The sequence below is a fragment of the Salmo salar genome, chromosome ssa14 (assembly GCF_905237065.1).
Source record: "Salmo salar chromosome ssa14, Ssal_v3.1, whole genome shotgun sequence".
Taxonomy (NCBI): Eukaryota; Metazoa; Chordata; class Actinopteri; order Salmoniformes; family Salmonidae; genus Salmo; species Salmo salar.
In genome coordinates this window covers 63,140,444-63,242,330 of record NC_059455.1, presented here as the reverse complement: position 1 = coordinate 63,242,330, position 101,887 = coordinate 63,140,444, and the positions used below count along the sequence as shown (strand labels likewise).

The window sequence follows — 101,887 nt, the reverse complement described above, 5'->3', positions numbered from 1 at the left end:
AGGTTCCCCGTGTAAAATAGGTTTTTCAATCTCTATATGATCACATGTATAAATACAATATTCCCTAAATATATCAGTAAAAAATACTCTTAAAACCATCATGTGGGGATTATTTATGGTGTTACATGTCTACATCGACTAATCTGAAAATTGCTAAAGTAATGCTGTTATTAGCATAGGCCTAGTGCGATGCTACCCAATTTTCACAACTCTTGTCATTTTTCAGCCATTTTGGAATATTAAGTTGATCCTGGTTATTCTTCATCATCTTTTCTCTGCCTGTCCATATATTTAACAGATTATTGGGTTAGAGTATTTTTTTCCCCAGCTAAAAGCAACCTGAATGTCTGTGCTCACCACTAGGGGTGGTGACCGGACAGTACAGGTTGAGTGCTGGGTACTTGTGGATGAGGAGGAGGTAGGAGTGGTTCAGGGTGTTCAGCTTCTGAGTCAGGTCTTTGAGTCTGACCCCCGCGACCCCTTTGCCATGGATACAAAAAAAGTGAGGATGAGGTAGCATAGAGAGCCAATTAAAAGGTAAAGTTAGGGTTAAAACCTCAAGTCTTGACCTTCCATAACAATGTAAATCAGTGGACTCCTATTTCTGACCCTCGAATCTATTGAATAAAAAAATATGTGGTAATGAAACTCACAGTAGAAGGTCTGTAGGAGTGTGGCCACAGTCAGCAGAAAACAGAGCAGGGCCAGGTAATGTGATAACTGTCTGTACTGTGTATGCCACCAATCTGAGAGGGGGACATATTTCAGCCACATACAGTAATGTCAGTATAAACATGATGCATACTAAAAAGTATAGCGTTGTGCTTTTTAAATATCAAACATGCAATAATCTGAACTTGATCTTGATCTTATTTCTTTGGATAAAATGCACTATAATTGGATGATAATGGGATCACCTCTCACTGTTGACCCCTCCATCTTTTTAGGCTGTAGCTGGCCCGGTTCAGACGCCCCCGTTCTCTCCTGGTCTTATGACTCCCATTCCCCCAGAGTAGCTGGAGACTGCTGGAGACTGAATATAGATCCAGCTCTCCTTAGTTCCAATTCACAAATAAGCTTTGAGACGGTATGTCACCCTTAGCTTCATGCAAAGTACATTTGATAGCAAAACCTGTCAGGCCGGAGAAGTCTCGATTATGGCCAAATACCCTTATTCTATTGTGTTGTTTGTGGACAACTTTATGTAGCTTGTGGTGACATTTCTGTTTAGAATATGCGTGGTTGTCCAGGGCCCGGTTACCCGAAAGCATCTCAGGATCCTATGGTTCTAACGATGAATGTAGCCTTAAGATGTTTTTAGGAAACCTGGCCCTAGTCTGTAAGTGTTGTCTTGGTCAGACCAATTCAATATGGCACCCAGAATAAAGATGTCAGCAAACAGTATCTAGGCCATAACGGAACGCAATGTACAGCCCCAAGACTTCTATGCAAATGCCCTCCGTAAAATGCATTGCTTATCTATACTTTGACACCTACGGTGTTGCTAGACATTCCCCTTCTCCTCAATAATCCACAGTATTATCTGCTTCAACCGACGCGATTTAGGTGCTATGTTTTGCTTTTAAGCGGACCCATTTCTAGGCTGTGTGAGAGTCTTGTTTTGGCAACTGATAATCCCCAGTCATTTAAGACCGGCAGCCACAGGATTTGAATTCTTCCAACCGCACTCTTATCAGCTCTGTTCTCAACACAGGCAAATATCAAGGCATGCACAATTCCTGGGGGGTTTCAAAGTGCTATTCAACAAGAACATAGTGTACAGATCCGAGGCTAAGTTACTATTGTGACTTAATACAGGCTGCAGCTGTAGATTAGACCCTGTAGCGTTGCTATTGCTGTTGCATATTCCAAACCTAGCCTATATCGTTCCCAAGCTTTGCCAAAAGTAAACGTATTTTCGTATCATACTTTGTTTTTCTAATCTGGTCTGTAATATGTGATTTCAACTGCTGATTGCTGCTTTAAAAGCATACAAAACAAAGCCCCAGCGTTCTGACTTTGACTTGTGTTGGGGTCTTTAAGCCGTCATGACAATATAGGCTACTGAATATACAGAACACCCTCCAAAGGCAACTAACACCCTCTTGTGGCAAACAAGGTGGACTCACTGAAGAATTATAATCATGAGTCATGCTGCTGCTTCCTTTGTGTGTAGCCCCCACCCATTACCCCTTTGTTGTTTACAGATCTGTAAAGGGACTGGATAGGTGTAAGCAATATAGCAGTAGCTGCCCTTCAGTATATGCTCCATGTTGGGAATTTTTACCCTGCGATGGCTGGTGTGGGTACACGTTTTTGCTCTATCCAAGCAGTAACACATCCGATTCTACTAATCACAGTTTTAACAAACATTATTAGTCTTTATTCAATGCTTTAATTTAGGAGTGTTTCTGCTTGACCGGAGCAAAAGCTTGGACCAACACCAGCATTTGTGCGTAAGACTGACCACCAATGAAAGAAATTACATGAAATATCTGTTCATGAAATATGCAATAATATTTACCAGAGTTAGTCCATTTATTTCTTGTTTAAGTTTTACGATTCGTCTTACATTTTTGGCTTACATACACAGGAAAGGAACTTTTGAACAAATACACAGACATTAATAAATAAAAGGTTGTTCAATATTTACAGACAAGAAAAACTGAATCTATTGAGTGTTTCTTTATATACAGATGAAATGTATACCAAAGGCGAGATTATACAAACTTTATGGAAGCAACATAGATTCTGATGGTGAAACTGCATTCAATGCTATGTTTAAACTGAATTTTATCCAATTGTATTAGCATTCATTAATCAATCATCTTTTTTAAATGTAATGAATTAGAAACATACACACAAAATGTTCGGAAACATTACATACATTTAGCCCACTATCAGGAAAATAAACTGGAGCATGGGGTTTTTAATGCTCATCTTGGCATTATAAACTCTTATAAAACAATCCAAACCACTATGTCCTCTCACAAAGGTGCATTAACAAATATTTACAAACATACTGTAATGGTTGTGTTCTGTAATGGTTGTAATGATTAATAGCAACAAGGGGCTATGTCCAGCCAAGGGCTGTACTATCACCATGGCAACAACAGACCCGTTTATCAAAGATTTTTATAACTAGCCCAAGATAGACCAGAGCCTTTTATTTTCAATGGGAGCAAATGAATCATAGTGGGCAGAACAAAGCAAGAATGTGGGCAGAACCAAGCACGAACTAGCGAGATCCTATTGGCGCGTTGCATATTTACATTAGGGAATGTCTACTTTGGGAAGTGTGCGTGTGCAACAACTCAATTCGCCCTTGCACTCCTTCTAAACAACACTATTTTTTGAAACTTTGGCAAAGGGTAAAGTTTACAAGACGTTGTCCACTCTGTTTGTTACAGATTACAGAGAACTGTATTGAGATGAAATGTTTTATCAAGGAAAACATTTGCAGAATGTCAGCCAAAATCCATCTCGCTACCATCTTCTCCCAATGCCAGCCACTGGGCTTCCTCTCATCACCATATTTGGTAGTTAGTGGAAACAGCAACCGGATGCTTCACATTTATACATCCGGTGAAATATCTGTCTCATTGTTCTATCTGTGCTTTTACGATCAGTGTTCATGTGAAACAATGAGACGATAGACAGTCTGAACTTAATACACTGAAATGGGGGTAAGTAAACTAATAAAATAAAATACATTCCTCATTTGTATGCTTTACAGACAGAAAAGGGATGGCCATATACACTGAAAGAAAATATAAGGAAAGGATGTGTTGTTGTGTACAATAAGTTATATTTACCAAAAATGTAATGGTGTATATTTGTTTATGCAATTTCACAGTTGATATTCAATACATCGGCTATATTTTTCAGATTTGTTTAAGCATTTTACATGCATTAAAAACATAAGACCCAACTAATAAAAAGCAACAGATTTTTAGAGCATTACAGCATTACATTTTTGTTTCCAAGCTGTTTTGAGTGCATGTGCGTGCATGTGTGAATTTAGCCTATTTGAGAACATGTGTGAATTTAGCCTATTTGAGAACATGTGTATGCTACTGACAGCACAGAAATAGTCTGGATCTAGATCAGAGCTCTACTTGTCAGGTAAATCCCACTGTAAGCCACAAGTTACCATGGAGATGTCAGCATTACCTTAGACCTCTTGACAGCCAGTTAGCCTGTATTTATGCGGGCTCCTGTCCACAAGTCAGACTTGACAATGTCAACTCTGCTGTTGCATAAAACCTGGCAGCCATTTCAGACACACTGATAGAAATACAAGTCGAAACCAAACCCACAAGTTTTGCTGTGTTAAAACAGACATTCCAGCTTACAAAATGTCCCTTTTTTAAGGAGTACTTACAAAAATATTATGTTTTTGCAAACAGACAAAGCAAACTCCTTTAACCAAAAGCAGAGCACCATCAGCTATTTGTAGAGCTAAGTTCCTGTGAAAAATCTAGTGGAATGTTGATCAGTTGCATGTGTGTACAACACAGTAGTAGAAAATAGGCCTCTAAAATCTCTGTGGGCAAGGTAGAGTTGGGACTGTCTAAAAGCCTAAAAACAAAATCCCTAGATGAGCTCCTCCATCTTCCTGTACAAAAAAATACAACATAATCCCTCACATTCACTCATCAAATCTTTATCAATGTCTTCCAACTCATACACTTGCCATGTGCATGGCTCTGTTTTCAGTGCCTTCAGGTTGTTCATTCAATACTGTCCAAAGTTGGTTTATGAGCATTCTACCTCAGTGCTTCCCTTTTAATCACTGGTATCATCCTACTCACCAGTCAAAAACAGAAAGACCAACAAATAACATCTGGAGTATTGTGACTTTGAGAACCATATCCAGGCGTAATACGTCCCAGAAAAATGTTTTGATTCTTTGAACACCTGACTGATGAAGGGCTTTGCTAAGGCCGGGGCAAACATGGATGGACCCATCTAGAGACAGGGAATCCTATTAGCTGTACTGGATCTTGGGAGCAGTGGTAGTCATGACCATTCGGTTAAATCCAGCCTTTTCTCTTTAACAGTCCTCCCAGTTCCTCGGCCCAGCGAGGGGGAAGGCAGAACAGAGAGGAAATGGATGGCAAAAATAGCAGAATGTCTCTGCAGCGTAGTGCACAGAGCCCTGCTGCCACACCGTACAGCTGGTTGACTGACATCATTGGCTTGGTGATCAGACATTTTTAATGAGGCAGAGTGGGGTAGTGCTTAGTGACAGGGGTCGAAGGGGTATTTGGTGACCCCACCGTGAAGCTCAACCGCTGCCTCTGTCCAGGAGATGAGGTCACCGGCCATGTGACCTCCGCAGGAAGCCTGGCTGTAGATTTCATTGGGCGTGAGAATGCGGGACCACAACTGGAGGTCTGACATTTCGCCCACGAAGGACTGAGTGGCGTCAAATCGGCCACCTAGGGCGTCCTGTTAGGAAAGCACAGCATTATTATTAAGAGTAAAGGCCCACAAAACATGAACAAGAACCATCTATCCCACAGTAAACGATGAAGACGCAATTATTTAAACAGATGTCTTGAGTTTTCCACCTTTTATTCCTTTAAAACAAGGTTGGTTAGTCACCAACAATGTTCTAAAACTAGGCAGTTCAGATCAAACCTTTGTTCTTAAACCTTCTCATGACCTAGTGTCATGTTAAGGTTAGGCTTAAGGGGAAGGTTTAACTAACATGCTAAGTAGCAAAAAAGTAGTAAGTAGTTGCAAAATTGATAGTTGTCCATGATGACATTCTAACACGCAACCTTTGGGTTTCTAGAAGTTTGCATTATATGCCCACCCATCCCCTATCCACCCCTACTAACCACCCTACTTTCGTTTTAGCCTTAAATAAACTTCTGTCTAATGTAACCATACCATACATATTATACTAATTTGGGTGTCCCAGATTTACATATACTATCTTACGTCTAGTCTATGAGACCAGGCTGGACTCTCTTGTCTAGAGCAACTTACAGTTCTTACATTCATCTTAAGATAGCTAAGTGAGACAACCACATATCACAGTCACCAATGTACTGATTTCCAAGCTTAGTTTTTGGCAATAGCCTGTGTCTTCTCGGGACACAACTAGACGATAATCAGCTTTAACATGATTGTATTAACAGCTTTTTGTGTTCTGCAAAGCCTAAAATCAGCAAACACACACTTTAAGTGTGACAAGTAATTCCCTGCTTGCAACATTTTGTGCCTGCTGTTGGATCCAGTATTGCTGTTTAGAAGTTTCTGGCTTTTATATGTTCTTCAGAACTTTGAGTATGTAACTTCATAGAAAGAAAATGTATAATTGTACCTGTTCCTGGCCCAGAATAAAGACTCCACCAGGCTTGATGGGATGCCATGCAGATAGATTCTCTCCAGATCCCCTTTTTACGCCGTCCTGGAAGGCCTCCCAATGCCCATCGTGTGTTGACCATGTCACGCACAGATGTTGCCACTTCCCGTCCGTCATTGCCATGGGCAATGTCACTGCCTGTGCAGAAAAATAGAGGCAATGGCATGATTAACTAATTGCATGATGGGCTAATTGATTGATTGATTGGCTCAATCCGAAGAGTCTAAACAAAAGATTTCCGTGAGTAAAAGGAGCAAAGTCACTGCCTGTTCGGAGAAAGAGAGATTATTACCAGGTTAATTGACTATCACAGAACAGGATGTTAGTGTCATTGTCTTGGCCATTTCGAAAAATGACACCTTCAGAAGGTAAATTAAACACAAATGTTGTCGTTTTTTGGGGAGATATTTTGTAAAAGATTTGCCAGGTTTTGTGAATAGGTACAAATGGCCATCGCATTTCAATTAGTGAGCTTTCTTTTATTTTGTGTTATATCCTTCAGGTTCCATAGCTCCCAGGTTTAACCACCAAATCCCCTCTTGTCTGGGAGAAACCCTGACTCATGCTAAGGTATGGGCCCAGACCATGTGTCTATCTCCTCGTCCACCCTCTCATTAGACGCCTCTTCACATGACTGTGCTAGATAAGCTGCTTGCCCTTTGCCCTCTGTGGTCTTATGCCATTAGGGAGGATGATAGATGAGGACAGAGCCACTATCTCTCAGGGGGCAAGACTAGGTGAGAGCAGGCTGCAGGTGAACTGTAACTGTGACAACTGCTTTCTGCCTCGCTCCTTGAGGACAGGAGATAAATCAAATTCCGGTGCCTGATCGGATGAGAACGGAGTCACCTGACACTGAGGTGTGAGCTTGCTTACCTTGAGGTCATTCATTTTCCACTTGTGCTGCCAATGGGGCAACTGACTGATAACATAAGTGTCGTCTTACTTCAAATTTTGATAAAAAATGCTGAAACACTCCTTTCTAAATGGTATGACACATCACAGTAGGAAACCTTATAGTAGGAGAGTGTATTTGTGTAAAAGGTGAGGGAAAAGATATATATCTTCGCAAATTGGTCACTAGGGGCACCACGTGAATGTATGCAAAATAATCAATCATGCTCTTACCTTGTCGTTGACCAGTAGTTCCATGGGGTTGTTGCCCCATTCGATCAGAACCAGTTCGTTGGCCTGTCCCGGTACAGAGTAGGAGAAGGGCGTGCCGAGGCCTGGCCCTGACCCCCCTTTTATCCAGAGGCAGACGGTGAGGGCGAAGATTTCGTTGAGTAGGGTCCTCTTTATTTTTCCATATATGTAGTTAGTGCGCATAGGGAAGCCAATCTGGAAAGCATCCGGACTCTTTGGCTTTTTCCGGGTACCTGTTGGGATACAAGACAGCAAAATATGAGCAATGAACAGCTGATACTGAGTATCTGTACCTGCAAATACAACTCGGCATGCATGATATAACTCGGAAAATAGTATACAGTATCAAAGTGGGTTATTATCAGAGTTTCAATACCAGGGTCAGTGTTCCTGTGGTTAAGGTGGCTCAGCACAGTTTCAAGCTTGTTGTGTCCACGGCCAAGAGGTCTTGAAGCCGGTGGCTTGCTGTTATAGGATGGACGAGGATGATGGCCATGGTTATCGTTGCCATGGTGACCATCGTCACGGTGACCGTTTCCATGGTGGTCATCATGGTGGTCATCGTGAAGATCATCATGGTGGTCATCGTGGTGAAGGTCATGATGGTCATCATGGTGTTCGCCATGACGGTCGTTGTGATGGTCATCATGGTGATCGTCATTGTGGTCGTTATGGTGGGTGTCATGGCGGCCATGGCTACGATCATAATGGCGGTCATAGTGTCGGTCATGGTGACTGTTTTGACGGTTGTTGTGGCGGTTGTTGTGGCGAGCGGGGGTGGAGGTGTGGGTGTCGTGGTGGTCATCATGGTGATCGTCGGGGTGACTGGGTCCATGGTGGTCATCGTGGTGGTCATCGTGTCGATCATCATGGTGGTGGTCGGGTCCATGGTGGTCATCGTGGTGGTCGTCATGGTGGTCATCGTGGTGGTCGTCATGGTGGTCATCGTGGTGGTCGTCATGGTGGTCATCGTGGTGGTCGTCATGGTGACCATAATCATGATGCCCACCATAATGATTGTTGAGCTGCTTCTCAAGTGCATTGATTTTGCGTTGCAGGAGGTCTCTCAGTGAGCTTGAATAGGAGCTGGAGGAATTCCTGGCCTGGAGAAATGGAGAAAATGAGTAATAGTTACAATAGGAAATGTTTGCATGCCTTATTAGTCCATGTGCTTGGTTATTCAAACTTTGTGGAGCAAACTAGAATAGCAGTTGGAATTTATTTCCATAATAGGACTTTTTTTCTATTTGTTTACCCCTTTTTCTCCCGAATTTCGTGATATCCAATTGGCAGTTAAAGTCTTTTCCCATCGCTGCAACTCCCGACAGACTCGGGAGAGGTAAAGTTCGAGAGCCAAGAGTCCTCCGAAACACGACCCTGCCAAGCCACACTGCTTCTTGACACACTGCTCACTTAACCCGGAAGCCAGCCGCACCAATGTGTCGGAGGAAACACTGTACAGCTGGTGACCGAAGTCAGCGTACATGCGCCCGGCCGCTACAAGGAGTCGCTAGAGTGCGATGGGACAAGGACAGTCTGAGGGGCCAAACCTTCCCCTAAGCCTGTCGACGCTGGGCCGATCGTGTGCCACCTCATGGGTGTCCCGGTCCTGGCCGGCTTCGACACAGCCCGGGATCGAACCCGGATCTGTAGTGACGCCTCTAGTACTGCGATGCAGTGCCTTAGACAGTTGCGCCACTCGGGAGGCCAATCTCAGCTGAACTGTCTTTGTCTAACACCCTCAAGACATTTGGTAACACTTTCTATGAACCATCAGTGTTATTAATGCTTGTATAGGATATACGCCACTGTGATGTCTTATAGCACGTTTTCTTGGTAACACTTTATTTTTAGAGCCTGACCGATATATATAGTTTCATTATTCAGTACATGGGATGGAAAAAAGTTAATCTCATGCTTATCTGAACACTGTCGCCCATTCTCATTTTCATTATTGTCACAATGTAAGAAATCAACATTTGAAGAAATTTCTTGGACAATTACTCTTTTGGATGGAAATTTATGAGAACTTGGTGTGGAAAATGTAACTTTTTAATTTCCCTGTTGTAAAACACTAAATCGGCAGATATATTGGTGTTGGTAAGTTTTGTCCCACAAAATATCTGAATCGTTATCGGACCCCAAAGAAAACATATAGCTTGGGCTCTACTTTCTATGAACCACCAGTGTTATTAAGTATTAGTAGTACTTGTATAGGATATACGTCTATAGCATGTCTTATAACAAGTCTTACAGTTCATTATAGAGTGCTAGAATCACTTTAAGCAAATTGGTGAGAAACAAAATCAATTAGAACCCAAAAATTATCTTCCAGAATCCCCAAAATATTGGTCAATCAAGTTGGATTTTGTATATACAGGAACTTCCTTAATGCATGGGAAAATGAAGAAGAAGGATTTTGTATATACAGGAACTTCCTTAATGCATGGGAAAATGAAGAAGAAGAAAACGGTGTTCAGTTGTTTGTTAGTGTCAATGGTCATATGTCATACAATCACTCAACCAGACCTTCTCCTAGGCTTCATGAATTCCCAAGGGATCAGTGCAATATATCCTCCAGGGTGAGAGTCAGGATAATTAACTAATCAACTTAGGTCTTCCTACGCATACACATGGATGGAGCTTGGGCTGTAGGCCACTGATATCCTCACGTCATGAGAGAAAGCCGGAGCACCTTTTGTCGTGCTTCATTTCAGGTCAGTAGCGAGACACAGTGCCCCGTAGTGACGCATAAGATAACCTAAATTCGCACACAGGGCCAATAAGCTTCCTATCCCACTTCCTACTCATCCTTTGTTGTTGTTCCCACTGACCTGCAAGTTCTCCAGCCTCTCCTTGAGTGTCTGTAGCGTTTTCCTAGTTTTCTCAGGGGAGAAGGCCCCATGCTTGCTCCCAGCGTTGTCCTTCCCTCGGTGGTGTGGGTCCGATCGATGTCCATTGTTCAGTGGGTAGTGTGGATCCCCGTGGTGGTCAGCATCATGGTAGGCATGGTGCGAGCTCGGGTGATGGGTGTTGAGACGCGGGGGTCCATGGTGGTTGTCGTGATGGTCATCATGATGACCCACCCCCCGGCCAAAGCCCTCACAGAGGGTCAGCTTGGCAGTCAGTTCCCTGATCGTCTCCCGCTGGTCTAAGATGGTCTCCTTTTGCCGCACCAGGCTCTCGCGAAGGTGCAGGATGGTGGATTTGGCCTCGTCTGATATTCCTATCCCCATTCCCATCGACCTCCTGCCGTTACCATTGGGCGCCCCTGCAGCAGGTCCATGATGCCCATTACTGCTGGGTCTGTCGTGGGCAGGTCCGTGTGCTGCCCCGCCTGGTGTGAAGCAGCTGGGGTCTGCATCCGCTGGAATCGGGGTGCAAACAAACTTTGGCTGTGCTCCATAGTCATAGTCTAATCCCGGCAAACTAACAACAGCCATTGAGGAAGATATGAGAGTATAAAGGAGTAGAAAAAAAAGAGACAAAGAGGGTAGGATGAAACCAGGGAGTACTCCACTCCAACGCATTTTCCCTGTAGGCAAAAGCATCAGGGGTGGGACGGCGTTGTCGGCCATATTTTTGTTCTCTCCTGTCAAGGGAGACTGTCCTTCCACGCTTTATTTTTGGTGTGATGTATACCACGAGTAGAGGTCATTTGGGGCGGATGGCAAGCTGATTTGACACATGGCAAAACAGTCCAAATCCCCTGTCTAACAGGGTAAATTCCTTCAAGAAGTGTTCCAACACGCAGGACCTTGTGCCAAAGCAGTTAGTGCTTCATCACTGTGCCACCATGTGGACTGGCTCCATAACCGGACAAATGGGTGTTGACGTGTCCTTTTCCTCTGTTCAGGGAAGAAGGGTCTGCCTCCAGGTGATCTCTCGTGGCACAGCGTGCCTCCTGTGTTCGGCAGCCAAAATAATCCCTTTATAGCCGGCTTCTATCTATCCGTGAGGTCCAATGGTGCTTCCATCTGGAAGGAAAAGACAAAGGTGATAAGTCATACATTTAATTAACACTTAAAAGCTTAATTGGAAATACTTTTTTAAGTCTTGGTAAATGCTATCACTTCAGTGAATAGACAACAACAGCAACATACGGGGGCATGATCAGAAGTACATTGATATACTGAACAGTACAGAGCAATAGGATGGCGTTGACAGAACTCGAGCAGAGCAGCGGTGGGGAGTAATGGAGCTAGGGTCATAAACAATTAAACTACAATTATTTAGTCAATCAGTCACCGCTATTGGTTTTCAATGAGCCAGCAATGGCCTTCAGTGAATGATGCCAACAGCTGAGAACCCCCCTGGGCAATGTAATCAGATTACAAGACAGCCAGCAGGATGCAGTTAATGAATGATGGTTTTCATTTTAATGTGGGCAGGCAGGCTGTTTACTATGCAGGGCTAGGAGGTTATTCATAGTGGAACAACAGGGGAACAGGTGTGCGAGACAAGGGGCTATCACCAAAGAAGCTATATTGAAAGAGCTGCAAATAATGCCAGTGTGATTGAGGAGGTGTGTCCAGACTAGGATACAGGAGCACCGCAGTCATGAGTTACAATGTACAGTAATGGAAAGAACTGCTCTTGACCAGGGATATAGTAGAATGTTGTTTATGCACATGTTTATCTGGGGAATGGCATTGACTGACCTATTACGCAAAGTTAGCATTGTTAGCGTTAATATATATGTTATTCCTAATCAGAGATTGTCGTCGATCAAACCACCTAAATGACTTCAGCAAACATTCTAAGAGTAGGTATAAGGCCTCAATTATTCCAACAGTTCCTGAATAGGAGGTTGGACAGAAAGTGAGGCAAAGAGAGAAGGTAACAGAGAGCTCAAGGACACTGCCTTATAAGCCATGGCTATCATCAATTCACCACACCTACCGATAGGCCTCCTTCTTCTTAAAATATAATCCCCAGTCCTATATTTTGATGAGATTAATACATACAATATAAATTTGTCAATGTCAAGTTGGCAATTCTTTATATCAGCAAGCTATATTTTTTACATCAACAGTGGATTAGACAAATAATGTGTTTAACTATTTTCCTTACTGTAAATTTACAGCAGTAAGGAAAATAGTATTGTAACTGTCACGTCCTGACCAGTAAAGGGGGTTATTTGTCATTGTAGTTTGGTCAAGGTGTGGCAGGGGGTGTTTGTTTTGTGTGTTTCAGTGTTTTTGGTTTAGGTTCTATGTTTTCTATTTCTATGTTTAAATCTAGTTTTCTCTTTCTATGTTGGGTTTTTGGTAGGACCTCCAATTAGAGACAGCTGGTTGTCGTTGTCTCTAATTGGAGGCTATATTTAGTTGAGGTTTGTTTCACTTGTGTTTTGTGGGTGGTTATTTTCTGTATAGCCTGGGGGCCTTATGGAACCGTTTTTTGTCATTTGTTTATTTTGTTTAAGTGTTTTCTTTAAATAAATTAAGAAGATGAGCACTTTACCAGCTGCGCCTTGGTCCAATCCTTATGATGCCTATGACAGAACCACCCACCAAACAAGGACCAAGCAGCAGGTATTGGAGCACCGAGAAAAAGGATGGACGTGGGAGGCAGAACGACGTTTCTGGGAGAGGAAATTAAGGGAGCTACATGAGGCCGAGAGGCATCCCCCCCAAAAAATTGGGGGGGCCACACGGGGAGTTGGGCAGAGTCAGGGTGGAGTCCTGAGCCAACTCCCCGTGCTTACCGTGGGGAGCTGGTGACGAGGCGAGAGTTGGCCGGCAGCCAGGGAGAAGTGCGCCGGCGCAGCGCATCTGGCCACCAGTGCGTCTCCTCGGTCCAGCTTACCCTGCGCCTGCTCTACGCACGGCAGCCCTCACTCTCCAGCACAGCCCAGTTCGCCCTGTGCCAGCGCTCCGCCCGTGCCGGACTACAGTGACCACTCAGCCAGGACGGGGTGTGCCAGCCCTGAGTTCCAGACCGCCGGTGCGCCTCCATGGCCCAGTGAGCCCTGTGCCCGCTCTGCGCACCCAATCTCCTGTAAGTCTCCCCAGTCCGGGGAGACGGTCCCAGCTCCACGCAGGAGGCCTCCAGCGACGCTCCTCAGCCCGGAGCTGCCAGCGACGCTCCCCAGCCCTGAGCTTCCAGCGACGCTCCCCAGCCCTGAGCTTCCAGCGACGCTCCCCAGCCCTGAGCTTCCAGCGACGTTCCCCAGCCCTGAGCCTCCAGCCACGCTCCCCAGCCCTGAGCCTCCAGCCACGCTCCCCAGCCCTGAGCCTCCAGCCACGCTCCCCAGCCCTGAGCCTCCAGCCACGCTCCCCAGCCCTGAGCCTCCAGCCACGCTCCCCAGCCCGGAGCCTCCAGCGACGCTCCTCAGCCAGGAGCCTCCAGCCACGCTCCCCAGCCCGGAGCCTCCAGCGACGCTCCTCAGCCAGGAGCCTCCAGCGACGCTCCCCAGCATAGAGTCTTCTGAGCGGGAGCTACACCCAGAGCCAGTGCCATCTCCGTAGTGGGAGGATTGGGACCGTCGTTGACGGTGGCCACCCTCCCTTCCCTCCCTTTAAGTTTGGGGTTGTTTTTGTTGGGTTTTTGTTTTTGAGGTGCATTCGGGGTCTGCACCTTTGGGGGAGGGTACTGTCACGTCCTGACCAGTAAAAGGGGTTATTTGTCATTGTAGTTTGGTCAGGGCGTGGCAGGGGGTGTTTGTTTTGTGTGTTTCAGTGTTTTTGGTTTAGGTTCTATGTTTTCTATTTCTATGTTTAAATCTAGTTTTCTATTTCTATGTTGGGTTTTTGGTAGGACCTCCAATTAGAGACAGCTGGTTGTCGTTGCCTCTAATTGGAGGCTATATTTAGTTGAGGTTTGTTTCACTTGTGTTTTGTGGGTGGTTATTTTCTGTATAGCCTGGGAGCCTTATGGAACTGTTTTACGTCATTTGTTTATTTTGTTTAAGTGTTTTCTTTAAATAAATTAAGAAGATGAGCACTTTACCAGCTGCGCCTTGGTCCAATCCTTACGACGCCTATGACAGTAACATACATCCCTGCTGTAAAGCAAAATATCAGTATTAAGTGTGGTGTCTGTATAATGCTGTAAATGTAGTAAAATTCTCCCTAAAATCTAAATGTAAGAAAAATAATACATTTGTAAATAAAATACATTTATTCAAATTGGTAAAAACATTAACAAATCAACAACAGAATTGACAATAGAAGTAAGAATTGTTAACACATATGTAACCAAATAAGATCACTACAACACTAATTTAAAAACTATATTGTGTGGGGGAGAGAGTGAGACAAAGAGGGAGATGGAGTTAATTGTTCCCAAGATGGAGATTGGGTACAATCCTAGCTCCATGGTCATCAGAGCATCTATTCGGGGTAAGGGGGGTTAGAGGCGCTGAAACACACAACGGGACAGTTTGGGCTGGAGAGCAGCCAGGAGAGAGAAGTCAGCGCAGCATCAGGTGTTCCTCATGGGGCTCCATAACAATCATCCTCAGTTCTGATTTGTCAGCTCTTCTCACCCCTAGGACAAGCATAGAAAAATGAAGAATAGAATGAGAGGCAGAGAGCACCAGAGCTGGTTACTCTGTGAGTAAAAAGATAGGTGACAAGGGACATATCAAGCCGGTGTCGTGTGTGTATGTGTCACAGGAAGTTGGTGGCACACTAGTTGGAGATGACGGGCTCATTGCTGGAGCGGAATCAGTGGAATGGTATCAAATACACCAAATACATCGTCTCCATGTGTTAGATGCCATTCCATTAACTCTGTTCCAGCCATTATTATGAGCCAGCCTCCATTGGTGTGTGTGTGTGTACTGTACTTACCTCACTAGAGGTCTTCATTCAAACTCAGTGAGCTCTTGGAAGAATGGGGCAAGGTAGGGGTTGAAAACAGCTGGCTTCCTCTGGCCCACCTTGTCACTTTGCCCCATCTTCAAGATTCATCATCTTGGGTTGATTCCAATCTGTACAGCCATATATCCAATTTAGTTTATGAAATCAATTGAGGTGTTGAACAAATACAAATAAGACTACTAGATACACCTACCTCAAACCCTAGCTAACTAATAAAACACTATAGCCTACACAATACCACAGATGATTTTACCAGACTCAAAACATTTTTCTTTATTTCTGTGCCGCCTAATGTTTGTATACTACTGGTAAAGTGAACAGGTTTAGCTAATACTGTAACATTATGGAACAATGTTGTTGAGAGGTTGTACGCACACGGATGTGTCACACGGTTGTGACAGCTAAGGAGGACATGGTCCCGGTGTTGTTGCCATTCATGCTCTTCCCCCTAGAGTGGACTGTGACTGTATCACGGTGACATCTAGATGGCTACCAATATTCGTTATTTCTTGTGTAGGCTGCTATCCTACTTGAAATCTAAAATATATTTGTAAAAATTGGCCACGTTACTAGCTACCGCCGGCGACACTGTGATAGAGCTGCCCAGTGGAAGCACCTTAGGTCGGCAGGCACCTCAACACAACACCGGTGCACTGGTCATTCTCATTGGCTTTAGCGGCTGAGGCTCATGAGTACTTTAACGGACCTCTACGTGGTTTGTGTTAAATGCTGCATGTCAATCCGGAGAAAAAAAATTGCGCCGGTAATATGGGTCATATCCAATGGTCATATCTTTTTAATTGCTAGAAATAAGCCGTTTTCTCTGTAGTAATGTTGAAAACATAATGGTCCAGAATCTGCACTCAGTTTATTCTCTATGGCACTCAGAAGCTGCGGTACCGCGAAGCACAGCAATTATTATCTGGGTGATTTCTTGTCTAGGTCGCACAGCAAGATATTTACAAAGCAATTTAGAGCAGACTGAAATGGCTTGTGTCAACTTGAGCTAGCAAAGTTAGCTAAAAAAACATGCAGTAATTCCACGTTGGCTAGCAATAAAATTACTTAGAAATAAGTCAAAGTACAGTACCTACCCAGTAGTTGCTGAACATTTTCTTCCACTTCACAGCATCTTCAAAAATATATTTAATAAAATAGTCTGATATTCATGTGTCTCACCTGACAGCATGAGGTTAGTGCCTGAAACTGATCATTTGAATCTACAGTAGGCATAAGCTATTATAATAAAGAAATACAGTATGTTTGAGTAATTTTTACAGGAGGCTTCCAATTACAGTATTTTGTTCAGCATTTTACCCATAATGCAGAGCAATCTACAGCATGAATGCTGTTAAACAGATTTACAGTATTTTACTGTGCATTCTACAATGTTTTACTATTGGAATTACAGAAAAGTCTTAGTCTAGTGAGAGATTCTGGTAATTGCTCAGTTTTTCAATTTACTCAAAGTCAGATGAACTCGTGGATACCATTTTTATGTCTCAGATTGCAGCCTAAATAAATGCTTCACAGAGTTCAAGTAACAGACACATCTCAACATCAACTGTTCAGAGGAAGCTGCATGAATCAGACCTTCATAGTCGAATTGCTGCAAAGAAACCACTACTAAAGGACACCAATAATAAGAAGAGTCTTGCTTGGGCTAAGAAACACGAGCAATGGACATTAAACTGGTGGAAATCTGTCCTAAAATATTTTTGATTTGTTTAACACTTTTTTGATTACTACATAATTCCATATGTGTTATTTCATATTTTTGATATCTTCACTATTATTCTACAATGTAGAAAATAGTAAAAAATTAAGAAAAACCCTTGAATGAGTAGGTGTGTCCAAACTTTTGACTGGTACTGTAAATTCAGAGCCATCATAAAGGACATCATTTTTAGATTAGTCTTACCAAGTCTTGCTCAAATCATCATTATCATGTGTTTCTACTTCTTTGCTCCTTTCTGCTTCACTGCTCCTTCATAGAGCAATTACAGTAACATTGATACTTCCTATAGGTTATAAGTAATCTGTTAGCTGCCTTTAAAGGGACACTTCGGGATTTTGGCAACAAGGCCCTTCATCTACTTCCCCAGAGTCAGATGAACTCATGGATACCATTTTTATGTCTGTGTCCAGTATGAAGGAAGTTAAAGGTAGTTTCGCGAGCCAATGCTAACTAGCGCAATGACTGGAGGTCTATGGGTATCTGCTAGTATGCAAACTGATACCATAGACTTCTGGTCGTTATGCTAATGATATTTTGCAATTGTGCTAACGCTAGTTAGTAAATTCCTTCAAACTGTATGCAGAGACATAAAAATGGCATCCACGAGTTCATCTGACACTTGGGAAGTAGATAAAGGACCTCATTGGCAAAATCCTGAAGTATCCCTTTAATAAGTCAATGGAATGACAAAATGTTTTGGACGATTACCTACGCACAAAGAATCTTCCCAAGCCTTGGCAAGTCAAAGTCTTCTAACCCGGAGGGACTTTCCTCCTCTCAAGGTTGACTTACTAATAGGATTCCCAGGATTAATACCTGATGGTAGGGCAGAGGATTGGCCCTGGCCTGCTCACTTCAGAAAGTCAAAGCATCGTTATCACACGGGTCAGAGAAGCTGGGCCAGTCTACAGGCCACAAGCCAATTCAAGCCAGACGTCGGTTGACATCTCCATATGCCCTGTCCTGTTGCTTTTAAGAAGCTTTTCCTCCTCGTGCCATGCTGTGCTTGATTAATGCTCCACGGCATGCGCATTGAACAGGGCTGATTGGCATGTAAACTTGGTACAGTGATTCACCCTGTTGCTTGAACGAGACTAATGAAAGCCTGTGATCAATTAGAAAGAGTAGAGAGGAGAGGGTTAACCTTGACGCAATATATAGAATACGCTAGCATATAACTGCTCACAGAGTATTTGCAAATATTTGCACTCCACAAATAATGTCATAGAATAAATGTTCAGTATACTGTAGGTGCTAAGAATGGTACACAATTTCCTTTAACCTAAATCTAAATAAAAAAAATAAAATTGTACAATATATTAGGAGGGTATTTTCTTGCTCCCCATGTCACCGCAAATCTCAGTGTTTGAAGGTCACTGTTTTTAAAATGTTTTAACTTTTGATTGTCATTTTTTACTTTATATTTTTTTCTACAAAACTTAGAAATGTGCCATTTTCACATGTTGACACTTCTATTGTGCTGGAGATAATGAAAATGAGGTTGAAAAGTGGTGGAGTTGCCCTTAAACACATACAGTGTGGCTCTCATTCATTCTCACAATTTCCATTAACCTACATCTAAATTAAAGTTTTAAAATTGTACAGTATATCACTTCATGGGTTTGTATCATATCATGTATTATATCATGGGTATATACTTAGCACATTAGCTGTGTAGAAATAGAAATACGACTTTTCTTTCTCGCCTTTTGCTCTCAACACTTAAAGGACAATTCTGCCACTTTTCAACCTCATATTCATAATCTCCAGCACCAAACCAGTGTCTACATATGTGAAACAGCGCATTTCTATGATCTGTGGTTAAAAAGTCCAACCAAAAAGGCTTCTCTGTGACATCACAGGGCAGGATTAAAAGTAAAAAAAACGGTGATTTTCAAACCTCGCAACAAGTTTCTAGTCCAAGGGAGGGTATTTTCTTGCTCCCCATGTCACCGCAAATCTCAGTGTTTGAAAGTCACTGTTTTTAAAATGTTTTAGCTTTTGATTGTCATTTTTTTACTTTATATTTTTATTTCTACAAAACTTAGAAATGTGCCATTTTCACATGTTGACACTTCTATTGTGCTGGAGATAATGAAAATGAGGTTGAGAAATGGTGGAGTTGCACTTTAACATGTACCGTGTGGCTCTCATTCATTCTCTGGGCACCACTGTGCCATACCCCTCTGTGCTACCCCCGACTGTGTAGCACAATTACAGTGTACCACCACAGACTGGTCCATCCATGTAATTACTAAAACACAGTCTAAGTGGGACCCATGCTGTTTCCAACAAGTGTTTTGTTAACTGGAGTTTTTAAAAATTAGTAACAGGAACATGTGATCAACAGACCCTTAATTTTGGCTTGTTAAACATGCTTGCTGATAACACTTCATATAAATAGGCTGAGCCATGTTAACCTCACTGCAAGGGTTAAAGCAAAGGTGTAAACGTTGTGCCCGACTTAACCTCAACCATGACACGATGTGACATTTACCACTGGGCAGCTACAGTATCAGGATCCTGCAGGACAGGTGTCTCCTATACTACTGTATACCATGCCTTCAAAAACTCCAAGTGTGTTAAGAATAAAACAGACACTTAATCTGACCATAGATTAGTTGAAGCTGCAGAAGAGCCAATGTTTCATTGTAATCCACAGAGGACAGGAAATGATCTAAAATAATGACTGTGTTTCCTTTCAATCTTTCGTTCTAAAATAACTTGTGAAATGTAGTATTCTTATGACCAATAAGAAATATCTGCAACAAATAAATAATTGGTTCTGTGTCACCGCAAGTAAGTAGAGATGCCAAATATTTGAAGTGGCCAAGCGTGGGCCTGGGTCAAAGGTCATGTCATGACCTCGACACAAGCATGTGGCCACAAACCCATCCAGAGAACAGCTGAAAGAAGTCATTGGACTGAGAAATATGCCTATAGTGGTGAATATTCCCATTAACACAACCAAGGTGATCGTCTGACTTCACACTATAAGTTCCCATTGACTCTGTAAACTAGCACTATCCAAACCCAACTTGGCACAGTGGAAGTGTTTATGTACTGGGGAAATACCTTGTTATCCAACTATTTCGGACAAATTCTCTATTCAGTATCGCAAGTCAAGCAATCATCATGTCGTGATTTAGCATTACACTCTTAGAAAAAAGGGTTTCAAAAGGGTTCTTGACATTTCAATCTACTTCTCTATTCTATATCTAGGGAAGCATAATCACAATACCACAGTACGAACTTGAGAGAATATGCAGTTGACAAACAAGATTTCAGAAATGACCATAAATGTTGAAAATTGAAAAATTACCAATAGCAATAAATAATACATAATCCAAATCCCAATGCAGCTTGAAAACAAACATGCACAATTGCAGCAATACATTTGGTTACTCCAAATGAATTATTTTATTCCTAAATAAGCAGTCACAACTTATCTATTTGCACGACTTTGTCACGTCAAACTATTTCAGATCATCCCCCTATATACTGAAGTTGAAATATCACATTTGATCTTATGGAAAATCTGTCTATTGTAGAATTGATTTACATGATTTTTTTTAACCTATTTCAAGTGACATATTATAGGCATTCGTAGAATTCCAGGTAAAGTGTCTTGACAATTACTAACACTCTTCTACAGTGAGTGAGATCAATTAAAGCTATGCCCTCAAATTTGAGCACATTGTTTTATACTACCTTTTTCTTCTGAATCCAAGACTTCACCAGAGAGTAAGAACAGCACCCTACAACTTTGGAGACATTTACTTTCAATCAGAAAGACTCAACTCTCTGTTTCTAAATACAGTTAAAGCCAGGCTCTCAACTGTTTGGACAAAGCAAAGCAGATTATCCTGAATGTAATCCAAAAATACCTTTTTAGATTTGTATATTTAAAAAAAATGCAACCATCCCAAGGAGTAATAAGTGTTTTTAGGGTGAATAAGTTTCCTTACCTGGTCACAAGCTACAGTCCCAAGCTGGTTAGTCCATCCCCAAACACTGATCAGATTGAAAAGGATTTGCTCTAGGAGGATAATTTTAACTCTCTCTTCCTCTCCCTCCCTCTCTCACCCCTTTGTTTAAATATCCCTCCACTCCTACAGATTCTCACGGTCAGCCATTTTCTTGATTCTTCTTGGCTTTCTTTTACAGACACCCATATGTACCCTTTCTCAGGTTCTGTTTATTTCCCTACATAGCTTTGGACAGACCTTTGCCCAAGAACACACAAGCATTCAATTTGTCTCAGTATAATACAGGTGTTTATGAGCATATATTTACAATATGTAATACACACAGTTGAAGTCGGAAGTTTACATACACCTTAGCCAAATACATTTAAACTCAGTTTTTCACAATTCCTGACGTTTAATCCTAAAAATCCCCTGTCTTAGGTCAGTTAGGATCACCAGTTTATTTTAAGAAAGTGAAATGTCAGAATGAGTTACTTCAGCTTTTATTTCTTTCATCACATTCCCAGTGGGTCAGAAGTTTACATACACTCAATTAGTAGCATTGGTAGCATTGGCATTACATTTTTTAACTTGGGTCAAACGTTTCGGGTAGCCTTCCACGAGCTTCCCACAATAAGTTGGGTGAATTTTGGCCCATTCCTCCTGACAGAGCTGGTGTAATTGAGTCAGGTTTGTAGGCCTCCTTGCTTGCACACACTTTTTCAGTTCTGCCCACAAAGGTCAGGGCTTTCTGATGGCCACTCCAATACCTTGACTTTGTTGTCCTTAAGCCATTTTGCCACAACTTTGGAAGTATGCTTGGAGTCATTGTCCATTTGGAAGACCCATTTGCGACCAAACTTTAAAACTTCCTGACTGATGTCGAGATCTTGCTTCAATATATCCACATAATTTTCCTTTCTCATGATGCCATCTATTTTGTGAAGTGCACCAGTCCCTCCTGCAGCAAAGCACCCCCACAACATGATGCTGCCACTCCCGTGCTTCATGGTTGGGATGGTGTTCTTCGGCTTGCAAGCCTCCCCCTTTTTCCTCCCAACATAATGATGGTCATTATGGCCAAACAGTTCTATTTTTGTTTCATCAGACCAGAGGACATTTCTCCAAAAATTACAATCTTTGTCCCCATGTGTAGTTGCAAACCGTAGTCTGGCTTTTTCCTTGCTGAGGAGCCTTTCAGGTTATGTCGATATAGGACTTGTTTTACTGTGGATATAGATACTTTTGTACCTGTTTCCTCCAGCATCTTCACAGGGTCATTTGCTGTTGTTCTGGGATTGATTTGCACTTTTCGCACCAAAGTACGTTCATCTCTAGGAGACAGAACGCATCTCCTTCCTGAGCGGTATGACGGCTGCGTGGTCCATTGGTGTTAATACTTGCGTACTATTGTTTGTACAGATGAACGTGGTACCTTCAGGCATTTGTAAATTGCTCACAAGGATGAACCAGTCATGTGGAGGTCTACAATTTTTTTTTTAGGTCTTGGCTGATTTCTTTTGATTTTCCCATGATGTCAAGCAGAGGCAATGAGTTTGAAGGTGGGCCTTGAAATACATCCACAGGTACACCTCCAATGACTCAAATGATGTCAATTAGCCTATCAGAAGCTTCTAAAGCCATGACATAATTTTCTGGAATTTTCCAAGCTGTTTAAAGGCACAGTCAACTTAGCGTATGTAAACTTCTGACCCACTGGAATTGTGATACAGTGAATTATAAGTGAAATAATCTGTCTGTAAACAATTGTTGGAAAAATGACTTGTCATGCACAAAGTAGATGTCCTAACCGACTTGCAAAACTATAGTTTGTTAACAAGAAATTTGTGGAGTGGTTGAAAAACGAGTTTTAATGACTCCAACCTAAGTGTATGTAAACTTCTGACTTCACCTGTAGAAGTTGATTAATTAAGTCCAAGCAACAGATACATTGTAACTACACTATATTCTACTTCCATGTAACAGAACAAACTAGGGAACCATTTACAGTCCCTTCAGAAAGTATTCATACCCCTTGACGTATTCCACATTTTGTTGCGTTACAGCCTGAATTAAAACTGAATAAAAAAAGAATACATTCTCACCCATCTACACACAATAGCCCATAACAACAAAATGAAAACATGTTTTGAAAAATGTATTGAAAATGAAATACAGAAATTTCTCCTTTACATAACAAAAGTATTCACACCCGAGTCAGTATAAGCACATTTGGCCATGATAACAGCTTTGAATCGTCTTGGGTATTTCTGTATCAGCTTTGCACATCTGGATTTGGGGATTTTCTCCCATTCTTCCTTGGGGAGCAGCTGTGGTACAGCATGTCTTTCCACATATTTTCAATGGAATTCATGTCTGGGATTTTGGCCACTTGTGCCACTCAAGGACTTTCACATCCTTGTTCTGAAGCCATTCCAGCATCGCTTAGGCTGTATGCTTGGGGTCATTGTCCTGTTAGAACATAAATCATCACCCCAGTCTAAGGTCGTTTGCACTCTGAAGCAGGTTCTCATCAAGGATTTGCATGTATTTGGTTCCCTTCATTGTTCCCTCTATCCTTACCAGTCTCCCAGTCCCTGTCGCTGAAAAGTATCTCCATACCATTCATATTTGTATTTGTATTTATTATGGATCCCCATTAGCTGCAGCCAAGGCAGTAGCTACTCTTCCTGGGGTCCGGCAAATTAAAGCAGTTATACAATTTTAAAAACATTACAATACATTCATAACAGATTTCACAACACACCATGATGCTGCCACCACCATGCTTCACGGTAGGGATGGTGATAAGGGAATTTATATGCTTAAAGGTAATGATTAAAGAATTCCACCCTGAAACGTAACTATTAGTGATTATTAGTTTATGTAGCATGAACAATTAAAGTACTAAATGTAAGTCCAATAAGGTTCGGTAGAGACATGTGAGGGAGAGAAATGTGTGCGTGTGTGACTAAGAAGATACCGAGAACAATTAAACTGTGTATGACCTGACCTGGCTAGAACTCTGAGAAACTTACGATAGGACAGGGAGTCCTATCAAGGTTCCTCTAATCTCGGGGGGATGGAACTGCCAGTTTGGTAGTGATAAACAGTGGTGAGAACCATGGAGAAGGATATATTCTACCTACTGTTCGTGTGTATGTATGTGCGTAGGCTATCTACTGTTTATGTGGAGGTATGTGTGTAAGTAGGGAGTGAGTTATAAAATGGCATGTCTTTGTATTGTGGACTTTAGAACATTCTCGTGAATAAACTGTATGAACCTTTCACATAAGCTGAGTCTTTGCCTAATTATTATTAAACCCAGGGTCTTACAAACATCGGGAATTAGTCAAAGCTTTAATAATTGTTAGTTATTATCATTGGGATTGAAAATTCTCGTGACAGTGGGTGATGAGCTGTTCCTGGTTTTCTCCAGACATGGCACCTTGCATTCAGGCCAAAGAGTAAGATTTTTGTCTCATCTGACCAAAGAATCTTTTGCCTTATGATCTCAGAGTCTTTCATGTGCATTTTTGCAAACTGCAGGCGTGCTGTCATTTGCCTTTTTCTCAGGAGTGGTTCCGTCTGGCCACTCTCCCATAAAGCCGAGATTGGTAAAGTGCTGTAGAGACTGTTGTCCTTCTGGCAGGTTATGGGACATAATGGCGCCGGGGGAGATGGCTACAGTTTTACGGGCTCTCAACCAATTGTGCTATTGTGTGTGTTTTTTCACGTTATTTGTAACTTATTTTGTACATAATGTTTCTGCCACCGTCTCTTATAGCCGAAAAGAGCTTCTGGATATCAGGACAGCGATTACTCACCTCGTACCGGACAACAATTTTTTCTACAACGAGTCGGACGCAAAGGACTTACTTCAGATACCAGAGAAGGCCTTCATCCTCGTCATTCGCATGAGAAAGAGACATCGTGTACATCGGTCTTGGAAGGATCCGACGGCGGGTGGGTAACCTGCCTCTACCATCAGTCAGTCCAATTAGCCAACGTACAATCATTGGATAACAAAATAGACGAACTATGATCACGAATATCCTACCAACGGGACATTAAAAACGGTAATATCTTATGTTTCACCAAGTCGTGGCTGAACAACGACGTGGATAAAATACAGCTGGCAGGATTTACGCTGCATCGGCAAGATAGTACAGCTAACTCCGGTAAGAGAAGGGGTGGCAGCCTGTGTATATTTGTAAACAACAGCTGGTGCACAAAATCTAATATTATGAAAGTCTCAAGGTTTTGCTCGTCTGAGGTTGAGTATATCATGATAAGCTGTAGACCACACTATTTTCCAAGAGAGTTTTCATCTATATTTTTTGTAGCTATCTATTTACCACCACAAACCGATGCTGGTGCTAAGTCCACACTCAATGAGCTGTATAAAGGCATAAGCAAAAAGGAAAACGCTCATCCAGAGGCGGCGCTCCTAGTGGCCGGGGACTTTAATGCAGGGAAATTTAGATCCGTTTACCTAATTTCTACCAGCATGTTAAATGTGCAACCAGAGGGAAGAAAACTCTAGACCACCTTTACTCCACACACCGAGACATGTACAAAGCTCTCTCTCGCCCTCCATTTGGCAAATCTGACCATAATTTTATCCTCCTGATTTCTGCTTACAAGGAAAAACTAAAGCAGAAAGCACCAGTGACTCGGTCAATAAAGAAGTGGTCAGATGACGCAGATGCTAGACTACCGGACTGTTTTGCTAGCACAGACTGGAATATGTTCTGGGATTCTATCCGATGGCATTGAGGAGTACGCCACATCAGTCACAGGCTTCATCAATAAGTGCATTGATGACGTCGTCCCCACAGTGACCGTACGTACATACCCCAACCAGAAGCCATGGATTACAGGCAACATCTGCACTGAGCTAAAGGGTAGATCTGCCCCTTTAAGGAGCGGGACTCTAACCCAGACACTTACAAGAAATCCCGCTATTCCCTCAGACGAACCATCAAACAGGCAAAGCATCAATACAGGACTAAGATTGAATCGTACTACACCGGCTCCGAACCTTGTCGGATGTGGCAGAACAAGAAGCACAGCCGCGAGATGCCCAGTGACACGAGCCTACCAGACGAGCTAAATTACTTCTATGCTCGCTTCGAGGCAAGCAACACTGAAGCATGCATGAGAGCATCAGCTGTTCCGGATGACTGTGTGATCACTCTCTCTGTAGCCGATGTGAGTAACACCTTTAAACAGGTCAACATTCACAAGGCTGCAGGACCAGACGAATTACCAGGACGTGTACTCCGAGCATGCGCTGACCAACTGGCAAGTGTCTTCACTGACATTTTCAACCTGTCCCTGGCTGAGTCTGTAATACCAACATGTTTCAAGCAGACCACCATTGTCCCTGTGCCCAAAAAACACTAAGGTAACCTGCCTAAATGACTACTGACCCGTAGCACTCACGTCTGTAGCCATGAAGTGCTTTGAAAGCCTGGTCATGGCTCACATCAACACCATTATCCCAGAAACCCTAGACCCACTCCCATTTGCATACCGCCCAAACAGATCCACAGATGATGCAATCTCTATTGCACTCCACGCTGCCCTTTCCCACCTGGACAAAAGGAACACTTATGTGAGAATGCTACTCATTGACTACAGCTCAGCGTTCAACACCATAGTACCCTCAAAGCTCATCACTAAGCTAAGGATCCTGGGACTAAACACCACCCTCTGCAACTGGATCCTGGTCTTCCTGACGGGCCGCCCCCAGGTGGTGAGGGTAGGTAGCAACACATCTGCCACGCTGATCCTCAACACTGGAGCCCCCCAGGGGTGCGTGCTCAGTCCCCTCCTGTACTCCCTGTTCACCCACAACTGCATGGCCAGGCACGACTCCAACACTATCATTAAGTTTGCAGACAACACAACAGTGGTAGGCCTGATCACCGACCACGACGAGACAGCCTATAGGGAGGAGGTCAGAGACCTGGCCGGGTGGTGCCAGAATAACAACCTATCCCTCAACGTAACCATGACTAAGGAGATGATTGTGGACTACAGGAAAAGGAGGACCGAGCACGCCCACATTCTCATTGATGGGGCTGTAGTGGAGCAGGTTGAGAGCTTCAAGTTCCTTGGTGTCCACATCACCAACAAACTAGAATGGTCCTAACACACCAACACAGTCATGAAGAGGGCACGACAAAGCCTATTCCCCCTCAGGAAACTAAAAAGATTTGGCATGGGTCCTGAGATCCTCAAAAGGTTCTACAGCTGCAACATCGAGAGCATCCTGACTGGTTGCATCACTGCCTGGTACAGCAATTGCTCAGCCTCTGACCGCAAGACACTACAGATGGTAGTGCGTACGGCCCAGTACATCACTGGGGCTAAGTTGCCTGCCATCCAGGACCTCTACACCTGGCAGTGTAAGAAGAAGGCCCTAAAAATTGTCAAAGACCCCAGCCACCCCAGTCATAGACTGTTCTCTCTACTACCGCATGGCAAGAGGTACCGGAGTGCCAAGTCTAGGCCAAATAGGCTTCTCAACAGTTTTTACCCCCAAGCCATAAGACTCCTGAACAGGTAATCAAATGGCTACCCGGACTATTTGCATTGTGTGCCCCCCCCCCAACCCCTCATTTTGCTGCTACTCTCTGTTTATCATATATGCATAGTCACTTTAACTATACATTCATGTACATACTACCTCAATTGGGCCGACCAACCAGTGCTCCCGCACATTGGCTAACCGGGCTATCTGCATTGTGTCCAACCACCCGCCAACCCCTCTTTTTACGCTACTGCTACTCTCTGTTCATCATATATGCATAGTCACTTTAACCATATCTACATGTACATACTACCTCAATCAGCCTGACTAACCGGTGTCTGTATGTATTCTCGCTACTTTTATAGCCTCGCTACTGTATATAGCCTGTCTTTTTACTGTTGTTTTATTTCTTTACTTACCTATTGTTCACCTAATACCTTTTTTGCACTATTGGTTAGAGCCCGTAAGTAAGCATTTCACTGTAAGGTCTACACCTGTTCTATTCGGCACACGTGACAAATAAACTTTGATTTGATTTGATTTCTCCCATCTCAGTGAAGGAACTCTGTAGTTCTGTCAGAGAGGTCATTTGGTTCTTGGTCACCTCCCTGACCAAGGTTCTTCTTGCCAGGTTGCTCAGTTTGGTCAGACGGCCAGCTCTCGGCAGAGTCTAGGTAGTTCCATATTTTTTCAATTTCCCAATGACGGTGACCACTGTGCTATTGAATTTTTTTTATACCGATCCTCAGATATATGCCTCATCACAATTATATTTTTGAGATCTACAGACAATTCCTTGGACTTCTTGGTATAGTTTCTGCTCTGACATACACTGTCAACTGTGGGACCTTATATAGACAGGTGTGTTTCTTTGTAAATCATTTCCAAATAATTGTATTAGTCACAGGTGGACTCCAATCAAGTTGTAGTGATGTCTCAAGGATGATCAAAGGAAATTAGATGCACCTGAGCTCAATTTAGAGTGTCATAGCAAAGGGGTGTAATACTTTGTAAATTAGATATTTCTGTATGTCATTGTCAATATGTTTGCATAAATCTCTAAAAACATGTTGTCATTTTGTAATTATGAGGTATTGTGTGTAGATGGGTGAGAGAAAAAAACTATTTAACACATTTTGAATTCAGGCTGTAACACAACAAAATGTGGATGGGGTATGAATACTTTCTGAAGGCACTGAATATAAAGCAAAGACCATTGCGGAAATAAAACAAAAAAATGCAAGGTGGTTATATGATACTGAACATACAGTAGACTTCACATTACATTGATATGGCAAATACTGCAGAAGCATAGGTTGTCACATTAAAGAAAAATGTACTTTTTCTAGATTTTTTGTAAATACCTTGATACACTTTTTGAAAGTGCCCTTTCACTTTTCACATGCCCATAATAATGATAAAAATGAACCAAATCAGAAATATATTTTCTAATGCTAATTTTGCTTAAGGGTTTCGGAGAGTTCAGAGAGTTTGAACAGAAGATGTTGGATGAGAGAGAGTAACAGATTCCTAGACGAAGCGAGGAGGGTGGAAAAGAGAGGGTGAGTAAGGAGGAGGGTGGACAGGAGGAAGAACAATGATGATGAGGAGGGAGTATGAGAGAGAGAGAGGTGAAATGGACATTAGACACTAATTGCCATGTGAACGCCAAGTAGTCCTGGCCATGAGAGACTGTCCAGTGATACTTCGGTCCAGCCAGTGTGGCCTCTTATCTGCTGAGGTCAATAAGAATGGCATGGTCAGTGCACAACACCAATTGGCATTTTCATAGCACTGCATCTGGTTGCACATGGCTATTGTTGTTCCATATTGCTAAATTTGAGAGCAATGGTCACTCAGGGGGTCGACTGTAAAGTTAGAGTTGAGAGTGAGAAAAAATGCAAGTGTTACATCAACTCTAATAGTGTTAAATTTAACACAAAAAAATTGTCTACCTCCGCAAATAGTTGCAATTTAATAGATGTAAAGTCCCCTGTTTTATGGACCTGCGTGGTTCTGGTATTGTTTTCGACTGACATTTTTGCTTATACAGTACCAGTCAATTTTTTTTTTTTACACTGTAGAATAATAGGGAAGACATCAAAACGATGAAACAACACACATATGGAATCAAGTAGCCACCCTTTGCATTGATGACAGCTTTCACACTCTCAACCAGCTTCACCTGGAATGCTTTTCCAACAGTCTTGAAGGAGATTCCCCATATGCTGAGCACTTATTGGCTGCTTTTCCTTCACTCTGTGGTCCAACTCATCCCAAACCATCTCAATTGGGTTGAGGTCGGTTGATTGTAGAGGCCAGGTCATCTGATGCAGCACTCCATCACTCTCCTTCTTGGTCAAATAGCCCTTAAACAGCCTGGAGGTGTGTTGGGTCATTGTCCTGTTGAAAAACAAATGATAGTCCCACTAAGCGCAAACCAGATGGGATGGCGTATTGCTGCAGAATGCTGTGGTAGCCATGCTGGTTAAGTGTGCCTTGAATCACAGACAGTGTCACCAGCAAGGCACCATCACACCTCCTTCCCCATGTTTCACGGTGCGAACCAGACATACGGAGATCATCCGTTCAAGTCAAATCAAATTTTATTTGTAACATGCGCCGAATACAACAGGTGTATTAGACCTTACAGTGAAATGCTTTTAACCAACAAGGCAGTTTTAAGAAAAAAATAGTTAAAAAAAATATAAAAGTAACAAATAATTAAAGAGCAGCAGTAAAATAACAATACCGAGGCTACATTTGGGCTCCCGAGTGGCGCAGCAGTCTAAGGCACTGCATCTCAGTGCTAGAAGCGTCACTACAGACACCCTGGTTTGAATTACATTTAGTTACATACAGTATAAGAGGTTAACACTGGCCAACACTGATTATTGTTGCGTTAACTCTACACTGGCGCCAGTTTCTTTTGCCAAGTCCACATTTTGCACAGGACTGACAAAAGCCCCATTGATGGAGGAGGGTAAAATCCTTGGCATTGGCAACAGTCGCGCAGTCCCATCCAACCTATAAGATCACAACTAAGCACATTTCATAACCCCAAACAAGGGCACTCCACTCTTTGTGGCTCGATGGTGCTAAACATAGGCCTTTCCTTCAAGCCTGACCCTAATTATCCTTCTTATGGTACCACAAAAATAGACCTAACAGCTTTGGGATCTTTTTGGAACACCACACCTATATCTTCAATGTTGTGGATGGAATTATATAATGACTGTGGGTCCAACGCACGCTAATGATGACTGACTTCTCAACTTCCCCCAAACACATTCCTTTATTTACCACAGGAAGTTGTACCATATAGACAGGTTATGGGATAGTTCAGTTTTCCATTTTAATGGAATCAAAGACTGAATCATTTAAATTAAATTCTAATATCTTTATTCATTCAAATTGCAAAAAGCGTCAAGTAAAATTAAAAATTGTAGATCATTTTAAGTTTCACATGGAATTGCCTGCATACATTGCTGGTTTGAAAAAAGAACGTTCTGTTGCCAGACTTCTGTTATGTAATGCCGCAGCTTCGAGTGCACTGGCCAAAGATTGGGGAGAGCATGGAAAAGTGAACATCACTTTGTCTGAACATGAGTGGCAACCTCTGAACATAAGTGTTACAGTATGCTGCCATCTGATTATTTCTCTGGGGGCACCAGTTGAGAGGAAGCGCGGTTCTACCTCTCTGTCTATATGACTCATCCTCTATCTACCATCGCCAGCGACGAGGCTACATACAGTGCCTTCAGAAAGTATTCATACCCCTTGACTGATTCCACATTTATTGTTACAGCCTGAATTCAAAATGGATTACATATATTTTTTTTCTCACCCATCAACACACAATGATGACAAAGTGAAAACATGTTTTTAGACATTTTTGCACATTGAACATTAAATACAGAAATATCTCATTTACATACACTATATACTGTATATGGAGATATTCAATGTCTGCTTTTTTTTTTTTTACCCATCTACAAATAGGTGCCCTTCTTTGCGAGGCATTGGAAAACCTCCCTGGTCTTTGTGGTTGAATTTGTGTTTGAAATTCACTGCTCGACTGAGGGACCTTACAATTATGTGTATGTTTGGTGTACAGAGATGAGGTACTCATTCAAAATAAGTTTACACTATTTTTGCACACAATGAGTCCATGCAACTTATTATGTGACTTGTTAAGCACATTTCTATTCCTAAACTTATTTAGGCTTGCCATAACAGAGGGGTTGAATACTTTTTGACTCAAGACATTTCAGCTTTTCAGTTTTAATTAACTTGTAAAAATGTCTAAAAACAGAATTCCACTTTGATATTATGGAGTATTGTGTGTAGGCCAGGGACAACAAAATCGAAATGTAATCAATTTTAAATTCAGGCTGTAACACAACAAAATGTGGAAAAAGTCAAGGGGTGTGAATACTGTAAGTGTCTGTTTCTAATAGCCAGGATTAGAGCAGTGTGCATTTCGCTGTATTTACATAAAGTAAAAAAGATGACACCAGAAATGTTCAGCCAAGCCTACCAGCAGTGCCAAGCAGTCGCACTATGAATACATTTGGCCGCAGGGTGAATTAGGGACATGTGTCTCAGCCGGTTGTAACATATCCTCTTTCACACCAACAATCCAATCTGCTGAGTGACAGGTTCCCACATGTGATGGGGCCATCCAGAGTCATCCTAATTTAGCTTCAGTGTAGAACGGCTGGAGCCATTCAGTCCGGTGAGGTGTCCTGTTGTGTCTTGAGGCTGTCAGGCATTCAATTGATGTCCGTTCCTGTTGTGAAATCCAATTAGGGAGGTGTGGTTGAACTGCTCAGTCCAACACCTGGCCAGCTAAATGATCCTTTGGGGAAATAAAATACTTTGTTGAGTGGCTGGACGGTCATTTTGTGTCTCCTGCAATGGTTGGACGGACATTCCCTTTTTCACGTGACTGGTGACGTAATGCACTTCTGAATCGTCTCCGTACTGCTGTTCTCTTTGTTGCTACTTGGCTACCTGCCAAACTTTTAAACTCCTAATAACTATTTAATCAAACGTTGTATTTATGTTTACCAAGGTCTTAGTTTTAGTTTTGTCCTCACACTACTTTTTCATTTAACTTTTTTACCCCGGACGCTTTATCTGGACATAGATCTGCAGGACCTCCTATGGCTCAAAGAAATACTAAGTAACATTATGCCTTCTCATTGCAGTCGCTGTACCCTTAATATACAGGAGAACTATCGCCGTATGGTGAGGATAGCCAAGTTGCAATTAGTGGATTCGGCTATTTCACCCACACCCGTTGCTGACAGGTGTTTAACATCTAGCACACAGCCATGCAATCTCCATAGACAAACATTGGCAGTATAATGACCTTACTGAAGAGCTTAGTGACTTTCAACATTGCACTGTCATTGGATGCCACCTTTCCAGTTTGTCAAATTCCTGCCCTGCTAGAGCTGCCCCGGTCAACTGTAAGTGCTGTTGTTGTGAAGTGGAAACGTCTAGGAGCAGCCACAAAGTGGTAGGCCACACAAGCTCACAGAACTGGACCGCCGAGTGCTGAAGCACATAGCGCGTAAAAATTGTATGTCCTCAGATGCAACACACTATTGAGTTCCAACCTGCCTATGGAAGCAAAATCAGCACAAGAACTGTTCGTTGGGAGCTTCATGAAATAGGTTTCCATGGCCGAGCAGCCGCACACAAGCCTAAGATCACCATACGCAATGCCAAGCGTCGGCTGGAGTGGTGTAAATCTTGTCGTCATTAGACTCTGGAGCAGTGGAAATGTGTTCTCTGGAGTGATGAATCACGCTTCACCATCTGGCAGTCTGACGGACAAATCTGGGTTTGGCGGATGCCAGGAGAACTCTACCTGCCCCAATGCACAGTGCCAACTGTAAAGTTTGGCGGAGGAGGAATAATGGTCTGGGGCTGTTTTTCATGGTTCGGGCTAGGCCCCTTAGTTGCAGTGAAGGGAAATCTTAACTCTACAGCATACAGTGACATTCTAGACGGTTCTGTGCTTCCACCTTTATGGCAACAGTATGGGAAGGCCCTTTCCTGTTTCAGCATGACAATGCCCCCGTGCACAAAGTGAGGTCCATACAGAAATGGTTTGTTGAAATCAGTATGGAAGAACCTGACTGGCCTGCACAGAGCCTTGACCTCAACCATCGTACACCTGGGATTGGAACGCAGACTGTGAGCCAGGCCTAATCACCCACCTCAGTAATGTTCTTGATTCTGAATGGAAGCAAGTCCCCGCAGCGAAGTTCCAACATCTAGTGGAAAGCCTTCCAAGAAGAGTGGAGGCTGTTATAGCAGCAAAAGGGGGACCCACTCCATATTAATGCCCATGATTTTGGAATGAGATGATCGACGAACTGGTGTCCATGTACTTTTTGTCATGTAGTGTATAATGGTGCATTTCAGATGAACTCCAGACCAGCCATTGCATTGACAGCCGCTATTGCGATAGCTAGCCTCAGACGTTCATCCTAGCTTTACTATAAATTGGCTAGCTTTATCAGGCAGCTTTAGATGCGAGGGGAAAATGTATATATTTGCTAGTTAGTTAATCCTCTGATTGAAGAAGTGGATTATAAATGCCATTAGCTAGCTAGATAGTAAGTTAGTAAAAAATATATAGGAGGTTGTGGCGATATGCCGCCATCTGGTGGCAACTAGAAACAATTGCATAATAGCAACTATTTTCAAATTGATGGTCTTTGAAAATAAATATTAGTGCTTGAAAAAGTACTTAAATCCTTGAATTTCACTTGCTATTGTCTGTACGAACTCTAAACTAAACTAATGAAAGAGCTGCTTCCTGTGCTTGGCCCTAGCTTGTTGAACATAATAAACGGCTCCCTATCCTCCGGATGTGCACCAAACTCACTAAAAGTGGTAGTAATAAAGCCTCTCCTGAAAAAGCCAAACCTTAACCCCGAAAATGTAATAAACTATCGGCCTAGAGCATATTGAATCTCCCATTCCTCTAAAACAATTTTGAAAAAGCTGTTGCGCAGCAACTCACTGCCTTCCTGAAGACAAATAATGTATACGAAACACTCCAGTCTGGTTTTAGGTCGCTTCATTGCACTGAGACTGCATTCGTGAAGGTGGTAAATTACCTTATAATGGTGTCAGACCAAGGCTCTGCATCTGTTCTCCTGCTCCTGGAACTTAGTGCGGCTTTTGACACCATCGATAACCACATTATTTTGGAGAGTTTGGAAACCCTAATGGGTCTACCACAGGGTTCGGCAACTGGTGGACCGCGGGTGGTTATATTTGGCCCCCAAGTTTTCTGAGCAAAAAATATAATATATTTCTGATAGATAAGATCTAAACCATGCAGTAACTATTTTGTATAGACCAGGGATCATGAACTTTTTGTCTGGAGGAACATAGTTACAAATAATTTGTAGACTACAAATTGACCGCAAGAAGTCCAAACAGATATGTTTGACTAAAACATAATCCTTTCAAACCTTGCTTACATTTGAGTACGATCACGTCTCTATTATGGGTGGGAATACTTGGGAACGCATTTCTTAAATTAAAATCACTTGGAGCTGATTTCCTGGTGTTTTTACAGTCTTATGTCCAACAATGAAAATTCCACATACAAACAAATATGTATATACTACCGGTCAAAGGTTTTAGAACACCTACTAATTCAAGGGTTTTTCTTTATTTTTACTATTTTCTACATTGTAGAATAATAGTGAGAAATCAAAACTATGAAATAACACATGGAATCATGTAGAAAACAAAAAAAAGTGTTAAACAAATCAAAATATATTTTGTTTGAGATTCTTAAAATCAAATACAATTTTATTGTACCAGTGATTAGCAGATGTTATTGTGGGTGTAGCGAAATGCTTGTGCTACTAGCTCTGACAGTGCAGTAATATATAACAAGTAATATCTAACAAATTACACAACATATACCCAGTACACACAAATCTAAGTAGGAGTGAATTAAGACTATATGCATATGGACGAGTGGAATGGACTAAAATACAGTAGAATAGTATAGAAAAGCAGTATATACATATGAGATGAGTAATGCAAGATATGTAAGCATTATTAAGTGAATGAGATACCATAGAATAGTATAGAAAACAGTATATACACATGAGATGAGTAATGCCAGATATGTAAACATTAAGTGACTAAGATCGGTAGAATAGTATAGAATACAGTATATACATATGAGATGAGTAATGCAAGATATGTAAACATTAAGTGACTAAGATACTATAGAATAGAATAGAATACAGTATAAACATATGAGATGAGCAATGCCAGATATGTAAACATTATTAAAGTGACTAGTGTTCCATTCCTTAAAGTGGCCAGTGATTCCTAGTCTATGCCTACAGACAGCAGCCTCGAATGTGATAGTGATGGCTGTTTAACAGTCTGATGGCCTTGAGATATAAGCTGTTTTTCAGCCACTCGGTCCCAGCTTTGATGCACCTGTACTGACCTCGACTTCTGGATGATAACGGGGTGAACAGGCAGTGGCTCGGGTGGTTCATGTCCTTGATGATCTTTTTGGCCTTCCTATGACATTGGGTGCTGTAGGTGTCCTGGAGGGCAGGTAGTTGGCCCCTGGGAATGCGTTGGGCAGACCGCACCACCCTCTGGAGAGCCTTGCGGTTGTGGGAGGTGCAGTTGCCGTACCAGGTGGTGATACAGCCCAACAGGACGCTTTCAATAGTGCATCTGTAAAATTTGTGAGGGTTTTAGGTGACAAGCCAAAATTCTTTAGTCTCTTGAGGTTGAAGAGGCTCTGTTGCGCCTTCTTCACCACACTGTCTGTGTGGGTGGTCCATTTCGGTTTGTCAGTGATGTGTACGCAAAGGAACTTCAAGCTTTTCACCTTCTCCACTGCAGTCCCGTCGATGTAGATAAGGGGGTGCCCCCTCTGATGTTTCCTGAAGTCCATGATCATCTCCTTTGTTTTGTTGATGTTGACTGAGAGGTTGTTTTCCAGGCACCACATTCCCAGAGCCTTCACCTCCTCCCTGAAGACTGTCCCGTCATCGTAGGTAATCAAGCCTATTACTGTTGTGTCGTCTGCAAACTTGATGATTGAGTTGGAGGCGTGCTTAGCCACGCAGTCATGGGTGAACAGAGAGTACAAGAGGGGACTGAGCACGCACCCTTGTGGAGCCCGAGTGTTGAGCATCAGTGAAGTGAATGTTTCCTACCTTCACCACCTGGGGGCGGCTCTTCAGGAAGTCCAGGACCCAGTTGCACAGGGCAAGGGTTCAGATCCAGGGCTTCAAGCTTCATGATGAGCTTGGAGGGTACTATGGTGTTGAATGCTGAGCTATAGTCAATAAACAGCCTTCTTACATAGGTATTCCTCTTGTCCAGATGGGATAGGGCAGTGTGCAGAGTGATGGCGTTTGCATTGTCTGTGGATCTATTGGGGCAGTAAGCAAATTGAAGTGGGTCTAGGGTGGCAGGTAAGGTAGAGGTGATATGATCCTTGACTAGTCTCTCAAAGCACTTCATGATGACAGAGGTGAGTGTTTTCCTTTTGTAGTCCGTGATTGTCTGTAGTCCCTGCCATATACGTCTCGTGTCTGAGCCGTTGCGACTCCACTTTATTTCTATACTGACATTTAGCTTGTTTGATTGGCTTGCAGATTGAATGACTACACTGTTTATATTCTGCCATATTACCAGTCGCCTTGCCATTGTTAAATGCGGTGCTTCACGCTTTCAGTTTCCCGCAAATGCTACCATGCTGACTCCGACAGAGTATCCCGAGAGAGCCATGTTTCTGTGAAACAAAGTATGTTACAGCCCCGATGTCTCTCTGGAAAGAAATCCTTGCTCTAAGCTCATCAACTTTGTTATCCAAAGACTGAACATTAGCGAGTAATATACTCGGAAGCGGTGGGTGGTGTGCACACCTCCTAAGTTGAACCAGCAGGCTGCCTCGAGTGCCTCTCCTCCGCCGGCGATGTTTTGGGTCGGCCTCTGGAATAAGTTCAATTGCTCAGGGGAGAGTGAACAAAGGATCTGCTCCAGGGAAGTCATATTCCTGGTCATAATGCTGGTAGTTCTGGTGAGTTACCGCCGCTCTAATATCCAATAGTTCTTCCCGCCTGTATATAATGTCACAATACATTTCCTGAGCTAATAACGTAAAAAATAGTACAGAAACAAACTAAATACTGCAAAGTTTTCTAAGAGCTAGTCACGATCTCTGTCGGCGCCACCCTTTGCCTTGGCATTCTCTCAACCAGCTTCACGAGGTAGTCACCTGGAATGAATTTCAATTAACAGGTGTGCCCACTTAAAAGTTAATTTGTGGAATTTCTTTCCTTCTTAATGTGTTTGAGCCAATCAGATGTGTTGTGAGATGGGGGGGGGGGTATACAGAAAATAGCCCTATTTGGTAAAAGACCAAGTCCAGAGTTCAAGTAACATACACATCTCAACATCAACTGTTCAGAGGAGACTGTGTGAATCACGCATTCATGGTCAAATTGCTGCAAATAGACCACTACTAAAGGACACCAATAAGAATAAGAAACTTGCTTGGGCTAAGAAACACGAGCAATGGACATTAGACAGGTGGAAATTTGTCCTTTGGTCTGGAGTCCAAATCTGAGATTTTTGGTTCCATGACTTTGTGAGATGCAGTGTGGGTGAACTGATGATCTCTGCATGTGTGTTTCCCACCATAAAGCAGGGAGGAGGAGGTGTTATGGTGTGGGGGTGCTTTGCTGCTGACACTGTCTGTGATTTATTTAGAATTCAAGGCACACTTAACCAGCATGAATACCACAGCATTCTGCAGCGATACGCCATCCCATCTGGTTTTGGCTTAGTGGGACTATCATTTGTTTTTCAACAGGACAATGGCCAAACACACCTTCAGGCTGTGTAAGGGCTATTTGACCAAGAAGGAGAGTGATGGAGTGCTGCATCAGATGACCTGGCCTCCACAATCCCCCCAACCTCAACGAGATTGGGATGGTTTAGGATGAATCGGACCGCAGAGGGAAGGAAAAGCAGTCAATAAGTGCTCAGCATATGTGGGAACTCCTTCAAGACTGTTGGAGAAGCATTCCAGGTGAAGCTGACTGAGAGAATGCCAAGAGTGTGCAAAGCTGTCATCAAGGCAAAGGTTGGCTATTTGAAGAATCTCAAATATAAAATATTTTGATTGTTTTTGGTTACTACACGATTCCATATGTATTATTTCATAGTTTTGATGTCTTCACTATTATTCTACAATGTAGAAAATATTAAAAATAAAGAAAACCCCTTGAATGAGTAGGTATTCTAAAACTTTTGACTGGTAGTGTATATATGTATTTTTCTGTGTGGAATTTTCGTTGTTGGACATAAGACTGTAAAAACACCAAGAAATCAGCTCCAAGTGACATTAATTTCAGAAATCTGTTCCCAAGTATTCTCGCCCTGTAACGCCCTGGCCATAGAGAGGGGTTTTTTGTTCTTTATTTTGGTTAGGCCAGGGTGTTACATTGGGTGGGCGTTCTATGTTCCTTTTTCTATGTTTTGGTATTTCTTTGTTTTGGGCCATGTGTGTGGCTCCCAATCAGGCACAGCTGAAGCTCGTTGCTGCTGATTGAGAGTCACACATAAGGAGCATGTTTTTCCTTTGGGTTTTGTGGGTAATTGTTTCTGTTTTGAGTATTTTCTTAACAGGACTGTTTGCTGTCGTTTTTGTTCATTTTGTAGTGTTCTCTTGTTCATTTGAATTAAAATTCTAATGATGAACACATCCTCTGCTGCACCTTGGTTCCCTCTTCCAGACAGCTGTTACACGCCCATAATAGAGAGACACGTGATCATATACAAATGAAAGCAAGGTTTGAAATTATTATGATTTAGTCAATCGCTATATCTGTTTGGGATTCTTGCGGTCAATTTGCAGTCTACAAATGATTTGTAATTATGTTCCTGCCCCTCGACCATCCGCTCCAGATAAAAGTTGATAATCCCTTGTCTACACAGAAAAGTTATTGCCTGGTTTAGATATTATCTATCAGAAAGATATTAGTTTGTCTCTGTGGATGGTTTGTCCTCTGACAAATCAATGGTAAGTTTCGGTGTTCCTCAAGGTTCCATTTTAGGACCACTATTGTTTTAAATATATATTCTACATCTTGGTGATGGGATTCGGAAACACAATGTCAACTTTCACTGCTGTATGGCGACACACAGCTGTACATTTTGAACATGGTGAAGCCTACCAAGGAAGCCTGTGTTTCAGATATAAGGAAGTGGATTACGGCAAATGTTTCACTTTTAAACTCGGACAAAACAGATATGCTAGTTCTAGGTCCCAAGAAAAAAAGAAATCTGCTGTTTGATATGACAATCTTGATGGCTGTACAGTCGTCTCAAATAAAACTGATCTCTCTTTTGACGAACATATCAAGAATATTTCAAGGTCAGCTTTTCCATCTTCTTATCATTGCAAAAATCTGAAATGTTTTGTCCAAAAATTATGCAGAAATGCCAATCCATGCTTTGGTCATTTCTAGATTAGACTACTGCAATGCTCTACTCTCCGGTTTTGCGCCCCTGTGGGCTTATGAGGTGGAGGAGATATCCGTGGGCTATACTCAGCCTTGTCTCAGGGTAGTAAGTTGGTGGTCTGTTAATATCCCTCTAGTGGTGTGCGGGCTGTGCTTTGGCAAAGTGGGTGGGATTATATCCTGCCTGGTTGGCCCTGTTTGGGGGTATCCTTGGACAGGGCCACAGTGTCCCCCGATCCCTCCCTCCCGTCTCATCTTCCAGTATCTATGCTGCAATAGTCAATGTACCGGGGGGGCTAGCATTACTCTTTCCTATCTGGTGAAATTCTCCTGTCTTATCTGGTGTCCTGTGTGGACTTAAGTATGCTCCCTGTAATTCTCCCATCTCGCTCACCCCTCCCCGGAGGACCTGAGCCCTAGGACCATTCCTCAGGACTAGCTGGCCTGATGACTCCTGGCTGTCCCCAGTCCACTTGGTCATGCTGCAGATCCAGTTTCTGCTCTTCTGCATGTGGCTATGGAACCCTGACCTGTTCACCAGGCGTGCTACCCTGTCGTGCTGCTGCTAGAGTTTTAACTCCCCCTCTTTCTCCCTCTCTACCGCACCTGCTGTCTAGACCTCTGAATGCTCAGCCATGAAAAGCCAACTGACATTTACCCCTGAGGTGCTGACCTGTTGCACCCTCTACAACCACCGTGATTATTATTTGACCCTGCTGGTCATCTATGAACATTTGAACATCTTGAAGAACGATCTGGCCTTAATGGCCATGTACTCTTATAATCTCCACCTGGCACAGCCAGAAGAGGACTGGCCACCCCTCAGGGCCTGGCTCCTCTCTAGGTTTCTTCCTAGGTTCCTTTCTAGGGAGTTTTTCCTAGCCTCCGTGCTTCTACATCTGCATTGATTGCCGTTTGGGGTTTTAGGCCGGGTTTCTGTATAGCACTTTGAGATATCAGCTGATGTGAAAAGGGCTTTATAAATACATTTGATTTGATTTTCGTTACTTTTGATATGTTGCTGTTGAAACGTTATACTGAGTGCACATCAGTACTAGGTATAACTCCAGTAACGGTCATTTCCCTTTCACACAGTCTTCACAACGATAATGTTGTCAGGTGATTTGGGAGAGCAAATTTGTTTAGAGAAAATTGAGAAAGGGAAATATGAGTGAGAGCGAGGATAGAGTGTGACAAATAATTGTTGATAGAGTAAATCAACAGAGAAAGGGTCTGAGACTAGGGTGTGCGTGCATATTGTATGTTAAATTTACTTTGTGTGTCACTAAGTGAGTGATAGAGAGAGAGAGAGAGACAAGGAGGTTGATGAGTAATCGTTCTTCTTCACAGTGCACAGAACTGGCAGGCGCTCCTCCTGTGGCAATCCCCTTATCTCGCTCTGCGTCAGCCAGGACCTTAATATAATCAGAGAGAGAAGGAAGCACCGTATTACCACTGGCTATAATGCAGCTCATAGTCAGGGAGGAGTGGATGCACTGCCATACTGACAGCACATAGTGCACCACAATGGAATATACCCTACTATACCTTAATACCACACCATATACAATCCTTCTAGCTATACTGCAGCTAACCTATAATAAACCCTACATTTCCCGTGTCAGGTCCCCTTTTCAGAAAGAACTCCATGCCATACATGCCAAATAAGGCATTAAGTACCACTCTAAGCCTTAGATAGCACACCAGACCATCCAACATGTTTCAGCTCTTCATCAACTTTGAAGCCTTTTTTTATAATAGTAATGTATTATCCATAGACCACAACAGTACAACGCAACCCAACCTCAACTTTGTCCCGAATGAATCCCCCTCACACTGCTCTACTCCTATTACGCATTAGAATTCAACCTCGCCATGCCTTTTAAATCAGGGGGGCTCATTTTGTCATGTACTGCAACCCCACAAAGCTCTGACTGGTAGTGCCATCTTATGGAGATAATTTGCTGCTACAGTTTCTTAGTAAGTCGCAGTCCAGGACCCTTTTCTAATACTTCAGAAATGCATCCTTCCCTCCAACCTTCCTTGAGGTAATCAGAGATATCAATGAGTTGGATTGGTGAAAGTAATGGGGTGGTAACATTTCTTACACCTATCCAATCACATATAAATCTCCGCTTACCTCATGGACTCAAGGAAGGAAGGACGCATTTCAAAGATATTTGAGGAAACAAGGAAGGAAGGATGCATTTCTGTATTCGAACACGGCCCGGTCTCTCTCATTACTTATCACAATGCTGAGCACATCTGACTGCAGCATTCTGTCACTGACAGGAGAATAATTCCCTACGTGAATGAATGTTTCCAGACGCATAATGACCAACTCTGTTGAAGCACTGTTCAGACCAGAGAGGTCACAACTACCCCTGCGTTGCATTCTTATAGACTAATATGTTATTATGTGGGCCCAAATATACATACCAGCAGTACATGTATTTTTGTTAAACAATTATTTGTTCATACAGTATGTATAATTTTTTATGCAAAACTAGTACAATAAATACATTAAACAAGTCAATTAATCAATTCAGGATGACTGTTTCGACTGGCTTTAACTGATTACCCTCGTCCTGTCTTTCAGTGTAGCAAGGTTTGGAGACAGTCATCCCTGGATTCCCTCTATGACCTAACTAAATAGGTCTTTCACCCTGATAGGGAGTTGGGGTATGGTGTTGAGGTCCTTATGCCTATGTTGTGTACTGTGCAGTATGTGCTTCAGGACATAGGATCTGAACGGTATGTGCTGGTAACAGCCATCCCCATGCACTCACTGTATAAGGTTCAGCATTGGGCAGCGGCAGTATAAAAGATTTACATGCACGATCACATTTGTTGTTTTTTTACTTTCCGATACAGGAGAAAGTGACATTTACTTTTGAGTTGACTTGATTTAGAGTTTTTATAAATCCTTCACTAATAAGTCTCCCCAGCAACAACTGTAATAATGTCACCTTTAGAATGGAACACATTAAGCACATTTCTAAAATGTCTCCATTTCATCTTCCTCCTGCCAAGAGGACGCCTTTATCTAGGGCAATGTACAGAAGTCACACTTACTTTTGCATAGCCGCTTTATATAGCCGCTTTATATAGCCGCTTTAAAATAGACTTTGCATTAACTCAAGCAGTACAGGTTGGATCTTGCTCAAGGGTACATTACCGTTAAGTGTTATAGACCCTGTGAATAGATCCTGCAAGTCCAGTTGCTTAGCTGTAATCAGATAATACTGTCTCCTACACAAACCCAGATTGACCATGGATAAATGGTGGGTTTGATGTTGTCAGCAGAGGCAGAGTATTTGGTTTGCCCCTTGCCGTTACTCAATCTTGCTCCACCTACGTCACATCAAGGCTATATGCAGAGTTTCTTTCTTGAAGTGTTGCAGCCACAATTCTTTAATCAACAAAATACTAGCAGAAGCCCCAGGAATTTACCTCCACCCCCTTTCCTGACATAACCTCGTCGGGGTCCATTGCCTCTAGTTCTTTTTTTTATGTCATTAACAGGTGGTTGTCAAAAATAGAATGAAGAAACACACACACCAAACTCTCTCGTGTACACGCGCTCTCTCTCTCTCTCACTCAGACAAACACACTATCAGGTGCAGGCACACGCAAACACACATGCACACACACACACACAGTAACGGGTGCATGCTCACACACACACACATATTCACGCACGCACGCACGCACGCACACACGACACAGACACAGAGTGATATAGAGACCACACACTCATGACGCATATTCTCGCAAATACATTTTACAGGGGCCAGCAAAGACAGATAGTTCCAGCACAACCATACGTGCATGTCTAAACAAACATATACACTTTCAAACACCACGTAGGCATGTGGCTACATAGTTACTAAACCCACCCATTCATCAACTCTCTGCAACACAAGGCTACTTTGGCCTCCACCCTCTTTCCACTGCCCATACCTCCTCTCCTCTCTTCCTCTGCGATCCCTCTCTCGCTCACTCCCTCTCTTCGCCTCGCCCTATTTCATTCCCGAACTGAACCACACACACACCAGGCAGGTCAGCAACTTCTTCATATCATTGTTATGATTCGTAACGTGGTCATGACTAAAGTGTATAGTAAAGCAAAATGAGTAGAAGTTAATTCATTTGTGTCCGTTGTAGATATTGAATTACATCGCTGAAAAATTAACTGAATTGCTTATGCTCAAATGATGGCCTTGAATGTTGTTCTGGGCTGTCTGCATTTGTTGCCGTTTGTGTTTTTGCTTATTTCAATTTCATGTTGATCACACTGTTGTATATTTCAATGTGTATTGTAATTGAATAAGTTGATTTGAATGGAATATTGCGAGGCACTTTAAGTATTCAAAACTGAATCATAGAGGATTGTTTTGCATCTGTAATTGTAATCTCTATAGTTCAGAGCTTCCTCTCATTAAGCTGTCAATTTGTATGTCATGCGAGGGTAACAGTAATGCTGTGCAAATATTCGTGATGAAACCTTTTCATTGTCTTATTTTTAGTTGGCATACTAGTTGCTTAGACTTCTTTGTAAGGTAGCTATGTGTAGGATAATTACTACTGCTGTTCATCTTTCAGTCTACAGTAAATATAGATATAGTTCTTTAAGATGTGTAAGTGACTTTAACACAACTCTGACTTAATGACGTGCATACCAGTTGAGGCTCCTCACAGAATTTCATAAAAATAGTGAAACATAAAAAAAGCTATCATTTTTCACCAAATATTTGATAAAACACACTGTTTTGCAATGAAGGTCTACAGTAGCCTAAGCAGCACTCTGTAGGGTAGCACCATGGTGTAGCTGGAGGACAGCTAGTTTATGTTCTCCTCTGAGTACATTTGACTTCAATACAAAACCTAGGAGGCTCATGGTTCTCACCCCCTTCCATAGACTTACACAGTAATTATGGCAACTCCCAGAGGACGTCCTCCAGCCTATCAGTGCTCTTGCAGCATGAATTTCCATTTTGTCCACCCAATGAAAGGATCAGAGAATTAATCTAGTACTGAGAGTATAAGCTACAGCTAGCATTGCAGTGCATAACTTGTGGTGAGTAGTTGACTCGAAGAGATAGAAAGACAATAGTTACAGTTAACAAATACATTTCTTCAAAATTGAAGAAAGATGGAGAGCGAGAGAGCTAGTTTTCGTAGTATTTTTTTCACTTTCACTTACAGTACTTAGCTAGCTTAGCTAGCTAGCTAGTTTAGCCTACTCAAACACCCGGCTCAAACGGAGAGGGGTGCTAGGTTAGCTAGCTGGCTATGGCTATCCAACACTGGAAGTCTTCCAAGTCAAGGAAGGTTTTATTCATTTATTGCCACTGGGGCCTGCCGGTGTAACTGCTAAACTGATTGCTGACTGAACACTGTACTGCATGATTGTAGCAGGTTTACTAATGCGTTAGTTCTATTAGCTATGTTGACTATGACGTTAGATAATATAGTGACAACGATGTAGGCTGTGTGTAGCAGTTAGCGGTTATGTTATGAAGGGTTGGCTTGGAAAGTATTTTTTTTGCCTGGGGACAGACAGCTAATGTGTTGTGCACTGAAGTCCACAAGTGAAGGGAAAAGGTGAGAGAGGAGTAGCGTGCGTAGATGCGAAAAGGAATTACAACAAACAAAGTGATCATGCTCTTTGTTTATGGCTGCTATGAAAGTGAACTGTGTTTGCGTGTGATCAGGGGTGTATTCATTCCTCCAATTCTGTTGAAAAATGTTTCTTAAACGGAAGCAAACGTGACGAAACTGTCATGCCCTGACCTGAGAGAGTCGTTTTTCTCTGTTTGGTTAGGTCAGGGTGTGACATGGGGTGGGCATTCTATGTGTTGTATGTCTATGTTGTTTTTGTATTTCTTTGTTGGGCCGTGTATGGTTCCTAATCAGAGGCAGCTGTCTTTCGTTGTCTCTGATTAGGAATCATACTTAGGCAGCCTGTTCCCCACCTGTGTTTGCTGGTTATTGTTATTTCTGTGTGTGTACGGCACAATGCGTTACGTTCTTACTGCGTACCTGTTTATTGTTTTTGTTTCGGTTTCGCTAAATAAAGATGTGGAATTACCGGCACGCTGCACCTTGGCTCCTTTATGACAGGGAATTTGAGGATTCAGAACGTGACAGAAACAGGTATAAACATGCCTGAATATGTCCAATAGCAACACTCGTTTTCAACTGTAGGACTAATGATTACACCCTAGATCAGCTAACATTAAATGCTGGCAAAAGTGTGTGCAAGGCGGTATTGAATGTAACCCGATCTGTCACCATGATTACAAAACATTCTCTCGACCTGTGCACCTACGTTGTAAACTTTTATTCATATGCTAGTTGTAGCAACCTCATGATGGGTACAGGGAAAATTGGAGTATGATGTAGTAGCCTAAACCTATCAATGTTACTTTGAGCTGGAGGAATGGAATATGAATGACAGTCATCCAATATGCTGTGATAGAAATAAGGCCATGCACATAAACATTTTTTGTGTCTGCCCTCATCTTAAAACGGTACTGACCTCCACTGGTGCACACAATATTTGCTATGAAAAGGAGAGAAAGTATCCATTTAGCACTCATTAACATGCTGGTTCAGTATTGATATCCAACCATGCAGTTGGAAAGTATTCTTTGCAGCATTAAAATGATATTTGCCATGTTGGATTGGATCAGACACTATAAGGTGACATGGCAGTTGTTCATTTTAGATTGTACTAACACTGTGATGGATAAAAGTCAGTAGATTTTCTTCTACTGATGTTAAAACTCATTGTTGTTGTTTTTCTTGTTTTTTCTTCTAGTATAAGCTGCTTTCTCCCTCCTGGCTTCTCCTCCATATCTCTGTTTCCCAACGTTTACACGGAAGCTACCTCTCTTTTTGATCTTTTTTTCTAATCTATTCTATCTTTTGAACCATTTTTCATTATGACTCGGTCATTACATACTTCTTCCAAACCACCTTTTACATCAAGCTTTCGATGTCTGGTGTTAATACCTAACAATTAATGATTTGTGCCGAAAAAAAAAAAAAAACACAAATATATATTTTCTGCACTGATAATCCTTAACATGCCTTATCCTTTTTTTATGGTGGGTTTGGTATGTTTGCTTTATAAACTGAGTCATCAGTGCTGCTAATTCCCATTTCCCTTATTTTCCTGTCCTCCCACATCTTCCTGTTTCCCTCCCTCCATTCCTCTTTCCTCACCAACCCCTGTCTACCATCCTTTCTATCGCTCCACTGCCACCTCACCTGATAAACCCATTCCCTGTCTCCTACACTCTCTGCCTGTCTTTATCCATTATTCATATTTATTTTTTTCAATCGTAAACATCTGCAAAGCCATGTGGTCCACCTTCTTTCTGCACGAAGAGGATGGCAGGCCGATTCCACCAGGGGCGGGAATAGGACCCGGAGCAGGTACTCTGGGACTGACCGGTGTCATGGGTGGCAGAGGGGCTGGGGCTGGTGCTATGGGAGTTAAGCGCCGTGCAAAAGCGTCAACATCAGGAGGCATGAGCGAGGTCCAGGAGGGCAAGATCAAGCTGGCGTTCTTCGTGGCCATCGTGGGTGTGGTGTTGACTGTCTTGGGCTTGGGCACAGAGTATTGGGTGGAGCTGTCCCCGCCCAAGAACTTCTACAACAACCAGACGTGTCTGGCAGCACACTACGGGCTGTGGAAAGGATGCACCCGGACTCTGTGGGTGGCTGACATAGACCCTGAGCGAGAGAGCTGTGGGCCGGCTGAACTGCCCGGAGGTAACTGCTCTGGAGTTGCATGAATAGGCCTACATTATTTTGTGTAAACCAAACGGTATCCACTCAAACTCATGCAATCCAATCTGTACAAAACCACCTATCAGAAATCACAGACCCATTTTTTGCATACTGGCAAATTGTGTAAACCAAACCGCATTCACTCAAACTCATACATTCAAAACTATACAAAACACTCTCTTGAGAAATCCTATGGCCCTTTATGTTAGATTTTAAAGGTAGCCAAATTTCATGATCCCAAATTTCAAGGCCAGAAGTGACAATTATATGATTACTTAGCTATAGCCCCCCGTTAGATACAGCTAGATATCAGTTATTTGTATTGTGGCCACAATCCAATGACTGGCCTTCAGGTGTAGACTGGGTCACAGATGGACTGCAATATACATTTACATTCTGTAGGGATAGATGCTTACCTTATACTCACACACCTATAACCCACAAATACTGTACTAAAATGTCTTACTAGAGAGCACAGTCTATATGTAGGATAAACTACCTTTTATCAGACTACAAGATGCCATAACACTAATTGCATAGAAGACATAACCTTGGCATTGTCATCGATGTGCATGAATGCATAATAATTAGTGTGCAGCAAGCCGTATGAATCTCAATAAGATTATGGTGATGTGCAAGTTGATAAGGTCTCCATCTGTTTCAAATAAGTTCCTTGTCTCTCCCTATCTCCTCTAGAATCTAACTGCACCTACTTCAAGTTCTACACCACTGGAGAGAATGCCGTCATCTTCCAGAAGACAACAGAAAAGAGTGAGTCAGCTTGTCCCCTGCCTTCTTTCAACCCATGTCTCACCTTGCCCACCCACACGCTTTCTTTCTTCCTCAAGTCTGTCATCTATGTTGCACTGGGTCAGCCATTGACTGCAGTGAGTGTCTAAAATGTATTCCACCTACTCCTTTTCCATTATAGCATTGAAGTCAGTAAGACTGTTTCTTCATGGGTCAATGTGTAAAAACGGTGAAATCCTTTTTTTTGGGGGGGGGCTCTAAACCAGAGGTGTCATGCGCCACATTTTTTAAAAGGGGCACTGATGGCCAAATTCTATTTCTTTGGATATATTATGCGCAAAATAAACTATCTTCTGGATTTTTGGTTCGTTTCAATGGGTATGATGCCCTACATGTCAGGAGTGCGATATTTAACGTTTCTATTATCCTCTAGGCAAGTCAGTAACTCCTAGGGCAGCATGGGCAGCACTTCCCAAACTCGGTCCTGGGGACCCCAAGGGGAGCACATTTAGTTTTTTGCCCTAGCACTACACAGCTGATTCAAATAATCAACTCATCATCAAGCTTTGATCATTTGAATCAGTTGTGTTGTGCTAGGGCAAAAAACTAAATGTGTACTACTTGGGGTCCGCAGGACCGAGTTTGGGAAACTCTGCCCTAGAGTATGTCAGTGAGGGGATGTACCAATATCTGTTAGAATTACAAGTGGATGCAAGGACTTTACCTTTTGTGGATTGGCCATTTTGAATAAGGTTTAACTTATTTGGTTATTTTACTTACCTAAGTTGAATGAACTCATTGCAAGTCGCCCTGGATAAGAGGGTCTGCTAAATTACTCAAATGTAAACGTACCTGGTGCCAGTGTACTATGAATAATGGAATGCACCTGTTTCAAGACAATAACTGTTTCTCTCTTCCCAGGTCTGAATGTGGCGGCGGCCATGATGGCCCTCTTCGGTCTCTTCCTGATGGTCACAGGGGCCATATGCATCACCACAGCCCTCAGCAAAGGAGAATCATTCTTCCTCAAGGCTGCATCGGTTTGCTTCATTCTGTCAGGTGAGTGAGTAGACATATGGCAGCCAAGGTGACATACTGTACATGTATAAATACAATGATTAAATGTTACTATTTTGACATGGCTAATGAGACCATGGGAAGATCTCAATTGCATACTCCTCGTGTCCTCTCTCCTCATCTCCTTCTCCAAACCCATTAGAGGAGAAGGTCAGAGGGGAGAGACCTCTGGCTTTGTCATCCAAGGTTTTGAGAAGGAGACGAGAAGAGAGGAGCGAGGACACGAGGAGTACGCAATTGAGATCTTCCCTATGTTGCTATCAGGTTTGAAGGTACAGTACGACCCAGATGCAGACAACGTCGAATTAACAACAGTTTAATAATAATCCAACAGGGGCAGGCATAAAACAGGTCAAGGGCAGACGGGTCAGTAATCCAGAGGTGGGGCAAAGGTGCAGGACGGCAGGCAGGCTCAGGGGCAGGCAGAGTGGTCAGGCAGGTGGGTTCAGAGTCAGGACAGGCAAGGGTCAAAACCAGGAAGGTGATAAAAGAGAGAGACTGGGGAAAAGCAGGGGCTGAGAGAAAAACGCTGGTTGACCTAGCAAACAAGACAAACTGGCACAGACAGACAGAAAACACAGGTATAAATACACAGGAGATAATGGAAAAGATGGGTGACACCTAGAGCGGGGGTGGATAAAATCACAAACACAGGTGAAACAGATCAGGGTGTGACAGTTGCAGAGAGTTAGGAGTCAGTTAGGAGTCAACCTGTGCATGCAGCAAAAAAAAGCTACCGGTACTCAACACTTTAAAAAAAAACATAGCCGTTATTCAAGTGTAACAAGGGTGCTCACTAATTAGATACACAGGGCATTAGTCATGGCATCTGTCCAGTCCTGATATACTGTGATGCTCTGGGAAGTAGACCACAGTTATCAATACCACCTCCACCATCCCACCAGTAAAATGTATTTACCAACTCCACACACACCAAGCCCCTGATATCTCTCTCTTTTGTTCTTTATCCCTCTCTTTCTCTCTCTCCCTTTCTCTATCACTCTTTCCTCCTCTCTCTTAGGCCTCTTGATTCTCCTGTCTCTTATTGTTTTCAACCAATCGGTACTCTCCTTCCTAGCCAGTGACCACTCGGTGCCGTTGCATCACGAGTTGTCTTGGTCAGTATCCTGTGTTGGGTGTGCAGGGGGCATTCTTATTTTGGGCGGAACCCTCTTTCTCTTGCTTGCGCTACCATTCAGCCCCTGGCAAAGGTGTTTTCCCCCCAAAAATGAAAGTGACAGCTAGTGGCGAAGAGGAGGTATTGCACTTTACCTGTATTGTCTTATAACTGTTGAGAAATGGACGGTCTCCTGCAATTTTGCATTGAATCATTTGAAGTTGTGTAGAGAGGGGTTCAAGTTGTTCATCGTCTTGGACGTTTTTTCTCTCCTTATTTTGCATAAATCAGTAGGTCATTAAAGGGACACTATGCTGTTCTTGACTTATGAAAGGTGAAGAATTAACGCAATGCCAAATTACTTGTGTGCTAGTTGACAGCAAATGTTTTCTCACATTGAATGTGCAAAATGTAATGTGCAAGTATGTTCCCCCCCTCCCCAAGTGTGAAATTCAATTGAATTCAAAATCATTTTAAATGAATTTAACAAAAACAACATTTTGCAGTTGTGTTTTGAATTGGTAAACATTACTTCATTATTTTTGCCAAATCTTTGGTGATATTCTGATCGACAGTCTTATTAGAGAGTATAATCCTTAAGGATAGTAATTGGGATTCAGATGTATTGCACAGAATGAAAGTACAGTACAAAAATTCTAGAGTTTCTAGTAAATAAATACATACACAATCTCATGATATTGCAATGTTTTTACAACTGTCTTTAATATACAGATGAGTATATATCAAAGAGACATTAGCCTCTAAATCCAAATGTTTTCAGACCTCAAAGGTCAAGATTAGTCTACGTCCCAGGCCATCATGTTTTGTAGATTCAGTTATATGTCACAATATAAAAGTAATGTAAAAGACAAGCACCATGCAAATTCCAGATATGCAGAGCTTATGTTTTCCATTAAGTTGTGTAGTGTAAGATGTGTGGACCCCTATTGACATTAGACTACCTTCGAGGTCTAAAAACATCTGACAAATTTTGATTTTGGAGTCTAATGTCCCTTAAAATTTTAGATACACCATCTGCTCTTGGTGTGTGGGTGACTATATTATAGAAATTACAATAAATTATTAAAGCGGCACTGCCTAAAAACATCTCTGCCTGAAAGGACAGGCAATTTCATCGTAAACCCTATTGAAGAGGTAAAGTGCTACAATTTATTGTAGCATTTTGGCTACTAACCAGTAATATAAGGTTGCATTGTAAATACACTATTCAAAGTCATATGAGCCTTCAGTGTTGTAAATGAATAACGTAAAAACATTTCATGTGTTCTGTGTAACCCAAATGTCACACGTTTATAAATACTGTAAGATTTTGTATCTGTTTTGTCTTTTTCTAGTGAGATAGTTGTCAGAGGTAATCTGTGCATATCTGTATTTCAATGGGTATTGAAAGGTAAATTGTGTCTGTGGTTTTCAATGGAAATAATTGCGTATGTAAGACTTGATTTATTATTAAATGTGAAGACAACATACTGTATCCCTTTCTTGTGCTTTTCTTTCTGTCTTTTTTTCCACTCTGCCCTCCTCCATCGTTCATCTCTCCATCATCTTCAACACACATCCCAGTCACCATCTTGACCCGTTTCCAGCTTTCTCTGTCTCCACTGTCTCCCACATGTTGGCACCCTCTGCCGCTAAATTTAGAGCGTGGTGAATCCTGCTGAAGTGGTTATAAGAATCACAAACCTTGGATTCAAACTGTGATCCCCATCGCCAACATTGTCCAATTCAAAGACCCCCCCCACCTCCCCAACCACCAACTCAGCCCACCCTTCACACAAGCTTTTATTTCATCTTACTTGCTGAAGTCAGTCCAGTCTGGTCCTCATGTAGGCCTATCATGTGTCTCTATAAATGCCACACGCACCGTCACTCATGTCTCACCCCGCCTCTGGTGGCTGCTGCTGTGGGACGGGGTCCAGACGACTGGTGGTGGAGTCTGTGCTGTGTTAACCTCTACCCTCGTTCTCCCCCCTCCTGACCTGGCCAACTCCGCATGCAGCCCTGAAACACAAATCAACCATCACTAGACACCTGACACTCGGCCCAAGCTGTATATATAGATGTTCATCGTTTTCAACAGTGTGTGGGGGGGGGTCCGGTGGTGGGAGTGCTTCTCTCAAATCCTGTTGTTGACGTGTGTGTGTGTGTCTGTGTGTGCGTGAGTGCGTGGGTGCGTGTCGGTGTGGCCATGTGAAGTGTGTGTGTGTCTGATCGTTTACAATGCATTTGCTTGCAAGTATGTATAGACTGTATATGTTTGTATCCGGGTGTGTGTGATGGCGATCGTGGGTGTTACGACCTTTTGTGTGTGTCAGCAAGGATCAAGAGGTAATAAGAAGAACTGGCCTCTCTTGACGTTACCAAAATAGAGGAGGCCCGGCCACCTCGTAACTCACCTTGTTATGATGGTAGTACTGAACCAGCAGGGTTTACAGGTCTCCTGTCCATGTCACCGGTCCCTCTTCCTCTTGGGGTGCTTTCTGGGGACGAGGGGCACGTTGAAATTTGTCACACTATCGTGCCAACCCAACCAAATAGATTTTATTTTCCACATTCTCCTTCATAGCAAGGTTCCAGTAACTATGATTGATGCGTAACCAGACCAGTACAGTACAGAGTGGATATCTGAGGGCGAGAGACCCACAGAGACTGCACCACCAAGGTCGTGTTTCAAAACATTTTGAAACATTTTGAAACAGGGAGATATTACCTGACCTTGTCCAATAAGAAACACTGTAATGTTTTATAACGTTTTGCTAAAGTGTACCCTACTGAACACAACCCAGGGCTCCCCAGAGAGGAAGGACTAATTAAACTCCCCAACTAAATCACACATTAACTGTGCACTCCATGCTGTTGAACAAATAGAGCATCCCTCTCCCTCCCTAGCTTCCTTCCTCCTCCAAAGTCATTACTTTAATGAGATTAAAACAGTCACTTTCCCCCTGGGCAGATCGTCTTCATCGTTTCCATCCCAAGAGTGAAGAGATTCAGTGTTATTCAATTATTATTAATTAACTGCCTTTGTAGTCATGTGTTAAGGAATTCTGCTGCTTTCCTGGGCCTGGATCTCTCTTAGCCCCAGCTTTCATCTCTGTGACCTCTGACCTCTGACCCAATACCAACTGGACACTCAAGGTCCCCTGTTCAGGTATTGAAGAGCCATTACACTCCAAAATCATGTTTTTCAGATGTTTTCTGTTACCTCAAAAGTTGTCTTCTGTTGAGATGAGTCCATGTCCCAGGTTATATGTTTTGTATCTCCAGCTATATGAATGGAAACGATGAGCACCATGTAATTACCAGATATGCGGTGGCAAACATTTTGACATTCATTTGTTATATTACCATCTTGGTTAGATGTTAAATAACACACTCCACACAACACATTTTCATATAGAAGTTTATTGAATATATTTTTTGTATTTCTTTTTGAGGCTCAGAATTTTGTATTGCTTAAACATCACAAATGTCCTTAGTTTGATTCATGTGCAGTAGAGTAGAAATATCATGTACCATGAAGAGATTGTTGTCTTCTTCACTTACAGGATCACAGGATCAAAGCCCGCTAACCCCAAGTAGGCTCTTTAAAGCAGCGGTTCTTAACTGGTTCTGCCTCGGGACCCAAATTAAACCAGGTTGTCCCAGTCGCAACCCAATATTCACATAGTGTAACCCCCCCCGCCCCCCAAAAAATGTAATCTGGAATGTATTTTTGATGCTAAGGAAATAAGCCAAATTTGCCCATATTCTTGATGAAGAATGTTGATAAGCTCACTGGTTTGAGACCACAAAATCAACCAAATCTGCTAAATAGCCCTGCTAGCTCTATTTTGAAAATACTATGTTTGAAGAAAGATATTTCAGAAATTCAATTGTTTAATCACTTACTACCTGGTTTTAGTCGTTTAAGTTCAGACTGTGACCCATTCGACCCCAAATTTGGGTCGCGACCCATCAGTTGAGAATCGCTGCTTTAAAGAATAACATTAAGAATATATACCATCGCTAAAATAAATAGGCTCATATAAAGTCTATAATCTAATACACTTGTCATAAACAATAAAAAACACAGATTAGGCTATGTTGGTTATATCTGTATTAACAAACAAAAAAAATTGCCTTAAAAATAATAACAATAAGTATAACAATAATAATAATAATAGTGACTATTATTATTATTATTAATAATAATAAAATAAATATATTTAAAATAAAATATAAATACAATATTACACTCATATTTGCGCACATGCTTCCCGCCTGACACCATCGGATTAAGTGTGATGGAGCTAGATATCAATGAACATTTTCAACTTTAAAGAAATAGAAAAATACAAAAATCATAGTTCAAAATGTACAAATTTACCCTGCATTTACGATTACGAGAATAAAAACAACAGCAATGTGATAATATTCAAGAAGTTACAATCTTTACACTCGTGTAACCTGGCTATGATAATCAAGCACTCAGAATGATAAGACAACCCAAAGAGTACCACTATAGACATATTGTGCATTTCAAAATGAATATATACTCAATAATATTGTTAATAATACATTTGATATTCTAGTCAGTGGAATAGATGTATTCATAGTAGTCAAAAACAGACTGAGATGGAGTGATAGGGCAGGGAATGGCCAATTATTCTCATTCAGTTATCTTACATTTTTCTACAGCCCTTTTTGGTAACACTTTACAGAAGCCCTGTCATACAGTCCTCAAAATATCAGTGTCATAAGCAGTCATAAACACAAATACATTAGGTAGTCAAACACTAGTATGTCGCATACAGCAAGCTAACTATGCAAGCTAACTACAGAATTGAGGCCACTGTATGAGCCGTCATGACCGTGTTAAGGCAGTTGTTATGAATGTACACTAGTTGTCGTGACTGCTTATAAAATCCGCAAAGTCATTGTTGTGTATGGCAGCGAACAGTAGGCTTTACCAGTAGTGAACTGTAAAGCATTACTTGTTAAGTCATTGTTATGGCAGCGAAAAGTAGGTTGTGCGACAGGGATTTACTGTAAAGCGTTACCCGCCATTTTGCCCTCCACCTCCATGGCTCTTGCTCCAATCTCCGAGGCTCACACTGGCGTGGTTCTCCTGTTCAGCGTGTCCGAGTCGGTGTCCCTGTTCCGTTTGCCCCCCAGGCGGTCCAGGGTGCCCATGCCCCTCTCTCTCTCCATGGTGCCAGTGGGCAGAGGTGGCTGCTGGGGGGTAGGACCGGAGGACGACAAGGTATTCAGGGGCGCAATGGCAGTGGCTCCGACAGCGGAATTCTGGCCCGCCGCAGAGAGGTTGGACTTGGAGAGAGAAGGCAGCGTGCCGCTCATCATCACCCCCACTTCCTCTTTGGGGAAGTAGTTGTGCAGTTGGTAGAGGGAGGCCCGGTCCACCGTGCCGTAGAGGGGGGGTCCCCCGCCACCAAGACTCCCCATCTTGGAGTCCCGGGTCAGGGTATACATGGAGATGTCGCCCCCTACTCCTCCACCAGCATGGTGCGGGTTTGGCAGGGTGGCCACGGAGAAAGGCGGGGCAGATGGCGGTAATGCAAAACTCTTGGCGCCTGTGGGTGAGGTGTCGCAAGGGGAGCGTGGCGGGTCGGAAGAGTGCGAGCTGGAGCGGGAGCGCCGGCGGAAGCGGTAGCTGGGCAGGCGGAGCATGGCGTGCGTGGTGCTCTTCAAGAGTTCGGTGCGTGAGCGGCAGCGCAGCTCCTTGTTCTTCTCGATGTAGATGTTGACGGCCAGGACACCCACCATCTCAGCCAGGATGAAGGAGAGGCCTCCGAAGTAGAAGGACCAGCCGTACGAGTAATGCCACTTCTTGTCCTCATCCTTCTTGGGCGAGATGTCGCTCAGTGCCGCAGAGATGTACACGATCACACCGATGATGTTGCTCAGGCCTGGCGGAAAGAGAGAGAGGAAGTGAGAGGTGTCAAACGCTCTGTGAGATTATAATATAATATGCCATTGATTTTCTCTGAGCTTTTCCATGGGGGGGTGGGGGAGCCATCTCAACTTGATTACTTCTCTTGTGTAATGTCTCATTGACCCATATCTCCACTCAGGAGGTAATTTATCCCATAATACTAAATGAACAAACTTTATCCCTACTGCTGTGTTGTGCCTTGTTGACCTGAGTCTCCACTCAACGGATGATGTATTTGGGAAATCTAAGCCGCAACCAATATCATTAACATGAAATGAGTTATGAGGAGGGAAAAACAACACAAAGGTGAATATCATGGATGGATGAAAGGATGAGGAACTTCCTTGATAATAACACTATTTACCAGTTAAAAAGGAGAATTAGTTCAGAGACCGTTGAGAACATTTAAGAGTAGGGCTATTGCATTCCATCTGAACAAGAGGAAAATAAATATGGGACACCATCGAGCATGATGTTAACTCCAGGACTAGGCTTCAACTGTGTCCAGGAAACCATCCCCATGTGTACTGAGTAATAGAGAAACAGTCAAGACCAAGACACCAGCGCCTTACCAGCAGCCACAAACAGGATGCCTCCTCCTAGGATGATGTTCCTCTTGCTCTTGTAGAAGCTGCTGGATGCAACACACATCGCTCCCATCAGGAGGAGTATAGCACTCAGGATGGGGAAGATACTGGAGGCTCGGACCACACCTGCAGACGGATGGGGGTGAAATTGTCCTTACTTGCTGATCTAAGGTCAGTTTTATGTTGACAGTGGTTGGTGGTTATAGTTATCATTTGGAGATCCTAGATTGTAGCTGATCCTAGATATGTGCCTATGGGTATCTTCTACCTGGAGCTCTGCTTAGATATTACTTCCTATCCTCTGATAATATTGGAAGCGACTGCAACCTTTGGTGTCATAACCTGCTGAGCGTAGCAAAAATATATTAAAGATGAATGATTAAAGCTGAAGTCGTGAAGGTGACATTTCAGGCTGCATATGTTACTTTGTCACCATCTGGAGTAAAGTAATGTGCTACAATAAGCATTTACAGTATTCTGTAACACCTTACATAAATGAATAAATCTATCCTACATTCTAATTCCAACCAATGTTCTGGTTTGATTGGAATATCCTATTGCTTTGTCATAATTCCCTCTGTCAAATGAGAGATACTCTTTGAGTTAGCTTACTCATAACCCTGCACCTGGGCATTCACAGCTGCGTTTTCCCAGGTTTTTCTTTTCAATTCGACATCACATCTCTCTAGTGACATCCTCCCACTGCCCACGTCCCCTTACTCACGCAGGAGATACTCTGCTGCATCCTGATCATAGTCTGCATCGTCCGGGAAATGATTGATCTGAGAACACACTCCTCTCTTCAGCCCTGAGAGAGAGAGACAGAGAGACAGACAGACAGACAGAGAGAGACAGACAGAGAGACGGACAGAGAGACGGACAGAGAGACGGACAGAGAGATGGACAGAGAGACAGACAGAGAGAGAGAGAGAGAGAGAGAGAGAGAGAGAGAGAGAGAGAGAGATGGACAGAGAGAGAGATACAGAAATATTGGAGAGAGATTAGGGAGTATTAGAGAGAGAATCAGATATCTGGGGCTTGGTGTTTGGACATATTAAGTATTCATTTGAATCTCTTTCCAAGTCGGTTGAAATAGCTCAAACACAATGTATTTTTCATGACAGTCATATGAACCACAACCCCACCCCCCCTTGTACTCAGAAGAAAACAGCAGACTAAATCAACAAAAACTTTATATAATAATCAAGGAGCCATAATCAGTGGTTTCAGTATGTTGAGCAGACACCACAAATATGATATAAAATGGCTGTGTTGTTGTCCTCTTTTGTTGAAGCTGTCTACCGCAAATGGAGAACCACTCCATCAGACTATCACCACTGACTCATCGCTCATAATTGTCCTCTTTGACATTCGCTAGTCTCGCATAGCCATACCTCCACAATCACGTCATTGTCACGCCTGGTTCTCGATGAGGCTAGTTTCTCGCAGACGGCAATACATTAGATAAGCAGCTCTTGAAATGAGCCTTCTCCTACTGACTGTCTGCCACTGCCCACTGGATGTCCTCTGAATCAGTGGAGGCTACTTAGGGGAGGACAAATCATAGTAATGGCTGGAATGGAGTGCTATCAAACACATGAAAACGTTGTGTTTGATACCATTCCATTCCCCCCATTCTGTCCATTATTATGAGTCATCCTCCCCTCAGCAGCCTCCACTGCTCTGAATGCACTCATCCAGGTCTCACTGTGTCGGACTCCTGCTCGTCGAACATCTCATTCCAAAATCATGGATATTAATATGGAGTTGGTCCCCCTTTGCTGTTATAACAGCCTCCACTCTTCTGGGAAGGCTTTCCACTATATGTTGGAACATTGCTAGGGGGACTTGCTTCCATTCAGCCACGAGCGTTAGTGAGGTTGGGCACTGATGTTGGGTGATTAGGCCTTGCTCGAGGTCGGCGTTCCAATTCATCCAAAAGGTGTTAGATGTGGTTGAGGTCAGGGCTCTGTGGAGGCCAGTCAAGTTCTTCCACACCAATCTCAACAAATCATTTCTGTATGGACCTCACTTTGTGTATGAGGGCATTGTCATACTGAAACAGGAATTGGCCTTCCCTGTTGCCACAAAATAGGAAGCACAGAATCGTCTAGAATATCACTGTATGTTGTACCGTTAAGATTTCACTTCACTGGAACTAAGGGGCCTAGCCCGGATCATGAAAAACAGCCCCAGACCATTATTCCTCCTCCACCAAACTTTACAGTTGGCACTACGCATTGGGGCAGGTAGCATTCTCCTGGCATCCGCCAAACCCAGATTCATCCGTCAGACTGCCAGATGGTGAAGCGTGATTCATCACTCCAGAAAACAAGTTTCCACTGCTCAAGAGTTCAATGGCGGCAAGCTTTACACCACACCAGCCGACGCTTGGCATTGCGCATGGAGATCTTAGGCTTTAGTGCGGCTGCTCGGCCATGGAAACACATTTCATGAAGCTACTGACGAACAGTTATTGTGCTGACGTTGCTTCCAGAGGCAGTTTGGAACTCAGTAGTGAGTGTTGCAACCGAGGACAGACAATTTTTATAGAATACACGCTTCAGCACTTGGCGGTTCTGTTCTGTGAACTTATGTAACCTACCACTTCGCGGCTGAGCCGTTGTTGCTCCTAGACATTTCTACTTCACAACAACAGCACTTACAGTTGACCAGAGCAGCTCTAGCAGGGCAGAGATTTGATGAAATGACTTGTTGGAAAGGTGGCATCCTATGACGGTGCCACTTTGAAAGTCACTGAGCTCTTCAGTAAAGCCATTCTACTGCCAATGTTTGTCTATGGAGATTTCATGGCTGTGTGCACGATTTTATACACCTGTCAGTGACGGCTGTGGCTGAAATAGACGAATCCACAAATTTCAAGGGGTGTCTACATATTTTTGTATATATAGTGTATCTCACTGAAGAAAGCATCATAGCGAGCTAAATAAATTCATACATTGTTCCCCTGGCCTGAGAGGATGGAAGATCAATATGTAACTAGATGTAGATGTCGAATGTTAACTATATACTGAACAAAAATATAAATGCAACAGGCAACAATTTAAAAGATTTTACTGAGTTACAGTTCATATAAGGAAATCAGTCAATTGAAATGAATTCATTAGGCCCTAATCAATGGAATTCACATTATTGGGAATGTTGTTCACAGATACCTTAAAAAAAACATGCGTGGATCAGAAAACCAGTCAGTGTCTGGTGTGACCACCATTTGCCTCATGCAGTGCAACACATCTCCTTTGCATAGAGTTGATCAGGCTTTTGATTGTGGCTGTGCGAAGTTGCTGGATATTGGTGGGAACTGGAACACGCTGTCGTCCATCCAGAGCATCCCAAACATGCTCAATGGGTGACATGTCTGGTGAGTATGCAGGCCATGGAAGAACGGGGACATTTTCAACTTCCCGGAATTGTGTACAGATCCTTGCGACATGGGGCCGTGCATTATCATGCCGAAACATGAAGTGATGGTGGCGGATTAATGGCATGACGCCATACACATGGTCTGCGTTTGTGAAGTCGGTTGGACGTACTGCCAAATTCTCTAAAATGACGTTGGAGGCGTCATATGGTGGAGAAGTGAACATTACATTCTAGTGGACATTCCTGCAGTCAGCATGCTAATTGCACGCTCCCTCGAAACTTGAGGCATCTGTAGCATTGTGCCGTGTGACGAAACTGCACATTTTTGAGTAGCTTCAGAGACTTCAGATCCACCCAGACACACACACACACACACACACACACACACTGAGCCATTCATCTGACCCCACCAAAACTCTGGAAATACACTGGACCCCCATCACCCCTCCACACACACACCTCCCCTCACACATCTAGTCCTCCCCTTACCCTCCAGACAGCAGATCCTCCAGAGGCCAGAGTGTGTGAGGGCTCCAGGGTCTTTCTTGTCCTTGTTGTTGGGGTCGTCCTGGGAGGAGTTGGCCGTGCTGTTGCAGATGAAGGCCCGTGCGTACAGCCAGTAGTCCGTCCCAATGGCCACCGCCATCAGGGAAAAGGCTGCAAACGCCCCCAAAGTGGTGAGGACAACCTGGATCCCCTTTTCCCACCACACCATGACTGAGAGAGAGAGAGAGAGAGAGAGAGAGAGAGAGAGAGAGAGAGAGAGAGAGAGAGAGAGAGAGAGAGAGAGAGAGAGAGAGAGAGAGAGAGAGAGAGAGAGAGAGAGAGAGAGAGAGAGAGAGAGAGAGAGAGAGAGAGAGAGAGAGAGAGAGAGAGAGAGAGAGAGAGAGAGAGAGAGAGAGAGAGAGAGAGAGAGAGAGAGAGAGCGGGATGGAGAAAGAGAAGGAGAGTTGGTGAAATAGTAAGGACGCCTGAAAGCTAGAAATCAAAAGCATTGTCTTGATTGGTGTGGATTTGTTGGTTGTTTCCAAGGTAACAACCGATAAAACAAAATGTACCCGATATTGAGCTGTATGTCAAAAACCGTGTGTCTCGCTTTCATTTCAATTCAATAGGACTTTATTAATCCCAGAGGGCCAATTACAAAAAGGCATTGTCAGTGCTTTGTCTTTCTGATGACTTGTAATTGTTTTAATACAAAAGCTAATTTCTAAAAAGGGCAAAAAGACTTCAGTCTAGTCTAGTTATAGAATAATGACTTGGGTAAATCATATTGTTGTCTTTTGAATACAGGCATCTGTTAAGTGTGTATTTTCCTAAGCGTGTGTGTGTGTGTTTGTGCGTGCGTTTCTAGTGAAATATGTGTTACCTTGGGGCATGCCTCTGCCTTTTGCCTCCATGTCTGCAGCTTGCTGTTCCTCGTCAGTGAAGAGTGCGCCTTCAGAGTCCCCTCTGTCCAAGCGGCATCCATCGACCGCTCCTCCCTCTCGTTTCCTGTCTTCTCTCTCGTTCCCCTGTGTCTCTCTCTCTCTCTGCTCCCGTGTTCTTCCTCTTTCACACTCTCTGGTTCGTCTGTATGTGAGCGTGGATCCGCAACTCAAGGTTCCGTCCCTCTTCTCAGTGGGTGGTCATGGCACTGGCAGGCATCTCAGTGTTGCTCCTGTGGGGAGAAGAAGAAAAAAGGAAGGATTGAATAAATGAATGTGACGTGAGAGGGAAGCCAAGTAAAATGTTCTTTCCGAACCTTACAAAAACATAAATCATTAATAAAATTGGGTTTGTACATTCTGCGATGACAGACCAGAAAGGAAAGAAGCTGATCTGTTTCCACATTTCACCCTGAGAGAGGGATATATAAAGCAAGAGGGAACGGGAAAGAAGTGAGAGAGCGTGCTCTATCCATTGCCATGGCAACAGCGAATTCCAAAGTCTAGGACGGAACTGAACACGGCGAGCGAGAAGCGAGTGGGGGGTGAGGGGCAGTTGAAACAGCTGAGGGGATTTTGCCGACATTAAACCACATATAAGTACCAATGCTGAAGACCTCAATATAATATATATTTTTAATAGAGTGAGTCATTTAAAATCCATGATAAGTACTAAGCTAACATATGGAATTGTTTTAAGATGGTCATATCATGGATCATTTAGATATTAGATTTTTTATTTTAGGACCCCTTTAGGTATCCCCCCAAAAAAATCCCAAATTATATTTCATAAAACATTTGTTTTAAGTTTCCCGAGTGGCGCAGTGGTCTAAGGCACTGCATCTCAGTGCTAGAGGCGTCACTACAGACCCTGGTTTTATTCCAGGCTGTATCACAACCGGCCGTGATTGGGAGTCCCATCATAGGGCATCGGAAAATTGGCCCAGTGTTGTCTGGGTAGTATTTGGCCGGGGTAGACCGTCATTGTAAATAATAATTTGTTCTTAACTGACTTGCCTAGTTAAATAAAAAAACATGCAAAATATATTGAATTTGGCCTTTACCACTACAGGCCATAGAAATACATTCATAAATGTTAAAAAGACAGTAAAAAAATGTATCATAAGGAACAATTTTTTGAAGTGTCTGTCTTATATCTCGGAGATTTAAGAAAGCTCGGAATATTTACATTTTTTGACACATATTTAACCCCTATTTTTGTTGGCACAAAACTACCTCCATACTTCCATTGTTTTGTATCGGTTACTTTCAGACTAGTGGGGTTATATCTCCCCTTTCCATAGTGGGGTTATATTAGTTTGACGCTCAAACGGTTCGGACACTACAGACGTTTTTGTGAGAAGACCGATTTTCGAGATGTCTCATGGTCTGACAAACAGCGCTGTTGCTCCACCACCTTCAACCGCATATACGGAAGGCCGCCATAGACAGATGCGGTGAATTGAGACGCAAGCCATACACAAAAACGTATTTAAATCTAGCTTAAATTGACGGATATTGATGGGGATTTTTGTATTGTGTTACTTAGATTGACGCACGGGTGCGACTCTTTAAACTGTACTGTTCAATTAAGGAAGTAATCAAGAACATTCTGATGATGACAAGCTCTTCGATCAGTATCATTATTTAGTTGAGCTATCCTATGCTGTATGCATATGCTGCATCTTTGGTATCATCAACTGAAAATGTATGTACAGTATGATTAATGAGCAGCGAATACGGTTATGTTTCCAGTAATTACCTACAACGCAATTGTTTCTTTATTACGTTCGTTGATGGATGCAGCATGCATTAAATTATTCAGTTTACTGCAGTAGGAGCATTGTAATGAGAATATAATAGATGAAAAGTTAGGTGATAGTCATCTAACAGTGGTTTATGACTCACAATTTCAAACCAAGTTTATTTCAAAAAATAAAGTTAGTTCAATCTATACCTGAACCCACTGAAACTCGTTTGAATCATACAAAAGGTTTTTGTTTCTATAGTTGTTCCTGTATGTACTGTTTAGAAGCAAGTAACCCAGATGCACAGATATGGAGGAAATGTTGCCATCGGCAACATAAACACAGAAGATAATAAATGAAGAGATCTAGTTCAAGGACCAACCAGAACCGCATACTGAAATGCATGAACATACAGCCATGGGGCATATGTGGCATTAAATGATGAGTGATTGGGGAGATTCAGTAAGAATATAACATTGTTGAGTGATAAAAAGGTATGGGCCAAAACAACAAGAGGATAACCTTGATATTAATTGCATTTCTCCACTGTGTGTATTCAATTTCATGAAAAACATTGTGCACACAGAGACACACACACATACATGCAGAAGCACACACAGAGATACACACTTTCCTTATATTTGGTCTGAATCCTGAACAGTCACCTGATTTACATACTGTATTTACTGACGGTAAAGAAGAACTGTCTGGCAAAAGTTGAGGTGAGGCAAGTAGCTCTGAATACTTAATGTGTGTGCGTGCGTGCATGTGTGCTTGAAATCATAAATCAGAACCATTGCATTGATATGGCTATCGCTATCTGTGAAAAGAAATGCACAACACCCTGATTAAGCAATTATGCCCTTATAGTCATTGGCAATTGCTGCTGAAGGGACAAGAACATGTATTGCATACTGAAGCGTCATAGAAAGCAGAAGCAAAACCATTGTATTGATTAACCGCTGAATGTACATGGACCAAGAAAACCGACAAGTGAAGGTCTGGCTAGATGTAGAACTTCCTCTGTCTTGTTGGCTAAGATCAATACATTTTGTTAATTAACACAAATACCACTTGCGACACCAACAGAGAGAGAGGGAGACGCTAGGTTAAGAAACCTGACAAAATCAGATGTAATATAAGATGCTGAGTTATTAACAGCTTTTGAGTAGTCTCTATTCATCTGAACAGAGTTGATGCACAATAGGAATATTCAACGAATATTTGAGTGCTTTGCTTACGTAAATAGTCTCAAGGCTATTGATTTGGACATAGCTATCATTGTACGAAGTAGGCTACATTTCTGTGTAAACATAAAATAAATATGTATTTTCTAAAATGAATAAACGCAATATTAAAAAAATAAACATATAGGTTAAGTATGTGCTAATACTGTAAAAGGCTAATACTGTTAAACATGTATACTAGGTTAATTATGTATAGTACCTGGAACTGCTCTGCAAACACTTAACGTCCGCATCCCTCATTTTATCATGCAAGTATAACAGTATTACATACTATCCTTATTAGAATGATAAAGATTATTACGGAAAGAATATTGCTCAATGTTTTACCTGTAATTGTTGAACTTCTTCAGTGGTGACGGTGGACGGACTCTGCATGCGAGGCATGGGCAAGAGACGTAAGAAAAAGCCGTAGACATTGCAAGAATAGAATGAACTAAACGACGTCGAGGGATGTGGTGGGATGGAGGGGGAGAGTGTGTGAAAAAGGTGTTTTTGAATAATAGGTCAAATCCATAGGTCAAATCAGACGTTCAATTCCTTCATTATAACAGCAATTATAATATACATTATTGCATGAATTACTAGCCTATAGATTTTTGTGTTATTATGAAAATAATATATCAAGGTGTATTATAAAGGGGGTGGAGGGGGTTATATGAACGTAATGCCAGTCTCAAGTCTTTAAAAAATATAGATATATTATGCAATAGGATTAGCTATATAAAATGCATAGCCACGTTTGACAGGTGCTACCGTGACAAAGGTTTGAGAACGAGTTTAACGGAAAAGGTTTGTATCCAATCATGTCGAAGCGCGCCAATTTTAGCAGTGAAGTCACGAGACAGCTTCGCACACGTGCAATCAACTTGTTATGACCGGTGTCCTCACCATTTCCTAAAGAAATCAGCCAACAGTTTCTAATTTGATACCGTAAAACATTGAAGCCAAGAGGGACATTAACATAAGTATATTATATTATGACATCAATCACTATCGTTCACCATACAGAACATAGAATTAGGAATTAGAATACTAGAATGGTCATTAACATTCTTATGATGGTATAAAGGTCAGCCATTTTGGTCAGAGAGTTGGTCATTGCCAGTGCTGTGATAATATATTTTGTAAAATGCCTTACTTAGATTTTCCTGCATAAGTAAACTCAGGATTATGCCTCTACTGCCATTCATTCCCTGACCAATATGGCTGCCATTTTTACTCCATTCTGGAACATTGCGGGGTTTAGGACATAGCTCCTCCAGTAATTTAATAGGATCTCTAGGTATCAAAACAAATTTTATTTGTCACATACACATGGTTAGCAGATGTTATTGCGAGTGTAGCGAAATGCTTGTGCTTCTAGTTATGACAGTGCAGCAATATCTAACAAGTAATATCTAGCAATTCCACAACTTAATACACAGAAATCTAAGTGAAGGAATGTAATAAGAATATATAAATATATATAAATATATGAATGAGCAATGTCAGAGCGGCATAGGCTAAGATGCAATAGATAGTATAGAATACCGTATATATATATATAAGATGAGAAATGCAAGATATGTAAACATTATTAAAGTGGCATTATTAAAGTGACTAGTGTTTCATTTATTAAAGTGGTCAATGAGTTCAAGTCTCTATGTAGGCAGCAGCCTCTCTGTGCTAGTGATGGCTGTTTAACAGTCTGATGGCCTAGAGATACTGTAGAAGCTGTTTTTCAGTCTCTCGGTCCCAGCTTTGATGCACCTGTACTGACCTCGCCTTCTGGATGGTAGCGGGGTGAACAGGCAGTGGCTCAGGTGGTTGTTGTCCTTGATGATATTTTTGGCCTTCCTGTGACATCGGGTGCTGTAGGTGTCCTGGAGGGCAGGTAGTTGGCCCCCGGTGATGTGTTGTGCAGACCGCACCACCCTCTGGAGAGCACTGCGGTGATACAGCTCGACAGGATGCTCTCAATTGTGCATCTGCAAAAGTCTGTGAGGGTTTTAAGTGACAACCTAAATCGCTACGGTACAGAATACCTGGGCTGTGTCCACTTGCACCCGGTAAGTAGCCTGTGAAGCATTTCCTGCATGTGTCATGAAGCATCAGCTAGCAATCAGGGATAAAAATGTATACCATGTTCAAATGTAGGCTATCACCAACAGTTCATGGTATTGGCTACAGTTTGTACAATGTTTGAAATAAGCTTTACTGTGCAATTTGAAGTGATTTATAGCCTATGGTGGGTCAATAAATGAAGTAAATTGAGAGATAAATTGCTGTTCATCCTGGCATAAGTCATGTAAAACCTAATTGTGACAATGCATTGAATTCATGATGTTATGCATATTAAAGTCAAAGTGACAGGTAATTCATCTAACAGTCTTTGTAGGCCTACTCATAGAATTAAAATTCTATTTACATAGGCATAAAACATAATGCAAACCTGAAATACCTGTTCACTGCCAGCTTTGATGGTCTGCAATTGTATTTCCAGTATATCCAAAGGTGATTAAGTATAGGTAATGTGTAACCTGTACTCCCCCTCCCCCCGCCCCCATAAGACACACACACACACACACACACACACACACACACACACACACACACACACAAAGTGGCAGACTCGTGAGCTGGGCATAGTAAAATAAACATTTTGAAAATATATATAGTTTCTCCGCTTAAGGCCCCCACATGATCTGCTCGAGTATAGCTAATGTATCTGATGCTGTCTGGACAAAAATAGTATGGCATGTTGCTCGGATTCTTTCTTCGGTGAGATAGTTTCAGCCATGCGAATTGAAGGAAGGTTGGTGGGTGCACAGTTCAAAGTTTGGATGCTGGAATTATTTTGGATGAACGTGTGAAGGTAACCTCCTTTTTGAAGTGATTTGTTTGACAATCAGATGAAAACATCAATACTGGTTGTGTTCATGGAACATTAAAAGGTAACACATTTTTACAGTTAAATTACATCTTTACTAGTCCGCCCCCCCCCCACACACACACACACACACACACACACACACACACACACACACACACACACACACACACACACACACACACACACACACACACACACACACACACACACACACACACACAAGGAACTGATACATTTCTTATGGCCTTGAATAAGCTGAGCTTTGGATTACAGTTTTTTACAATTGCTTACACACTAAAATTGAACTTTTCCCACAATTAGCAAAACCTTACACTCAAGGAGCAAAACACAAGGCTAGATTTGCACAACTGTAAGCACATTGTCAGCTTCACACTATTTGCAAAACATTACACACAGTGATTTGCAAAACACTAAACACACTTGTATACATCAGACACAGAAGTATGTCATGATGTCACTTCCTTGCAATTCCAAAGCACTGACTGTCAAATTACCAAACCTATTAGCCAATATGTTAAACACAGCCATCAGATTGCACAAACACATGATTGCTAAATTGTAGGCACATCAATCAGGTTTAAGCACTATAAAAATGCAACCAAAATGGAAGGAGTCAGAAGAAGAGTGAGGGTGAGAGGAGGAGTACACAGAGGAGGAGAAGGAGGTAGAGGTAGAGGAAGAGGCAGAGGCCGAGCCAGAGGTCGAGGAAGACCTGAAGCAGGAGGAGAACGTGCACAAAGAAGAAGAGGACCAAATTTATCAAATTACATTCGTGCAACACTAGTGGACCATGTTGTGAACCACGGATTGACGCTGAGGGAGGCTGGACTGAGAATTCAGCCAAATCTTAGAAGATATACAGTGGCATCTGTCATAAGGACTTTTCGACAGGAAAACAGGTAAAAGATCTGTCTACAGATACAGTAATCAGCCGCTTATTGTATGCACCATATCAGCACTTGTGATACCCCTTCCTGTGACATTGTACAGTAAGTTACATGTATTATTCTCTACATAGGATTGAGGGTCGGGAACGACAAGGAGGAAGGAGGCCCATATTCACGCAAGAACAAGAGAGAGAGATAATAAACATGGTTTTGGTCAATAATGCTATCAGGCTCAGAGAACTACAAGCCAACATTATCGGTGACCATGCCATTTTCAATAATGTCCATCAGGTCTCTCAGTCAACACTGGCACGCATCCTGAAAAGACATCAGGTTCAAATGAAACAACTTTATCGAGTGCCTTTTGAGCGGAATTCAGAGAGGGTCAAACGGCTGCGGCATGAGTATGTGGAGGTTTGTATTGTTCACTTTAGCACTGTGATGTTGCATACTGCACACATGACTTTTTTACATTGACTGTATACTAGACCTATCCTGAACTACACAATCTTGTCTTTCACTGTATTTCAGGGAGTTTTGCAGATGTATGCTGAGGAAATCCTGCATGAATTCATATATATTGATGAGACAGGGTTCAACCTCACAAAAGCAAGAAGGAGAGGCAGAAATATCATTGGCCACAGGGCTATAATCAATGGCCCAGGGCAACATGGGGGTAACATCACCCTTTGCGCTGCCATTTCACAGCATGGGGTTCTCCTCCGTCATGCCAAAATGGGCCCTTACAACACACCTCACATTCTCGCATTTTTGGACCGCACCACATCAGCACCACATCGTCACAGCAGGTAATGAAATGCACCAGATGCAATACACTGTAATCTGAGACAATGTGTCATTCCACCGCTCTGCTTTGGTCCAGAACTGTTTTCAACACCATCTACAGTTGACAGTACTATACCTTCCACCATACTCTCCGTTTCTAAACCCTATCGAAGAGTTTTTCTCTGCATGGCGGTGGAAGGTTTACGATCTCCAGCCCCAGGCTCAGGTACCCCTCATTCAGGCCATGGAGGACGCCTGTGACCAAGTCGGCGCTGCAGCTGTGCAAGGATGGATTCGACATTCAAGACGGTTCTTCCTGCGTTGTCTTGCTAATGAGGATATTGCTTGTGATGTTGATGAAATTCTCTGGCCAGATCCAGCTAGGCGAAGAGATAATGTATAGTATGTTTACTGTAGTATTTTCTGTACAATATTGTCAGTTTCTTTCAGATAATTTTTTTATGTTTGTTGTTGTTGTTATTTACTGTAATTGTACTGGATACAGTATTTTACGTTTGTCTGTTTGCTGAGCTAACAGTGTTATGCACACTACTGTAGTAGCATGAAAACTGGGACATGTTTTGTTGTGATTCTCCATGTTGACTGATTTGGGTATATGGAGAGAAATAAATGATATTTTCCTCAGTCTGCAGCATTGGTCTTGTGTAGTGTTTGTATAGTTGCACATTCTCTGTGTACTTCATTTCCAGTACTCTAATCACTGACAATTAGACTTGCTAAAAGGGTTTTAGGTTAGCAACAGCAGTGTGTAACTGGTTCAAAAAGATTGAAGTCATATGAAATGTGTGTGTTTCGTATGGTAACAAAATATTGTTTTTATGAAGTCGTGTATAGTTTTGACAAAGTGTTCCATTTTGCAAATGATCTGAAGTGTTGTGCTACTTTGGTGTAGGGTTGTGCTAATTGTGTGGTGTTTTGACAAACCGGGCCCTGTTTTCAAAATTGTGCTTAAACAATTGAAAAAAAACTGTAACACAATAGCAGCGGGCATTACAAAGCTATATAAAATATGTCAGTATGTCAATCTCCAGTCCTGCTATTCATTCTCTACACCAGTGTGCAAACAGGATTTCACCTCAATATAGTTTAGCCATGTTGATCTTTTCAGCTCTAAAAGTTCCTGACATCAGCGGTAGGTTCTTGCAAGTTTGTGTGTGATTGTGCGTGCAATCAAAAAACAGAAAGACATCTGACCACGAACATTAAGCACACACACAGATTTACCCCTAGGATTTATTCAATAGCTGTAGAACAATGACATGTTACTCAACAACCCCAGGCATAACATTATTCATGTTCTCAGTTATGAACAATCGCTCAGATTCATTAGTGCATTGCTTAGCAAAAAGAAAATGGCATTATTGTCATTATTACTACTAAATAGTACCACTGAGTTTGTTGTAAATATGGGTAACATATTTACACTAACAATAATAGTAAGTAACAACAATAATTATCATATAATAATCCTAATAATGAATAGCTTTGATCTCTGCTACTGTTGTTAGGCACAGTTCATTTGAATAAGCTCATAGACAGGTTCTAAGAGAGCGCCTTTACAAAAAGAAGAAAGAAATCGAGAATGAGTGAGAAACGAGGCCTGCAAAGAGAAGAGACATTACATTAATGGGGATTTGAGAAACAAACCAAGACAAATGATCAATAAAGTTCAAAAGGTAGTCATGAGGGGATGGAAAGCGAGAAGAGGAAGAAGTGAAGGCAATCAAAGAAGCCTAAGGAAATCAATGAACAGTTGGGGGGAAAAAAGGCAAACTTGAAGAAAAACAGAATCTTACTTTAACTACAGAAAACCCCAATTGTCCTCAACTTCAATAACATTCGTTGGCTAGTGAAGCCATATGGCTCTCTGAAAGTAAACCTCAATTTAACAGAGTAGTTTAATGAGGAAAAACAACAGAGGATAATACTTCATTGACAAAATACAAAAAAGTTTTAGCATTCGTTTTAAACAATTCTTATAGCTACCCCTGTCACCTCTCTCTCCCTCTCTCTCTCCCTCTCGCTCTCTCCCTCTTTCAATTAATCAACCTCTCACACCAAATCATAATCGGCCTATAATAGGCCTATATTTTTATATATATATATATATATATATATATATATATATATATATATATATATATATATATATGTATATATATATATTACACTATAGCTTTAATACAACTACACCAATACGCAATTCTACCTATTATGATTATAGAACAAGCTACAAATATTAGTTGTCTTATCATTTTCTCTCCAGCAGGAGCCAGTCCTGTTCTTTGAAATTGAATTAATATATTTTACTCTATAGTCTATTATAGGCTGTACATCACTGTCCTGGGTCCCAAACTAAATAATACTACCTTCCATCACATGTGTATGTGCATCTGCTACATAATGAACAATATAAATATTAAAATACATTTGATCAAGTTATCTGATTGCAGGAAAAGATCTGGAATTCGGAAAAACAATCACATCTTATTAGGAAAAACAATTGGAACGCAATTCAATGTCTAGTGGGATTTGTTCACTATTTGTACGGAGATATTGCAAGACTTTGTTATAAATCTATCCCCAAATCAGGAATTGCTATCGGTCTTGTTCGCTACAAAAGTGTGCATGTCATGATACAAAAGTTCAACCCTGATGCAGAGCTATCAGACTCACAGCAACAGCACTAGAGGGTGGTACAGAGACCCATTGGTTATGTTTTGCTCTCCTTTAGACCTCACTAACATAGACGCTATCTTGAAATATATTTCTGTGCTTTATATTAGACCATGTTAAATTCATATTAACCCCTTTCTTTCTTTCACATCCTCATTTATCGTTTCATAAGTTGTCGTGTTGCATTTACTTACATTATTATTATAATACAGATTTTTATAAACATAGCTAATGATAATGGCCCCAATCTTTACTTTGATATTAGTAGTAGAAATAGTAGTAGTAGTAGTAATTGTAGTTATAGCAAGACTGTTGAAGCTGGTGTGTGTGTGTTACATTTACTATAAGTATACCAATACACATAGAATAGAATGTAAACATGTAGTACAGTAGGTAGGCTACATAGGCAGCATGTATTATATAAACCCAGTCACAGTCAGAAGGAGAAAAGTAAACATTTCAAAACAAACACAGTCTTTACTTCATCAATCTACTCCATCGCTAAACGGGAAGCTCTTCTGGTAACTATAAAGAGACGATATTCTACTGGTAATCAGCCATGTGCTACAGAATATGAACACTCAAGCTAATTAGCAATCAAAGGAAGATCCTAAGCCTCGCGGGATCCGCAAATATGCTCTCATTCTTGGTAGTAAAATAGGTGCTTTTCTTATATTCTCAGTCGTAAATATTTATAAATTATGGAAAGTTATGGATTTTCTTTGTTACCACGACATTTTAGTCAAAAAACATAACAACAAAAATTCAAGTTTTTTTATGGATTCCAAAATGGATGCTGAAGCCTGGACATGTATAGTAGAAGAATGCTAACTGCAGAGGAGAATCTGATATGTTACAATATGTACAGTTTGAGTCACAGAACCATCTTGAATGATCTTCAGAAGTCTATGGGAGCATTCATCCAACAATGCCTCTCAAAAACAAACAAGGAATACAATGATAGACCTAATCATACAGTAATACACATCTCATGAAAGACAAACATGGTTCATTTTTCAACATTTGTTTTCCCAGCACTTAAAGAAAAATGTCTATACAGTTGAAGTATAAATCTCTATGCATATACAATGTGTCCTTGATTCTTGTGTGTGTTAGTGCTTGAAATGCATCTTATCCTTATTCTTCTGAAACAGCAGCACTCTTTTTCACAGCCCCCCATACCTCTCCTCCCTCTTTTTCTTATTGTGTAAATAATTATCATATCCCCCCCTCTCTCTGAAAGTTTGCTAAAATGTCTGTCTTCCTCTGAGGCACAGCATACATTTTAAATCATCCTCCACCCACCTCGTTCTCTTTCCCTCGTTCATTCCCTTCTTTCTCTTGATCTCCTAAATCTCCTTCTCTCATCCTTGCTTCCATCTCTCCTCCCACACTCTTCATGCGTGCATCTGTGTGCTTGGGTGTGTGTACGTGCGTGTGTGTTTGCATCTGTCTCTGTGTGTTGCGCGTATAACAGAGCCAACCCCCACTCTGTCTACCCCCCCCTCTCATCCCTCACCCCCCCTTCTAGCATGGCGAGGCACTCATGCGCATGTGTTGGTGGTAGCGGGGAGGGGGCTGGGCAGAGGGGGGCATGGCCATGGGCATAGACTGGGGAGGAGGCCCGCTGGGGTGAGAGGACATGGTGTGGTGGCTGGAGTGGAGGGGGTGGGAGGACATGGTGTGGTGGGGGTAGGAGGAGGAGGAGGAAGACTGCTGGTAGCTGGCGCCCGAGGAGGGGCCAGAGGACGGGGCCTGCTGCTGTTGCTGTTGTTGCTGCTGCTGGGAGCTGCCCTTGGGCGGCGGGGGCGTCTGGTTCAGCTGGATGGAGATGTCGCTGGAGACCTCAGACGCGCTGCGGCCCCGCTGTGGAGGAGGCCATGACTCGGGGTGAAGGTACTGGCCGCTGTAGTCGCTGCACTCGGACAGGCGGGGGCGGTAGAGGGATGGGTGGGGCCGGTACATCTCCTCCTCGGCGTAGCGCTTCATGAACAGGTACACTGACATCACCCCAGCCCCCTGGGAGAGAGCAGCGCAAGCACACTATGAGATACCGTGACTCATATTACTACATGACATGAAACACCATCCCAAAGAAGTCATAAGTGACACATTTGGCCGTCATACATCAGGCACACTATGAACCACAGCAAAAATAAGCCTAAATAAAAATGTATTATATTATATAAAAATGACATACAGTATTGGACTATGAAACACAAACACTGGAACATTTAAAGGTCCAATGCAGCCGTTTTTATCTCAATATCAAATCATGTCTGGGTAACGATGAAGTACCTCACTGTGACTGTTTTCAATTAAAGTAGAAATAGTAGTAGTAGTAGTAGTAATTTTATAGCACAGTGATTGTTTTCAAATAAAATGGTCAAGAAGAAACAAAAATAGCTTCTTAGCAAAGAGTCATTTCTCATTCAAGGATTTTGTTAGGACTGTCTGGGAAGTTGGGAAGGGAAAACTGAAAACTAGCTGCTACTGGCAGAGAGGTTTGAAACTGTCTTTATTATTGGTCTATAAACTCCAAAACAGGCAGACCTTTCTAGCAGTCTTTTCAAACAGTGCTTACATAAAATGGCATTATAATAATTTTCACAACTTCACAGTGTGGAAGAATATATATAAAACACAGGTAAATCACGTATTTGACTGCACTGTGCTTTTAATAAAAACACAATACAACAGGACGTAATGTAGCATCCTGAAAGAGCTACACAACGTTTTCAATTAATATAAATACTAAACATTTTAATAACATTACATGTGTGAGTTATTTTCAACTGTGGAATATGTCTCTATGATGCACAAACCTCTGAAGACATAACAGTGCTCAAACCGCTCCTCTGTGTAATAACTCCTTATCAAAAATGCAATGTTGCGCCAAACAGCCGACACAAACATTTACATCCTCATCCACTATTCATCGCTGACATCTTAGTACAACATCCTTGAAACTTGAGCACGTCGACACCAATGCTAAGCTTTATTCCCCCTCCTCTTCCTCCTGCCACTGCAGAGGGGCTGGAAAAAAAGAAAAGCCCTCTAGCGAACAGTATATTCATGTGACAACAGCAGCGTTTTTAAGCTGCCGCTGTGACAGAGCTGTCGCCCTAAAGTGTGCGCTATTAACATTTATGAATATTGATGCAAGATTGGGGGGGGGGTCCTAACAGTGAAGCACTAAGCTAGTCGGTTAGCAGTTAGCAGGGGTTAATAGTTAGTGGTCGGGCGCTACGCTGGCAGGCGGACAGGTGTGCTGACCTCTTTGAGGAGGAAGGAGCTGGCAGCGAAGGCGAAGGACCAGCCGTAATGGTAGTGGAAGAAGTGCTCGGGCTCACGCGGCCGGTTCATCACCTCGTCGTTGATGCTGCTGATGTAGAGGACCAGGCCCACCACCAGGCTCAGCCCTGAGAAGGAGGAGAGGACGGGGTGGAGAGAAAAAGGGAGGGAAAGAGAAAGCATGGTGCGAAAAAAAGAGGCAATGAGGGGCATAGAGGCAGAGAAAGACATGGGAAGGAGTAGTGGAAAGAGAGAGAGATGGAATGGAGAGAGGGAGAGAAGAGGGGAGAGAAAGGAGGAGGGGAGAAGCGGCGAGCCAGTGGAGGGGGGAGAGAGGAAGAGGAGAGAGAGAAAGAATGGAGAGGGGGAGAGAGGGAGTGCGCAGTGTTGAGGAGATTATAGGAAACAGTGAGCGAGAGAGGAAGGGTGATGGGGAATCATAAGTGAGAATGAGAGAGAGAAGGGTGGAGGAAAGAGAGCAGAAGGGAGGAGGGAAGGGACAAACGCCAGGGGCGAGAGTGGGTGGGGGAATGGGTCAGAGAGTGTGAACATGAAGGGGAGGGTGGGTAGTAGGGAGAGCGAGAGAGAGATTTGGAGACAGCAGGATACACAGTGAGCAAGATGGAGGGAGAGAGTTTGAGATGAAAAGAAAGGTGGAGAGACATAGTATTCTTTTATACGAGTACATCTCTGACTGCTTATTGTCTTGGCATCCAAATAGATCCCCTTGACATAGAGGGCAAGACAGACCCGAAAGTGGGACAGTATGTGGCCTACACTCTTAGAAAAAAAGGTGCTATCTAGAACCTAAAAAGAACCCTTTGAAGAACCCTTTTTGGTTCCAGGTAGAATTCCAGGTATTATAAAGGATTTAAAGTTTAATAGTAACATGTACAGGGTTGCAGGTGTGATTACAGGGTACAGTGAAAATCTTTTTGTTTTCACAACGATGCAGGTCAAAGTGAAATGTGTGTTTTGTTTATGAGAGTGTTATTTTATGAAAACAAGAATCATAAATTATAGATAGTAAAACGTGATTATGATACATTGCTACTACTACAAATATGAGCGCCACAGCTGTAGTACACTAGACTAGCTAAATTAGTGCCACTGCTGAAAATAACCGCAGTATCGCAATTGTTTGCTCAGATAGCCTTCCGACAGCCACCATTGTTGCTCCATGTTTCAGCCTTCACACTGAAAAGAGCTCGTATGGCCAAACATTTGAGCACATTTCCCCTGACGCATTAAAAAAAAACAATAAAACAACTGAATAAGAAGATCCTCAAGACCCCTTCTTGAACCACATTTTCATGAATCATTATTTTGAATAAATTAGCCTTACTACACGTTCTAAATGGAAACCAAATCCCAACCACTGCCTGCATGCCTGCGAATTTGCGATAAACGTGGACAAAATAGAAGCGGAGTGACGGAAGAGAAAGAAACCCCCATTAAACGATGTGTCAGTGCTTTTCCCCAGCCAGCCAGCCAGCCTCGGCTTCTGCAGCCTCTGACCCCAAACTCCTCCACCACCATTAACCAGCATAACAGCCCCACTACATAATCAGCCCTGACCAGCAGCACAAAAACAACAGCAGGAGATTCAGGCAGCAGGCTCCAGCAGGCAGCAGTAACAGCAGCTGCAGCAGCAGCGACCAAAGCTCCTGGGAACCAGTGACCTGGCTCCCCCTTACTGTCTCAGCAGGGGGAGCTGTGGCTAGCTGCTGCTAGCTCCTCGCCTGCTTCCCTCTCAGCAGAAGTCAGCCATTCTGCGTGGGCGTGCTAGAAAACACAGAACAGAGAGCTGTCCCTCTCTGAAGAAAGGCAGGCTGCACCGGAGCCAGTTTGCAACTTCCATTCTGTTTTTTTCAGAATGGTTTGGGTTAGGGTGTATGATCCTGATCCTGGATCGGTGTGTGAGAACGTTACATTTTCTATATTTTGTGTTGTGGAATGTTAATGAAATTGAATTCATTGGCAACCAAAACATCTTTTCTAGGGCAAAGACATTGAGAACAATACCACGCTGAGCATCTATAGAGTTGTCCGTTTGTTCAAATGGCTTCAAAGAAACAGAGTGAATAACAACAACAAACTCAATAAGTCCAGTCAATTTCTCAAGTCGTTTCTTGGGACCCATTATCTGAAGCTGTTGTGGTTTTACAATATTTTAAGTTTTCTTTTCTCAATTCACAGCCCAAAATGTGTCAAGTTTCAAGTTGTATTAGTCCAACGAAATGCTTACTTGCAGGTTCCTTCTTGTCTATTCAACAACAATAAGAAATAATAAAATATAAGAATACGAACATAAAGGAAATGGCTCAGTAGAATAGAATACACATTTTAGCATAAGTACAGTGCATTCGGAAAGCATTCAGACCCCTTCTCTTTTTTCACATTTTGTTACATTAAAGCCTTGTTCTAAAATGGATTATTTAAAAACAATTCCTCATCAATCTACACACAATACCCCATATGACAAATTGAAAATAGTTTTTTTTAAATGTTGGCAAATAAAAAAAACAGAAATACCTTATCTACATAAGTATTCAGACCCTTTGGTATGAGACTAGAAATTGAGCTCAGGTGCATCCTGTTTCCAGTTCACCTGTGGTAAATTCAATTGATTGGATATGATTTGGAAAGGCACACCTGTCTCTACAAGGTCCCACAGTTGACAGTGCATGTCAGAGCAAAAACCAACCATGTGTCACCTCTGCAACAGAGTCAGGGTATATGCAGCAGTTTGGGCCGCCTGGCTCGTTGCGAACTGTGTGAATACTATTTCTTCCTAACAAAGACAGCCAACTTCGCCAAACGGGGGATGATTTAACAAAAGCGCATTTGCGAAAAAAGCACAATCGTTGCACGACTGTACATAACCATAAACATCAATGCCTTTCTTAAAATCAATACACAGAAGTATATATTTTTAAACCTGCATATTTAGCTAAAAGAAATCCAGGTTAGCAGGCAATATTAACCAGGTGAAATTGTGTCAGTTCTCTTGCGTTCATTACACGCAGAGTCAGGGTATATGCCACCTGGCTCGTTGCGAACTAATTTGCCAGAATTTTATGTAATTATGACATAATATTGAAGGTTGTGCAATGTAACAGCAATATTTAGACTTAGGGATGCCACCCGTTAGATAAAATACGGAACGGTTCTGTATTTCACTGAAAAAATAAACGTTTTGTTTTCGAGATGATAGTTTCTGGATTTGACCATATTAATGACCTAAGGCTCGTATTTCTGTGTGTTTATTATATTATAATTAAGTCTATGATTTGATAGAGCAGTCTGACTGAGCCGTGGTAGGCAGCAGCAGGCTCGTAAACATTCATTCAAACAGCACTTTCGTGCGTTTTGCCAGCAGCTCTTCGCTGTGCTTCAAGCATTGCGCTGTTTATGACTTCAAGCCTATCAACTCCCAAGATTAGGCTGGTGTAACCGATGTGAAATGGCTAGCTAGTTAGCGGGGTGCACGCTAATAGCGTTTCAAACGTCACTCGCTCTGAGACTTGGAGTAGTTGTTCCCCTTGCTCTGCATGGGTAACGCTGCTTCGAGGGTGGCTGTTGTCGATGTGTTCCTGGTTCGAGCCCAGGTAGGAGCGAGGAGAGGGACGGAAGCTATACTGTTACACTGGCAATACTAAAGTGCCTATAAGAACATCCAATAGTCAAAGGTATATGAAATACAAATCGTATAGAGAGAAATAGTCCTATAATTCCTATAATAACTACAACCTAAAACTTCTTACCAGGGAATATTGAAGACTCATGTTAAAAGGAACCACCAGCTTTCATATGTTCTCATGTTCTGAGCAAGGAACTTAAACGTTAGCTTTCTTACATGGCACATATTGCACTTTTACTTTCTTCTCCAACACTTTGTTTTTGCATTATTTAAACCAAATTGAACATGTTTCATTATTTATTTGAGGCTAAATTGATTTTATTGATGTATTATATTAAGTTAAAATAAGTGTTCATTCAGTATTGTTGTAATTGTCATTATTACAAATAAATAAATAAAAATTGGCCGATTAATCGGTATCGGAATTTTTTGGTCCTCCAATAATCGGTATCGGCGTTGAAAATTCATAATCGGTCGACCTCTACTTCATACCCAAGAAGACTCGAGGCTGTAATCACTGCCAAAGGTGCTTCAACAAAGTACTGAGTAAAGGGTCTGATTACTTCTGTAAATGTGATATTTCAGTTTTATATTTTTAATACATTTGCAAAAATGTCTAAAAACCTGTATTTCCTTTGTCATTTTTGGGTATTGAGTGTAGACTGATGAGGGGAAAAAACAATTTAATCAATTTTAGAACAAGGCTTTAATGTAACAAAATGTGGAAAAAGTCAAGGGGTCTGAATACTTTCCGAATGCACTGTATAATACAGGAAAGCACATTTATAATTCAATATTTACACAAAAAAATACCTTCATTGAGTTAACTACTAGAAAACCATTACTTAATACATTTGAGCCTGAAACAGTGCAATTGTTCACTGCTGCAGGCCAGTGACATATAATAAGGACAAGATGGGCACATAACTGCTCTGTCAGCAGCATCTCATGCTAGGCTAGCATCTGTGAGCAAGATCTGCAATACCCCCAAATAGAAACTGATGTAATCTTATAGACAACTGAGAATCAGGATACGCTGTCAGCCAAGCCACTAAACCAACAACCAATCAGGGGGGTTCCAGACCCAAACCACACAGAACCAACTTTACAAACCATTGGCAGCTCTCATCAACCAATAAGTATCTTAAATACTGAACATCATTAAAACAACAGCCAATGGGAAACTTAATTTCCTTTCATCATAAAAAAGCATGTGGCTCCGTACCTGAGAGGATGAAGAATATTCCGGAGATGAAGGCCAGGATGGTGCGCTGTGGCCGGATGTGTCCGATGTTACTGATGACGAAGGCAGTGAAGACGAAGAGCAGCGACACCATGGGGAACGGCGTGGCTGTCCGTACCATCTCTGATGAAGGGATAGAAGGAAACAGGATGAGAGAAAGACAGAAGAAGAGAGAAAGATATATTGAGAGGAGGGAGAGTTAAGTAAAACAATTAAATAAAAAAATCAAACATAGTCAAAAGATTCAACATTTCTTACATCGTTTTAAACCAAGTTTCAGTGTCCCACTGGGATAATAAAACTTAAGCTGCATTCAGTGGAAAATGCTTTCTGTTATTCTCTTCCTCTATTTATGAATAATTAAGTTCATAAATAAATGAATGCACTATACATAACACATTAAACAAATATGAATGGTCTAAACTGGTATACAATTATATGAATGATTTGTAGTTGTTATGTTGTTGATGTTATGTTGTAGCTGTTATGTTGTAGCTGTTAGGTTGTAGCTGTTATGTTGTAGATGTTATGCTGTAGCTGTTATGCTGTAGCTGTCATGCTCTAGCTGTTATGTTGTAGATGTTATGTTGTAGCCGTAATGCTGTAGCTGTTATGCTGTAGCTGTTACGTTGTAGCTGTAATGCTGTAGCTGTTATGCTGTAGCTGAAATATTGTAGATGTTATGTTATAGCTGTTATGTTGTAGATGTTATGTTGTAGATGTTATGTTGTAGCTGTTATGCTGTAGCTGTTATGCTGTAGCTGTAATACTGTAGCTGTTATGTTGTAGATGTTATGTTGTAGCTGTTATGCTGTAGCTGTTATGCTGTAGCTGTTACGCTGTAGCTGTTACGTTGTAGCTGTTACGCTGTATCTGTAACGCTGTAGCTGTAACGCTGTAGCTGTTATGCTGTAGCTGTTATGCTGTAGCTGGTATGTTGTAGCTGTAATGCTGTAGCTGTTATTTTGTAATTGTTATGTTGTAACTGTTAAGTTGTAGCTGGTATGTTGTAGCTTTTATGTTGTAGCTGTAATGCTGTAGCTGTAATGCTGTAGCTGTTATGCTGTAGCTGTTATGCTGGAGCTGTTATTTTGTAGCTGTAATGCTGTAGCTGTAATGCTGTAGCTGTTATGTTGTAGCTGTTATGTTGTATCTGTAATGTTGTAGCTGTAATGCTGTAGCTGTTATGCTGTACCTGTAATGCTGTAGCTGTTATGCTGTAACTGTAATGCTGTTATGTTGTAGCTGTAATGCTGTAGCTGTTATGCTGTAGCTGTTATGGTGTAGCTGTAATGCTGTAGCTGTTATGCTGTAGCTGTTATGTTGTAGCTGTAATGTTGTAGCTGATATGTTGTAGATGTTATGTTGTAGCTGTCCTGCTGTAGTTGTTATGTTGTAGCTGTTATGTTGTTGTTGTTATGGTGTAGCTGTTATGCTGTAGCTGTAATGCGGTAGCTGTTATGCTGTAGCTGTTAAGCTGTAACTGTTATGTTGTAGCTGTTAAGCTGTAACTGTTATGTTGTTGTTGTTATGGTGTAGCTGTAATGCGGTAGCTGTTATGCTGTAGCTGTTAAGCTGTAACTGTTAAGCTGTAACTGTTATGCTGTAGCTTTTATGTTGTAGCTGTTATGCTGTAGCTGTTAAGCTGTAACTGTTATGCTGTAGCTGTTAAGCTGTAGCTGTTATGTTGTAGCTGTTATGCAAACATCATGCTTGGTTTGCACTACATGCAAACCAATAACTCAGGCTACTGATTACGTCTTTTTTATATCTGTCTGCTTGCTCTGCAATTATTTGTTGCCTTGTCTATTTGTCTATTCAATAGTGCTATGTTACTTGTATTGTAGTCTGCCACTTGTCCCTCATGCTGTTGCCTGTTCCTACAATGTTTTACACTGTTGCCATAGATCTCCCATCATGTAGTGTTGTGATGTCCCGCTTGTCGTGATGTGCTTTGTCTCTGCCTATTTTGTCGTACTGTTGTCTGCCCTTAACAATGCGTGTGCCATGTCGTCTTGTTGCCATAGGTCTCCCGTCATGTACTGTGGCGGTGTCTCTCCTGTCGTGATGTGCTTTGTCTCCACTGTCTGCTGATGTATCTGTGCTGTTGCCAAGTGTCTTCCGTGTGTTGTCTGTCTTGCCATACACTTTTAATCTTCGCCCCCTGCCCCACAGGAGGCCTTTTGCCTCTTGCTGTCATTGCAAATAATAATTGTTATTAATTCAAATGAAAGTCATGAGTGAACACATGAATTATACAGAGAAAGATTGTCATCTACTTCACTTCCTTCCTCTCTTACATGACTATAAAGTCTTTATGAAGTAGTTACACAGGTTGACTTGGGATTAGGAGCAATTGTGTACAGAAATACATGCTTTGTTTAATACCAGCCCCCACCATCCTAATTCAATTGTATCACTTGTCAATCACAAAGAAAGGAAATCATCTAAAATAACGATTAAGTAACATTGATTCCCAAGGGAAAATGTTTATCATTCCCAACAGTTTGTTACGCCTGCAGCATGCTTTATAGAACCCTATACTGTAGTAAGGTCAATGCCCTTTGTCCTAGTGTGTCAGGTTCCATTGTGGTCTATACAGTCCACTTTTGGGCCACAATGTTCTACAGTTTATAAGGTTTTCCAAGTTTCCACATCTTAAATAATTCAAATAAACTTAGCAAAAAATGAAACGTCCCTTTTTCAGGACCCTGTCTTTCAAAGATCATTCGTAAAAATCCAAATAACTTCACAGATCTTCATTGCAAAGGGTTTAAACACTTTTTTCCCATGCTTGTTCAATGAACCATAAACAATTAATGAACATACACCTGTGGAACGGTCGTTAAGACACATACAGCTTACAGACGGTAGGCAATTAAGGTCACAGTTATAAAAACTTAGGACACTAAAGAGGCCTTTCTACTGACTCTGAAAAACACCCCCAAAAAAGATGCCAAGGGTCCCTGCTCATCTGTGTGAATGTGCCTAAGGCATGCCTCAAGGAGGTATGAGGACTGCAGATGTGGCCAGGGCAATAAATTGCAATGTCTGTCAGCGCTACAGGGAGACAGGATGGACAGCTGATCGTCCTCGCAGTGGCAGACCACGTGTAACAACACCTGCACAGGATCGGTACATCCGAACATCACACCTGCGGGACAGGTACAGGATGGCAACAACAACTGCCCGAGTTACACCAGGAATGCACAATCCCTTCATCAGTGCCTAGACTGTCCGCAATAGGCTGAGAGAGGCTGGACTGAGGGCTTGTAGGCCTGTTGTAAGGCAGGTCCTCACCAGACATCACCGGCAACAACGTCACCTATGGGCACAAACCCACCGTCGCTGAACCAGACAGGACTGGCAAAAACTGCTCTACACTGACGAGTTGCGGTTTTGTCTCACCAGGGGTGATGGTCAGATTTGCGTTTATCGTCGAAGGAATGAGCGTTACACCGAGGCCTGTACTCTGGAGCAGGATCGATTTGGAGGTGGAGGGTCTGTCATGGTCTGGGGCGGTGTGTCACAGCATCATCGGACTGAGCTTGTTCTCATTGTGTGATTTCCTGCAAGACAGGAATGTCAATGTTCTGCCATGGCCAGCGAAGAGCCCGGATCTCAATCTCATTGAGCACGTCTGGGACCTGTTGGATCGGAGGGTGAGGGCTAGGGCCATTCCCCCCAGAAATGTCTGGGAACTTGCAGATGCCTTGGTGGAAGAGTGGGGTAACATCTCACAGCAAGAACTGGCAAATCTGGTGCCGTCCATGAGGAGGAGATGCACTGCAGTACTTAATGGCCACACCAGATACTGACTGTTACTTTTGATTTTGACCCCCCCCCCCCCCCCCGTTCATTTTCCTCTACGTTTCCCACTGTGGTCAGGTGTCATCACTTACTCAGTATATTTGCAGTGTTTTCGGTCACAATATCTATCTCAGCTTCAGTGGTGAAGTATTCTGATGCTACACATCTCCCCTTTTCAGGTCCTGAGAGAGAGAGAGAGAGAGAGTGACAGAGACAGAGACAGAGAGAGAGAGAGAGACAGAGAGAGAGAGACAGAGACAGACAGAGAGACAGAGACAGACAGAGACAGAGAGAGACAGATACAGAGAGAGAGAGATAGAGACAGAGAGAGCGAGGGAGAGGGAGAGAGAGAGACAGAGACAGAGAGAGAGGGAGAGACAGAGAGAGACAGAGAGAGCGAGAGCGAGGGAGAGACAGAGACAGAGACAGAGAGAGAGAGAGAGAGAGAGAGAGAGAGAGAGAGAGAGAGAGAGAGAGAGAGAGAGAGAGAGAAAAATAAGCCCAGAGGGAGAGTGGAAATCAAGGTTTATAGGGGATGAGCAGAAGAGACACAAGGGGTGGAATGGAGAGGAAGTCATTAACCTGGAATTTGGACAGAGAGGGGGACACTTAATCAGAGTGGCACAGAGGTGAACAGTCAGTGAGGAAAGCCACATTCCACACGACAGCAGCATCTTTCACCTTTCACCTTATGTACCAGGCACCAGCACATACAATGCCATTCCCCTGGAGGGCCACCAATATAACCCTGGCTAAAGGGGTGTGTGTGTGTGTGTGTGTGTGTGTGTGTGTGTGTGTGTGTGTGTGTGTGCGTGCGTGCGTGCGTGCGTGTGTGCGCACATTTTTCCTTAAGCCTTCCCTTCGACCTTAGCAGACTAAAGTCTCTGAGTCATGGGTAACAATCATTGTCTTACGTCAGATAGCGCGTTGATTCCGCGTGCACTGATCTGTCCAATGTTATACAACGGGTGGGTCTAATCCTGAATGCTGATTGGTTAAAAGCACATTCCAGCCGGTGTCTATTCCACAAGTTATGACGTTAAAATGCCTATTTACTCTGTTCCATCTGACTGCGCAATCCAATGTCTCATCAGCCCTGGCAGGGAAGTTATAAACTTCATCTCCACTATAAAAAGCATCTAGACATTACCACACATTTCTTTTAGACTAACATTTAGTTTTCAACAGCGGAGATTTGTATAGACCTTGCTGTCGGTCTCTCCAACATTTGCAACATTGTTTCAATATTCAAATCGAAATAACCTGTCCCATAATAATGAATGTGTAGGGGTCGGGAGTCTGGACCAGAGAGAGGCAGGCAGCATTTCTCAGCCAGTCGAAATCATGAATCAGCTGCCATTATTTGTATGGATATATACAAAGAAATGTGAATTGAAAACGAAACGAAGTGCAGCTAGTTTGCATTCTTTCCAGCTTCAGTTTGAAGTGGTTGTGTTAGCTGTGTTGTTGGCTAGCTCCTCTGAACAACAGTGTCCTAATGAGAGAGCACATTTTCTATGCTAGGCAAAATCGTGCTTCATTAGCTCATTATGGATGTGTCCAAATAAATGTCACTAGAAATCATCTTAAACAAATGCAGCTACTGTTGTTATTCTGTCTGCACTGTTTGACGTGACTGTAAGTTAGCCATAGTTGGCTAGTTAGCAAGCAAGGGATAAGAATGTTGCCAGGCAGTATGGCAATGGAACGTTTAGAACGAATGACTGGGTCGCGTCTGTAGATACAGAACAAAAAGACTGAACGTGTCACGTCCTATCCAGTAAAGGGGGTTATTTGTTATTGTAGTTTGGTCAGGGCGTGGCAGGGGGTGTTCGCCCCTCAGCCCGGCGCAGCCAGAGTCGCCCCTCAGCCCAGAGCCTTCAGCGGTGGGCTACAGCCCTGAGCCTTCAGCAGGGGTGGACAGGTTAGAATGGGGATTAAGCCCGGCGCCACAGCCACCTCCATGGGGGGAGGTTTGGGAAGGGGGGGTGTAGCACGGAAGCCGTCGGTGACGGAAGCCACCCTCCCTTCCCTCCCTTATTTGGGGTTTATTTTGTATTTTCTTTGAGGTGCATACGGGGTCTGCACCTTTGGGGGGGGGGGGGTACTGTCACGTCCTGACCAGTAAAGGGGGTTATTTGTTATTGTAGTTTGGTCAGGTGGTGTTTGTTTTATGTGTTTTGGTTTATGTTCTATGTTAGTATATTTCTATGTTTGTTCTAGTGTGTCTATTTCTATGTTTAAGTTTCTTGGGTTGACCTTCAATTGGAGGCAGCTGTTCCTCGTTGCCTCTAATTGAAGGTCCTATTTAGTAGGGGTGTTTGTTCCTGTGTTTTGTGGGTGGTTCTTTCCTGTTTTGTGTATGTTGCACCTGACGGGACTGTTAACGGTCATTTTGTTGTTTGTTTGATTTTGAGTTAAATAAAAGTGAATATGAGCACTTCACACGCCGCGTCTTGGTCCCCATTAGACGACCCGCGTTACAGAACGACTGGGTAGCGTCTCTGGCAACCGAACCAATAAAACGAACGACCAGCCGGCTTGGGTAGCAACCTTAGATTTGTTTCGGGACTATATATTGTGGAAGGATGAAATAGTATGAATAAATTAATCCAAATAACGTTTTTTATGAAAAATGTCAATCATTATTTGATTATGTTGGTAACCCATTGTATAACGTGATAATGCCCGAGAAGCCGGTGTTTGGAGAATATATTGGCACAGTTTGCCGGCCTTCGACTTCGTCTCGGGCCTAACAACACCAGTGCCAATATATCCTCCAAACACTGGCTTCTCTGGCATTATCACTTAAATATCTATCTGCGGACTGCAGTAACTCCACTCCACACCCACTGCCATTGAGGGTACTTGTAACAGTACGAAGCCCATTAGTATTACATAATTACATGCCTCGCCCACTAGCATTACATCACTACAAGCATTACGTCACTACATGCACACTAGCTAGTTAGCTAGCTAGTAGACATATCTGCTGGAGCCAGACCCTGTTGAACCCAACTCTAGCGTGGTACTACTTGGTGGGTGCTGTGTGTATTCGATCGGTACTACACGCCGCGCCCACCAGTCTGCGGTCCGCAGACAGACCCTACTCGTATCTCGCAAAGGGTAATGGGATAGCTTGAAAGTAATCTGGCTACAATGGGCTGCCATAAATATTACCAGAGATATAGATATAATGATGAGATGCTTTTGTTTCCGCCCTAACAATGAGATTCATAGATTTTTTTTTATATTCAATGAGGGACAGATTTTGGGAAAAGAAAGGGCTGTCGCTTGGCCTACCTGTCTGATATTACTGTCATGTCCTGACCAGTAAAAGGAGTTATTTGTTATTGTAGTTTGGTCAGGGCGTGGCAGGGGGTGGTTTTCTGTGTGTTTTGGGGTTATATTCTATGTCCTTTTTCTATGTTTTGTATTTCTTTGTTTTGGCCTGGTATGGCTCTCAACCAGGGACAGCTGTACTTCGTTGTCGCTGATTGGGAGCCATACTTAGGTAGCCTGGTTTCCTTTTGGTTTTGTGGGTGGTTAATTTCTGTTTAGTGTTTACCTGACAGAACTGTTTTGGCTGTCGTTCGTTTCTTGTTTTGTTGTAAGTGTTCCATTAAAATATTATGATGAGCACTAACCACGCTGCGCCTTGGTCTACTCCATTCAACAGTCGTTACAATTACCTAGGTGACACTGCCTAATGAACCCACTTCACCCTCAAATTATTATAAACTCAGTGTAAAAATAAATACGTAATTGATTGTGAAGTTTTTTTGCTGATGAAGTCTATGTCGCTCAATTTTACAACTACAAGTTTGGTATTTCTTGATTTTGACAATGTGCCCGACAACTAGCTTAAATTTGTCCATGGCATTAGCTCTAAGTCAGTCACTTCGTATGAAATGAATAGGAAGCTAACCTGGTCCACACACTCAATGATAAACACCAAGTGCTTTCTCCATTAGCTAGCAAGCTACTTTAGCAACATTATTTTATCACAACAAATACGTTTGGAGAAGCAACTAGCGCCTGATCTGCCGCCAGCCCAGCTGCTGCTGCGCTCGCTGACCCCAAAGTAACAATCGCGGAGAAACATGCAAATGTGAAAAGCTCAGAACGCAAAAAACTCAGAACATATTGCCTGTAGATGGTAAACTGGTGCACCCCAAGTGGCACTTACATTTGTAGTATGGAAAATGGCTGTGAGGATTTTTCTACAATATTCACAACATAGACACAATTACAGTCTTTATATAATAAAAATGTAATTTCATCATAATTTCACCTCTCCCTCTCTACCCTGTTTTAACTTCCGGCTATCTGTTTAGCTAGCTGGGTTTAGGATACTCACTAGCCCATACCAGTAACAAACTTAGCTATGTTATTGACATGGCAGCACACACAAAAAATCTAGCTCACTTATTTTGCCAACTAGAAAGAAATAACAAAAAATGTATTCAGAAACGGAGGAAGAAAATAGCGAACTGTGATAACATTGATCCTAAAAGAAAAAGAAAAAAAATCCCATTGAGCAAAATCCACAATGCACCCGTCCAAAGAAAGTCTGGCTCCAGGGCTTCTCAGAAATGCCACCAGATCCGCAGTCGGATCCTTGGCCGAAGTGTCGCATTTCAGTTTATCCCCCACTAGGCAGGCCATGTATAAAACTCCCCCGGAGTCACAACGTTACCGCAACGTGCAGACCCCACATATTCCATATTCCGTTCCTAAAATCTGCCATCAGTCCAGTGTATGGAATATCTTTAAGGTGCCCTCCCTCAGCGGTCACCAACCTTTTCTGAGCAGAGATCACTTTCTGAATCAAAATGCAGGCAGAGATCTACCGCTCTGATTTTTCTTTAAACATGTCTTAAAAAAATGTAAGCCTATTCAACATTAACCTATTAAAAACTGTTCTGTAGCAATGAGGTTGGTGCCGAAGGCTACAGGCTTAATAAATGATCACTGCATATTGGCTATTCTTGAATTGCCCTGCCAATTATCATCACACTGGTAATATATCATTTGTGTATTACTTGTGAGGCATGAAGGAAAATCTTTTCTTTTTTTTACTGGACTGATGGTGCCTCTGATGGTCAGTCTCAGTGGAGGGAGAGCGAGAGCGAGAAGGCTGCCTCTCACCTTCCCTGAGCTCTTCCTCCGCTGAGTGCTGACTGACCAAAAAGGGGACACCTTCTTCAAGCTGATTGCCAAACTCGATTTACACATTATTTCTGACTCATGCATCAATTCATGTTGTAACTCATCTGACCAGAGAAAGTGAAATATTCCTCGATATGAAAAAGACACAAGCGCGAGTGGATAGGGAGAGGACGTTTTATGGCTCATTAAGTGTTGAAAAAAGTGTTGACAGTGATGAATAAAATATTAAACATTCATAAAAAATGTGTTTTTTGCTGTATTAGTTGACAGTCTTTCTCGTTAGTCTTGGTTTTTAAAGATTTTAAATCTCACACTGTAGAGTCGACCACCAACTTCGCTGTGGGCTCGTGGAAGCTTCAGACCAATGACGTAATACGGCAGACACAGTGATCTGAGCTATCTGATTGGCCAGTGGTAGGCCTATAGGTGCACTTGATCAGGTCTCCGGGCCCGCCGGGTAGGCAGAGTTGACCTTCAGACACATCAAATGGTTAAAAATGGGACACTGCCTAAGAACAGCCCTTTGCCATGGTATATTAGCCATATACACCACGCCCCCTGGTGCTTTATAGCTTAATTATACAAAACATTAGGAAAACCTTTCTAATATTGAGTTGCACCCCCTTTTGCCCTCAGAACAGCCTCAATTATTTGAGGTTGAAAGCGTTCCACAGGGATGCTGGCCCATGTTGACTCCAATGCTTCCCACAGTTGTGTCAAGATGGCTTGATGTATTTTGGGTGGCGGACCATTCTTGATACACATGGGAAACTGTTGAGCGTGAAAAACCCAGCAGCGCTGCAATTCTTGACACACTCAAACCGGTGCGCCTGGCACCTACTACCATACCCTGTTCAAAGGCACTTAAATATTTTGTCTTCCCCATTCACCCTCTGAATGGCACACACACAATCCATGTCTTAATTGTCTCAAGGTTTAAAAATCCTTCTTTACCCAGTCTCCTCCCCTTCAGCTACACTGATTGAAGTGGATTTAACAGGTTACATCAATATGGGATCATAGATTTCACCTGGTCAGTCTATGTAATGGAAAGTTTTGTACACTCAGTGTATGCATTTCTGGCTTTGAGAAATAGGTGCTACACTCCTTAACCACACAGCTAACATTATGCCTAACCCTACATTTAAATGAAGAGCAAAAAGCTCATTTTTATTTTCATACATTTTTACGATTTAGACAATTTTGACTTTATGGCTGTGGTAACTAGTGACAACCGTTGAGGGATGGGCATCGCATATGAGTGACGCGATCTGACGTAAGACAATGGGGTAACAATAATATGTGTGTGTGTGTGTGTGTGTGTGTGTTAAGGAATGAAATCTGAAATATAGACTATGTTTATTCCAGTACTTGCCACAAAGCATTACAATAATGTATGTGTAGATGTGCTTCTGTACATATGAACTACTGTTTATGCGTATTGCTTTCCTCACACAAAACCTGCCACAAAGCATTATGTGTAAATATGTATACTATATGTTTATGCATGCTTCTGTACATATAAACGAAATGTGTCTTTTCTGGCATACCTGCCACGAAGCAGACCCTCCACATGCCGGAGTGCAGGGCCATCCTGACCTCCATGCTCTGGTTCTGCTGCAGAATGACGCCCTCCTCCATCAGCAGCCAGTAGTCTGTGGACACAGCCACGCCCACCAGGAGCAGGCCGCACGCCCCAAACACAGAGGACAGGAGCGTGAGTGCCCGCGTGCTAAACATGCTTGTCTGAGGAGAGAGGATAAGAAAGAGGAGAGAGGAGGTGAGAGGCCAGGTGAGGTTTAGGGTCGAGTCTATTTCAGTTCAGCTAATTCTGTATGTGAATGGAAACCATGGTTGAAATGGAGTTGACCTCTCCCCTGGTGGGTTTTCTCATCAGGATAACTCAACAGAGACAAACTCAGTGGAGGAACCACTCTAGCGTTGAGAAAAATGAAAAGAAAACTTCTCCACATGACTGAATGATCCCTTCTATCACAATGCTTCACATTTCATTGAAGATAATTAACCAGCATCACCTCGTTGTTCTGTCTTCAACTCATCTTAAAATAGCAAAGACTGAGGGAAGTGGAGGCTTATCCACCAGTGTGGCTACATACGGTAACTACTGTTACCTATCCGGTAAATACTATCTTTGTTAAACCAGGCTGAATGCTGCACTCAATGATGATTCAGTCTGGTTTAACTAGGCTATAGGTATAGCGAAAAAGTGAATACATACAAAGCGATAAAAGCAACACAGGGACCACATGACTTCCCAGCCCGCTGTGCCAGTGAGTGGAATGACCTCACCATCACAGAACAGCGTGCAGCAAATTAGAGGTGAGGCTCCTCCACTGATACTGTGTGGCTTTTCTCACTCAAATGCTTCACTGGTGAGAAGAAAGAAAAAAAGAAAAACCTGCACGGGGAAGAAAAGAGGAGGAGAGGAGGAGAGCTACCGTGGTGCCGAACAAATGACCTCATCACTGCTTTGAGATGCAGCAGTGCACATTCAGCAATGTCACAATGGATTTTTCTCACTCATGATGACTCACCCGTTACAAATATTTGATATGGTAAAAAGCAGCCCCGGCCTGCCTACGTCGCGTGAACCCAGTCAACCCAGACCTTCAGAAAGTGGTTGAATCAACATTGTCACCTCAAGGAGAGAGTGACCGAGGGTAAAGGGGGGACTGTGTACGTGTCAAGATTCCCTCAAGGCAACCACCGATGATAGGATAGAGGAGGAGGTGGTAAGGAGGTGCAACTGTTAGCATCTGTGGTGCTCAGTATTTGTGTATGACACATACTTGTGTCTGCAAGGTCAAACAGAATGTGAAGATGAATTTGAATGGCAGCTGAGAAGAGGCTTCTTCTGTATAAACAATGTTGACTGTGCGTGTTAGACATGGCAGCCAGAGAGAGTGAAGACCGCAGTCTCAAACAGATACTTTGATCATTTGTAGTAAAACATCCAATTCCCTTTAGATTTAAGGGCTTTTCACACTACTGAGCAACCGAGCCAAGCCAAAACAACAATAGTTGTTGGAAACATTCTGAAAAGCATAATATGAGAAGAAAATATCCAAGCCAGCACAGTTAGTTCGGGATGGCACAATGTGTGGATAGGGTAATAGATACCATCTGGCCTTATGGATGGAACACATTAAGTACAGAATACATTGAGTAAGAGGCATGGAACGTGGCCAGGGTCAATCCCTCATGGGTCATTCATTGTGTGCGCTAACATTTTGAAGATATGAGAAAGAACAATTCCCTTGGTTTCAGTAACATGAAGAGACCTACAGTGTCTTGCAAAAGTATTCACCCCCTTTGGCATTTTTCCGATTTTGTTGCATTACAACCTGTAATTTAAATGAATTTTATTTGGATTTCATGTAATGGACATACACAAAATTGTCCAAATTGGTGAAGTGAAATGAAAGAAATTACTTGTTTCAAAACATTCAAAAAAATAAAAACGGAAAGTGCATATGTGTTCACCCCCTTTGATATGAAGCCACTAAATAAGATCTGGTGCAACCAATTACCTTCAGAAGTCACATAATTAGTTAAATATAGTCCACCTGTGTGCAATCTAAGTGTCACATGATCTGTCACATGATCTCAGAATATATACACACCTGTTCTGAAAGGCCCCAGAGTCAGCAACAGCACTAAGCAAGGAGCACCACCAAGAAAGCAAGCGGCACCATGAAGACCAAGGAGCTCTCCAAACAGGTCAGGGACAAAGTTGTGGAGAAGTACAGATCAGGGTTGGGTTATAAAAATATATAAAAAACTATGAACATCCCACGGAGCACCATTAAATCCTTTCTTTAAAAATGGAAAGAATATGGCACCACAACAAACCTGCCAAGAGAGGGCCGCCTACCAAAACTCACAGACCAGGCAAGGAGGGCATTAATCAGAGAGGCAACAAAGAGACCAAAGATAACCCTGAAGGAGCTGCAAAGCTCCATGGCGGAGATTGGAGTATCTGTCCATATGACCACTTTAAGCCGTACACTCCACAGAGCTGGGCTTTACAGAAGAGAGGCCAGAAAAAAGCCATTGCTTAAAGAAAAAAATAAGTGTTCCCCAAAAGGCATGTGGGAGACTCCCCAAACATATGGAAGATGGTACTCTGGTTAGATGAGACTAAAATTGAGCTTTTTGGACATCAAGAAAAATGCTATGTCTGGCGCAAACCCAACACCTCTCATCACCCCGAGAACATCATCCCCACAGTGAAGCATGGTGGCGGCAGCATCATGCTGTGGGTATGTTTTTAATCGGCAGGGACTGGGAAACTTGTCAGAATTGAAAGAATGATGGATGGCACTAAATACAGGGAAATTATTGAGGGAAACCTGTTTCAGTCTTCAAGAGATTTGAGACTGGGACGGAGGTTCCCTTTCCAGCAGGACAATGACCCTAAGCATACTGCTAAAGCAACACTCGAGTGATTTAAGGGGAAACATTTAAATGTCTTGGAATGGCCTAGTCAAAGCCCAGACCTCAATCCAATTGAGAATCTGTGGTATCACTTAAAGATTGTTGTACACCAGCGGAACCCATCCAACTTGAAGGAGCCTTGAAGAATGGGCAAAAATCCCAGTGGCTAGATGTGCCAAGCTTATAGAGACATACCCCAAGAGACTTGCAGCTGGAATTGTTGCAAAAGGTGGCTCTACAAAGTATTGGCTTTGGGGGGTGAATAGTTATACATGCTCAAGTTTTCAGTTTTTTTGTCTTATTTCTTGTTTGTTTCACCCAAAAAATATTTTGCATCTTCAAAGTGGTAGGCTTGTTGTGTAAATTAAATGATACGAACCCCCCCCAAAATAAATTGTAATTCCATGTTGTAAGGCAACAAAATAGGAAAAATGCCAAAGGGTGTGAATATTTTTGCAAGCCACTGTATGTTTCTCTAAGATGGGGCATTGGGGTGGATGAGATTCCCTTTGTAGTTAAAGCCTACAGAATAAACCACAATTCCCATGCTGCAGCCTCAGTTAGGTTCCACTAGAGCTGGGCGATATGGACCAAAATTCATATTGCTATAAATTGCCTGAATTGATGTGATGACAATAAATACAATGATAAGTTTGCAACATTCATTTGCACCAGTTTTTTGTATTATCCTTCAAACTACTACTACTAATTTGATGTCTGTAACTGTCAATTGTGCAATTAACAATCACCAATATTAGCAAACTTATTTCATGTTAAACTTCCCATTTCTCTAGTATAGGCTACATATCGTAATGAACAATATCAGCAAGATTCCTGCGATAAGTTATCGGTATGGTCGGTGTCGATCATTTTTTGTTCATCGTTCAAGCTCTAGGCTCCACCACTTTGTCTTGGGACTGGTAGAGCTTACAGTGGGGGGGAAAAGTATTTGATCCCCTGCTGATTTTGTACGTTTGCCCACTTAGAAAGAAATGATCAGTCTATCATTTTAATGGTAGGTTTATATGAACAGTGAGAGACAGAATAACAACAAAAAAATCCAGAAAAATGCATGTCAAAAATGATATAAATTTATTTGCATTTTAATGAGGGAAATAAGTATTTGACCCCTCTGCAAAACATGACTTAGTACTTGGTGGAAAAACCCTTGTTGGCAATCACAGCGGTCAGATGTTTCTTGTAGTTGGCCACCAGGTTTGCACACATCTCAGGAGGGATTTTGTCCCACTCCTCTTTGCAGATCTTCTCCAAGTCATTAAGGTTTCGAGGCTGACGTTTGGCAACTCGAACCTTCAGCTCCCTCCACAGATTTTCTATGGGATTAAGGTCTGGTGACTGGCTAGGCCACTCCAGGACCTTAATGTGCTTCTTCTTGAGCCACTCCTTTGTTGTCTTGGCCGTGTGTTTTGGGTCATTGTCATGCTGGAATACCCATCCACAACCCATTTTCAATGCCCTGGCTGAGGGAAGGAGGTTCTCACCCAAGATTTGACAGTACATGGCCCCTCAAATGATGCGGTGAAGTTTTCCTGTCCCCTTAGCAGAAAAACACCCCCAAAGCATAATGTTTCCACCTCCATGTTTGACGGTGGAGATGGTGTTCTTGGGGTCATAGGCAGCATTCCTCCTTCTCCAAACACGGCGAGTTGAGTTGATGCCAAAGAGCTCCATTTTGGTCTCATCTGACCACAACACTTCCACCAGTTGTCCTCTGAATCATTCAGATGTTCATTGGCAAACTTCAGACGGGCATGTATATGTATTCTTGTCGCTTTGTATGTATTCTTGAGCAGCGCTGCAGGATTTCAGTCCTTCACGACGTAGTGTGTTACCAATTGTTTTCTTGGTGACTATGGTCCCAGCTGCCTTGGGATCATTGACAAGATCCTCCCGTGTAGTTCTGGGCTGATTCCTCACCGTTCTCATGCTCATTGCAACTCCACGAGGTGAGATCTTGCATGGTGCCCCAGGCCGAGGGATATTGACTGTTCTTTTGTGTTTCTTCCATTTGCGAATAATCGCACCAAATGTTGTCACCTTCTCACCAAGCTGCTTGGCGATGGTCTTGTAGCCCATTCCAGCCTTGTGTAGGTCTACAATCTTGTCCCTGACATCCTTGGAGAGCTCTTTGGTCTTGGCCATGGTGGAGAGTTTGGAATCTGATTGATTGATTTCTTCTGTGGACAGGTGTCTTTTATACATGTAACAAGCTGCGGTTAGGAGCACTCCCTTTAAGAGTGTGCTTTATGTTATAGCATGAAGGAGGGAGGGAATCAATGGAGGAATGGACAAATAAAAGAAGGGATCAGTAGAGGAGAGTTTGGAGAGAGAGAGAGAAGCTTCAAGGGAATAATGTTTGAGGTCAGTGAGAGTGTGGATCTGTCCACTAGTATGGTGCTGAAATAACAGAAAAATAGATAGCATAAAACTAAGAGTTTGGAGAGAGAGTGGGGGGAGGGCGGGGAGAGAGAGAGTGTGGCTGAGGGGGAATATGTTTGAGGTCATGGTTAGAGTGTGGAGCTGTCCACTAGTGAGGTGCTGAAATACCAGAAAACTAGATAGTGTAAAACCAAGGACACTACTTGCCTATAGTCTCGTGTATGGGTCCAAGTACACTACTGTACCGGGTCAGCTCCTTTTTGTAGCTTAATTAACAAACTTCACACTTAATGAATTAGCTAGGCTTATTAATTAAGGCAGTAATTTGGGGTCATTAATATACAGGTGTTAATAAGTGTGTAATAATCAGTGGTGTAAAGCACTTAAGTAAAAATACTTTAAATACTACTTAAGTAGTTTTTTTCAGTATCTGTACTTTACTTTACTATTTCAATTTTTGACAACTTTTACTTCACTACATTCCTAAAGAAAATAATGTACTTTTTACTCCATACATTTTCCCTGATACCCAAAAGCACTCATTACATTTTGAATGCTTAGCAGGACAGGAAAATGGTCCAATTCATGCACTTATCAAGAGAACATCCCCGGTCATCCCTACTGTCTCTGATCTGACGGACTCACTGAACACAAATGCTTAGTTTGTAAATTATATCTGAGTGTTGGAGTGTGCCCCTGGCTGTCTGTAAATAAATAAAAAACAAGAAAATTGTGCTGTCTGGTTTGCTTAAAATAAGTAATATGCAATTATTTATACTTTTACTTTTGATACTTAAGTATATTTAAAACCAAATACTTTTAGACTTTTACTCAAATAGCATTTTACTGGGTGACTCACTTTTACATGAGTAATTTTCTATTAAGGTATGTTTACTTTTACTCAAGTATAAGAATTGAGTACTTTTTTCACCACTGGTAATAATATTAATACGTTTGATTAATTAAGACCTTCCACCAGTGAATAATTCAGGGAATAGGCACTTTACGTGAGGTATTGTGCCCTGTAGCACACAGCATTATAGGGTTGTGATAAGAATCACATTATCCATTATCTTAACATGTCATGATAGGTCATTACTAGTGAATCCAATGTCAGCATACATAAGAAAAATTGGTGTTGAAAATGTTCCACGTGTCATGACAGTGGTATAACTTGACATGAACCGCCATGACGTGTTATGACAGGTCTCATGTAATTCTAATGAATGTGTTATGACCATGTAATAGAGGTGTTATGATATACATATTAGGTACAGTCAAATGGGACGAGGGTTCTCTCAATGACATTTAGCAGATCCAGCCACTTTCAAGGACACACAGCTACATGTTTTAATGTGTGCTTCAGGCTTCTGCAGTTTATAGAATCAAATCGGGAGAAATACTTGGTATACTATGCAGAGGCACAGTGCTTCATTGTGCATTGTTTCCCTGGAGCATTGCATTAAACATCGTAGTACAGTATGATGGAAAGAGGAAGGGAAAGAAGGGATGGATGAGGCAATTTGGAGCAATCATGGGTCCAGTGGACCAAGACAACTGCTGAGTCGTACAGAAACTACAACTCCCAAGGCAGCGGGACCAGCCCCACAGATGGTATTCCCAGCTAAGCGGCCAGGGAAGGCTCAGGATGGGGTGTCGTTTTCTGTTGAGGCGGCAATATGTTCCCCTGTCAACAGGCTCGGCCAACTGGCATGAAGAATGCAGTATTTAAAGCAGGGATGGAAAAGTAGGTGGTCTGACATCAGCCTCTTGAATGATAAGAACCACGTACCGGAGAAAGTACATGAACAGCACAGTAATGTACAGAGTGCAGTACATTGTATGCATGTACAGAGTGCAGTGCATTAAAATGCATGAATGACAAAGATAGTGAACATCAAATGTGCTCAATGTGGGAAGATAAACTGTAGGGGGAGAGATATGGAGAGATAGAAAGAGGGAAAGAGAGAGGGAGGGATTGGGCGAGAGAGGGGAAGACATATCTGGGGAAAGACCTTGGCCCAAATAATGTTAGGAGAATCCAAGCGCTCTGACTCAGCCTACACACACACACACAGGAGTGCCACATGCCTGTACATGGCCAACTATACCTACAGTTACAGGCACCAACCACCATTCACAAATACATGGACAGCCATGTCTGTTTTCTTTAGCATTATATGCTGAGGCATTGAAGGCTATTAAGACTGCCTGAAAGAGACAGGGATAACCCGGGGCGGCAGGTAGCCCAGTGGTTAGAGCGTTGGGCGGCAGGTAGCCCAGTGGTTAGAGCGTTGGGCGGCAGGTAGCCCAGTGGTTAGAGCGTTGGGCGGCAGGTAGCCCAGTGGTTAGAGCGTTGGGCGGCACGTAGCCCAGTGGTTAGAGCGTTGGGCGGCAGGTAGCCCAGGGGTTAGATCGTTGGGCGGCAGGTAGCCTAGTGGTTAGAGCATTGGGCTGATAACTGAAAGGTTGCAGGATCAAATCCCCAAGCTGACATTCTTCCCTTGAACAAGTCAGTTAACCCACTGTTCCCCATAGGCCATCATTGTAAATAATAATTTGTTCTTAACTGACTTGCCTAGTTGAATAAAGGTGAACAAACATTTAAATTGGACACTCAGAGCCACACTTCGCTCTCTATCTCTCCTCCTCCCCTTCTCTTTCCTCCTGTCACACTCCCATCAAAAACTCGACACACACACACACACACACACACACACACACACAATTTTAAACATGCACATGGACCCAGATACACAACAACTAGGCTAGTGCAGCACACATCACACACACACATCTTCCCCTCAGGTTCCCCAAGTAACAGGCATGACTTTTTTGTCTCCCATACCAACTACATATCAAAATTGATTCTCCCTCTCCTCACACATCCACATAGAGCTTTACCACTCACTCCAGTGCGCCTATAGCACTGCATTGAACAACGCTCGCCAGTGGCAAATGCGACACGCAAATGATTCTAATCACCAAGACATGTCACGGGGAGGAAATATTCATAAAGATAACATTCTCAGAGCCTACCACACGCACATTTTGCGGGGAGCAAGCGATAGAGAGAGAGAGAGAGAGAGAACCCGAGACCGTATATTATACAACGACAGACAGTGCTTTTTCAGAATTTCAGACCCAAATGTCAGTTGCATGCATTTCCTGTGTGTATTCAGCCAGACTAAATAGACGCAGCAAATGTTACAGACAGACTGACTGTAGCCCACAACACTCTGACAGACCGACGTAAGCACGAAACGTGTGAACTGCTATAACCCAAAATGAAAACTATGATGAGACATTTTTTAAGCCGGTTTATTAAATTAATGGTAATTTGTATAGCGCAGTGATGACACATACTCACTAGGAACTACTCACCCTTTCCGACAGTCCAAATGAATGGTGCAGCCGTCGAAAGATCCGCGCGCTAGGGAGCCTTTTCAGATTGTGCAGTTTTCCTTTTGCGCCTCTCTCTCTCTCTCTCTCTCTGACTCTCTCTCTCTCTCGTGTATTTCCCCGTATCGCCCCCTCGCTTCTCTCCCTCTCTCTTTTGCCCCCCTCGTTTCACTCACTCTCTATTTCAGCACTGCGGAGAATCGGTTGAATAGCCTATACTGAGGACGGCGCGGGAGATGCGTGAGATGGTTGGAAGCGGGGGGAAGCGCCACACAGAGCGAGGGACAGGCAGCATGACCGTGGAGAGTTGCGAGTTGAGACGTTCTACTGTTGCAAGGAGACAGCCAAAAACACACGACACAGAAGCCAGCGGGGACACCCAGTTGGGTTGGCGATTACACTCACGCAAGTGCGCGCCCGCACGCAGCAAGCAACACACACACACACACTGTATTCAACGTGGTATTGAGAGAGAGGGTAATGAGGACAGTGATTATGTTACCAGATCTACTTTGCTTGGAAACGTTTACTTGATTCATTTACAGTAGCATTTAAATTGAAACAGAGAAAGAACACGTATAAACTGCTCATGAGTTAGAGTCAAATGAGGACTTACATTACAAAACCGTTTTTTGGGAGAGGAGTGATCATCACAGACAATGTGCATGGTTTTGAATCATATATCAATTATATGTTATGATCAGAAATATATTTGATGCATACTTAACATGGCATGTGAGTGAGCTGCACTGGCTTGTAGTGTGAGCTGAAGTTGTACTGTTGTAAGGGGATATTTGTATGTAGAAGGGAAGGGAAGGCGAGGAGGGGTTGGCTATAGTGGCTCAGTTAAGTGTGCCGCTCCACAGCATGACGTACACCGCTCTGCTTCTATGCCTACGGCCACCTGCACAGCCGCACACGCGCGCGCGCACACAGACACTGGCGATACCTTACTTCATGGTCGTCCAGATGTTGTATAAATCACCAAGGAGGGTGTGTGTGTGTGTTTATGATCGCATGCGCCCGTTCATGCTCGAGCAGTCACATTAACCTGAGCAGACTGATGGGAATGGTTGTGCGTCAACGGGGCATGTGGAAGCAGTGTGGTTGGTCAGCATTGGAATCGATCCCTTTCCAACACACACAACCACCACGTACCACGTACCGCCTATCCTTCCTAATAGACTGAAAGGTCACAAAGTAGAACAGAGATTATTTTATTGATGTGGGAAATTAGACCTTTCGACCGTATGGATGCTATCACCATAGCTGTCAATCATGGTCTGATCTGATTCTCTTTGACATTTAGCATACATTTTCCATTGAATTGCATGAGTTGTTAGCCACTAGCTATTTCCAGGTGCGATGTGGCTTATATTTAAGCAATATGGCTCAGAGGTGGTGTGGTATATGCCCAATATACCAGGGCTAAGAGCTGTTCCTGCACGACGCAACGTGGAGTGCCTGGATACAGCCCTTAGCAGTGGTATATTGGCAATATAATATAAGCTCCAGAGGAACCTTATTGCTATTATAAACTGGTTACCAACGTAATTAGAGAAGAAAAATAAACGTTTTGTCAAACCCAGTGGTATACTGTCTGATGTACCATGGCTTTCAGCCAATCAGCATTCAAGGCTCGAACCACCCAGTTTATAATAATGAATAACTGCCTGTTTTCTGTACTTGAGTATAACTGTTCACTGCTATGGCACCTTTGCATAGATCAAGGTGATTGGGAACTGCAATGGAATTTTAGCTTGGTCCCAGATATGTTTGTGCTCTCTTCCCAACTCCTACAGTGACAAACATATCTTGGACCTGGATTGTAGAATCTTTAAGCTCTGGGGAAAGAGCCGATATCTGAGAAGACTAAAGAGACAGGACTATGTTATGCACACCAATGATGCATTGCCACGAACATGAGACGAGTAAAGGTAATCTGTGACAAAAT

General features: G+C 42.5%; 4 protein-coding genes across 8 annotated transcripts; 1 reads left to right on the top strand and 3 right to left on the bottom strand.

Annotated features, from left to right (window-relative positions):
* Nucleotides 1-2,519: 2,519 nt before the first annotated feature.
* On the bottom strand, nt 2,520-21,106 carry si:dkey-14o18.2 (neuronal pentraxin-1). Its single transcript, XM_014141835.2, has 6 exons — nt 21,061-21,106; nt 10,360-11,502; nt 7,902-8,628; nt 7,508-7,758; nt 6,338-6,517; nt 2,520-5,454 (listed from the first exon to the last, which is right to left on the bottom strand). The coding sequence occupies exons 2-6, from the start codon at nt 11,101-11,103 to the stop codon at nt 5,245-5,247; spliced, it is 2,112 nt and encodes a 703-aa protein (XP_013997310.1). The 5' UTR covers nt 11,104-11,502; nt 21,061-21,106; the 3' UTR covers nt 2,520-5,244.
* Nucleotides 3,613-52,394, top strand: LOC106570000 (voltage-dependent calcium channel gamma-6 subunit). Of its 3 annotated transcripts, none has more exons than XM_014141840.2 (5): nt 3,613-3,686; nt 46,979-47,937; nt 48,652-48,726; nt 49,627-49,764; nt 50,804-52,394. In XM_014141840.2, exons 2-5 carry the CDS (start codon nt 47,523-47,525, stop codon nt 51,025-51,027), a joined length of 852 nt encoding a protein of 283 aa, XP_013997315.1. In that variant the 5' UTR covers nt 3,613-3,686; nt 46,979-47,522; the 3' UTR covers nt 51,028-52,394. The 3 variants fall into 3 exon arrangements, with proteins under 3 accessions (XP_013997315.1, XP_013997313.1, XP_045550611.1); XM_014141838.2 differs by lacking the exon at nt 3,613-3,686 and adding an exon at nt 44,107-44,214; XM_045694655.1 differs by lacking the exon at nt 3,613-3,686 and adding an exon at nt 46,147-46,311.
* A 1,913-nt stretch (nt 52,395-54,307) lies between these two features.
* On the bottom strand, nt 54,308-65,754 carry LOC106570001 (voltage-dependent calcium channel gamma-4 subunit). Of its 3 annotated transcripts, none has more exons than XM_014141841.2 (6): nt 65,576-65,754; nt 62,196-62,486; nt 61,316-61,543; nt 58,167-58,250; nt 57,428-57,568; nt 54,308-56,829 (listed from the first exon to the last, which is right to left on the bottom strand). In XM_014141841.2, the coding sequence occupies exons 2-6, from the start codon at nt 62,224-62,226 to the stop codon at nt 56,012-56,014; spliced, it is 1,302 nt and encodes a 433-aa protein (XP_013997316.1). In that variant the 5' UTR covers nt 62,227-62,486; nt 65,576-65,754; the 3' UTR covers nt 54,308-56,011. The 3 variants fall into 3 exon arrangements, with proteins under 3 accessions (XP_013997316.1, XP_013997318.1, XP_013997317.1); XM_014141843.2 differs by lacking the exon at nt 65,576-65,754 and adding an exon at nt 62,628-62,697; XM_014141842.2 differs by lacking the exon at nt 65,576-65,754 and adding an exon at nt 62,611-62,692.
* An 8,261-nt stretch (nt 65,755-74,015) lies between these two features.
* On the bottom strand, nt 74,016-100,324 carry LOC106570002 (voltage-dependent calcium channel gamma-7 subunit). Its single transcript, XM_014141844.2, has 6 exons — nt 99,916-100,324; nt 91,224-91,419; nt 84,594-84,683; nt 80,674-80,814; nt 75,788-75,933; nt 74,016-74,530 (listed from the first exon to the last, which is right to left on the bottom strand). The coding sequence occupies exons 2-6, from the start codon at nt 91,411-91,413 to the stop codon at nt 74,039-74,041; spliced, it is 1,059 nt and encodes a 352-aa protein (XP_013997319.2). The 5' UTR covers nt 91,414-91,419; nt 99,916-100,324; the 3' UTR covers nt 74,016-74,038.
* Between the last annotated feature and the right edge of the window lie 1,563 nt (nt 100,325-101,887).

Bases quoted from the DNA above. Each gene is read 5' to 3' on its own strand.
- LOC106570000 (XM_014141840.2), top strand. From the start codon at position 47,523: ATGTGGTCCACCTTCTTTCTGCACGAAGAGGATGGCAGGCCGATTCCA. The intron at 47,938-48,651 runs GTAACTGCTCTG...TATCTCCTCTAG, and splicing joins GCCGGCTGAACTGCCCGGAG to AATCTAACTGCACCTACTTC. The intron at 48,727-49,626 runs GTGAGTCAGCTT...CTCTCTTCCCAG, and splicing joins CCAGAAGACAACAGAAAAGA to GTCTGAATGTGGCGGCGGCC.
- LOC106570001 (XM_014141841.2), bottom strand. From the start codon at position 62,226: ATGGAGGCAAAAGGCAGAGGCATGCCCCAAG. The intron at 61,544-62,195 runs GTAACACATATT...TCTCTCTCTCAG, and splicing joins AGGCAGAGGCATGCCCCAAG to TCATGGTGTGGTGGGAAAAG. The intron at 58,251-61,315 runs GTAAGGGGAGGA...TCTCTCTCTCAG, and splicing joins GAGGATCTGCTGTCTGGAGG to GGCTGAAGAGAGGAGTGTGT.
- si:dkey-14o18.2 (XM_014141835.2), bottom strand. From the start codon at position 11,103: ATGGCCGACAACGCCGTCCCACCCCTGATGCTTTTGCCTACAGGGAAA. The intron at 6,518-7,507 runs GTAAGAGCATGA...TTTTCTGCACAG, and splicing joins AACTACTGGTCAACGACAAG to GCAGTGACATTGCCCATGGC. The intron at 5,455-6,337 runs GTACAATTATAC...CTTTCCTAACAG, and splicing joins TTATTCTGGGCCAGGAACAG to GACGCCCTAGGTGGCCGATT.
- LOC106570002 (XM_014141844.2), bottom strand. From the start codon at position 91,413: ATGTTTAGCACGCGGGCACTCACGCTCCTGTCCTCTGTGTTTGGGGCG. The intron at 80,815-84,593 runs GTAAGTGATGAC...TCCCTTCATCAG, and splicing joins AAACACTGCAAATATACTGA to AGATGGTACGGACAGCCACG. The intron at 75,934-80,673 runs GTACGGAGCCAC...CCTCCTTCTCAG, and splicing joins AATATTCTTCATCCTCTCAG to GGCTGAGCCTGGTGGTGGGC.